We start from the raw sequence: 134256 nt of genomic DNA on the forward strand, positions 1-134256 counted from the left end.
CACTCCCTCTTTCTCTCATATTAATTCTGCTGTGATTTTCTTTTAGTTGTCAGCACCTATTGCTACAACTTTTGGAATCATCAAGCGGATGATTATAGAATGGTGTTGGAGTAGACCACCTCCTGGTTGGAGCAGAAGAGCCCCCCTTGGTAAAAGTGGAAGCTGTGAGCAGCTCCTCGTTCCCTTCCTGGCTTTCACATTAACATCATAGTCTCTGTGTTCCTCTACGGACACCTCACTTGGGGTAGTGGAGACAGGCCACCTTGGGGAAGCAGAAGGGATTATTACACCTATCTAAGTAAATCAGGGCAAAAGTCTGGCAGAGCCCTGCAGATGAGAAGCAGGGGTGGGGGAAGAGGTGGTCTTCATGGATGCCCTGAGACCCACCCTCACACTCTTCAACACCCTGGACATGTGAGACCAAGATGGGCCCTGTGCCTGGGGGGTCAGCCTTCTCCAGAGGTAACCCCAGGCAGAGGGTGGGCTTCCCCCTGCTCCCATGGCAGCCCCACCACACTTGGCTGAGAAGAAATCTGTAGTGCAGGTGTTAGGTAGTAGTGAGCAATGAGCAGGAATGCATGGCTAGGTCACAGGTGTTCTTGGAATTACTTTAGTGTCTTCTTTAAACCACTTGCAAAATGGAAAAGAAAGCAAAGGGCGGCAGTTAATTTGTAGAAAATAAACCAAAGCAAAGGAACCAATGGAAAGCACATCAAAAGATAAGGATTAATGGGTTTATCTCTTGACAGGGTCCACTGAGGTTGATGTGAAGCTAGGAATTACAGCTGTAAGTGTCTCCATCTGTCTGGGAAGGAAGATTCCTCTAGTAGTGCAGGTGCACTAAGGTAACTCCTGAGCAGCTGCTGACCCCAGTGCCCACATTAACATGGGGTTGACTTGTAGCTGAAGTCCTGCTAAATAGGACGTCCACCGTGACGGTTCCAGAGAGAACCAACTAAGGTCAAAAACTCCACCTCCCGACGTGAAGGAGTTGAACACCTGATTGGCAAAGAGTACAGAGGTGGTCCCCAGCTCTCCTGGTCAACATCAAACAGTAATAAACTGGGGACAGCGTCGTCTCCTTTGCTGTTCTCTGCTCAGAGACGAGTCTCGCTTTGCTTTTACTTTGCTTTCATCTCCCTTTCTCTTTACTATCACTTATAATATTAAAGTTCTCTTGCTTGGCTTTTGGTGTCTGGCTTTAAATTTTCTTTCATCGGAACACAGGAACAAAGGTTTGGAGTTTCACCTCCCTCCCTGACACAGGGATGTCTGCAGGGTGGGAGCAGGACCCACCCTGTTGAGTGCTTCCTGCCATAGCCCAGGTCCTGGTCCTGGGCCGAGCCACTGCAGCCCTTCCTTCCCTGGGACACAGGCCTCCTGGGACTCAAGTCAGGGCTGGGCAAGGGCAGCCCAATGCAAGAGAAGGAAAATCTCCTGGTCAGTGTGAGGCCAGTGACGTTCAGAACCAAGTGGGGCAGCCACAGGATCCGGGCAAGGTGCAAGGCAGATTCAGGGCAGGAAGGAAGAGGAGCAGGGGCCCTGTGAGCCAGGGCCTGTCCAGCGCAGAGCTCACAGCCCATGAAGCTGGCCTTGTTCCTGGAACCAAAAAGGGCAGATCCCCTTCAGGGTGGCGAGTTGAAGGGGCTCAACACTGAAGTAATCTCACCTCCGATCAAAGTTCATCAACAAAGGGACATGAAGGGAAGGAAGTGGGGATGAGAATAGGAAAGACGGTGGAATAAATCAGACATAACTCTCCTATGTTCATATATGAATATACGATCAGTGTAACTCCACGTCATGTATAACCACAGGACAGGATCCTCACTAGAACAAGTTCTACTCCGCCTGGCAAAATACACTCTCCTGTCGTGTCTACTTAAAAATAATAACAACAAAAAATTTCAGCAGCAAAACTATAAAGGATGTTTGCAGGGCAATGGGGGGAGTTTGACTATCAGTCTGAGATTATAATAAATAATTTCATTGAATCAATGTGGAATTTGTTGGATGTGGCAGGGATGCATTTTGCCTGCTGTTGAGGAGATCCTGCTGGAGTAGGTCACGGTGGGTGTCTGCCACTAACTCTAATGGGTCAGCAGAGAAAGCAGCAAATTGGCACAGTTGCTGGCCACTGTGGAATCTTATGGGCAGATTCTCTTACTTTTCATTCAACTGTTCTCAATTTCTCAGACCAAAGTTTTGGGCCACACGTGGTGGCACACACCTACAATCCTAGCAGCTCAGGAGAGGCTGAGGCAGGAGGATCTCAAGTTCAAAGCCAGCCTCAGCAATTTAGCAAGGCCCTAAGCAACTTAGTGAGACCTTGTCTCAAAGGAAGAACAGAAAGGGCTGGGATGTGGCTCAGCACCCTGGGTTCACCCCTGGTACCAACAGGCAAACAGATACAAATGGGGGAACTACTTGCCAACTTGAGCTTTCTAAAGAAAGCACTGGGAAATGGCCACCAAACCAGGTAGTGGGGGACCTGAGGGGTTTCCCTGGACCCTGGAGTGAAAGGATGGAGACAGAATGGTGAGAGAAAACTGGAGCTGGACAGGTGACCTCATCTCCAGGTCCATGGACACCCAAGGGGGACACAAACAAAACAAGGTAGATTTGGAGCCAGAGATGGGGGCGGGGGAGTTTCCTAAAGGAAAAGCACTGAGTTTAACTCAAACACAAAAAGGACTGAGGCGCACACAGTGGGGGTTTGGATTCCTCTCCCAGTGTCAAGGGTGGGGTGGGAGCTCCTCCAGGTATGGCACCATTTTACCTTTTTCACTGCTGGGACTGAAAGATCTGACCAGAACAATGTAGAGAAGGAAAGTTTAATTGAAGGCTCAGTTTCAGGGGTGTTAGTCCATAGAAGGCCAGCTCCATTGCTCAGGGCTCAGGGCTCAGCAGGGCATCATGGTGGGAGAGGATGGCAGAGGGAAGCTCACATGGTGATCAGGAGGCAGAGAGACCACTGGCCAGATACCCCCAAGCCACGCCTCAGGCCCACCTCCTCCGGCCACGCCCACCTCCTCCGGCCACGCCCACCACTTCGGCTGTCACTCAGTTAATTCCATCAGGGGATTCGTCACTGGCTGGTTACGGTTCTCACGACCCAGACATTTCACCTCTGAACCTTCTTGCACTGTCTCACACGTGAGCTTTGGGGGGACCCCCACACCCAAACCATAACAGAGACGCAGAGAGCAGGCTGGGCTCCACCTCTTCCTCTGTGAGACCAAAGGAAATGAAGGAAATGAGGGAGGGAGGGAGGGAGGGATGCGCTATTTTTCTGGATAAATTGTTACTTACATGTGAATACAAAATAAAAAAGTCTTAAACAGCCCCAGTGAACACTCCCGCAAATTAATCAGAAAAGGAGCCTCCTTCCCTCCCTCCCGTTCTCACACTGCTCAGGATCCTACCCCGTCCTCCGCCCTCAGGGTCCCCCATCCCAGTAAACCAGCTGTTGCCAGGAGGGACAGCGAGGACAGTGCTGTCCTCTCCACCGCCAGCCAGGCCGGCTCACTCGATGTTTCACAGCATTTCAAAGGCCCCATGGCCAGAACGAAGCCTGTATGTCTCCCACTCCCTGTTCTCTGTCCCCTCTGCAGCCAGCGCTGACCCTGTGCAGATGCCTGACCACAACGCCCGCCACTCACCCTTCTCCACTGCCCACAGTGCTCCAGCCACACGCTCTGGAACCTCCTGGGGCCCCATCACCACACATTAGGCCCCATGCCACTGGAATACATCCCCTTGCACCAGACCCTGGGTGATCAGGCCCCTGCCTTCTTCAAGGGCCTCTCGTCTCTCCCAGGTAACTTCATCCTACCACCAGCCACCTGCTCTGTCCCTCAGACCAGCCATTCCTGAGATTCTCGCAGCTCCAGCTCAGCCCCAGGGCTTTGCAATCCATTGTAACAAAGGACCTGCCTCTGACTTCTAGAACACCTCCAGATGGAGTGATCTTATTCCATGACACCCAGGGCACCCCTTCATCAGAGCCCCAACAGACAGCGCTGGGTTCCACGTCTATTTCTGTCCCGTGAGCTAGAAAATGACTTAAGGACAAAGCCTCCCCGTGCTGTGAGTCCTGGTCCCTGACACGGTGCCTGGCCCTCCAGAGGTTCCCGTCACCAAGCACCTCACCATGGCCTTCCACATGCTGCTCCCAAAGTTGTGACCTCGGCTTCTAGTGCCTGGAGTCCTCAATGGAGACCACACTTAGGGAAACAGGTGTTAGCACAAACCCCGGTCCTTTCTGAGTTTCGGGAGCCCTCTGCCCTGTGTCCTGAAGGACAAGAGGGGTGCACAGACCACCTCCCACTCTGCGGAATGAAACAATCGTATACTGAGTTTCCAGTTTTCCTAGGGACCCCAATCAGATCCACCCAGGCAAGCACTGACACAGAAGCCAAGGCAGCAAGAAGGGACAGGAGGTCTGTCTTTGGGGACAACAGCAGACACTTCCTTACCAAGGTCAAGGGACAGTGTGGTTTGGAGCATTTCCTCCGGCTTCTTGGCCCTGGGCCCTGTTTGTGAACTACCTCAAGTTCCTTAATACACAAACCCTTCTCTTTCTGGTTCAGTCTGAGGCAGCTGCATTACCTGCATTTGAGGTCTTGACTGATGAGGCAGATACACAGTTGTCCCTCCTCGGGGACTTCGAGGCCTACATGCCTTATAGAAACGGCATAGAATTTGCATATAACTTATACATCTGCCTGCACACTTTAAATCTCTAGATTACTGATAACACCTACTTCAACATAAATACTACATTAAAATCATTGTTACACTGAATTGTTTAGGGAATAACACGAATAAAATCTGAATGTGTTCAGTACAAACTTTGTAAAATATTTTCTACCCATGATTGATGTGGAGCCTGAGGGTACAAAGGTCTGATTATTCGTTGGAAGCCAATTTCTTTGAAAAGATGAGTTACAGACTTGGTCAAGACCTCAGTTAAGACTGAAGTGTTACCATGAGGGGAAAATGCAGGTTTCACATTGACCTCAAAAAGTGTCTGAACACAATCGAAGGAGGAGGCCAGGATGCACGTGGCCATGGTAATGTAAGTGCTGGCTTCTTGAGATGACAGTGAACAGGCCTGAGGACCTGTACCAACCCACACTTTCAGGGCCATCTCGCTAATTCAGCCTCACCTTGGTATGCTAATAGTCTAACAGCCCTCAGAAAGCAATTCCTGGTGTTCCTTTAAATCTGTAGGTAAAGTGCAAGGTTTAGCTGCCACTAAAACATGGTGGAGTCTCTTCCTGTCTCTTCCTCTAGTGGGTTCACAGCACCAGCCATGACTTCTCGGGGAGCTGACGGGCTGTGACGTTCTGGGTGAGGGGGCGGGGAGATTGGGTCTCTGGTGCAACTGCATATCCAAAGGAGCCGGCTACATCGGGAACTGGCCTGCCCCACGCTGCATTCCCCAGGAGTGGGTCACCTCCTCATGGTCCCCAACGCACAGAGAGGAGGGGCCCGCACACCCGTCAGCCCCCTCCTTGCACCTGTGAGCACAGATCGGTTTGCATCCTTCCGACACGAAGGCCACGCTGCCAGAGCAGAGCCCCAGGAGGAAGGCCAGGCCAGCTCTTACCTGCCTGCGCAGCTGTGATTAGGGCCGTGTTCCCCTCGTTGTCCTGCCAGTTGACGTCAACGTGGGGGCACTCGGCTAAGGCCACCACAGTGTCCACAAAGCCATGGTAGCAGGCGACAATAAGGCCGGTCTAGAAACGAAGAGGGGAAGCGGGTCAGAGGGGCAAAGCCTCAGCGTCCTCAACCCACCACTGACCTCCAGGCGCTGGGTAAGTGCAACAAGGACCCCCAGTCCCCAGCTCTCAGTGACACTGTGGAGCAAATCACCTGCTGGTTCATGCTCAAGGTCTTCTGATCAGATGGGAGGGAGGCATGGCGTGTGGAGAGATCAGGGAAGACTCGGCTCCACCTCAGGCCTCGGAGACGGGTAAGCGCTCGGGTGATTTAGACTGTAATACGGGGCAGGTAGGATGTGAGGACAGGGCAGGATGTGGGGCAGGGAGACTGGGGAGAAGGGGCTGTTGGACCCAGGACATGAAGGAGCCGAGGGAATGAGCCTGGGGGACGAAGAGGGGAAACAGCCCCAGAGAGGAAACACAGAGCATCCTCAGGACCGCGACTTCCCTGGGAGGAGTCCACAGCCAGCAGGATGGAGCAGGGTGCCGGGGGAGGAGCCCCTCAGAGCCGAGGGGAGTGGGCTGTCCACTCTGCTTCAGGTCTGGCTGCGGGGCCAGAAGCAGGCTCCAGGAGACCAGGAAGGTGGCAGTGGCCATCACCCAGCAGAGGGGCAGAGGAGAGAGACGTTTGGATTCCAGACACCTTGTGAAGTTTTTCTGTTAGAGTGAACATGGTTTGTGAAAGGAAGAGAAGAGCCCACGAGGACCCCAAAGTTCAGGTAAGCAACTGGGCAGATGCAGCTGCCATCAAATGAGATGGAGCAGGTGCTGGGAAAGATGGCCTCGTTGACAGCCAGGAGGAGACCTGGGGAGAGGTGGACACTGTGCGGCTCTGGAGAAGAGGTCCAAACAGGATAGAGAAGCAAGCTGAAAGTTGATTCTGGAGAGCTGGTAACTAAATATCTGCCAAACCATTAGGCATATTAAATATTAATATCTGAGACCATCAACAGAGTCATGGCCGACGTGCACACCATCAGCAACTTTATGGTAGAGGTGGCCTGATTTTCCCAGTGTCCTCTGTTCCTAGAAGGGTGATAGCATTTGAGCTCCTCTAGGACCTCTGCTGAACAGGTGGACAGCAAGGTCCACCCCAACAGCCTGAGACCACTGGTCTCCAGAAAGACAAGGAAACATAACCCCACAGCAGGTTGGTGAGTGAGGAGGAGAGCAGACGACAGGCTGCCATCGGGCATGGGTGATGGGACAGTGGACGACAGGCCCATCATCGTGCATGGGGACAGCAGATGACAGGCCTGCCATCGTGCATGGGTGAGGGGAGAGTGTATGTCAAGTTCACCATTGTGCACGGGTGAGGGGACAGTATATTACAGGCCCACCATTGTGCATGGGGACAGCAGACGACAGGCCCGCCATCATGCACTGGTGAGGGGACAGTGTATGACAGGCCTGCCATCATGCATGGGTGAGGGGACAGCGGACAACACGCCCACCGTCACGCACTGGTGAGGGGATAGCGTATGACAGGTCCGCCATTGTGCACGTCTCCAGCAGCAACAGCAATGAGACCACCGGGAAGCCCCCGCCGGCTGCCAGGCACAGCATCCCACCTGCACGTCTTACACAGCGACCGTGAGAAGAGACCTGTCACCTGGTTCACAGGATGGCCTCTACAGCCTGCAGCCACTGAACTTGCCTGGGTCCCTTGGCGAGGGACACAGGAAGCCAGAATGCAAAGCTGAGTCTTGGTCCCCGCATCCCTGCACTCACTGGTGTCCACGGACCAGGACGGACAGGAAGCAGCAGGTCGTGGAGGTGGAGACAAATCCATCCATGTGGCAGGTCCCTGGCTCACTGTCTCCAGTGCCCACTGGGCCCTAAGCCACAGCCCTCTCTGTGGGGTCCACAGACCCCTTATGAGGTGAGACAAAGCAACTCCACCATAAAACAGTCGGGGCCAAGGGCCTGCAGCCAGCCTTGCCCATCAGCCAAAATAAACACCAAGCCACCAAGTCCTCCCTGAGGCTCCCCAGAAAGGCTTTTCTATGGAATGAACTGTGACCCTGCAGATTGAGATGGTAAAGTCCTGACCCCCGTGCCCATGAGCGTGAACTTATCTGGAGACAGGGTCACTGTAGATGGGAGCAGTTAAGACAAGACCACACCTCAGTAGAGTAGACCCCAATCCAATGTGACTACAGTCCTACAGGAGAGGGGGGAGACACAGGGAGAAGCCATGTGACCACATGGCCATGTGACCACATGGCAGAGACTGCAGAGGACACTGAGGGCTGGCAGAGGCAGGACGAACTCTCCTCTGCAGGCCTCAGTGAAGATGGCCTCCCATGACCCCTGGGCTTCAGACTTCCCATCTCCAGACGACGGGACAAGAAAGTTCTGCTGTTTGGAGCTAGGTTTCTCGGCCCTAAGAACTCAGCCCACTTTTACCAACCTTGATCCCCTGTGCACAGTGACCATCTCTCCTCTAAACTGGCTAGTGTCACTTTTCATTACAGGACAAATCTCAAAAGTGCCACAGTGTGTGTGTGTGTGGGGGGGCGTGTTTGTGGCCTCCAACATTCATCCTGTCCTCTGGTTAACATGGCGCAATTGTTCTTTGGGAAATGAGTCACTCTGAGTCAGCCCCACAGTTTCCATGGGAGTGAGCCTTCCCCCTTCCAGGGATCCCAGCTGTCACCTCTCCATCCCTGAGCACAGAGACTGGGTTGGAGAGGCATGTCACCTAACAGGGCCAATGATACAGGGGTTGAGCAAGAGCTATGGGGAGAGCTTCTGTAGCTCTGGCTGGAGGAGGGGGCAAGAGGGTGCAGGGCTCTGGCAGCCACTGTGTTCTGCTGCTGCCCAGGAGAAGGTGGTGAAGCCAGAGGGCAAGGCTCCAGTCAAGGAAGGCAGAGTGGAAAGACAGAGAACCCGGTCCTGCAGCCCCGGTAAGGGCAGCTGGATCAAGCCTCACCTGACATGGTGGTTCTAGACTTTCCAATTATGTGGGGTGATAACACTTTGCACCCTTCTTTTTGTTGTTCTTTTTTTTTTTAAGAGAGAGAGAGAGAGAAGAAAAGATGATAAGTTAATATGAATTGGGTTTTGTGCGGTTGCCATGGAAAGATTCCCAATTCATGAATGCACTTGCCTTATCAGCAGCATATCATCAAAACTGCCCGTGAATGTGAGTCACACTGAAGTCTGTGCTGGCACTAGCAGATTTTTCCCCCTGTGACTCCCAGAGAAAGGGCTCTTCCCCCCTGGAACTCTGTGACGTTCCCTGTGGGGTCGGAGGAATTTCAGAAGCAGGGTTTACTCTATCAGTCCATCAAGTCAGTGGTAGGAGGAAGGGTGGGGACCCTGTGCCGTCCTTTGAAACTGCAGAGTCTAAATACCCAGGCCTGACATCCCCAGCACACACACATCCACTCTCACACACACGCACGTCCCCCACACACGTGAGGAAAACGTATTCAGGAATGACCAAAGGACAAGAAACACAAGGCCAAAGGAGGCAGCCATTGGTCGCAGAGGGCACTGCCTGTTGGAATCCCTACCCACAACGTGGTGATATTTGGAGGTAGAGTCTCCAGGTTATGAGGTCATGAGGGTGGAACCTCATGAAAGGCACCTTGAAGATCTCTGTAGCCCCTTCTGCCACCATGTGGGGACACAGAGAGAAGGTGGCCGTCTTCAACAGAAACCAACCCTGCTGTCACCTGATCTGGAACTTCCAGCCTCCAGAACTGTGAGAATGAGGTTCCTGTGATTCACAAGCCTCGCAGTCTACCGTGTTTGTTATAGCAGCCAGAGCTACCTGAGACACCTTACAGCAGGCTAAGACTCGGGTCCACCTCCTCAGACATGCAGATGCAGTGAGACGATAAAATCCAACCCAGAGCTAATACTCAAGCCACGGCCAGCACTTCCAGTACCTGCCACTGCTTTGGGACATCAAGGTCAAGTTCAGAGCAACCCCACAGTGGACCAGTGCTACTACCACCAGATTCTTAATAAAAACACCATTTTTCACGGACCCCCCCCCCGCCTGATATCTCAATAAGCCTCCCAGCTGCCCTCCCAAGAGGACAGTAGATCATGGATGTTGTTTTAAGTTCTAGAGGACACCAATGATAGGTTTCAACATCGACATCCTCACAACATCCTCAACTCAATGAAAGCCGTTCAATAGAGCATTCTCTAGCAGATGCACTCTTTGGAGTGATCCATTCATAGCGTGAAAAGCTTTTCAATAGTTTGATTTTAAAGAGAAAAGAACATGGAGTGAGCGGCCGATCCACTAACAAGCTCCTGGAACTTGCAGTTTCTCTGCTAACCGGGGCTCACGCTGCCGACTCCTCTCTGCAGTGGGTCTGTCCTGAGGGCTTCTGTTACACAATGGGAGGGACACCTGGGACTCCAGCCGGCACCCTAGACCTCACTCGGAGCTTCTCTGGATGGTAGGACTTCTCCACTATGCCACAACTTCCTGACATTAATAAGACAGACTGGACACGACGTGACATCTTCCTTTCCATGATTCCAAAAGCAGCCCTTTGTGTCATTTATTGCAGGAAATTCCAGAATCGCAGAGACCACACCTGTCCACATGCCCGCACATGCACATGGAAACAGGACCCTCGGCAGCATATTTCAGGCAGGGATTTCTCAGCAGTTTTCGTCTCACAGCAACAAAAGCACCGGTGTCAAATTATCTAGTAGACACACGGCACTGCACTCCACCAGGGCTGGGATCACAGTGACAACAGGTCCCCTCTCTGGGCGCCTAGTTGCCAATTTCTCATTTTTCTGTCCTAGGAGTGAGTGAACCCTGCCAGGGATCCCCTAGAGCTAAGGGGTCCTGCACAGCGCTCCTCGCCTTGCCGGGAGAGCTCCTCAGGGCAGAGCTCAGGAGTGAAGGGAACAGACCCCCGGCCAGCTGTCAGCACACACCACAGACCCACCTCAGAAGGCCAACGGCAGGTGCCCCGCCACCCCACAGACCTATGAAGGACCAGGAGTAAGGACTCGGGGGCAGGAAGCTTCCATCGGGGGTAGAGGGTGCTCTCCAGGCTCCTGCCCAGGGTCACCTGCACCTCCACACCCCTCCTGCCTCCTCAGGAAAGACTGCCCCAAACACACCACAGGCCTCTACTGATAACAGCCTGGACGCCAGTGACATCCCTGGTCAGAAATGACCATGACCTGAAAAAAGAGGGGTCTCAACTTGTGCGTGTGCCAGGTCCAGGCAGGAAGAAGGGAGGACACGACACCAGGGATCTGTTCACGGCCTCTACAGCAATAGCAATGAAGGGGTGACGGCAGACTCCGCGGGTCAGAACACTCAGAGCCACACACACACACACGCCCCACCAAGACAGCACAGGGAGGGAGGGTGGTGTGGGGCCAGCTGGGCCACGCGACCCTGGTGCTGGATTGACATTCCTCTAGATGTTTCTGTGAAGGTAGGTTTTTAGATAAAACTTAAAACAGTCGGCTTTGAGCTGAGTATGGTGGTACATGCTTGTAATGCTAGGGACTTGGGAGGCGAAAGCAGGAGGATCGCAAGTTCCAGGCCAGTTTCGGCATCTTAGCAAGACCCTGTCTCAAAATAAAAAGGGTTGGGGGATATAGCTCAGTGGTAGAGCTCCCCTGAGTTCAATCCTAAGTACGAAAAAAAAAACAAAAGAAACAGTAGACTTTGAGTAAAACAGACCATCATAGTGTGGTGAGCCTCATCTGATAAGTTGAAGGCCTTAAGAGAAAAGATGATGCCCCCCCACATACACTGGGCAGTAAGAGGGTGACCAGTATCTGCCTTCAGTTCAGACTGCCACTCCTCCCGAGCCTCCACCCCCACAGTCCTATCAGCCAACAAGTCCTTACAACAATTCTCACCACATATATAAACACACACACACACACACACCGTACTCTGGAGACCTCCCACTAACGCAGGGCAGGAAGGAACACTAAAGAACTACCGTCACTCCTACCTGCTGTTTCCGCACAGTTTGAATTCTTTAAAATAAAGCAGAACCGTGAAGAACTTACATCACTTTAATCAACCATGAAAAAGAGGCAAGACAGCGTCTAGGCCAACGGCGTTCTCTCAGCAAACAAACCTCTGAACAACAGAAAAGGAACTGCCTGTGAAGGGAGGGGGTCGTACCCAAGCAGCCCTGGACACCCCAAAGCCACGTGGGTCATCTGGGATGATGCAGAAAGAGGGCCCTGACCAACTGGGCCCTGGATCTGGGACTCCCCATATTCAGTACCATCAGCCAAACAAACCTATGTTGTCTATAAACTACCTAGTCTGCAGTATTTTGTTATAGCAGCACAAAACAGACTAAGACAATTAGGAAGGTTCACTTTAAACAATCAGTTATTCTTTCTGCCAGGAGGAAAGAGCAGGTTGTCAAAACACCAGACCATCAAGGCCAGCCTCAGCAACTTACGAGATCCTACCTCAAAATAAAAACTAAAAAGGGCCTGAGGATGTGGCTCAGTGATTAAGCGCCCCTGCCTGGGCTCAATCCCTGGTACCAAAAAAAAAAAAAAAAAAAACCACACCAGACCCCAAGTCACGAGGGGATGCCCTAAGACCAGACGCTTGAGCTGCCAGGAGCAGACATGGGCTGAGCGCTAAGTGCCTGGAGAGGGAGAAAGGGCCCTGCTGCCGAAAATCGTCGACTCAGTGGTTTAACTATGAATAAGATGAGCTCATTTCTCCAGAAATGTTGCCAGCTCATGGCCCAGTGTGTCTCACTGTCCCAACACCCCTTAGTTAGCATTCCTTAAAAATGCCCTGACAGCCAGGCACAGGAGCACACCTATAATCCCAGCGACTCAGGAGGCTGAGGCAGGAGAATCACAATTTTGAGGCCAGCCTAGGCAACTTAGCAAGACTGTCTCAGAATGAAAAATTAAAAGGGCTGGGAATGTAGCTCAGGGGTGGAGCCCCCTGGGCTCGATCCCCCTGTGCCCCCAAATGCCCCTAGCAGGGTTCTCTTCCACTTGTCCTACACACTAGTACAGAGAGGGGACACACTAGTACAGAGGAGAGGGGACACACTAGTACAGAGAGGGGACACTCTTGACCTGGGTGAGCAATGGCCCACGAAGGAGATGATGAAAAGAGACAAAAAAAATTTTAAAAACAAAAGCCCAAGGACACTTCAGTTGTGCTGATCACCGGAGCTGTTCCCACGGTACCTAGGTTTTCGGGCCACATGGAAGAACTCCACTTCCCAACCTTTTGTGAGATTCTGACTTGACTCAGACTTGCTTTGGGTAATGAAATGTCAGCCAAATGGCACGTGTTGCTTCCACTGCAAGAGGGCGTACGGTCTGCCACGTTCCCTGCTTTCTGCCTGAACCATCCAGATGCTGAGAAAGAGGGACGCTCAGCCTGGGCTCCATACAGGGAGGGAGGACAGGCCCCACACCCAAACCTGGGGTTGCCTGTCATCCCAGTGAACACAGCCTCTCCTGAGTGTGTGTGTGTGTGTGTGACAGTAGCGTGCGCCTACCACTGTGTCACATCAACAACTGTCTGCAATGCCACTGCCCCTCCACCCCGGGACTGTGCTTTATTTTATCTTTCTGTATTTGCTACTTGATCAGGAAGAAGATGCACTTACAGTTATGCACTGGTGAGGACAGGAGTTTGGACTTTTTGAGAAACAAAAATTTGACACCCATGTTATACCATACATTCTAAAGACAAGGTGAGCCCAGCCGCCGGGGATTTGCCATTCAGGGCGTACATTTAGAACCTGAGCTGGCTGAACCCAGTGTGGCCAGATGAGGTGCCATGGTTAAGTGTCCCCAGAGACACTTCTGGCTCCTTCCCTTCAAGCCTCTGCCTCGAGAGCCCTTCCTCTGCCCACTGCCTGCAAGGCCTAGTGGATCTCCACGCCTGACCCTCCTGCAGACCATCCATGTTCAAGCCCCTGAACATGCCAGTCTGCCAGGGACGCTGGGCCCGAGTGGGTCACAGTCCTACCTTTCTAGCTTGGTTTCCGGACATCTGCAAGATGTCGATAAGCATCTGCTGAATGAATGCTCAAGCCGCTGGGGTGCTCCAGGACCTCCTACCTCCTCGACGCTTGGCTCACTCTGAACCAAGGGCTGGCACCGGGTGAGGTGAGCTTCAGGTCTTTATCTTGCTTCTGCACTCAAGAAAGGAAGTGACTTGAGGAAACCGTAGGACAGACGGTTGCCTGTCAGTGTGGCAAGCACTGCTCTGGGCCCAGAGCTGAGGATGAGTAAGAGATCTGAGAGCAACAGGCAGACCTAAAGAACCCAAGGCGCTAAACACAGGAACTCCACCCTCAGGAATGCGCTGTGGGGACATCAGAAGTGTGTCAAGAGATCTGCAGAAAGATCTGTAACTGCCAAAGCCTGAAATACACAGAGATGGCTAGCTAGCCGGGCGCGATGGCACACGCCAATAATCCTAGCAGCTCCAGAGACTGAAGCAGGAGGGTTGCAAGTTCAAAGCCAGCCTCAGCAGGTTAGGGAAGCCCTAAGCGACTCAGAAAGACCCTGTCTCAAAATAAAATACCAAAAAGTGCTGGGGATGTGGGTCAGTGGTTAAGTGCCCCTGAGTTCAATCCCCAGAGAGAAATGGCTAGCTAACTAGGTACACGCATGGGACCCCATGTCACTGAGCTAGGGACCCCAGGTCACTGAGCTAGGAACGAAGCCACAATGCAGCTGCTGATTGGAAGGATGTTCCCATGACAGTATTAGATGAAAAAATAATAATAACCACAGTTCAGAACAGGGGTATGATACTACTCCTTCTTTCCTTTCCAACATGTGTGCGTGGCTCTGGCAAGACTGAAGTTCTTTTATTTTTCTGAAAGGAGAAAAAGGAAACCTAACTGGCCATTCTGTGAGAGACAAGCCTTGTAGGTTTTATAATCTGAATCCGTTTCAATGTCCTTTCAAGGTTCATGCTTTTTTAATTATCCAAATAAAGTCACACGACAGGAGTGCTCCCGATGATATTTATATTTTTATTGATGCTTTTCTGCCTCAAGTAAAAAGATGCCAAATAAATTGTTTTGAAGAAATAAATGAGGCAAACACTAATAAAAGGACAAATAAACGTGTAAAATACATCAGGAGAATTCTTTCCGAGTAAAATATATCAAGAGAATTCTTTCCAAGGGAGGGTTCAGTCTGTCGTCCTAGAAGTAGGATTTGATGAGTTCAGGTTGTCAGTAATTCAAAACAATTTCCCCTTTAGATTAAATTTTGCATAAAATGTGAATTTTACTATCTTTGCAAACCTCTTACTTGGAATTATGATTTCAGATTGTTGGTAATTTTAGCTGAGCTGTGGCTCGATGGCAGACACTTGCCTACCACACATCAAGCCCCAAGTTTAATTCCTAGCACTACAAAGATTAAAAACAAAATTTAAAAAGCTGCCTAAGTTTGTAAGTCACTTTATGAACCTAACTGCCTGCGAGTCCAGCGAGCGCGCACGCGCGCGCGCACACACACACACAATCTGCTCACGTCTCAGAGTCTCTTCTAATGTCCCAGTTTCCCAGGGGCAGGAATGGTTTCCACACAGTGCAGCAGGTGGGGACAGGAAGCCACATCTTTCACCAACGGGGAACCCAAAGGCAGTGACAGTCGAGGGCAATCCATGTTTTTCAGACCATTGACTCACTGAGTGACCTTGAAATCAGGCTTGGGATTTTTACCGTGGAGGCACACAGCTCAGTGCAGAACTACAAGGAAACAGAACTAGAGGAGCAACACCTGGGAGACCTCTTGGCCCTGCCAGGGGAGGAAACCACATCCATCTGGCACGAGCACACCTTTCTTCCTTATTCCTCCATGGGTCAGGATGACAAGGTATCTGGTTTTCCCTCTGCTCCCCCACAATCAACACGGGAGACCCCTGACCCCCAGCACGATCTGCAGCAGTGGTGAGCATGACTGGGTATCCTCTGAGCCAGTGCAGATGGCGTGAGATCCCACAGGCCGGGCCTCAGTCCCAGGACTCTCCCCCACTTCAGGTGCCAGTCACAAGCCCCAGGTGGTTTATAACATGCACTTCTGACCAGCCAGCTGTCAATCAGGGATCCCACTACCCTTCTTTGGGTTTAATCTGCTTGAGCAGCTCACAGGACTCAGGAAAACACATTCATTGGTTTATTATGAAGGACATTATGAAAGATACAATTGAAGAGATGCATAGGGCAAGGTGTGGGAGAAAGGACATGGGGCTTCCACGTCCTCTAGGGGTGCATCTGCCTCCAAGAACCCTACGTGTTCAGCTCCCTGCAAGAACCCTGTCCCTGTGTGTTTTTCCCTGAGACTAATGGCACAGGCGCCAGGCTAACAGGCTGGGTGGGGACACTCATTAGGGCCTGCCTACTCAGATTCTCCTTGGCCTCTCTCATAGCATTCCTTCCTTCAGGACGTTGGGTAGGGCTTCTCTGGAATGAAGAGAGTCTTAAAAGACAAGGTAGATCACAGAATTCTTTATGGCCAAGTAAAGGTGGGGGAAGATGAGTTTCTATGGCCCACCTTGGAAAGGGAGTTATAAGTCAGGAATCATGTTTGAAAACCAAAAGACATACGTCATTGCAGTTCCACACTAATATAATAATACTTCTAATATTCACAGTGACAGACGGGGCAGCCGGCTCCAAGAGGGCCCAGTGATCTTTGCCTCCTGGTCTCACACTCTTGGTAGTCACCTCCGGTGCTGAATCAGGATGGCCTTGTGTAGCCCACAGAATATGATGGAAGTAATGATAGGCACCCCTAAAGCCAGGCCTTCATCAGTCTGTGGCTTTGACCTTGGTCTCTTGGATTACAGGCTCTGGTGGAAGCCAGCCATCATGCCCTGTGGATGCTCAAGCAGACCCGTGGAGAGATTCTCCAAGGAGAGGAACTCAGGCCGCCAGCCACCAACTCATCAGCCGTGGAGTGAGGCGCTTTAGAAGGGGACCCCATAGCCTCAGCCAGGCCTTCAGAAAATCATAGTTTCAGACAACCATCTCCTTATTCTCTCCATCGGAACCACCCAGGCTTCTCCCAAGTTCCTGAGCCACAGACGGTGAGAGAAAATAAACCAAGTGTTCATTTAAGTCATTATGTTTGGGGACAATATAATACAGCAACAATGTAATAAACATCACAAGTACATAGGACAGACTATTGACAAGATCCATTCCCAATCTTCTACATCCTGGACACACTAACAGACAAGTTTAGGTCTTTATTGGGAATGGATCTCTGCTTGGGGTTGAATACGTTTATATGGAAATATAATTAAACAAAATGTACTAGTATTTTATTAACCATAATCTACTAGATGTATGCTAGGTTCAGTAGAATTTGCCACAAAGCTAAGAAAATTTCCCCTCTGGGCTTTAGCCAGGATTCACTAGATTCTTAGAAGGCATAGGACAATGTCATTTTTTCAAAAAAAAAAATGTCCTTTCCTTTTGAAATTAGTGGAAATGGGGGTTAAGAAAATTTCCTATGGTATATAATCTCCTGTTATCAAGTATTACTAAAAGTGAGGAGTATGCCAGGTGTGGTGGCACGCACCTGTGATCCCAGCGGCTCGGGAGGCTGAGGCCAGAGAATCACGAGTTCAAAAACCAGCCTCAGCAAAAGTGAGGCTCTAAGCAACTCAGTGAGATCCTGTCTCTAGACAAAATATAAAATCAGGTTGGGGATTTAGTCGAGTGCCCCTGAGTTCATTCCCCAGTACCCCCTCACCAAAAATAATTAATTAAAAATGAAAACTGTAAAGAAGTTTAATCATGAGGACAGTATGAAATAGTAATATAAAGTGAAAACTGTTATAAACAATTCTGTAAAACTATCCATTAACACACATAAAAATATACCAGGAAATGCACCCAAATTTCAGTAGTGACGATTCTGAATGATGAGCTTATTAGTGACTTCTTTTTCTTTACGTTTTTCTCTAGTAAAAAGTCCCATTCTTTCCTACAATGAATAGTTGCTTCTATTTAATAATCAGAAAATGCAGAATTTTTATGAAAATACAAATCCTGACAAAGTTTCCCATCTCCAACTTGTTTAATTACAAAAGCGAGTTCATAGGTTGTAAGGAAACAGTGAAAGGAAGAAAGGCTGTTCCCATCAAAGAGCCCCTGGGGCGGAGCTGGGGCAGGCAGTGGCCCTGCCTGTGATCCCAGCTGCATGAGGCTGAGGCAGGAGGGTGGCGAGTTCAAGGCCAGCCTGGGCGACTCAGGGAGATCCTATCTCAAAGTAAAATAAAAAGGGCTGGGGGTGTAGCTCTGAGGTAGACCACTTGCCCAGCACATGCAAAGCCCAGGGGCCAACCCCCAGGGCCCCAAAAAAGAAAGAGTTGGGGGGGTCTGTATAAGTCTATAACCAGCAATCAATGAATAATGAATGGAACCTTTCTGGACCTAGAGTTTACCATCAATTTCATGAATTTCCTGTAAAATCACAACATAAAAGTACCCTCCCCCCAAAATCTAAATTGGCCACAAATGTTCAATTCAAAGAATTAAGCCTTCTCAGATGGTTGGAGCGTGTGCCAAGCAGCTCGCCCACCCCCCATGCACTGCAGGCACGCAGGTCTCAGTACGTTCTCCGTAACGATAAAGAAAGCCCAAATCCTTTCTTAAAGGCAATGTTTTCACAAGTATAAATTCCATGATGTACAAATGCTGGTCTGCCTCACATAGAGTGGACGAGAATGGACCACCCGGCCAGTCACCAACAACCACGTTGCTCTTTCCTGGTGGGTTTAGGTTCAGCCCCAGTCCCTCAAAGTGAGGCTCTGGGACCAGCAGCATCAGGGTCACAGGGAGCTCAGAGACAGGCAGGATCCCCGCCCCAGCCTAGGCCTCCTGAATCCTGGTCTTTTAACATGGCCTGGGAGCTGTAGGGCCTGCAGGGCAAGGTCCCAGGCTGGTGCTCTGGGGGGGCTCTCAGGTGGACGGTGACGTGCCAACGCGGCACCTGGGCACCAGGCACACACTTCTTGCTCACTTCCTCGGGGATGGCAGATACAGCTCAATGCACCTCATTAATTCTTAGCCTGACCGCTGCTTCTTTGGACAGGGAGAAGCGTCCACTTTCTGTCATGCCTGGGCTCTCTCATACACGATCCAAACAAATCCTCACCTAGTCCTGGCCTAGGTGCCTCGGGCCACGCCTCAAATGCCTCCTAGCTGGTCTTGCCGGCCACCTGGCCACCTCCAACTCTGAGGCTCCCTGCTTCCATGGGGACAAATGGCAGCCCCATGTCACAGGCTGGGGTGCAGTGGCCACAGGGAGAAGGTCAGGATGCAAGGTCCGGGGGCCTGTATTTTGTGTCATAGATTTAGGAATACACAGGTGTGGTCACACACACTTGGAAAGGGTGTGACGAAATAAACCACAGAAAGCATGCTCCCGGGGAGGAAGGCCAACAACCCATGGGCATCTGTCCCCACCCAACAAGCAGCGGTGTGGCCTGCTGGGGCCTGGCTGGGCTGGGAACATGAAGATGAATGCTGACAGGACAGGCCCCCAGGGATGCTGCCTGGGAGGGAGAGGAGGAAGTAAACAATGACGAGGCAGCGCTGGCCCAGGGAACTGAGGGACACAGACTAGGAAACTGGTCCAGGCAGGGGAGGAGTTGGCACGGACTCAGGCTGAGCCTCCTCAGCCAAGCCAAGAGTCGCCCTGTGGGACCAGGGAGGAGGGGCCTTGCACGTGCAGAGAAGGCCATAAAGAGCCAGAGTTTAGTGCATCCCAGGTCGGCGCGAGGCCAGAGGGCCAAGGGGCCGGAATGTGCTCAGAGCTGGAGGGGGAACATCACGGTGCTATCAGCGTGTGTCAGGACCAGAATCTTCCCTCTAGAAAGCTAGTTCTCAGTGGGAGGCAAGATGGGAGGAGAGAGCCTGGCCATTTTCCGCTATTGTCCAAATATTCTTTAAATACATGCCTCCCCTCGATTTTTATTTTTTAACTGAGTTGCTGACTCATTTGTGATTGAAGATGTATCAGAAACTGACATCTGTCAATCTGACTCAACTGTCAGAACGGACGTCCTGAGCTCAGGGCTGTTCTGCAGGTGTTCATTAGGATCATCTCACTTAACTTTTTAATGTGAAAAATGTAAATCACAACCTTTTCCAAATGCGAAGGTGCTGATATCATTAGTCATCAGGGAGATGCAAATTAAACCCATAATGAGATACCACCACACACCCACCAGAGTGGCTAAAATTAAAGACTGACAATACCAAATGCTGGCAAGAGTGTGGGACGTGTGTTCCCAGGGGGTGGGGGTGTAAAATGGAACAACCACACTGGAAAACTGACAGTTTCTATTAAAGTTCAGCACGTGCCTCGCTTGTGACCCAGCAGCTCCACTCAGAGAAGAGACTATCTCCACATAAAGACATGTACAAAAACGTTTAGGGCGGCTTTATTCAGAAAAGCCAAAAACAGCAAAAAACTCAAATATTCATCATCAAGAGACTGAATGAGTAAACTCGGCTGTACCCAAACTCAGGAAACTGCTCAGCAACAAAGACAAAGTCCTGGTTGATACACAAGAACACTGACACAGACCTCAAACACTACACTAACACAACAGCCAAACACACACACACACATGCTTGTTTTTTTAGTCATCTAATGAAATCCAAGAATAAGCAAGATTAATAATTAATACACAGTGATGGGAAGAGGGTGGGGATTCATGGAAAGTGGCTTAGAGAACTTCTGGGTGACAGAATCATCCTGTCTCAATTTGGGTGATATTTGCATGTGCATATATAAATTTGTCAAAGACATTAAGTTTTACTTTTAAGAAGTATGCATTTCCCAATATGCAAATATGTCAATAAAGTAATGATGGCATAAAAAGCAACACAGGCAAGGAGAAGACACAAGTGGCCAAAGGCACCTGAAAAGATGCTCGACAGCATTAGTCACCAGGGAAGTGCCAACCGAACCAAATGAGATGCCACTCACACTTCCTAAGACGGCTGTAACTTGACACAGAGACAAACCAACAAGTGCTGGCCAGGCTCTGGAGAAATCAGAACCTTTCTGCATTGCTGGTCATAATCTCAGATGTGCGGCCACTGTGGAAAAGATTGTTGTGGTCCTCAAACAGCTGGACATCAGAGTTACCATAGGATCCATCAATTCTACTCCTAGGTTAAAAGGAAGGTACAAACGGACATTTGTACACCCATGTTCCCAGCAGAATTGTTCACAACAGCTAAAACGTGAAGGCACCCAAGTGCCCGTCAATACATGAATGGATAAGCAAACTGGTGTATCCATATAACAGAATATCATCCAGTCTTAAAAAGGAATGAAATCTACACACGACATAAATAAAGCTTGAAAACATGTGAAGTGATATAAGCCAGACACAAAAGGACAAATACACAATTGTGTTTATGTGAAATAAGTTGAACAGGGAAGAACGTAGATTAGAGGTTACAGGAGCGGGAGGAAAAGTTATTGCTTAAGGGCTACAGGGTTCTGTTTAGGGTGATGGAAAAAAATTGAAAATAGTGGTGATATTGCACAACATTGCAAACAGAATCAATGCCAGTAAATAACACACTTACTATAATGATCGAAATGACCAATTTCATATTATCTATATTTTAGCGCAATTTTAAAAATTAAAAATGGAATATGCAAAAAAATACATTGAGTTGGAGACTTTAAGTGGGCAAACTGTATGCTATATAAATCATATCTCAATGAAGCTATTTAAAATGAGAAGTTTAAAGAAGCAACTCAGTGATACACACAAGATAGGTACATGTCAAACCCAGTGTGTCAAGGACAGAAGCCAGGCACCACAGCCTGTCACGTGCCAGTCCTCTGAAGTTCAACCCAGCTTCACTGCGTGAATGGCGGTTGGCTTTCATGGGTGCAGACTAACTAAAAGGAGCAGGAGGAAACTAACTGGGGACAACATGGCTTGTGTTTTAGGAGGGGGGACAACCACACAGGCACAAGTACAGCAATGTGCCACATAAAGACATTTCAGTCAGTGACACCCCAGGTACAACCGTGGTCCCGTAAGAACCCAATATATCACTTGGGAGGCTGAGGCCAGAGGATCACAGGTGCAGATCAGCCTGGACAACGCAGCTGATGGTAGAGCACCTGCTTCGCACGGCCAAGGCTCAGGGTTCAATCCTTGGTACGATGATTACACAAAGCTGGAAGACTCCTGTCACAACGACTTCAAGGCCATCATAAATTCATGTCTAGAGTGAGGCTGATGTAAATTGATTTACTGCACAAAGTCATACAAAGTGTAGCGCATACTGTCATGTGTAGTACATGACATTTGAGGACAATCAGTGACCATATTAAAGGATGATATATTTACTGTTTTCTGGAGTTCTTATCATTATTTCAGAGTGGACTCCTGCTTACGCTGTGCTAGCATCAGACTCGTGTCTCCAGTTTATTATTATTATTATTATTATTATTATTGTTATTATTATTATTATTATTATTATTATTTTGGCCATACCCATGATTGAACCAGAACAAGCACTCGACCATGAGCTACCTCCCCAGCCCTTTTTGTTTTACTTTGAGACAGAATCTGGCTAAGTTGCCAAGGCTGGCCTCAAACTCCCAATCCTCCGCCGGTCTCAGCCTCCGGAGGAGCTAGGATTATAAGTAAGCGCCCCTGCATAGGGCACTGTGTCGCTTGACAGTACAAGAGGCCACCCAGTGATGGGCCCGCACCATCTGGCTGGTGTCATCACACTGTGTGATGGATGTCCCCACAACAAAGTCACCTGACAACTCGTTTCTCCGAACACGTTCCTGTTGCTAAGCGATGCCTGGCCATATCTGTTGAAAACCACTGCTGGCCATTCAGAAGGTGTGCACGTCACCAGTATGAATTATACCTCCATCAAGTGCCAGGAACATAAAGCAGGGCTTGAAGGTGACGAGGCACTGCCAGCACTGGGACAGGTGGGGACAGAATTAGGAGGCCCACCAGGAGTCACCTGCATAAAATGACACAGTGAGTGAGGTGGCATCTCCCAGTGTCCCAGGACAGGCTCAGAAGTGACCCAGGCGGGGGATTATATGCCTGATGGGCGTGGGGAATGTAGGGGCTGGCTCCTGACCTGGGCCCCATGAAAAACAGAAAGAGCCAGAAAACCCAGGCCTCTGGGTAAATGTAGCAAGGTCCAGAAACTCAAAACTCATTTTTTAAAAATCCCACACGCATCTGAGATATATCCAACTTGCATTGGGAAGGTTCATATTAGAAAGAATAATTTCCAAGGGTGCTGGCACATAATTAAGTCATTTTGTTGTTTTGGTTTGATTTTTTTCTAGCCTAGAACAATCTGTTCCACTCATGCCAAGAACAATAGACTCCCCCGCTCCCCCAGGCACAGGCAAGACGGGATCTTCTCAGTTGGCTGATCCCCCATACAGGGCCTGTGGCAGGAGTCTCACCGGGTCCCACCAGCCACCAGACCCTGTACCTATGTCCAATGCCCAGCCACAGAGAACACACGGATCCACTTGGTGATGGTGAGGAGACTCCCCACAGCCCGTCCAGTCCCCTTCCCCGGCAAGCTCAGGCCCAGACGCCTCCCATCAGCAGATGCTCCAGGCCAGGCTGCTTAGCCCAGGAGCTCTGTGTAAGTGCAGGCAGACCTTCTGCGGGCCTGGAACCTCCATGCCATGCCCTCCCTCCCTGACGCAGCCTTACATCCAGAACAACTCCTTCACCGCCACCGCACAGCCCTTCCCATCCTCCACCACCAAGAAAACCCAGTTCTGCCCCTGGACCTTGCAGCCAGCCACCTCCCTGTCCCCACCCATCTGTGGTCAGGTCCTGCCTGTTCCACATCCTCCCTGTGGGTCCCTCAAGCCCAACCCCACCAGGCCCCCAGGCCCCTAGGCCCAGCAGCTTTGGGCTCCAGGCAACACACTGTCAGAGAACCCCTCTCCCGTTACCTCCTGTTCTCCCAGGAACCCTTCCTCCAGGTCCCTGTCTTACCCACCTCATGGGTGACACCTGAGTCCCCTCGAGACTTTAGTCTTAAGCCCCCAACCCTCTGTGGCCCTGAAGGTCTTCCGGATCATACGGGGATGAGCACAGCTGCACAGAGGAAGAGCAGGCAAGACGGACCATGGGAAGAACGTGTGTTCTAAGATCCCCATACGTCACAAGCCACCCCCTCCCACCTCTCCCTGACCAGGAAATGAGGAACAACACTGAACAGGGAATATGCCCACGACAAGGAAGAGAATGGCGGCCCCTGGTCAGCCAGAAGAAACGGGTGACCGTACCTCACGACCGCCACAGGTGGCCCCTCGACGTTTGGTCTTGCCAGCTTTGCTCACTACGGAGACATTGACTGGATCCGATTCTGACATCACCCCAGCACATGATATGACACCACAGTTAGGTCCAGAGACAGCCCAAACACCAGCCCGATGGACACAGCAGTCTTGTCGCAGAGAGGAGCTGTCCTCGGTGGGAGGAGGCAGGGGAGAGTGTGTGCACAGGCAGGGCCACCTGGAATAGGGTCCAGGGTCAGGGGTGTTGAGCTGTGAGCTGGGGTGGGGGAATCTCAAAGGGGGTTGAGGGGCTGGGGGTTGAATCAGGGTCAGGTCTGAGCCAGGTGCCTGGGGGGAGGGAGCAGGGATGGAATCAGGGGTCTGGAGGGGAGCAGGGTTGGGGGAGCTCAGCTAGAGCACAAGGTGAATGGGAGGCAGGGCCCAGGACGAGCCACGGTGAGCCGAGGTGAGCTACAGTTCACGGGAAGTTAAGGTCCTAAAATGCAACCAAACATTAGCAAGGCTTTAGCTTGTCCCCAGCAGGCCAGGGGCTTGTCTCTCCAGATGCTCCTCTGTTATCTTCTCCAGTGCTTTTCCAATGCAGCCCCATCTCTGTGGCCTGGCGTGCACACAATCCTGGCCAATGCACGGATTTATCTTCAGGAACACTGGTGTCCAGGCTGGGAAACCCACGCAGGAGGGCAGGTACTGGGTACCTGGGGTGAAAACACCAGATGCCACAAGCCAGGGCCCCCCAACTCTGGGGCAGGATGATGCTGAGGGTCCTTGCAAGGATAATGGCACCTGCTGGGCTGAGGGCCAGGAAGAGCTGCACCAGCTCTCTCTGGGAAACTGAGACGCAAAGAAGGTGGGAACCGGTTCTGGAGGAACAGCTGAGGGATGGTCAGTGACCCCTGAACATGCCTGCAGCAGAAAGGGGGCCCCCTCAGCGAAAGACACCATGAAACAGGACTGCAGCAAGTGTCCTCACTGGGCCCTGGGATTGCAACCCCCCACACACACCCAGGTGACTGATGGGTGCTAGGTGGTCCATCTGCATGGTTCTAGCTGGTCCTCTGGGGACCCAGGCAGATCAGAAGGCAGGGACTAGAGGAAGGGAAGCCATCCTGCTGGCCAGCTGCACTCCTCAACATTGGCCACAGCTTGTCCTTCCTGGCTCTGTTCCAGGCCAAATGCCACTCTCCTTGTCTCCTGGGACATGGGGGTCTTCTGGTCCTTGCAGTGACTCACCTCAAGCATAGGATGGCCCTCATGGCCTCCTGATGCCCTGCCCACACCTCTGCAAAGAGATCCTCACTAAAGTCCCCCGCACCTGCCCACCAGAGCAGACCACCTCTTCCCTGCTAGGAGCAGAGAGCTACAGGTCTCCCTCTCGCCATGCGGGCCCCCCGCTCCCCGGTGCTCTCAGTGCTCAGCTAAGGCTGGAGACCCCTACTGCTGAGGCACCTGTCCCACCTTTAGAGAGACAGGTGGGACCTTCAGAGAAGAAGCAAGAGGCCCTGTGCCATCTTCCATGCAAGATCCAGGCTGGTGGGAGGCCCTGGCCTCTTGTGGCCTGGTCTGGTTAGCAGGTCACTGCTAGCAGTGCTAGGGACAGGGCTGGCAGTGCTCTCCTCCTGACCCCAGACTGGAAACCTCAGCACAGCTGTCGACATAGGCATCTGTGCTGGCAAGTACAGGGCACTGCTGGGCTACAGCCCCATCCAGGGTCCCGTGTCATTCCCAAGAAAGTCCAAATGAGAACACAGCACAATGGACAGAGAGGTGAGCCCTTCATACAGCTCCACGTGTTCAACTTCCAATCAGTCTTTTCCCCCTCAGAAGCTGCTCTTCCTCCTTTTTTGATGTTCAATTTCCCTTTTTATTCATGAAGTGATGGAATGGTACTTGATCCCTATCAAGTACCATGGAGGGGCCAGTTACACGTGCCCCTCCGTCGTTCTGAACTCAGAAGCATGTCAGCTGATCCAATGCGGATCTAATGTCTTCAGTAGAAACACCAGCATCCCTTTGTTAGTTCAAGAGCTAACTATTTCAGCGTACCTGGCACCATGCTCGGAAAGGCCCTTTCAGGACCAACTCTGTTCCTGGCCTCGGTGGCATCCTGTCAGTGGCAGCTGCTTTGAGAGCAGGTATTCGCTTTGCACATGTGCAAAAATAAAATCTGACTGTGCTGTGCACTCAAGTATTCAAAGTACCTAGCAATTTGCTTAGTTTACACTCATCCAGTCACCAGGAACCTCCACTTTTACTGTGAGGGAAATCATGGCTGGCAAGGGATATGAATGGAACACACATTTGCAAATCAAGCCCAGTAACATACATGCTGTTCCTTCAAATGACTAAATGCAAACGCAAAAGAAACAAACCACCCAGCAACCAACATCGTCAAAGAGATCCCACGTCAGTGTCAGAGAGAAGCCAGAGTTCACCTGCTCACAGTTCTCTGAAACACGCTCCAAGCAGGGCCCATTGACTTCTGGCCCATGTCTCAACCCCCAGTTCCCAAACCCCTCCTCAAGAGAGCTGTACATTCATTAGAATCACTCCCTCCCAAGACGATGGCACCTTGGGACTCATTATGCCTATGTTACTGACAGTTGGCTGTCACAAGCCATTGCTGCCTCTGATTCACCCTGGCTTCAGCTCTATTATTTGAAGTTACACCTGCCCCTCCATCATTCTGAAATCAGAAGCATGTCAGCTGATCAAATGCTCCCAAGATCCGCCTGCAAATTTTCTAATACCTGAACCAATGTCCTAAGTGAAGTAAAGCCTATGCTGTATCCAAATTGCAAAAGTGGGGCTATGAAAGTCAGACCAATTCTGTTTTCTTTTCCTTAAAGAGGCACAATGAATTAACAGCTGCAGCTTTACCAAAAAAAAAAAAAAAAGAAAAGAAAAGAAAGAAAAAAGAAAAAAACACCAAGTAAAATGTATGCTATAGCAATTTAAAATGCGTTATTGCTCAGAAAAGGAGAGGCAATCCTAGACTGACTCACCAGCTGACTCTTCAACCAAGGATAGAGTCGTTTGTTTTTTGAACTTGAATGTTAATTTCAGCTTTATTCATAAAGGCCTCAAACTGGACACAACAAAATGTCCGTTAAAAGATGGATAGAGCCAGGTGCAGTAGTGAATGCCTGTAATCCCAGCAACTGGGGAGACTAAGGCAGGAGGATGGCAAGTTCAAGGTCAGCTTTTGCAACTTAGCTAGGCCCTTAGCAACTTGGTCAAAACAAAAAACAGAAAGGGCTGGGAATGCAGCTCAGTGGTAAAACCTGGGTTCAATCCCAGATCACCAGTAGCAAACCAACCAGCCAATAAATAAATAAATAAGTAAATAAACAGGGTGAGATATATCCACACAATGGGTTCTGTTAAGCAATAAAAAGCAATGAACCACCTGTTGAAATGACAGGGATGGGATTTCACAAGTATTGTGCTCAGTGAAGAAACCAGACTTGACGTACAACCTACCAAACAATTCCATTTACATAAAAAATAACAACAGAGAGCTCTAACCACATAAACAATCTGTAAGATCAACGTGTAACATCAAACTCTAAAACTGAGAAAATAAACACAATGACAAAGTTAAGGAAATGTTAAGATCGTCACTGGAAAAGGAGTAAAGACAAGGAGAGGTGGATGTGGAGAGGAGAAGGGGAACAGGTTGGGAATGTCCTTACCAGTCCAAAAATGCTGGCTACAATTGATGGAAAGGAGTTAAGGCTGAAATAAAATATATTATACAAGGATCTAGAACAAAGGCAGGCAAAATTATGGGTGGGTGTGTCTGACTGGATCCAGGGAAAAGTAAGGTAGTAGCAAAAAACTCCATCTGTCACAGCAAGGAACCCTAAGTATTGTCCTGAAGGGATAAACCAAGTCAGGTCACTACGAGCAGGCTGCATACCGGCAGGGAGGGACCACAGACAGGGAAAGGAGAAGTGGTCACAAGCAATGGCCCCAAGCAGCAGACAGGTGGGCGGAGGTCAGGGAGAGTAACGGCCGCTTTCACTCCCAGGCCCTGCGGATTCTCTGTTCTATCACATGCACGTACCATCTTAACAAAAATGAGGAAGAGAAAAAGTAGAATACTTAAAAGAATAAAAACACAAACACATGGGGGGAAAAACAGAGCAGGTGGTCCGGAATAAGACCCTTTCTTTAAAGGCACATATGTGTTCTAGGAATAATCAGGACAACAGATGAAGTATTTCACCAACATTGCTGGAAAAGTGAATGACTGAGCATGACACATACCATGAATCAAAATATAACACAAAAGGACTAAAATGTTAAAGGCAAAAATTAATGTTAGCATACATCGGTATCCTAAGGCATCTGCTGATCATGAGATGAGGAAGGATCTCAAAAGCATAAAAACAATTAATTAAATGACAATAAATACACAAATGTATTTAACTGCATAAAAACACAATATTCACTTATATCAAAAAATCATAAGCAGCTGGGTGCAGTGGCACATGCCTGTAATTCCAGCAATTTGGGAGGCTGAGGCAGGAAGATTCCAAGTTCAAAGCCAGCTTCAGCAACTTAGCAAGGCCCTAAGTAACTTTGCGAGACTTTGTTTCAAAATAAAAAATAAAAAGGGCTGCGGATATGGCTCGGTGGTTAAGCACCTCTGGGTTCAATCCCTGGTAGCAAAAAAAGAAAAAAAAAATCATGAGCAAAACCAGGCATAATAGGCACACCTGTAATCCCAGCTACTCGGGCAGCCAAGACAGGAGGACCCCAAGACTGAGGACACCCTGAAAAACTTAGCTAGACCCTGACCCAAAATAAAAAGTCAAAAAGGCTGGGACACTTGCTTAGCACATATGAGGTGCTTAGTTCAATCCCTAATACTGGAAAAAAAATCATAAGCCAAACTAAAAGGCAATCAAAAAACAGCAATCAAAATTAATGACATACACAAGTTTATTTAAATATCAACAAAAATATATTGAATATTAACATGAAAACACCAAGAATACAGTTTTTCAAATGAGTAAAGAACAGAAAACCCCAAATTAGCTAAGAGCTAATAAATATATGTGAACTATGTAGAACCTCACTAATAAGCAAAGTCATGTAAATTACACTATTAACAAGAAACCAGATACTAAACAGTAAGGATCATACTTCAGAACTTCACAGAAAACTGATCACTCAATCGACAGTACTGGACAAACACCCTGGCCATATGGGCAAGAGTGAGGCTGGATCTCCACCTCATCTCTTATGCCAAAATGAATCCTTGAATACACAACAACACTGGAAGAAAATGTAGATGACGACTTCTATAAACTTGGCTTAGAAAAAGCAACTGAAGCATGATAGCACAGCCAGAGACCACAAAGAAGAAGATAGATAAATCTGACTCTACAAAAATTCAAACCTTCTCAGGAAAACAGACCAGGGACTTTCTCTTTCAGCCATAAGATGCTAGCTTCAATCAGACCCTCTGCCACTGAGATCAAGTAACAGCACTGACTCCATTTGTTAAATATCCACTCAGAGGCATCGCATTTCCAACACAACCAGGTCTCACAGCCCCCTGCCCAGGAAGAAGGTCACAGCCTGAAGATGGGCTGCCATTCTGGTCACTATCCTCAGGTGGCATTTGTGAATTCACAGGGCTGTGAGGCTCAGAAACCACACAGAGAGCAGCAGGGAAGCATCAGAGCTCGGCTGAGCCTCCAGAGAGACAGTCTGAAGATCAAGGAGTTCACGGTTGCCCAGGATAACAGGCCTGGGAAGCACGCCATGATTCCATAGGAAATCCCTCCTTCAAGTCAGGCAAGCCACAAAGAGCAGCAACGTTGCAAAGACTCCGACCTAGTCCACAGTCACCTGCCTGGCTCTGTCTGCCAGAAGCAAACTAAAATCTCTCTGGAGGAAGACAACACCATCCAGAGTACTTCAATTTTTATGCACAATGTCTAGCACTCCAAAAAAATTACTGGACATATTGGGAGAAAAACAGCCAAAAGAAAACATCTCCAAGGACATCCATACACTGGAATTATCCAAGTTTGAAGTAAGTACCTAGCTAGGCACAGTGGCACATACCCATAATCCCAGTGACTCTGGAGAAGGCGGGAGGATCGCAAAATTGAGGCCAGCCTGGGCGACTTAGTGAGATCCTCTTTCAAAATAAATTAAAAGGGCTGGGGATGTAGCTCAGTGGCACAGCAACTTTGGATTCAAACCCCAGTATCACAAAAATAAATAAATAAATAAAATAACTACTTAATCTGTTTTTTAAAAAAGATGACAAATGAATTTTACCAGAAAACTAGAAGAATAAGCAGAGTAAAGATGAATCAAATAAAAAAATTACAAGTAAAATATATATAACAAATTAAGAATATAAGGGCTGGAGGTGTAGCTCAGTGGTGAACTGTTTGCCCAGTATGCTTAAGGTGCTGGACAATTCCCAGCACTAAGGGAAAAAAAAAGAATTTAAAAATCGGGGTGGGGGGTGCAGATAGGGAAAGGCTGATCACTGAGGATTAAGTTATAGTTGAACAAAAAGTTTTGGTGTGCTATTGTATAGCAGGGTGACTAAGGATAAAATAATACACTGTGTATTTCAAAAAGCAAAAAGAAAGGCTCCTATAAGTTTTCTTCATAAAGAAATGGTACAGCTGGACATGGCTGCATGCTGTAATCCCAGCTACATGGGAGGCAGAGGCAGGAGGATTCCAAGTTTGAGGCCAGCCTCAGAACTCAGCAAGACCCTGTCTTGATATTAAAAAAAAAAAAAAAAATACATAGGAGCTGTGTTGCAGTTCAAAGGTACAGCACCTCTGAGTTCCATTCCCAGTTCTAAAGAAGAAAGAGAAGGAGAAGAAGACAAGGAAAAAACCTGACATATTCTTGAGGCAGATATGCTTAAACTGACTTAAACATTGCACATGTACACATTTACTGAAGCGTTACATTGTACCCCATTAATATGTACAATCTTTATGTTCGTATGTAACAATTAAAAATAGATCCCAAAAGAATTTAAAAAGCAACAGCAGATTAAGCTAAAGAGCAAAGTAGAGAATAGAGAGAATAAAAAAGATAGAAAAAAGTGAGATATACATGGAACATGGTGGATGGAGTCTGAAATACATTAATCTGATGTCACAGAGCAATAAGACAAAGGGGTCAAATAATATGACAAGACAATAGCAGAGAATTGTCCAAAACTGACGAAGATATTAGGCCACAAATGCAAGAGATTCTACAAACCCCAAACAAGATATTTTTTTTAATCACAAACTAAAAAAAGAATGTGATACATATGATAGACAAAGAATTAACATCTTTAGCATATGTTTGAAAAAAATCCTTAGACCTCAAAAAGACAGACAAAAATATAATCCTTAGACCTCAAAAAGCAGGCAAAAGATATAAAGAAGTAATTCAAAAAGAGAAAAAGTATAAAATGCTGGAAATCAAATTCTATTGAACATGTTAAAACTCCAAAAATCAAAGACACACAGCTTAAGGTAAAGTATCATTTTGTGACCTTGAATGGAAAAAGATGAAAAGAAGCTGGAGTCACCAGTGTTGGCAAGCATATGGATATGACCCCGCTAGTGAGCTGTGCTGTGATCTGTCAGGTGAGGTCTCTAGGCTAGGTGTGATACAGGCAGGGAGGCACAGGGAGGCACGCCGAGACAGGAACAATGACAAGATGGAATTTATTACCCACCGAGTTCAAGAGGAGAGGGTAGCTCCCCTGACCAGGCCAGAGAGACTGGAGGAGTCTTCCAGAACAAGTGCAATCAAACATCAAGGGGCAGGAACCAGGGGCCAGAGCCAATACTGAGGTCAGGGCACTGCCTAGTGGTTTCCCCCTGACAGGACAGGAGTGGGTAACTTGAAGAGCACCTGAGGCCAAGCATGAACTCAGGGATGATATTACTGGGTTCCAGGCTTAAAGCAGAAGTAATGTTGCAAGCAGCTCAGGGCAAAGACTGCCTTGAAATATTTTGGTTAAGGGCAGAAGATGGATGCCACGACAGTATTGTCATGGCAATAATCAAGCCCCCTTTTCCTACAGGGCAATTTGTTCATATGCACTATGTTGGTCAGTATAGGCTTAGTAATGCAGCAATAACAAGCAATCCCCAAATCCCAAGGGCTTATGACCAATGTCTGATTCTTGTTCATACCACATGTCATGCAGGTCAGCTCTTTCCCCATTGCTTTCCCTTCCAGGACACAGGCTGTTGGAGGAGACGCTACCTGGAAGAGGGAAAGGAGGGCACAGCGGATCAAGTACTGGGTCTTCAAACATTTGCCCAAAAGCTATGCCACTTGCTTCTTGCTAAACTGGCCAAACCAAGTGCATGACCATGCATGGCATGATGGATAAAAGCGTAATCCTGCCTCAAGGGCAAGCAGATAATTTCAAAATACTGATCCAAACTCAAGCTCCAATAACTTCCCAAGAAAATAAATGGATTAGTGTGCAAGAATACATGTGAGTCACTGTTCTGTTCCTAAATCAGACACTAGGAATAACTGATGTCCACAGGAAGTCATGGATTAAATAAATTAAAATATCCAGAAAAAGAATGCATTGCACTATGCATTAGCTGACATAGAAAGATGCCCTCAATATGTGGCTATGAAAAAAAAGAAAATTACATGTATCATATTATATTAAATATCTCTAAAGTAATACCTAAAATACACAATTATGTCTAGATAATAAACTGGCAGTGACTCTTTTTCATCTTTGGTATTTTACCTTTCTATGTCATCTGAATATTTTACAATAAGCATACATGACTTTTAATGTTTCAAAGGCCAAAAGGCCATTTCAATACTTGTAATAATTAGTGTTCAGTATGATAAGAATATAGCAAAGTGAGCAATTTCACACCCCACTGGTGGAAAGGCAAATTGGTGTGGTCTTCCTAAAGAGCAACGTGGCTTTTTAAAGGCTCATACTGTGATACCAATTAATAGGCTTTCTAGGGAGTGATCTAAAAAGGAAGGCCCAAGAGCCAGCAGGGGTTGCACTAAGACATTCATGCATCAGAGCATGATCTACATAGCAAGAGGCTATAAACAACCAAAATGCCCCCAAATTAGCCAATAATCTACGATGTATGTAGAAAATGGAGTCCGAAATTCTTTTGCATTTCTAACATAGAAATGAGCTCAGAGTGTGGAAAGTGAAAACAAGGAGGATCTGATTGTATTTATGGATAACTTTACAGACTGATAGACCCTACACATTCCATAGCACAGGTCAGAAAAGAAGCCCAAATGTTAACTATCATTGTGTCCAAGCACTGGTCACCTAGGTCACTTATTTTTTATTTCTTCTTTGTTCAGTATTTCTCTTTTCCCCACTGAGTATTTCTATTAGAAGCAGAATACAATACCTAACAAACATTAGTATTTGATGTCAGAGATGCTCACAGTATGGGTTGAAACTCACAGGGAAAATGAGGCAGCTTCACTTAGGCCAGGGGATTAGAGCAGGTGCACACCTGTGATCCCAGCTACCTGGAAGGCTGAGGCTGAGGCAGGAAGATTCCAAGTTCAAGGCCAGTCTGGGTAATTCAACAAAACTCTGTCTCAAAATAGAATAATAAAGGGCTGGGGATGTAGCTCAGTGGTACAGCACTTGTCTAGCATGTGCAAGGTCCTGGGTTCAACCCTAGCACCACACATAGACACACACACACACACAGAGACACACACACAGCAGAAACATTCTCCTGCAGTGAAAGATTCACAGACCCCCAAATCCATTGCCCCTTGAAACACAGCAAGCAAAAGTTTCTCCCGGCTTCTTAGCCAAGTACATACCACTATTAAGTTAAAAGCCAGGAAACGTGATGTCCTGGTACATGTAAATGCACTGAAAAGGCCCCCATTTGCACTGCTGATAAGTTAAACTGCAGGAAACAAATGAGTAATGTCCCGGTACTTGTAAATGTGGTGCATGTAAATGTACTGGGAAAGGCCCACATTTGCACTGGAAAGATCTTTCCCCATTGAATCTGGCTCTTGACTACAGGAGACTGACAGCAATTTCCTAAATCATGCATTAAGATGCAGCACAGAAAAACTTGTTCAGCACTAAAAGACTGCAGACAAGGATTATTTATTGGTCTGAATGTTGTCTTAGAAACTACAGAAAGCTGAGGGAAGAAAGTCTCTCTCTCTCTCTCTCTCTCTCTCTCTCTCTCTCTCTCTCTCTCTCACACACACACACACACACACACACACACACACACACTCTCTTACAGGAACCTGACGCACACCATATTCCCACACTGCGTCAGATACAATGATTTCCAACTGGAATTGTGGCACCAAGACTTCCCTCCATCCTTCACATGGGGCTGAATTATTCCACACTGTCGCATAATGAGCAGAAACGACGGGGGACTCTCAAGACGCATGGACTGTACCACCGTCCACTGGAATCATCAGCACAGAAGTGGGCCAGGTGGAGGACTGATAAAAAGCATCTGTCTCGGGGGAGGACCCAGAGGTGGGGCCACACTGTGAGGCCACCCCTGTGACCACAGCTCTGCTTCAGGTGGGCCCCTCTCTTAACTCCACAGCCCGGGGTCCCTTCTTCCATGGAGGTGCCCAGCAAGCAGCAATCCCAACCTGAGCGCACCCCACAGCCAAGTGGGCCTCTGGGCAGCAGGCAGGGGGCTCACGAGGAAGTGCAGCACCCAGGAAGTGCTTTCCAGTTCTGGGTGCTTCCCTTCACTGGAGCAATGGCAGCCTCGTCCTCCACGCTCCCGTGGTCACACGCTGAAACCTGAGTCCAGTGGAAGTGGACGCTCCAGCTGGAAGTGGGCCTGAACAGCCACAGCTTAAGGTCTACAGTGAATCACTAGTCCCTCAGGTTTTCTCCTCCTACCAGCCTGCTCTGCCCCAGCCTCTCTGCCTCCTGGCTGTTCTAGAACATTCCAGGCTTCCCACCAGCTCCATCTGCCTGGAACATATTTGCCTAAACTTCCAAGCAACACAACTTTCTCTACCTTTGAGTCTTTACTCAAAGTTTCCTTCCTCAGCAAGGAAGGGAAATTTCAGTGTCGACCCGGGACTGCAAGAGCCGTCCATCCCCTGCCTGTCCATCCTTATCCTTCCTCCTGAGCACTTACCAGCCCTCCCTTGCTAAGGACTGCACATGTCTCAGTCATCTCACTGTCTCTTTCCCCAACAGCAAGTAAGCTCATCAGAGCAACAATCTCCCTCTTAGTTCAGGGTTCTACTCCTAGAACAGCACCTGGCACAGGTATAGACATTCAATAAATACTTGCTAAGTAAATGAACACATTAGACTCCAAAAAGGCAACCTAAGGCACAATCAAGCATATTTAAGGCAAACTGTATTATGTAACATTTCTTTTTTTTTTAAATTTTTTTTTAGTTGTTGATAGACCTTTATTTTATTCATTCATTTATATAAGGTGCTGAGAATCTAACCCAGTGCCTCATACATGTCAGGCAAGCATTCTACCACTGAGCCACAACCCCAGCCCTGCAGTATGTCTTTTTAAAGGGAGAAATGCAAGGCATAAATATTTGCTTCATTTGTTATTAGTTATTAAAAATCCCTTAAATGAAAAACTAATATTCAGTTTTCTTGGCTAAATACATATCATGCGATCTTGCTGAGCATGAGGGAGGTTGTCTCTGGCTCTTCATTAGCTTCGTTTTCAATTAAATTTTCACAGCACACATGGTGGTCACCTCCACTCACCCACGATGCCCCCCGTCGCAGGCACTGGATAAATGTAGAGGGACAATCAAGAAACTGGAGGAACTGGAGCTATGAGCAGTAGCTCATGCCTGTAATCTCAGCTACTCAAGAGGCTGAGGAAGAAGGATGGATCAAAAGCGCAAAGCCAGTCTGGGTAACTTAGCAAGACCCTGACTCAAATTAAAATTGAAAGGACTTGGGATGTAGCTCAGTTGGCACTTGCCTAGCATGAGTGAGGCCCTGGGTTCAATCCCCAGCACCACACACACAAAAAAATGTGTTAAAAAAACCAGCATAATTACAACATTATAAACATATAAGTGAATAAATAAATTAAAAGCAACTGATAGAGCTCTCGTGAGAAAGAAGCAGGAGAGGCACCAGGCACGCCAACTCTGTGGAACTTTCTATGACCTCACAACCCTCTCCAGGTTAAAAGGTGCCCAGGTTCACAACTCCAGCGGTCTCCTCCTCCCTAATCTGCAGTGATTTTCAACTTGGAGTAACTGTGTCCCCAGGGACAGTTTTGGTTGCACAGCTAGGGAGCATGTGGATACTGGCATTGAATGGACAGAGGTCAGGATGCTACTCAGCACCCTGCAATGCACAGGACAGTCCTTGGGACCCAAGGCGTCAGCAGTGCCAACACTGAGAAACTTTGTCCTGCTTAGAAGACAGAGGATATCCAACTTAACAGTGGCTTGACTTCCGATTCTGCGACCATGTGATGTGAAGGCAATACACATGCAGTAGAAACTAACTCTGAATTTTGAATTTGGATCTGTGCCCAGCCTAGCAACAAGTGGTGGGCCCCACCCTGTCTCTCAGGCTGGACAGAGGCGGTGGGCCTCCGTTCCCAAAAAGCCCATGGTCACAGGAGAAGCCTAATGTACGCAGGCTAGATGTATTTGGTGTGTTGTGGGAAGCCACCCATGAGCCCTGGAGACCTAGATTTCCCGTGAATATCAGGCCGCCCAAGCCATGAGGTCTCTGTCTTTGCTGTGCTAGTGAGATAGCTCTCATAGCTCTGGAGTTGGGTATAACCTGTTGGGAACTGGGCTGCCCTTCTCCTACCTTAGTTGGCAAAGAACATTCCATGGAAGACCTTTGATGTCCCCCCACATAAATAAAGCAAGCGCGGGCTCCATCTCTCTCTCTTTCTGGTATGGAAGCTCCATCCCTAAGATGGGAGAGCCTCCCTGCCTCCACTTTCCAAAATCACTTCCCGGGTACTGTGGTTTTTCTCCATTTTCTCTTTATTAGCTTTTATTCCGCAGCCAGCCCACTCCACCAAGAGAGACCCCAATTCCGTCGCCTGCGTGGGATGTGGGCGAGAGTGTGTTTTTAGTTGATGATATTTTCACCGTAGGATGAGTTTGCGGAGACATGACCCCAACACCAGTTGAGGAGCATCTGGCAACTTCAAAATCAAGGGTGTGTAACTGGCAGCAGGACACAGTACCCAAGTTCCATTCAGCAGCAGATACAAACCACCAACCATGAGCAACAAGTTCTGTGGAACTGACGAGGGCACAAGCTGAATGGGACCAGGGTTTTCCCTCACGCGGCTGACCTCACTTCAAGAGAAATCACTAATCCTACAGACAAAGCAGAAGGGCCTCACTGAGAGCAGTCAGCGAGAAGCCATGTGTTGACGGCACGGGAAATGCATGCAAAAGGGACCTCAGAGGGAAGGCATGTTCTGCATGGTTGGGAGCAGGTGGCCCAGCATATGACTGGGGGACAGCAGGCCACCCGTTTGTATGACACAGAGGGACGCATACAGAGCACGGTCTGGGGGGCCTTAAAGGAACAGTCTTGAAGACAATGCTTTAATAAGAGCTGCACGTGGGGATAAAACCAGGTGTGGGAACAGGACACACCAGACGATGGAGACTCAGGGAGAAGCGATATAAGTGAGACCCCCATGAAAAGTGAGAGACCATCTTGGTGGGGCAGGCAGGGCTTGGAAACAGCAGATGAGGAAGGGTGGGCAACCAGAAATGGGGGGGCAGCCAGGACCAACTGTGTAATTTGCACCCTGGCGCAAGATGAAAACGCAGGCCCTGGTTCCCAAGCATCAAGGTTCAGAACAGGGCCCTCATAATCATAGGCTACCGACTGCAAACCCCGGAAGCCGGCTCTGGAGGCAACAGCAGCAAGAAAGCAGGAGAGGCTCGAGGAAGGGAAGCCAGAGGAATCCTGCAGACCATCCAGGTGCCAGTGTGACTCTGGGGACCAAGGCCCAGGGCCAAGCTGGCATCAGCAGCACCAGACTGCCAGCAGAGGATATTGCTCAGGGAGGATCAGCAAGAGCTCTCCAGAGACAGGACCAATAGGAGACATGGACGGAAAGAGGTTTATTTTAAGAAATGGGCTCACATGACTGTGGGGGCTGCCTGCTCCCGGTGGTGGTCAGACCACTGTGCACGTGGCACTGGCTGCTCTTGCTCTCTCTCTCTCTCTCTCTCTCTCACACACACACACTCGCCTGGCTGAGAGGTGATAGAGTCCGAAACCCTGCCCCTGACACCTTCGTCCCAGGAGAGCGTCTCATTCCCCATTCTTGTGATAGTGCCCAAAACGCTGGGGGAGAGAGAAGAGGCAGCCCCGCCAAGGCCAGGAGAAGCTTCGGGGGTGGGTGGGAAGAAATCAGAATTCATGGGGGTGAAGGTGACAGCCAAGAGAGGGGCCTTTGTGACACCCACCCGCCAGGGAAGCCCTAAGTGCCCAAGGGCAGGCTCGCCCTGGCCCAGGCTGCAGGCAGATCAAGGGGACTGCACCACCACCCTCAGCCCTTGGCCTTGGCCTTGGCCAGCTGGGCACCTCAAGGGCCTGCCAGGCCCAACCCACTGGCAAGTGAGTTTGGGTTTTGTTTGGCTTTTCCTTAATGTCAGGAGAGACACAGCAGGTGGATAAGAGGAAAAGAAGGAAGCGGAGGAGGGCAGATGGACACGGCACAAGGAGGAACTGGAGGCAGGAGGATCACAAGGGCCAGGCTGACCTGGGGCACTTGGCAAGGCCCTGTCTCAAAACAAAATGATGTTCAAAAAGCCTGAGGCTGTAGCTCCGTGGTAGAGCCCTGGCTTGGCGTGGGTGAGGAAGATACTGAAAAACCGCCCTTCCTTACGCTGGCACCACAGAGTTAGAGCAGGGGACTCGCGGACACAGGTCACCCTTGGTGCGGTAGGCAGTTCCCGGGAGTCAGCTCTCACTGAGGGAAGGTTATTGAGAATGTCAAGGCGTGTTGACATTAAGTTACAAGGATCCAGTTCTTTCATAAGAATCCTTCTATAAATAATGTAAAAGTCCTTCTATAAATAATGTACATAATCTACAGAAAGTAGCTTAGTGGTTGCTTAGGGATGGGAGGGATTTAAGGTGAGGGCTAAAAGGGTCTGAGATTCTGGAGTGATGAAAAGCTGCTACAGTTGTCGGTGTCAGTGGCTGCCAATCATCTGTGGGTACACTGGAAACCACCGATTTTCATACCTTGAACCAGTGAACTGTATGGTATGTGAACTCAGTGCGACTGTATTCTTTTTTATTTTTAAAGATTTTTTTTTCCACTTTCTCTTGCAAATTACTTTGTGTGTGGGTACACGGGAGGGCCCTGAGAATAGAACCCCAAGCTGGTACATGCTAGGTAGGTGCTCTACCCCTGAGCCACATCCCTAGCTTTTATATAATTTTATTTTGAGACAGGGTCTTGCTAAGTTGATGAGGCTGGTCTCAAACATGTGGTGTTCCTGCCTGAGCCTCCCAAGTAGCTAGAATTACAGGTGCAACCTACCATGCTTGGCTTCAAATGATTTCTTTCTGTTTTGCATTTTGGGGGATTTTCTACTATAGAATTTTAATTAGCTTTCTTTTTATAGGTTTTTTTTTCTTAAGCATCCTCTAATTATTTAATTTGAACTGTTGAATTTTATTAATTTAAACACTCATGTTAAATAATCATAGGATACTAAAAGTCCACATTTTCAGAGCTGAAAAACATCTATATGTGAGTCTATTTGATTTTCTGGGTAGAGACCTTGGGATTCTGTAAGTATAAGTGACTTTCAAAGTCATGCATATGTAATTCTATTCAAATATTTTTGAAACTACATATTCCACTTGTTGGAAAGATATTCAAAACACAAAACTTTATTATTCCTTCAGCATTTGATATTGTGGTTTTTTTTAAATCCTTTTATTTGTTTTAATTAGTTAAACATGACAGTAGAATGCATTTATGCACTTTGATATACATAGATGGGATATATTCTTGTTTTTCTGAGTGTACATGTTGCAGAATCATATTGGTCACGCAGTCACATATACACATACAGTAATAATGTCTGTTTCATTCTACTATCTTTCCTATCTCCACATCCCCTACCCTACCCTACCATCACTTCCATCTACCTAATCTAAGGTAATGCTATTCTTCCCTAGTGCCCCAGCCTTTTTGTGAATTAGCATCCTCATATTAGAGAAAACATTCAGCCTTTGGTTTTATGAAATTGGCTTATTTTGCTTAGCATGATATTCTCCAACTCCAACCATTTTCTGGCAAATGCCATAATTTCACTCTTCTTTAAAGCTGAGTAATATTCCATTGGGTATATACACCACATTTTCTTTATCCATTCATCTGTTGAGGGACACCTAGGTTGGTTCCATAGTCTAGCTATTGTGAATTGAGCTGCTATGAACATTGATGAGGCTGCATCAATACAGTACGCTGATTTTAAGTCCTTTGGGTCAAATGGTGGTTCCATTCCCCGTTTTCTGAGGAATCTCCATACTGCTTTCCATAGTGGTTGCATCAATTTACAATCCCACCAGCAATGTATGCGTGTACATTTTTCACCACATCCTTGCCTACATTTATTGTTGCCTGTATTCTTGATGATTGCCATTTTGACAGGAGATGAAATATTAGAGTAGTTTTGATTTGCATTTCTCTAATTGCTAGAGATATTGAACACTTTTTTATAAATTTCTTGATCAATTGTATTTCTTCTTCTGTAAAGTGTCTGTTCAGTTCCTTAGCCCATTTATAGAATGGATTATTTGGCCTTTTTTGGTGTTAAGTTTTTTGAGTTCTTTATATATCCTAGAGAATAATGCTTTATCGGAGGTGCATGTGGTAAAGATTTTCTCCCAACCTGTAGGTTCTCTCCTCACGTTATTAATTGTTTCCTTTGCTGAGAAGAAGCTTTTTAATTTGAATCCATCCCATTTATTGATTCTTTTTTTTTTTTAATTTTTTATTGTTGGCTGTTCAAAACATTACATAGTTCTTGATATATCATATTTCACACTTTGATTCAAGTGGGTTATGAGCTCCCATTTTTACTCCATATACAGATTGCAGAATCACATCAGTTACACATCCATTGATTTACGTATTGCCATACTAGTGTCTGTTGTGTTCTGCTGCCTTTCCTATCCTCTACTATCCCCCCTCCCCTCCCCTCCCCTCCCCTCTTCTCTCTCTGCCCCCTCTACTGACATTCATTTGTCCCCCTTGTATTATTTTTCCCTTTCCCCTCACTTCCTCTTGTATGTACTTTTGTATAACTCTGAGGGTCTCCTTCCATTTCCATGCAATTTCCCTTCTCTCTCCCTTTCCCTCCCACCTCTCATCCCTGTTTGATGTTAATCTTCTTCTCATGCTCTTCGACCCTACTCTGTTCTTAGTTACTCTCCTTATATCAAAGAAGACATTTGGCATTTGTTTTTTAGGGATTGGCTAGCTTCACTTAGCATAATCTGCTCTAATGCCATCCATTTCCCTGCAAATTCTATGATTTTGTCATACTTTAATGCAGAGTAATACTCCATTGTGTATAAATGCCACATTTTTTTTATCCATTCGTCTATTGAAGGGCATCTAGGTTGGTTCCACAGTCTTGCTATTGTGAATTGTGCTGCTATGAACATCGATGTAGCAGTGTCCCTGTAGTATGCTCTTTTTAGGTCTTTAGGGAATAGACCGAGAAGGGGAATAGCTGGGTCAAATGGTGGTTCCATTCCCAGCTTTCCAAGAAATCTCCATACTGCTTTCCAAATTGGCTGCACCAATTTGCAGTCCCACCAGCAATGTACAAGTGTACCCTTTTCCCCACATCCTCGCCAGCACTTGTTGTTGTTTGACTTCATAATGGCTGCCAATCTTACTGGAGTGAGATGGTATCTTAGGGTGGTTTTGATTTGCATTTCTCTGACTGCTAGAGATGGTGAGCATTTTTTCATGTACTTGTTGATTGATTGTATGTCCTCCTCTGAGAAGTGTCTGTTCAGGTCCTTGGCCCATTTGTTGATTGGGTTGTTTGTTCTCTTATTGTCTAATTTTTTGAGTTCTTTGTATACTCTGGATATTAGGGCTCTATCTGAAGTGTGAGGAGCCCATTTATTGATTCTTAATTTTACTTCTTGCGCTTTAGGAGTCTTGTTGAGGAAGTCAGGTCCTAGGCCAACATGGTAAAGATTTGGGCCTAGTTTTTCTTCTATTAGCCACAGGGTCTCTGTTGTAGTGCCTAAGTCTTTGATTAACTTTGAGTTGATTTTTGTGCAGAGTGACAGATAGAGGTTTAATTTCACTTTGCTACATATGGATTTCCAGTTTTGCCAGCACCATTTGTTGAACAGGCTATCTTTCTCCAGTGAATGTTTTTGGCACCCTTGTCTAGTATGACATAACCGTATTTATGTGGGTTTGTCTCTATGTCCTCTACTCTGTACCTTGGTCTACAAGTCTATTTTGGTGCCATTATCATGCCATTTTTGTTACTATAGCTCCGTAGCACATGGTTTAAGGTCTTGTATTGTGATGTCTATTCCTTTGCCAAAATGCCATTACTCAATAGTGACATTTTCTGTATTACTGATTTAAAAACCCACAGCCTTCATGTTACACTAGAACTCACACTCAGAATCAACCCCTTTGCAAGCAGAAATGTGGAACCCGCCCAACCCAAACAGAAGGATAATAAGAGTTTTTGATTATTTTTGAAAGTCTCCACTGAATTAAAATTAGGAAATGGAAAGTTCATGGCATCTTAAATATTTTGGGACCCAGTAAAATTGTCCACAGAGTCACTACAGTCACTGCTTCTAACAAAGAGGTAGGTCTCATGTTCTTTTAATCAACTCAATATACTTGTGCCTCATTACAAACAAACCCAAAGGATTTAGAATTGTTTATGTCCAAGAAAAGTTAAAAAGATAATTTCTATTAAAAAACAACTCACCAGAGCCTCCCTTGTGTGTTTTAACTAACTGAATTTTTCCGAGAAGTATGTTCACTCCACATCATTGGAGGTTGAACCTCTCAATCCATCCCTGTCTATGAGCCCTCCCTGATGAAGGATCTCCTGTCTCCCAAAGGCCCACCAAAAAGATATGTCCTGTGTCCCCAGGTTGGGTGACGGCTCTCCTATGATGAAGAGTCTGAGCTGAAGGACCCCTAGGGCCAATGCTTGCCTGCTGAAAGAGGGGCCTCAGGGTGCCTGGCCAGCCCACCCTTGAACATAGGACATACAGGTGAAGGGACATGCCTGAGGCTCCTTCCCCTGCTCCACTGTGCCCTCTGCACTCCAGGGGGACGGGGTCCCCAAGTGTCTGACACCCCCACCCCAATGATAATGGTCAGCAAGGAGATACAGCTCCTGTAATCTAAGGGCCCCTCAGTGCACCAAGGTCAGTTCAAGGTCTCAAGCAAGGTCAAGGTCAACTGAGCCTGCTCTGCTGTACCAGGAACTCATTTCCTAGAAATATGCCCGTGATCTCACATCAAAGGAAAAAACCTAACCCCAGCACCAGCAGAACTGACGGAGGAAAAATGTCACCACCACTATTTTTAGCAGATGACTATTGCCCCAGTTGTAAAGGACCGAAGCCAAAAGTCCAGAAGGAAACAACACAGACTGACCCTCCCAGCAGGGGAGGAACCCGGGGATCCTCCGCAGCTGCTCACTTGACAGTGCAACAGACAGAACCTGCCCTGCACGTCGGGGATGGGACGGCCTAAATCTAGGGCCCTTTGCTCTAATCCCGAACTCAGGAGAACATCAAAGACAGAGAAAAGCTGTGGCCATTGCTGGCACAATCCCTTGCAGAAACGCCCTCCTTGCCCAGCTACCTGCGTCTGGAATCTGATGCTCCTCCAAGCCCAAATCTGCCTCAGTTCCATTTCTTGGGGCAGCACCTCGTTCTCTATCCACCTGGAGCCAGAGGTGCCGCAAGGTGCACCCAGAGGAGCCCCAGACCCTTCTCTGCTTCCTCCTGATCTCCCCCACAGCTTTGTCACCCCCAGGCACCAGCTGCCACTTCTAATGGTTACAAGAGTCCTCATCGTGTGGACATGCCATTTTCTTTATTATTCATATTTAGTTAAACATTTACTTTGCTTCCACCTTTTTCCCTGGCTGAAAGGGAACCAGCAGTAATGGAAAACCATTTGAGACTAATTCACCTACAAAAACTAGAGCTCTGTTTATTGAGTGTCTAGCACAGAGCAGAAACTTTCTATTTAAGTTACTAATCTATTCTGCAAAGAACCTCAGGAAGATGTCATTACCTTCAGAAGTGTCTCCATTTCAGGTTAAAGGAAACTGGGATCAAAAGATCAGGGTTTTGTTTTTAATTAGGTGGTTAGATTAACCACCCTAATCAAGCCTTCATCTGTAACCACCAAACTCAACGCCCACTTATCCACTCCCAGGAAATGGCTAGAGTTCTTCTAACATGAAAACCCTCTTAAAATGCAGGTCTGGCTCAGTGGGCCAGGGGAGGGTTATGGGGAAAGCTCCTTTAGATGCCCACACTTTGGTTGGTCCCCTCACCACCCCTTTAGGAAGCAAAGGTTCCAACACCCAACGTCTCCAGTTGGTCCCCTCCCCCCCATTCACTAGGTCGGACCCTGCTTTCATTTCCAAAATTAGTAAGGTTTGGATAAAAGGAAATGCACACTTTCCTTCAACTCATCTAAAGAAGAGCAACTTTATTGCCTCTCGGGGCAATGTCCCTAGCCAGAGTCATGGGCTCCAATTCACTTACTGGGTAAATCATCAACTATGGAGCTGCTTGACAATAGTACAAAATAAATGGATGATTCACCAGAAATCGGCTTCTAGATATTGATCATAATCACTCTGAAACAACAAATTTTAGAAACAAACATTTTACAAGCACCCCTTATAATCACCAGACCGTGAAGCCAGCTTACTTGTATGTGAGCTACAAAACTCAAATTATCTTTTCATAAAAGGTAGCAGAAATCCCAAAGAACAGGGGAGAAGGTGATTAGAAGCCGTATTTGCTAGTCCAACTCCATGATTGCAGTCTTAGAACCTACCAAAGCTGCGGCACAGAAGAAATGGGGAGAGGAGAGGCTGTTGGAAATATGAAGGGCAGTTCTTAACCCTGACCCCAAGATTGCCTCGGGAAACTCGGAGTCGGGGCTGGGGAGATAGCTCAGCTGGTAGAGTGATTACCCCGCATGCACAAGGCCCTGAGTTCAATCCCCAGCACCACAAAAAAAAAAAAAAAAAGAGAGAGAGAGAGAGAGAAACTCAGGGTCTATCAAAGAAGAGCATCACTGAAACTGGAGGTGAAGGCAATGGCTTTGGGACCCAGGAGTCAAGGAGGCCCCTAGGATTGGCAGCATCTGTACCCAGAAGACAGAGCTGGGGGGTCTCAGCAATGAGGAGGTCTCTTCTTGGCATCCAGGTTCTTTTGAAGTTTTTGATCCCGGCAAGGTCCAACACGTGCAGTTTCAGTGACAGACCCTGTGTTTCAGGGCTAAAGTGGGATCACAGTTAACTGTCCTTCATATTTCCACCTCTCCCCATCTCCTCCAGGCAGCAGCTTGGGAGGCTCCACAACTGCATCTGTTCGAGGAAGTCATATGATCGGAATCGTGCGCCTTGTGATTTCTTGAGATCTTGTCACTCAGCATAATTCCCTGGTCTTCCTTTATTTTTCAAGCAACCTCGGGGACTGGGGATATAGCGTGTTGCCTAGCATGTACCAGGCCCTGGGTTTGACCCTCAGCGTGGCAAAATAGATGAACAAACTACATTTTCCTTTCCTTGCCTCAGAAGAATGACTACTATGAATTTACTTAACACCCTTGGCTGGCACCTCCTTGAGCACAGGTGACATGGTTGCTCCTGCCACCTCATCTGGCCTTCCCTCCATACACCTGTCTGCCCCTCTTGGGGCAGTGTCCCTAGCCAGAGTCATGGGCTCCAATTCTAAAGCCAGGTAAGCATCCCAGAAATTCTTAGAAGCCAGACAGAAATTCTCTGTCCCCACCAAAGGCCTACTTTTGATCTGAGCTTATGCAGATCTGACATAAATATGCCTTTGGAAGCATACATTTATTTCTCTGATACTTGGAAATTGCTTTCAAAATCCCACCACTCCAATCCAGTTTTGCCACTGAGCCACCTGTCACGTGGGAGTTCACTTCTACCTTAATTTCTGCACCTCTGGCTTTAGTAGAGAGAAGAAAAATGTTCTTCAGTTCGGGAACACGGCTTAAAACCACCTCTTACAAAACATTTTATGTACACACGTTATAAAGACATCAGGGATTCTTAAGGTCCTGCTTCATCTTAAAATCTGACCACCTAAGATCTACAAACAGGAGCCACTGTGGCCTCTCTCTCCAGGCAGAGTGAGGAAGGACATCCTGCTCTCCAGGCTACGCAGGTCTCTGCATCTCCCATCCAACCCACCTTGCCCTGGTGATCTCACAGGCACAGGAGCATGCAGACCCACCAGCTCTCCACCAGCTGTCTCAATGAATTACTGCCCAGCCCTCTTGAATGAAACACACTCTCTTTGTCCAATTTTACAACTGCTCTACATTCTTCTTTGAATTAAATGAAATTACATATTGGTTTACATATGGAATTGTTTTGACTTAGAGCAATTTTAGAATGCCCCATGGTTGTGATTTCTAGTTAATGGCTCCATAGGCTGGAAAGCCAGTCTCGAGAAACTTAAAAAGAAAAATTAGAGATATTACAAAGAAGTGGTATCACACAGACCGTGCTCCCTAAACTAGGTTAAAAGTTTTTTTCTTCTAAATAAAGATACATTTTTAAAAATTTAAGCACGAGGGCTGGGGATGTGGCTCAAGCGGTAGCGCGCTTGCCTGGCATGCGTGCGGCCCAGGTTCGATCCTCAGCACCACATACAAACAAAGATGTTGTGTCCGCCGAAAATTAAAAATAAATAAATATATTTAAAAAAAAAAAAAAAAAAAAAAAAATTTAAGCACGATTCTAAATTACTTAGGTTAAAAAGAAAAAGAAATCATAATGTAAATTAGAAGAGAACAGTACTAAAAATACCACATAGCAAAATTTATGGGGAAAAGTAAAAGTGATACTTGATGGAGAATCACCAGGATATAGTAAAAAGAAATAGTAGAAATTGGTGACAGAGTAAAGATTACAGATCCAGAGCAAAAGCTGATTATCAGAAAATAATAATGAAGTAGATTGTTTTCATAATATTTGTCATGAAAAAGAGAAACAGCACAAATTTTTAAATACAGGATCCAGGGTATCCCAGATACTTGGGAGGCTGAGGCAGGAGGATTGCAAGGACACTCCCAAGGTAGTAGCCTCAGCAATTTGGAAAGAACTTAAGCAACTTAGTAAGACTCCATCTCAAAATAAAATATAAAAGATCTGGGGATGCAGCTCAGTGTGAGAATACCCCTGAGTCTGATCCCCATTACTGAACCATTAAAAAAAAGGGGGGGGGGGGAGGGAACCAGTATATAATACAGTTATCACAAAGATTAAAAAAAACTCTACAGCTTTATAATGATAAACTTAGATGTAATGGGGCAGTTTCCTAGAAAATAAAAGTTCTCATAATAGACCAAGAAAGAAACATGAAATTTGAATAGTCCTAAGATCATTTAGGGGATTACAGACCTGGAGGTCTCATGGGGGCTTGAAGTTTATGACGGACATTAGTTAAATAAGATGTTCAAAACCACCCAACAGCCAGGTGCAGTGGCACACACCTGTAATCCCAGCAGCTTGGGAGGCTGAGGCAGGAGGATCATGAATTCAAAGCCAGCCTCAGCAATTTAATGAGGTACTAAGCAACTCAGTGAGACCCTGTCTCTAAATAAAATTTTAAAAAGGGCTGGGGATGCTGTGGCTCAGTGGTTTCAATCCCTGGTACCAAAAAACAAAACAGAGAAACCCCACACACACACCCATTGCCCCCTAGCAATCCCATTCTTGCATTCCTGCATACAGGTGAAGGTGGGAAGCTGAGGAACCCCAGGGAGAGGCCCTGAGGGGGTCAGAACCTTCACAAGCAGCGTCAAAGCTAGGTCTGGACCCAGCCGGGCCCGCTCCTCTCTCTCTACCCTGAGCCCCACTCTGCCAACTATGAAACAGAGGGTTATAACCATGCTGTAGTTTGGATCTCTAGTGGTGCCAAAGGTCCAGGTGTAAAGGCTCGATCCCAGCCCAGGACGCTCCCAAGGTAGTAGAGGCTTTTGCAGATGGAGCCCAGGAAGGAAGTCGGGTCACAGGGCAGGCCCCTGAATGGGACATTGGGACTGGCCCCAGCTGTCCCCCTCTCTTTACTTCCTGATGTGCCAGGAGGTGAGCAGTCCCCTTCCACCACGTGCTCCCACCGTGGTGTCCTGTGAACAGGCCCAAAGCAACCCGGTCGAGCGAGCACAGACAGAAACTGCTGCAATCATGAGCTAAAATGAACCTTTTCCCTTATCAAGTTGATCATCTCAGACATTTTGTCCAGAGATGAAGTTAACACAAGACTACAAAATCCCTTCCAGCTCTAATCTTGGGACAAAGGTCCTAAATTTCTGAAACAGACACACTCCTTGCCATTCAGTGTAACCTTTCCCCTCAAAATGGCAGTAGCCTTGAGGGGCTGATGCTGGGGATGCTGAATCTGCAACTCCTGGTGTTACTTCCACGACTGGAGTCCCTGGCTGACGTTTTTCACAGCAAACAGAAATTTTAAATAAACACTGAGGTTGAGTACATCACATCCTTTTCAAAGTTCGTACCTGGGAATCTCCTTGGATTTACCACCAGTTCACTCTAGTTCCAACCCTGCGCCATCACTAAGAGTTAGGCCTCTCCTTGGTGCATACATCAGCAGGGCCTGCAAGATGGAGTGGAGTTCTCATCCTCTTGAGCACTGTCAACGTGACGGAGTGATTCCACATCTAAGCTGGAGGCCTCCTGGAGCACAGAAGATACCATCGCCACAGTCGCATCCACTGAATGGCAGGGGCCTCAGGCCAGCAGGGACGCCAGCTCACCCCTCCCCTGGCAGCATTCCAGAGTCTACTGGGGTGCATGTCCAGCAGGCTCCTGGACAGCAGGTGGGACCATGGTGCTGCAGGGATGGTGGGTTTTGCACATAGACCACCTCGCTGGCTCAGTCACGGGAACACCTATGCCCCTCCAGGAACCCATCTCTTCGCCCTTAACCAAGACAACCCACCCACATCTCGGCCCCCAAGGGCGGACAAGCTGCGTGAGCCTCCCTCAGAAGCCACTGTGAGTTCACACCCCTCCTCGCCAAGAGCTCCAGCGATCACCCCCCATGCACGCGCGCACACACACACACACACACACACAAAACCAGCTCAAGAGCTAAGAACAAAGGCCACCAGCTCATGGAGATGCACCATGGGTGAGTGCCCAAGGTGTCCCTAGCCACCCCTCACCCTCACCTCTCTAGACTGGTTGTAAAAATGGCCCCAGGCCTCCTCCCTCTGTCTACCACATGCAGCTCCTCGCCTTGAGAGGAGGGGTCACACTCCTCCTGCTTAAATTTAGGTGTGACCTCCAGACTTGTGTCAGCAAATGTGACATTGAACCTGAGCCAAGCTGGAGCCTCCTGAGGTCCTGCTGACTTCTGGAACGCTGCCCCAGCCATGGAGAAACAGCAAGGGGTCGGCCTGCTGGGACCTGAGAGGCCACGTGGAGCAGAGATGAGTCACCCCAGCCGAGACCATCCTGGCCCTGCCATCTGCGGCTGACCACCAGCTGACTGCAGACTAATTAGAAATCCAGCCTGGATCAGCTGGGCTGCGCCACCTTGGCAAAATGGTCACTGTGGCACACCCCCGTGGGCTTTCATAGTTGTGTGTCCCTCAAAGGTCCACGTGTTAAAGTTTGGGTTCCCAGGGTGGTGCTATTAGGAGGTGGTGGAGACTTTAGGGGGTGCGGCCTGGCAGGAGGTCCTGAGGTCATCGAAGATGTTTCCTCCAAGGGATTCCAAGCCAGGTACAGTGGTGCACACCTGTAATCCCAACTACTCAGATGCAGAGACAGGAGGATAGCAAAGTTGAGGCCAGCCTGGGCAACACAATAAAATCCTGTTTTAAAATAAAATTTTAAAACAGGATTTGGGATGTAAAGTCAGTTTGCAAGGCCCCGGGTTCAATTCCCAGTGCTGGGGGAAAGAGGAGGACAGGTTGAAATTGCAAGCCCCTGGTCTCTTCCTCTTCTGTTTTGCTTCCTGCCTCAAGTGGTAAGCACTGTGCTCCACCAACGTGCTCCTGAATGTTGCACCTGGCACCCCCACCAGACGCAAATGGGTGAGGCCAATGCAATGGGTTTACCCAATTTTGGGCTGGAAGCTCCGAAACAGTGAGCCAAAATAAACTTCTTCTCCTTATGGTTAATTATCTCAGGTATTTCATTACAGTAACACCAGGCTGACTAACATATGCAGCACTACTGTGGCCACAGATAAATAGCACACCTGTATGAGAAGCACATGGGTCTCTCCACTGCTGCTGGACCTGGAGCAGCCCACCATGGTCAGTAAGGAGGAAGTGATGGACATCTGTTAACCGCCTGTCACAGGCCCAAGTCTTCCCAGGCCACCGAAATTGACTCACATCTGTTCCAGTCCCTGGGGCTGTGAGTCTAGAATTCTACTCCCATCTCCCTTGTCACCGGCTTTTCTACACCCCAAAATTTGAGGATGCAACTACTACAACAGGGACATATGTTCCCAAACAGCAAACAAGACTCTTTTGGTGCCCGCTGGACCCCAGTACGCGTGGAGAGACATGAGGCCTGTCCACTTTCTATAGTAACCAGCAAGAATGGGAGTAATCACCCTGTTTCCACGCTCATGCAGGCTGTGAGTGCCAGGCCTGGTGAGGGCAGAGGGCTGCCCATGGGCTGCAATAATGTAAGCCTCGTCTTAGGGCAGGTGATTCCACAGTTTATACATCTGTTTGGAGCACTCGAACAATGAATGACAGCAAGACAAATTTCTCAAGTATATTTCAAGATAAAATCTGATCACAGCTATGAATCTGCAGAACTCGAATGGAAGCCCCTGAGGAAAGGAGACGCCCATCCTGGGTGTCTGGCTTTGCTCTGCTAATAGAACCCAAGGGACTGAGGGCCTGTCATTTAAACCTGCAGGCCCAGAACGCCACCCAGAGAGCAGTGGCGTGTTTTAAAGTCAGCATGATTGGGCCTAATTTGGTTCAGGAGCTGTCTGCCGTGCAAAGTGTCCTTCTGTGACAATTAAAACAGCACAAACACCTCCTTCATTTTCATTGCCACCTAAGGGGCCACCACGGCTGTAGAAGAGACTCTCGAGCGGTAATACAAGGAGGACAAGAATTAAGAAAAAGAATTATGGCCACGTCCACTGTCCCCACATCAGAGGCAACACGGTGATCCTAAGCCCTGAAGACGGCGGGAGCCGCACTGCATGCTGTCAGCGGATCACCTGACACACATCCACTTGTTGCATATTAAATCACACAATCCTTTTAGAGCAATTAATATTTTAGAAGGAAAACAGTGTGCTGAGCCACATCCCGTATTCTACTCGTCTCAGGAGGCAGGAAAGAACACGTTTTCTTAAACAAAAACATCTGATCCTCGGTCACCCGAGCCTAATGGAATGCCTGTTGGCACAGGCAGAACACCACTCAACACACCAGCCAAGTGGAGAACCCTTTAGAAACCCCCCAAGCACCCCCGGGGAAGCTGGCTCTTTGGAGCTATTCCTCTGCCATTAATGCAGTTACCCCTCTACTCACCAAGCTGTTGGGGCCACTACTCCTGATGAACTTGTAGACCAGGCCACAGCGAAGTTTCTCCCTCAGGGCCTTTGCACTGGCACTTCCATCAACTCAAGGCTCTTTTTCAGAGACCTTCTCTGTCCTTTGCTCCAGTGTCACCTGCTCTCTCAACTCACCATCCTATCCTGAGTCTCAGCCCTCACTGTCTGTACCTGGACTGCCTGTAACTAGCTCCTGGGCCTTGTTGGCTTAGGTGGGGGAAAACAGAAAAGGACTCCCAAAGATGGAACTCTTAAAACGGAAACCTGCAGGCCCTAAGAGGCAAGCCATGTGACACCACAGCCCCACGTTGGGCCACTGACATTCTGAAACCAGTTTGTTTCCCAATTCCCTGTTTTTTCTTCTTATTTCCAGGGCTGGAGATTGAACCCAGGGCCTTGTACAAGCCGGGGAAGAACTCTACCACGGAGCTCCGTCTCTAAGTCGCCAGGACTGGCCTTGAACTTGGGATCCCCCAGGTCCCTGGGATTATAGGCCTGCACGACCACGCCCCACTCAACCTGCTCAGGAGAGGCTCTCTGGCCTTGCTTTCCACATCCCCTCCTCTCACACCACACCAGGACCAAACCACGCTGCAGCTGCCACCACCCCCTCAGCTCCACCTGCCCGACTAGAATGTCCTCCGTCCCCTTGTCCATGCCCTCTTCAGCTCTCACCGGGCCTTCAGGACTGTCCTCACCCTGCATGTCTCTGGAGGCCCTTCTCATACCCAGCCTCTACGGGGAAGCTCTGGCTCCCTCTCAAGTTCCTCTCTCACTAATGGGCCAAGATGCTCAAATGCAGGGGCTGCTGGATTCACCCGAGCCTCCTGAAGTACCCCCCGCACCCACTCAGTCTCAGTAAACACTTCTGCCGTGGCTCTGCCCGTCTTCCATGGGTCTGGGCACTGGACTTTGCCACACTGGATCCTTTCAGCAGCTTCTCGGGGAGACAGAGGCTGTGTAACCAACAGCATCATGAAGCGAATGTGGAGAAGGGAAGCCCCTGCCTTCTCCCCTGAACAGCACAGCACAGGGCCCTGCTCCTTCTGATGGGAGATTAAAGAGCCCAGGGCCCTCACGGTTGGGTCCCCGTCATTATCTGATGGGGTACAGAGGAGACTCAAAACAAAGAAACAAGCGTCATGAGTTTCCACCTTCACAGTCCAGAGAAAAGAAAAGCAGAGAAATCTTTCACCCGGCAAAACACAAAGCCAAGCTGGAAGGTGAGCAAAGGTGGGGGGGGGGGAGGGGAGTGAGAAACGGGACAAGCCCCTAAACGGCCTCAGAGCTCCATGAGCAAGATGAGGTCTTGTGCTTTCAACCCAGGAGGCACTGGCCGACGGTAACCTATTTACAGGGGAAGAAACTGAGGCAGAGATGCCGGGAGGCTGGAGCCCCCCCCCCCGCCCCTACGCTCCCTGAGACAGGGGCTTTCAAAGGGGTCCCAGGACCCTCTGTCTAGCCTAAGCCCCCTAGGACCCGTTTACATTCTTGTCACTTTTCTCAGCTGTTTTCAAACTTCCTTATGTTTTTTTTTCCACTAAAGGAGACCTAGTAAAGCTGAGCCCTGTGGCAGCTAAGAGCGGAGGCTGAGCCCAGTTGGGACCACAGAGAGGGGACCTCCCCTACCTGTGACCTTCCTGAGGTTCCTTTAAAGCTGGCCATGGCACTGGCTTCAGGGAGGAGAGATGAGCATCTGGGCGTGGGAACTCCCACCAGGTGAAACTGAAAGTAGAGCCAGCTGCCACCTGAGCCCCCGGGAGGGACTCACAGCTACCTGGGGCAGAAGGGGGAGGCTGCAGCATCCCCCTCCAGTGCCAAACAGTGACGCGACTACAGGCCACTGGGGTGGTGCTGGCCTTGGGAACCCACCTTGGGTCCCCTCCTTAGTTCTCCCTGCCTGACAACTGTGGTGTCAAATCAGCACAAACAAAAGTGACACTCGCTGCTTCCCATGTTTGTAAAGCCCACCCAGACCACAAAGGGGCCAACCACCTTGCACCCTGTGCCCCAACATAGGCCAAAGAAACAGGGTCACCTGGGTCCCAAAAATCAAATCGCATGTTTTCCGTCAGCTGCAGGCTCCCAGAGGCACCTGCACCCCTGCTTTGCTAGTCTGGGGATACGAAAATCAGGTGAGAACACACTGCTATTTGTCCACCCAGCAGAGGTTAATGGGGACATGACCAGCATGGTCACCCTGCAGTTTCTCTGTGGAAGTGCTGGGTGGCTTCTGTTCCACAGCCAGTCCTTCTCCTGTCCTCTCAAGCCAACTTTTTTCTAAACATTTGTAGATTTCAACACCTTGGCATAATTAACGGGTACTCAGTGCCTCCTTCCCTCCAACCCCACCTGCCCGATCCAGGTGTGTGTGGCTGCTCCCCTAGGGCCCTGCCTAGCCGGAAGTGGGGGCTGCTGGGCCTTGGCTCCTGGCGGTGACCAGGACAGATCATGCCGGCTGGTGGCTGCGCGGGCCACCAGGAACAGCGGTAGGAAAGAATAGTATGTCTGTGTAAAGAAAGGAACTGTCGCTTCCAAATCCTGGTGGCCCCGGGAGGAACGGACCTGAGAACAGCGTTTGGGGGCAAGACCAGAGAGAGGGCAGAGAGGGCAAACCGGGCGCTGGTCAGGAAGGGTTGTCCCCTGCAGGCGAGGGCTCACGATCGCCTACCAGGTTCCCGAGGAAAGGTAGCGATCAGATGGGGAAAAGGCTGAAGAGGCCCCACAAGAGTCAACTCAAGATTCCAGCGCCGGCCTCCAGGGCCAATTCAGGGAGCACGGGGCGGTGTCGGGCGGTGTCACCCCTAGGAAGCGGGGTGTCAGCGTCTCCCGTCGCGCGGCACTTTGGGCAGAGCGAACCCGCCCAGCACCAGCCGCGAGCGCGGACAGAGAGCAAAAGGCGCTGTGGCCGGGGTAACCGCGGGGCCGGCCTGGGCCCGGACCTGGGGAGTGCCGGGGCGAAAGAGGGTACTGAGCGAAGAGAGCACAGCCCTGCGGGGACGCCCGCTTACCCGGCCGTTGCGGTCGGTCTCCTGCACCTCCTCGACGCGCGGGCCCCGCCGCACCAGCGCCTGCAGCAGCCCCACGTCGTTGGCGCAGGCGGCGCGCAGGAAGGTGGCCGCCTCCGGGAAGTCTTCCGAGACGCTGTCCGAGCTCACCTCGCTGCACTCGTCCTCGCCTTCAGGAGGGTAGAAGGAATCGTCCGAAGCGATGCTGCGGGTGTCGGCCAGACTCGAGAAGTCCTCGTATTCCTCGTAGTCCGCTGGGTCGTCCCCGGTCTCCGCGCCCCGGGGTGCGGTCGGCGGCTGCGGGGACAAGCAGCGCGCCCCGCCGCCCTCCGGCCCGGGCCCGGCCAGCAGCACCATGCTGGCGGCCGGGGCGCGGGCCGGGGGTCCCCGCGCGGGCCGGAAAACGCGGACGCGGGACGCGTACCGAGGTCACCGTTCCTCGCCCCGTGCGTCCCCAGAAAAGCAGTGGCCCGCGCGCTCCAGCCCGGCGGAAACAAGCGCCAGGCGGCTGCGCTCAGGAGAAGCCACTGGAGACTGGAGAAAAGCCCCTGGGGGTGGGAGGAGCCGCGGGGGCTTTCCGAGCGCGGCGCGGGCGGCTGCGGGCGGGGTAGAGGCTCCGCGGCGCGGGCGGGGCGCGTCCCTGGCGAGAGTTCAGAGCGAACCCGGGCCTCGCCGGACCGCGGGGACCGTAACCCAGCGGCTTTGCCCGGAGACGAGAAAGGCTCGCGCGGGAGAATCAGAAGCAGTAACTACAGCAAGCGTCTGGGGCGACGAGCGGCCCCGCCCCTCCCTCTACCGGCCCCCGGGGGACAGGGGCGGAGGTGGGGTCAGGGGACGCTGAGGGCCGAGCCCGCTTCCAACTTGGAAAACCACCAGCCCCTGGGACTCGCCCCCGCCCAGGGCTCCAGGCCCCGGGGCCGGAGTGGGGGCATTTTTCTCTCCCCCCTGCCCAAGCTCAGAGTCCGTTTCGTCACCTTCGGGGAGCCCAGACTCCGGGACCAACTCTGCCCGGGCCGTGGCCGCTTAAGGCCGGGGAATCCCCGGACGCACCGCTCGCGGAGTTCGGGTGCACGAGCGAAAGAAGCCGTTCCCTGAGGTCCCGGGCCGGTGGGGAGAACGGTGCCCAGCCGGTGCTGCCCCTCTGAACCGTGGGCGAGCCTCAACCCGGAGGGATGGAGGGCTTGGCAGAGACCGCAAGTCGCGCAGAACCGGGGCCAGCCACGGCTTGCCGATGGGTCGGAAAAGAGCAATCCTGGGGAGTAGGGAGGCGTTAGGAACTTGGGGGGAGCATCTAGGTGGAAAGGATCTGCAACCGAACCGAGCCATGAGGGACCCCACCCTCCCCGCCTCTGGGCAATGTCACGTGGTGGGTGGGATCTACAGAGTCGTGGCCGATCGACCCTGGAAACCAGTGACGGGGCCCTAAAGAACTGAGAGAAGGGCCGCAGGCCAGGGCGGTCGACCAGGGGTCCAGACCTTACCCCCCCAGGCCGAGCCTGACCTCTCAGTGTCTGGGTGCGGGTTGAGGAGGAAGAGCATGGGAGGTTTGCCAGAGAGCCCCTCGCTTTGGTGAGGTAGATGCGTCGTGACTCGTCTCCTAGTGGAAGAGTCGGTGCGTGTAGGCGCCTGGTGAGGACCTCCCGAGCCCCGGGTCATGGCCCTGTCTGACAAGCAGTGCCGTGGGTCACGGGACCGACCCGGAGACCACATCTCTACTCCGCCCACCCACCTCCTTTCCTTCCTTCTTTTGCGCCTATCTTCGTGGGCCCACCAGGTGCCAACTCGTGGGAGACCTTCGTCCAAAGAGGAACGACACTGTGCGGATGCAACCACCGGAGACGAGGCGTGGGGACCCCAGGCGCAGCAGGGCAAGCCGAGGGGCACCGGTGGGCAACTTGGTCCAAAATCCCCGGTTAGCGGTATGGGCCCCAGAGAGACTCTGAAGCCCTTGAACCCCTACTGCCACACTGCGCTGGGCCCAACACACTGTTGTGGTCACCCAGTGTCTTCCAGAGTCGCCAGATGAACAGGAATGACCTCTGCCCCAGAACCTGGCCGGGAAGGGTGGTGGGACCCAAGCAGCGATTTCTGGTGAAGACGAGTCCGCGCCTGAATGCACCCGGAGTTGGCAGAGAACCTGGCCTCGCCGGCTTCGCTCTGAACTCGGGGATTTCTTTCTGAAGCCAAGAACACCCCAGATAATGGTTTACTTTTTACCTTTTTCTGTAACTAGCTACAGATGCATAAATTCCCACTGGGAATTTCCCCTTTCAAGGTCGACAGTTCTTGTGTTAGCCTTTCCAAACGCCTGTTAAAAGCAGTCAGGGGACTTACAAATTGGACTGCCCCCTCCCGCCTGGGAGGTCAGGTTTGGTTAAAATAAGAACGCTGAAGGACAGGGCGCCCTGCCCGCATATACTTTTGGGGCGCTCTAAAGCAAGTTGGTCCTTATCACCCATGCCACTAAGCAAGGGAATTAAGGCTGTCTTCAGTGTTTACCACTTCCTTCTTTCCTTTCTTAGAAATATGAGTCCAAATAATACTGGAATGGTTTTCACTTAAAGATAAACAAGAGCAGGGGGTAGGTGTGCAGCTCAGGGGTAAAGCGCTTACCTAGCCTGCCAGGGCTCTAGATTCTGTCCCAGCACTACAGAAGGGTAAAAGGGAAAGATTAACAAGTCCCCGGCAAAGAACTAGCCCAGATGGGTCCCCACCCTCACCCCATCTTTTAAAAATAAACTCCACAAAGACAAAATATTCTCAACCTTTCTGGAAGACAGCTGAAAAACAGGTATTTTTGTAAAGCCAACATGTATATACTATGTGTACAAAACCTACATAGGAAGAGAAAATAGCTTAGAACTTCCAACTCAGGCTAACTTTGCAATCCATAACATTTCAAGGAATTGTGTTAAATTCTCCCAGATTGTTTTAACTTATGATTTTCAAAGATATACATTACACAATTCCTTCAGATGAATAATTTCTTTGGGGCCATTAAAAAAAAATCAGCACTAGTTTGGTTACCTTTCTGTGTCAGGTCTTTTAAAATTGCAAGCAGTGTACATCTTTTTAAAGATGAAAACAGAAGGTACCTATAGTGCCGTCCCCACCTTGTTTGGAAGATGGATGTAAACCCAAGCGCCCCACGTTCATAAAATTAACAGTCACACCACCTCGAGGGACGGGATGGAAGTTTGAATGACAATGGATTTAAGCCTTTGCACCTTTTGGAATTGAGCACACTGTGTTAAATTTCATTATTATTAAAAAGAAAGCATCCCTTCGCCTGATGGTACAAGTTGCTCTGCGGGAGCTGCTTCTCCAAATTTGTTGGCTTATTCACCAGGAGAAGCAGCCCACATGAAATGAATGAGAAATGCTTTTTATTTTGTGGTAGGGAAGGCTGCTTTGCTTGGGGTAAAGAGCACACTGTGGTATCAGACAAAGGAGCTTCTGATTATGGCTACACCAGCTATAAGCTGCAGTGATAGCTCCAATTCTGAAAGTGTTAACTTTGGGTATTCATTATTTGTTTCACCAATCTCCTAGTCCCCCACGCCCTGGTACTGGGGATTGAATCTAGGAAAGCTCTGCTACTGAGCTGTATCCTTAGCCCTCTATTTTTTATCTTAAAGTCAGGCTGGCCTCCAACTTGCCATCCTCCTGCCCCCAGCCTCCTGAGTCTCTGGTGTCCCACCACACCAGGCCAACCTCTTACTCTTGATGTTTAGGGTATTTCTAGCATTTTCTCTGATGTACACAAAGGCACCTTTTCCCAGGTGTTTCCTTGGAAGAACGACCCACCTTGAGTGGCTTGAGTTTCTTGAACTATAATATTTTGTTCATTGCTGTTATTCAAATATATGTTTCTAGAATATCAAGAAGAAACTTAAGATATACATGAAAATTCTCCTCAGGGAAAGAGACTGGAGCATGGTACCTTGGTCTTAGACAGGAAGATTTCAATGCAAGCATTGGACTTGTCTCATACTGTTCTAGAATGATATAACCAAATTCCAGTGGAGATTCTTGCTTAGAGGGGATCCTGTCCGTGAATTTAAAGCAGATCTCTTGAGATATCTACATCTCACACATTCCTTTGCTGCTGTTGTTGATTGAGCTTTCCAAGAGTTGGTTTCCATGCTAGCAACTAAAAAAGCAAGTGAAGTGGAAAAAAAAAAAATTTCTAAAAACAAGTCAAATGGGACAAAAATATTAAATGTTGGAAAAACTTATTGTGCTGCCTTTTAAAAGGTGGTGGTTCATAGCCAAAATATAGAGAGATCTATAGAAAGTAAAGAAGAAAAACACACAGCATATGCATCCATTCTGTTAGCTCCTGCGGTCTCCCGATGGCCAAAGAAACAAAGCTCATCAAAATGAGAAAGGCCTCCCTGCTGCCTTTGGGGCTGAGGAACCTGCCAGGGAAACCCGGGCAGCTTTCTTCCAAGAGTGGACAGAGGTAGTCTAAGCTCAAAGAAAGGAAAAGGATTTAGGCCTTGGAGTTGGGCTTCGGAGAAAAAAAGAAAAAAGAACAGGAACTCGAGGCAGACTTGGCCTGGGCAGTGATGCTGGGACCTGGCTCCAGGGGCTGACACTTCATTTTCCTGAACCCACCTTCCTCTCGGAATCTCAAAGGCTGGAGCCTTTGAGGTTCTCAACAGGTTCCTCCCGCTCTGCCACTGCCTCCAGAGAAGCCCTAGTTAATGAGGGACAGGACGTCTCTTACTCTTTTTTCAAAAGCAATTCAAGTAAAACCAAAATGATTTGTTTTAGAATTTTTGCAAATTTCCCTGAGTTGTCCGCACTAAGAGGAAGTAACCTTGAATGTCTCAAGTCAACCTGAGAATGGCCAGACCAGATACCACTGAGATCCGCTGGGAATACAAAGAAAGCTCCCTCTGTGAACGTCTGGATCTCCTGCTGAAGAGATCGTTGCTGTTTGACCCTTAGATCCCTTCTAGTAGAATCAGATTCCCATAGCCGTGAAGGAACCTCATTTCCTTTGAGGGAAGTATTCTGCCTGTGTGAGCAAATATTGGAAGACGTAAATGCCTGTGACACTTAACTGCCGATTCTGCAGTCTTCTCCGACTGGAATTAACAATAGTGGGCGTGACAGGAAAGCTCCTTTTACTCTCAGGACAAAAGACTTGGGTCCTCCTTTGAATCAAGGTTGATGGAATTTAAAGACCACTCCTGGGAGGCTTATATGAAGTGACAACCTCTCTAGTTCCTCTCCCAAGAACAGGAAAAACTCCACCCTTCTCCCAATCACTGGCCCTGATAACAGTGCTCATTATTCTGTTTTCCAATACATTTTTGTAAAACTGTCATCTCCCTTTGTAACCTGAGAGTCAGCAGTGACAAGGTCTTATTCATTTCTTTAACCCCCAGCCTCTAAGAGGGTGCCTCACCACCTTGGTTGATGCTCAACAGATCCCTTTGGACAAAAGGGCAGGTAATTCCTCAGGACCTGTGACCCCCCACACCCCCCAGGTTCCTGTCTCAGGTCTTTCTGCAGGTGTACAAGAGCAAGCACAGAGCAGCTGATCAAGAACCTGACCTTTCTTCAGCCATTCACACATCACACTGGATCTTCAGGGACTTTGTAAAAACCCCCCTCTAGGTTGGAAGACGCTGGCCCTGGGCGGCACCCAGATCCGAGACCAGTTTCTGACTGGGAGTTTTCCCTACGAAGCCAGACTTGGATCTCGCTGTGTGTGACCACCATTCTCAGACTGCTGGGGATTCAAAACAAGGAAACTTGGGGGATCAGCACACGCTGGTGCTGCCAGCCCTTCAAAAGCCACCTTCTGAACCAGTAGGGGTGTGGCACTGTGCCGTGCTCTGCACAGGGACCTAGTCATGCTTCACTCCAGCTCTCCAAGTGGCCACCCTGTCACTCTCCCCAGCTGAGTGAAAGTTCAGTAATCAAAGCAGAGACTAAAGCAGAATCTTAGAGTTATCGTTTCTGTTGCGGAAAGCTCCATCCTTATCCCTGATGCCAATCCAATACTAAGGACGCCATCTTAAGAAAAGGGGAAAAAAAGCTTATTGCTTTGCTAGCAAAAGAGAAACCCAGGGGAGTCCTGTTAGAGGCTGTGATTCTGTCCGCCAGAAGGAACTGGGGGGGTTTTATGGAGGTGATTCAAGGCTACATTCCCATGTTCTCCATTGGAGGTGTGATTCACTTGTTAATTTGGGAGATCTTTGGGTGCCATCCCCAAAGTCTAGATTGCTTCATTCCTGTGGTGGCTGTGTACTCCAGGACAGATAACTCTGCCTGGGATGGGGAAGAAAGGTGATTCTATTCCCCTGAGATTAGGGAGCAGGAGAGATTACAGAGGATCAAGGGGAGAGGAAGAGAAAGAAACATGCCCTTTTAAAAATAAGTTGCAGTGGCCAAGCAGCGAGGGCTAGATTCAAGGCATAAAGCGGACCAGTGCTACAATTGTAAACCCTACCGTTTAGCTTACACTTGTCACTGGTCTTATTCAGATTAAATGTACCCTTAGGGACAAGACATAAGGCAGGGGAGATTTGGCTGAACAAGCAATGCATGCTGGGAGAATTGCAGTCTGTACCCCTGATCTGTCACTTCCCAGTCTTCTAAATTAATTTCAGATCTAGAATGAAATAAAAATTTGAAGTTTTTCTGCTGTATTCTTTTGCTAGGATTGCCTTTAAAAGGTGCCACATAGTAAGGTGGCTCAAACGACAGAAATTCATTGTGTCGACAGTTCTTTGAGACTCCAAAGCTCAATCTCAGGGTGTCCCCAGAATTTGTTCCTTCCCAGGACTTCAAAGGCAAGTCTGCCCCATGTCTTGGCCTCTGGTGGCTCTCTGTCCATCTCTGATGCCCCTGGGCTTTGTGGCACTGTCACCCCATCTCTGTCTCATCTTCTCCTGGCCTCTCCACATGTGCGTCTGAGTCCCTGTCTGGCTTCTTAAAGAGAACACCCGTGGTATTGAGCTAGGACCTGCCCTAACACCTGTCTAGCTAAGTGCATCTGAAAGGACCCTATTTCCAAATAAATTTACTTTCTGACATGTCCAAGTTTGGACCCTAGTGTGAATTTGGGAAGGGATACAATTCTACCCACAACATCTGCCCTTTAAGTGCTTCCATTCCCCTGGAAGAAACATATAATAAAAAAAGATCCAAACATAGTATGTTAAATAGTGTTATGTGCCAAGGGGAAGACGCAGCAGGGAAAGAAAAGAGGGGTCACATTTTAGATGAGAGAAGATCAGAGATGGTCCCGCTGAGAAAGTGGATTTTGAATCAAGACCTGAAGGAAGTGGGGAGCAGGCCTGCTAGCTGCGGGGTTCCGTCCTCCCTGCGGTCCTGTTGTGACAAGGGTGCACTTTATGCCTTGAATGTAGCCCTCGATGCTTGGCCACTGAAACTTATTTTTAAAAGGGCATGTTTCTTTCTCCTCCTCTGCCCTTGATCCTCTGTAATCTCTCCCCCTCCCTAATCTCAGGGGAATAGGATCACCTTTCTTCCCCATCCCAGGCAGAGTTACCCGTCCTGGAGTACACAGCCACCTCAGGAATGAGGTCATCCAGACTTGGAGATGGCACCAGATCTCAGAAATGACTGTCTCCCCAATTAACCAGTGAATTCCAACTCCGACAGAGAACACGAGGAAGGTAGCCTTTGAATCACCTCTTTAAAAAACCCGGTTCCCCCTGATGGACAGAATCACAGCCTCTGGGACAGGACTCCCTGTGTCCCTCCTTTGCTAGCAAAACAATAAAACTTCCTTTCCCTGTTTCTCAAAACCATACCCTTGTTATTGGATTGGCCTTGGGGACAAGGATGCAGCATTCGGTAACACGGTCTTCCTGTCCACGCCCTGGAGGGGATGTGTCCCAGAGTCCCTCTCTTACAGGCTTCTTTCTCCCTGCCCAACCCTGACTCCAGCAGCCTTCTGGATGCCCTCTTCCAGGTCCCAAAGCAGGATTCTCAAATCTGCCCCACTTCCTTCCTGCCCAACGCTCCCCTAAAGGCCTCACCTCCTGCTCTGCAGAGAAGGGAGGGAGCAGTCACCTGTGTGACCACCTGGAGTCCCCTCTGGTCTGCAGCTTCTCTGAACTTTGTCCCTTCTCAGCCTCCAAACCCTAAGCCCTCAGGACTGGGAATAGCCCCACAGCCCCGTCCTCCAGGCTCTCCAGCACTCAGACCTCCACCTCCCTCGGCCCCACCCCTCCTTTACAGCCAACCTGCTGCAGACATCTTCCCAAGTCGCACTTTCCACTTTCATCTACTCATTTAAAACTCTTGACTAGCTGGCTGGTGGCGCACACTTGTAATCCCAGGGGCTCAGGAGGATGAGGCAGGAGGACTGCAGGTTCAGAGCTGTCTCAGAAATATATATATATATATATATATATATATATATATATATATATATAAAGGGCTGGGGGATACGGTTCAGAGGTTAACTGGCCCTTGGGTTCAATCTCCAATACTAAAATAAATAAAAATAACACACACACACACACTCACACACGTGTGTATGTATTTGAAAACTGGAGGTCTTCCGTGCTTCTCGGGGAACCTGCCCACGCTGTGACCTATAAAGCAAGCAGGCAATGCCTTCCCTTCCCTTCTGCTCCTGTGGCTCTTTGGATCCCTGTCCTGCTGTTTGCCCTGGGACTTCTCTTCTGTTACAGCTGTGGGTATTTCCAGTCCTGGGCCACAGGTGACACTGACATGGCCCATTCCTGCCTAAACAGTGAGGGGACACAGCCTCAGCCACCGGGATTCATGCCAGTGGCCCATCCTGGGGGCACCCAGCTCAGCAGGGCGGGCTGGGAAGTAGGAATGCACATATCTCATGCTCCCCAGGTCCTGGGGCCACAGGAAGGGGAGTGGCACTCACACAGGACTGCAGAGGGGCATGGCTAGGAGGGTGAGCTGGACGTGAATCTTCCGGAGCTGAGTGGTCCCTGTTGTGTCCTAAAGCAGCATGTGGCTCTGAGGGCCCCAGGAAGCATTTCTGGAGAAAATGAAGGGATGGCTGAGCCCCCACCCAGCCTCCTAGAGCAGCTGCCCTCCTCCCTGACCCGGAAGGGATCAGAGCAGCTGCTGGAGGTACTAGGCCAGAGTGCGACCCTGAGAGGGGACTGAGGTTGGCCCTCAGCTGCTACTTTTCTTCAGCACCTTTTCTGCACTTGAGTGTGACTGCTTCTGGGTTGTGGCTGGGAGGATGTAGCTCTCTTGAGCAATTCACCAGAACATTCTGGTATTTTATTTTTAGGACCAGAAAGATCCCAGTGCCTGGTGACACACATGCCCGGATTCTATTCTTCCCTCTCCTAATCTGGAGTTACTCAGTCAACGGGCTCATGAGCACAGCAGATGCACCCTCCACTTCTCCACATGCACGTTTTGTCACAGATTTCCTCACGGCGCCTCACCCGGTGACTCACGCTCACATTCCCTGTGACAGCCGCTGGCTCCCAGGGACCCCCGCAGCCTGCATGGACGCCTCAGGGGTGCCTAGAGACCTGTCAGACCTCTTCCCCTTCCTCCCCTGCCTGGTATTTATTAATTCAGTGTTGATCTGCCATTTGTGTATTTATTCTAGACACCCACACCAGGCATTGGCGGGGATGGAAAGGGACCCAGCACGGTCCTGCTTCCAATTACTCGGGATGGCAAGATCCTGTGCATGCGCCCTGCTCACAAGATGTGCAGCTAGTGTCGGGAGAGCTGCCAGCCGCCGGGGCTTGGCATCACTTAAATCGGAAGGGCAGAAAGATGTTACCAAAGAGTTGAGATGTTACTGAGAAGAAGAGGACCTCAATAAAGTTCTCAGATCATCGAGTGGAGCAGAAAGGGCTTAAGTGTTGAGGGAGCAAGCCAGCTCCCGGTCCTCACCACCCAGAGGCAGGGCAAGGCCAACGCTGACTCATGCTGGTCAGTGGGATTTGTTGGCCAAGAACTCGAAGAAACACCCAAGTCTCTCCTTCCACTCCTCTCAGATGTCACTGAAGCCTAACAACACCCCAGGGCGCTGGGGCCAGGGTGCAGGAGAGGACACCTGTGGCATTACTGCTGATGGTGTCACACAGGGCCCGTCCCCTGTGTCCCACAGACTCTTCTTCTCTCAGAAGAGCTTTAATGCCAAACTGGCAGGAAGATGCCACACACCCACCCCTCCGAGGGCAGAGTATCACATTCCGTTTTGACCTAATGCAATAACCATATTATTGTGTCATATCACATGGTCCCTAACTGCTCACCATCTCAATCTTCTCCACTCTCTGAGTCCCAAAATCTTGGGCTCAATCTGCTCTTCCCCAGATTTTTTAAAAAATATTTATTTTTTAGTTTTAGGTGGACACAACATCTTTCTTTTATTTTTATGTGGCGTTGAGGATCAAACCCAGTGCCTCGCGCATGCCAGGCGGGCACGATGCCACTTGAGCCACATCCCCAGTCCTCTTCCCCAGATTTTTATCAGAAAAAAAAATGGTGCTACTTCTTACATCCATCTTTGGCTCCCATAATCTGCCCTTCGAGGAAGATTTCTGAACTATGCTGATCTGTTTCCTAAAACTTCTTCCCTCAACCCTAACCGTGTCTCAAGCTGACCTAACTTTATTTCCCCTAGCCAGCACCCAGGGACTCCTGCGTTGGGTGTCCTGCCAACGCCCCGACCTACCTCCCATCGGCCTTTCCTTCACGCAGCCCTTTTGCCTGCTCTTCTTCCTGGGCCTTCCCACCTACCAGGTCTTCCCCAGTCCTGCCCGCTCCTCCCACACAATGCAGCAGGACACTGTCATCCTGCAGAGCGTCCATCTCCCAGAGACCTGCCGTCACTCTCTCCAGCAGAAAACCTGACTATGTACAATATGAAATCACACGTGTCCCTCACCCAACATAAGCTCTCTCTCTCTCTCTCTCTCTCTCTCTCTCTCTCTCTCTCTCTCTCTCTCTCTCCCTCCCTCCCTCCCTCCAACAAATCACCACTGTCCCTCTGTAGGGACTCCTGGTATCACATGCTCGCCATTCATTCACCTCGTGGCCTTCGGTGAATGTCTGCCACTCAGCAGTAGCAGGCGCTAAGGCAGAAGTGCTGATGTCAGAGACTCTCAGCCTTGAGAGGGGGAGTCTGCAGGCCCAGGGTTTTCCTGTGAATGTGGAAAAAACGGCCTTTACTCTATTCCAGCCACAGGCGCCCTGGGGCACAGACTCTTCCACCCTCCTCTCTCCAGAGTCCCTGTGGATCTGCACCACAGGGACCTCCCAGGTCCTGCAATCTCCAACTCCTTTACCTCCCAGTTCACACCTTCTTTCTGTCTTTTCTTCTCCTGCCTCAGGTTAATTCTTCCAGGTCTTACATAAAGTCCTCTTGCTGACTCCTCTCCTTGCCCGGCTCTTGACTCCCCCCTTCCTGCAACAGGCTTGCCCCTCCTCTGGGGAAATGCTGTCCACCCCGCCCCCCCTGCAGACCCAAGGCCCAGGCGGTTAAGTACCACCCAGCAAAACAACCTGGGCCAGTTAAACAAGGATGCACCGAGAGAGGGTGTGGCCTGCACGAGGGAGGCTCTCTGGGCCCTTGGCAGCCCTGCCCTCTCCCTGCCCCGCCCCCTTCACTCCTGCGCTCACAGGCTCTCTCCTCTCTGCGCGCCCCGTGCTCCCGGCAATCTCACCTCCAGCAGGAGTCCCAGACTCCGGGCTCCAGAGCCCAGCTTTAAGAGCACAGCAGGTGGCACCCTCAGTAGTGTCACCTGGAGTGGAGGTTCCTGGGTGTCCTGAGACTCCCACTCAGCCAGACCAAACTGGTTCCTCCTTCCACCTTCCACATCACACACGGTGACATCACATCTGCCAGGAGCCCCAGACAGAGACAGCCAGCTTGCTGTTTCTCCTCAGTCACCCTCAGACGGCCTTCGCTCCTGCTTCTCACCCCCCACTGCCCCATCAGGTGTCCCCCACTACCATCTGGCCTCCGCGCCCCAGCTCTAGGACCCCTCAGGGCACATGGTGGAATCTGGCACCGCTCTTGGGTGGAGCCTGATCTCACCTAGGTTCATACCCCACGTGGCACCAACCCAGGGTTTCAGTCCTTCGCTGCTGTGTACACCCAGCGGCAATAAGCATGTGTGTTCCACAAGACAGGAACTGGAATAGCAAAGTAGTCACAGGAGCTCCACTCATCACAGTGGAGCACAAGTATCTTCTAACAACAGCAGACTGGATAAGACAGTCACAGTCTATTTATACAGCAGAGTAGTATACAGCAAGAAAATGGAAGGACTATGCCACACACCACAGCAATGGAAAGGTCACTCACAGAAGGCTGATTCAAAGGAGCCTAACACACAAGAGCACACACTATATACAATGCCATTCATAGAAGTTTACAAATCAGGCACAACTAATCTCAGTGTTGGAAATCAGACAGTGTCGACCTTTGGGAAGGGGGGGGGCAGTGAGCAGGAGGGGACAGGGAGGTTTGGGGAGCACTGAGAATATCCCATGTGCTATTCTGAAAGACAGGTACACAGATGGGCTCACTCAGAGGTAACTAACTTACACCTTCGTGATTTTTCTGAGGGTTTGTGACATTCAGTATATTTTTCAAAAACTCCATCCTTTTTAGCCTGAGTTATTTTCCCTCTCCAGGGACTGTGACACCACTTCCTACGGTTGTAATAGAAGATGAGAAAGGTAACACGCAGAAAAAAGGGTGAAGTGAAATCTGTAACGGAGACAGCCTGGGTTAGTATTAGCTGCTATTATTAACCCGCAGCCCTTGGGGAGGGAAGGGCCACCCAGCTCCTCCCCTGTCTTCACCCAGTAGCTGGAGGCCCTGCCCCAGGGCATCTCGGGAACCCTGCAGTGCTAGAGCCCAGTCCCCGAGCCTTCAGCCTCAGCTGATAAAGGGCTCCCTCCCTCCACCCCCACCTCAGCACAGGAAGCCCCTGGTTCTAGGTGCCAGTGCCACTAGCTCCTCCTCCTGTGGCAGCTGGTGGCTTAACCATCATCCAGATCAGAGTTTACCCCAGACTCCCCAAGGCTCGGGAGGCCCACCCTGCCCGATCCCCAGAGGCTGCTGCACGTTATCCCACAGAAAGACCCGGATGATGAAGACTGTGCCTGGCAGCTCCCCACCCACAGGAGCCCTCAGAAATAAACCCCATTCTTCAGGTCCTCCTTTTTATTTTATTTTAGATTTATTTGGTTTTGATGCTAGGGATTGAACCCAGGGCCTTGCACATGGGGAGAATGTTCTACCACTGAACTACATCCACAGTCCATTTTATTTTTTGAGACAGGTTCTTGCTGATGTACTCAAGGCCTTGCTAAACTATTGAGGTTGGCCTCCAGCTTGCAATCCTCCCGCCTCAGCCTCCAGAGTCATCCCTCTTAACAAGTAGAACAGTCTTTCTGCTGTTGTCGAGACAGGAATAAGAATACTGGCTTCCTCGTAGTTCTCTGGTGAGGATTGAGTGAGCTGATTTATGTCAAATGCTTAAACAGTGCCTGGCACACGGCGGCATTGCCTAAGTGCCAGAATGGGCCTGGCTCTATTCTGCAGAACACCAGCCCTTGTCTCTCCAGTAGGTCCTGGGGGACGGCTGCTGTCCTCCTGTGCTCAGCATAGCCTCCAGGGACACTGCAGGCCAGAAGGAAATGGGAGAAACAGAGCTCAGCCACTTGACTTGGGTCCAAGGCTGGAAGATGGAAAATCCAAGCAGAGAGGTGGTAAAGGAGCTGAGGATCCCAGGCTCGAGACCAGCCAGAGCAACTCAGCAAGACCCCGTCTCAAAACAAAAAATAAAAAGGGCGGGGGCTGTGGCTCAGTGGTTAGGCCTGTATGGGGGTTGGGGAAGGAAAGCTGGCGATGGATGAGGCGCAATGCCATCATCAGTGGTCCATGCCACAAGCCCAGGTGCCACAAGCCAAGGCACTGGTGGGTCCACCCTGGGGCCCTCAGGGAGTCCAGCCCACTCTCCATCCTTCTGCCATGCAAGAGCTTCCTGCTCCTTCCGGGTCCTCTTTACCACAGCCACAGCTGGGGCCCGTCCCAGCTCTGCAGCAGAACACAGGGGCCTCCAACCTGCCTGACTTCTTTCCCTGTGGCCCAGGGCAGCCCCACAGGAATAACAAACACAGAGAAGTTTCCAGAACCTTACAGACTTCTACAAGCCCGGCCTGATCTGGATTAGCCCACTCCCTCCCACCCCGACACCTGGGAGATCACTGAATTCCTACACCCCTGGAGACCTTCCTCCGCCCGCCAATCTGTCCCTGGGCAAGCCTAAGCCGCCTAAAATTTATTTTTCCTTTTTTACATGTTTGCTTATTTCTTGTGCATTTTGGCTGCCCAACCCAGCCGCCCAGGACGCAGGTCAGTTCCCTGGCTTGGCTGTCACACAACATGGGTGTTCTCTGGTCTCAAGGGAGCAGTCACACCTTTGAAATCTTCCAGACTCAAAATCTGTTCCCCTGAATCTGACCCTTTGGAGGGCCACAAAGCATGGACAATCTGACTTTCAAAGGCTCACAAGTTCCTCCTCAGTCAGAACCAGGCCTCAAGGAGACAGTGTGGCTTGTGCTCACCCTTGAAAGATGATCCACAGTTCCTGCCAACCTGTGGGATTCCACCAGACCTCCCCCCATGAATGAACAAGATGGTGTCTTCTGCCAGGCCAGGTGGCAGCACAATCCTGTAACCCCAGGACTCAGGAGGGTAAGGCAGGAGGATGGCAAGTTCAAGGCCAGCCTCAGTAAGACCCTGTCTCAAAATATAAAAATTTAAAAAGGGCTGGAGATGTGGCTCAGTGGTTAAGCACCCTTGGAATCAATCCCTGTTACAAGGTTTAAAAAAAGAAGAAGGAGGAGGAAGAGGAGGAGGAGGAGGAGGAAAAGGAGGAGGAGGAGGAAGAGGAGGAGGAGGAGGAAGGGGAGGAGGAGGAGGAGGAAGAGGAGGAGGAGGAGGAAGAGGAGGAGGAGGAGGAAGGGGAGGAGGAGGAGGAAGGGGAGGAGGAGGAGGAAGAGGAGGAGGAGGAAGGGGAGGAGGAGGAAGAAGAGGAGGAGGTATCTTCTCAAACAACAACAAAAATAATTTCTGGTGGGATCTGGGATTAAACCCAGGGCTATGAGCATGCCAGGTGAGCACTCTACCACTGAACTACTCCCCAGCCCACGATAGTGTCTTCTAACTAGTTCTTTCTGCTCAAGAATATGTTGCAGCTCTCTTTTTTTACTGGTGGGGGGAGTAGTTGGGTAGAACCAAGGATCTCATGCATGCTAAGTAAATGCTTTTCCACTGGGGTATGTCCCCAGCGTTTTATTTTATTTTATTATTTTATCTTAAGACAGAGTCTTGCTAAATTGCTGAGGCTGGCCTCTAACTTGTCCTCCTCCTACCTCAGCCTCTGGAATAGCAGGGGTTGCAGGGTGTGTTACCGTGCCTGGCTGTTGTAGGTCTCTTGCCATGCTCTCGTGTGTTGAATTGTGTTCCCCCAAAAGATAACCCTGAAGTCCTAAGCCCCAGTACCTAAGCAGGGGAACCTATTTGAAGATAAGGTCATTGTGGATGTGATTAGTTAAGATGAAGTTGTAGTGGGCTGGGCTGGGCCCTTAATCCAGTACGACTGGTTTCCTTTTAAGAGGAGAAGAGAGACATGAGGCAGAGACCTTCGTGCCATGTGAAGACGGTGGTGGGGTGACACAGTGACAAGCCAAGGAACACCCAGGATTGCTGGGGACCACCTGGAGCTGGAACAGGTCTCAAAGAGAGCGTGTCCTGCGTGACTTCAGACATCAGGGATGACAGGTTTCTGTTCTTTTAGCTCCCTGGTTGATGGCACCTCATTATGGCGGCCCTAGCAAACTAACGTACGAATTAAAATCCACAACCTTCTTGATGTGCGCATGGCAATGAGTTGTGTATAGTGACGTCCTCACGTGCTCACACAGTCCACTTCTGATGAGACCTTACTTTATTTCCTGTGGTTTTAAACAAAGGCACAATGCACATTTTTATGTATATCTTAGCCCACTATTGCTTTGTGTCTTTCTGGTGATTATTGCAAATGGAATTTCTATATTATTTCCCAGCTTTATTGGACATCAAAATACTGCACCTACCAGGCCTGGTGGTGCATGCCTATAGTCCTAGCAGCTTGGGAGGCTGAGGGAGGAGGATCACAAGTTCAAAGCCAGCCTCAGCAACTTAGTGAGGACCTAAGCAACTTGGCAAGAGTTTGTCTCAAAATAAAATATATATATTAAAAATGGCTGGGGATGTGGCTCGGTGGTTAAATACCCCTGGGTTCGATCCCTGGTACCAAAACCAAACAAAAAAACCTGCACTTAATAAGCATGTGAAATTTGGCAGGTTTGGACATACATATACACTCCTCTTGCAATCACCATATCCAGGTAATAAACATATCCATCACCCCCAAGAGTTTCCTTGAGTCCTTCTGTTGTTCGAATATTATTCAAAGGCTTTGAAAATTTAGGCCAAGTCACCTACCAAAGAGGCCACTGACAAAAATTTACAAATAAGAAATATTTTAAACAAATAAATTGTCCTTTTCCAAAAAGAAAAACAATCGATTTAAACAGTAATTGATCTGAAAACTTTCCCAATTTGTAACAGCTGACTTCCTACCTATCAGTTGTGCCAGAGGAAGCGAGTGTTAAGACAGGGAGTAGATGTCATGCTACCCTGAGTTCAGGGAGAACCAGGGAGAAACGGGAAAGCAGAGCAGTCCCCTGACATGGCTAGAAGTCACACTCAGTGGTGATGAAGCTGGGCCAGCAGCAGCAGCAGCTTCTCAAAAGGCAGGAGATGGTGGGGCTGTCGGGTGGGTCCCTCATCTCCCATGGCTGTTCCCCTGAGCCTGGTGGCCTTGCGGCAGGAAGGCATTTGGCTCAGGTGCTCAGCCACCAGGGGAGGGCCCCAGCCACCCAAGAGAATGTCTCCTGGAGGTTGAGAAGGCAGCCATGGCCCAGCACGGTCTTGGCCTGCTTCTGCGGTTCGCTCAGGGCTGGCCAGGGCCGGGGAGGAGAGGGGGAGTCCTGGACTTTTCTTCATCCTTCCCCTTTCACTGTTAGAAGATAATATTAATAATAAAAAGTAAAATCACCGCTCCCATACAGATAAAAATTTTAAAGATTTCATTTAGTGAATGAAGAAACTAGGTAGCTGTTCCAACCAGTTTAAAGAGAAGGCTAAGAGCAGATGTGTTTATAGATCAGGAATATTGAAATGAACATGCAAATGAAGGCAGCTAGCTGGTTTTCCAAGGCGGCTGGGCAAGAAGTCAGCTGAACCTCTCCTGAACCGGGTGGAATTTGCATATCTATAAACAAGCCTTGTTGGGCAGCGCTATCAGGGACTGAACTGGGTTGAACAGTGTCCACCAAAACTTCTACCCCTAACCTGAGCACTTGACCTTATTTGAAATCAGGTCTTTGCAGATGTAATCAAGTTGAGATTAACTCATAGTGGATTAGCGTAAGCCCTAAGTCTAATAGGACTGGTATCTTCATAAGAAGGAAATTTGGATACAGTGACACAGGCACAGTGCCAAAGCGATGTAAACAGAGAGGCAGGGGTCAGAGGGTGTATCCAATCCATTCTGAGACACCCAGAGCACTGTCTCAGCCACCAGGAGCTGGGAAAATGTGGGAGAGAGCTCCCCCTGATCTCAGACCTGTAGCCTCTGGAGCCCCAGAAAGAAATGTCTGCTGTTCTCAGTCCCCTGGTCTCTGAGACTGCCTCATGGTGGCCCTCAGAAACTAACAGTGACCTACAACTTGCTGAGGCACAAAGTAGCTCAAAGACAATGAAAGGCTGTAATCAGACAACCTGGAAGTCTGCACATTGTAAAGTCAAAAATCAAGTTGAACTGTTGTTAAGTTGGGTTCATCCGTACTTGGAAAATTACAAATTTACATTTATTTTATGACACAAACCACGGAGAATAAATATTAACAAGTTTCTGGAATGGAGAGGCTAGGAAGAAAAAAAAAAGCAAGAAAACATCGAGAGGAAATTGGTGTGCTAATGCAATGTACAATATTTACCTGCCTATAAAACCCAGTTTGTTCTGCTGCTTCTTACTACAGAGTATATGTGCTTTCTGTCTAAATATAAATATGAATATATCTTTAAAATAACACTGGAGTTCATATACTCTGTAACAAAGAATAAAAATAGGTGCGGAGACTCTCCTCTGTCGGAAAAGATTAGTGTTTGTCCTGACCTAACATAAGGACAGCATCCAACGATTGTCAAGAAAAATTATTAAGCCTTGACTTGGTGTCACTAAATGGGGTAGGCCAAGGACAAGCTTCCTGGATGCTAAAGTACTCCAGCATTCCACCTGCAGACATGATGGCAGGCCTGGACCAGCCACCCACCTCTTCATCACTCCACAGGCGTGGAACCCGGCGCGGCTGACCAAACTTTCATGGTCACATCCTTGGTCACATCTCCTGCCTCAACCTCTGGAGCAGATGGGATGACAGATCTGCACCACCATTCCCAACAACCTCTTTTCTCTATAACATGGCTATTCTGTAATAACATAGTGGAAACAAATATATAGAAGGAGACTATTTAAGATGGCATCAAAATGTTTGACAGTGTTAATTGTCAGATATATGCAGATTTGTGTCAAAGGATGGGCTTTTTTTTTTTAGTATATGTTGTATAACTGCTAGAAATTCTTTGATTTAAATCATTCTTAAGTCAAAATATTTTTAAAAGAATTTTTGTATGCTTACACATTTGTTTTTCCCACAGAGGCTCATTTCCTGTGACACAGAAGATTGGGCTGAACTAGATTATAATATCAGAAATCTACAAAGTGCTAAAGGTTTGTTTTGTATGATTCAGCTTTTTCCATCACCAAGATTAAAACAATAACAACAACAAAGGCCAACCTTTCGTGGCAGAGAATCACATGTGAAAATCTGCATTCTGACAGCTGCCCAAGTTTTCAGATTGTTGTTTAAGCCAGTCCAAGTTTTTAATCAGACGATGATTAGCTGAATTCGCTTGAGACATGAAACTTCAAGTTTTGCAGAAGATCAGTAGAACTCCCCTCTTGATTCTATTATAAAAACCCATAAAGGAGGTGGAGTGTGGTAATTTATTCAAGATTCTGCTGGAAGACACATGGTTCTCTGGAGCCTTGGAGAGATCACAAAAACTGTGATATTTTCAAAGTGGTGGGAAAATTCTTCAAAGTGGGGCAAATAGTATTTAAAAAAATTATTGGGGTTTTGCCCTGATAGTGCTTCAGAAAGGCTGGCTACCCATTCCTGGCGCCTGCTGTGTCATGTATCATCGGGAGACCCTTCAAAACTCTGCCCAGGAACAGATGAGAAGACTTCAGTGAAGCCGAGCATGGTACAGCGCTCTAGTCCCAGCTATCAGGAGGCTGAAGCAGGAGGATCTCCAGTTCCAGGGCAGCCTGTAGCTCAGTGGCAGAGGGCTACCACTGCAAAAAAAAAAAAAAAGAGAGAGAGAGAGAGAGAGAAAAAAAACCCTCGACAAAGGAGATGGTTCTGTGAAAGCTTGTGCAACAACCCCCAGGTGGTTCATTCTGCTCTGCGTGAAGATTTGAATGTCAATCAGAAAAAGCCACTCCACAGAGGCTTGTTGGTTGTGGAAGGAAAAACACACACTTTTACCTGCTGGATGAGGAGTTGTCCTATTTTGGGAACACTAGAGGACAGGCATAGAGCTTGAATTCCCTTCAAATGGTATTTTACAGCAAAGTTCTTCATATGAAACTGCTGCCTTTGAAAGGCTCAACATAAACTTCCCCTTGTTGTAACATTCAGGGCCAAATTAAGCTGGGACTGACTATTGGGAATCATTGCTAAAAATGGTGTTTTTATGTGTATTTTTCAACTTAAAAAATTTGAAGACAATGTTCTTAAAATAAATTTCATCAAAAAAATGAACTTATTTAGTGCAGAGTTCCTACATGCCCTTTGTCATTTAGGCCAATTTAAGTTGAGTTCCTAATTACTTACCATTTTTTAAAAAAGAAAAATTCGGGCTGAGGATGTGGCTCAAGCGGTAGCGTGCTCGCCCGGCATGTGCTGGGCACTGGGTTCAATCCTCAACACCACATAAAAACAAAATAAAGATATTGTGTCCACTAAAAAAAACTAAAATAAATATTTTTAAAAAATCTTTGCTAAGTGCTGAAGGTGTGGTTCAGTAGAGCCCTTGCCTAGCATGTACAAGGTCCTGGGTTCAATTCCCAGCAGCACCCCCCTCCTCCCCCCAAAAAAACCCCACATATCTACTTTTACCAAATCTGAATTTGGTGCTAGGAGGTAGATGTCAAAAATCCTAAATCATGAAAAGCTAAGCTATCTGATTAACAGTGAGGACACCTCTAACCCAATTTTGAAACTGGCAATTCTTATTTTCAAATGGTTCAATAAGTCATCTTTAACTATGTCTTGGGAAATAGGTCTTATATTTATCAACTAGAGTTTTGGGGAATTGGTTGGGAATTTTCTAGAATTTTTATTGGCTAATTCTTGGAATCTTTTGTAAGGTTTTAAAAGAAAAAAAAAAAAGCCTAGTTTGGGTTGAAGGTGACCAAACTGGAGTCAGAGAGCCAATAATTGCTGATGTTCATGATGGACTCGTAACTGATACGACCACTTTGGAGAATTGCTGGGTAAAATATCTATCCTTAAAAGGAGGAAGAAAACGTTCTTGTCATTATTCCACTTTAATCCACACATAACCTCTGGTTCTGCATTCAAGGATTTGACCAGCTGTAGATAAAAAGATTCAAAGCAAAATGACATCTCTACTGGACAGGTATACTTTTTTTTTTTGGTTGTTCTTTGAACGCAATAATGTAGCAACTGTTTACATAGCTCTCACATATTATGCATTATAAGTAATCTGAGTGATTTAAATATACAAGTGATGTGCATAGGTTATATGCAAATACTGTACTGTTTTATGTAAGGATCTTGAACATTCATGGATTTTGACAGCTGGAACCAATATCCTGTGGATACTGAGGAATGATTTTATTTGATTTTTTTTCTTTCCTATGAACTTTGAAAACAAAATAACATACAAGTCTGGATGTTACAAGGGTCATGAAGAGCCCCCTCAGGGCGAATGCAAGACCCCAAGCTCACTCAGTATTTACATAAGCTGATACATTTTTTAAAGGTGACTTTAAAGATAAAAATATTTGCTGGGCTTGGTGATGCTTGCCTGTAGTCCTAGCTACTTAGAGGCTGAAATGCGAGAATGTCTGGCTAGCAGGAGCAAGATAGATCCCATTTAAAAAATATATTTTCCTCTATAATTACCATTGTATTGATTTATTTATGGCCACAATGATATTTGTTTTGAAATTTCAAATACCATTCAAAGAAAGCACATGATCTGTGCTAGTTCTCAAAATGGAGATAGATTTTGAAGGTCGAAACTATTCCACTCGATAATCTGGAAGCAGAGAAACTAAAGCTGCCTGACTATATAGTCAAAGGGAGCCCAACCAAAAATAACTGAAATATCATCAGACAGTAATGTTTGACGGAGGAACTAAAGAGGAATTTTATTTGTGGGGAAAAAATCACTTTAACTTTTATAGAACTCGTCTATTTTGAAAAGCACCAGTAATTGAACTGATTTCCACATATATCCACCTTCCTGCCGACGTTGTGAAGCATGTTTTTTCTAATGATGATGATACATGTGCCTCATCTTCCAGCAGCTCCAGGGAGCTCAACACATTTTGCAGATATTATCTCATTAGTCCTGATTCTGTCCCCAGGTATTTCTCAGACATTATCCTGCGTTTTAAAAAGATGACAACTTAAAATGGAAAAGACACCAAATCTCCTGCAGTTCTTTCTTTTTTAAACGCTGTAGGTAAATAAGCATGGGCATGTGTTAGTCTAGCTTCTTGGTTGCGGACAACAGAACTCCCATGGTAGCTGGGTTAAGCAAAAAAGGATTTTATTAAAAAGATACTGAATAGCTCAAAAAAATTCCTGGAGAGGCAGTTTTTCTGGCTTATAGGTTGACCATCCCAAAGCTCACGGTTGCAGGTTTTTGTTTCTTTAATAGATGCTATTTTTTTATAAGAATAGAATTAAACTTACAGATACATGGAACAGATGATTTAGAGTTTCTACATACCCTGTGCCCAATTTCTCCCATTATTAATTTTTAACAATAGTGCATTCTGTTTTCATTAACGAATCGATATTGATACTATTATATTTTAACCAGTCCACTTTTCATTACTATAATGAAATACCTGAGGCAGTATACTTATGAAGAAAAGAGATTTATTTAGCTCAGTTTCAACCCTTGAAAGTTCAAGATTGGCAGCCCTTTGGTTCAGCCTCTGGTGAGGGCCTATTGGCCATGACAGAAACGTGGGGGAGCGAGAGATCTTATGGCAAAACAAAGAACCCGAGCTTGGAGGGTTAGGCTCACTGTTCTTACAACAACCTTCTCAAGAGAATTAACTCAGGAGTCCCTCATGAACCACCTTAATTCTTTCCAAGGATAAAGCCTCCCACTAGTCTCTACCTCCTAAAGGACCCGCCACTGCCATCACCAAGCTGGAGACCAAGCCTCTAGGACATGACCCCCTGGGGGACAAACTACATTCAAGCTATAGTGATTATTATTATTAACTGCCACCATAGATCATTAAACTGTCCTTTGTTTTCACCCAATACCTCTCTTTTCTTCCACAATTCCACCTTGCATTTAGTTGTCTGTCTCCTTGGGGGTCTTCTAGATTTGAGCTTCTCAGACTTTCCTTGGGTTTGATGACCTTGACAGCTTAAAAGGTGGGGCCTTTAAGAGGAGGAGCTTAGTGGGAGGTCCTTTGGTCTTTGGGGTCTTTACTCTTGGAGGGAATTAAGGGAGGCACAGAGGAGGATCCTCCTCTATCACAATTTTCTGAAGTTTTCCTGGTAGTGAGATGTGCATGGTGGGTTTTGACCACAGAGGCGACATCCCTGGTTCATCACATCAAAGCAAGGGTTCACGCCAGCTGGACATCACGTCAGTGCTGACCCCAGTCCTTCCACGAGTTAGTGTTGTTAGGTCTTTCTGAAGAGTAATGTTATTCTTCTGCCCTCCCCTTTCCATACTGTCCTCTCTGTAGAAAAAGAAGAGTTGCTCTCGCTGTGGGGGGTTGTTTCCGCTGTTTCCTGAGGATTGTGGAAGGCAATTGCTGGAATCACCAACACAGCCTCTGGGAACCTGCAGCCAGCTCCCCTGGCCTCTCGGCTGATTCCTGCTGTGCTTCTCCTGATCCAAGGTTGGATTCCTATCTTCTTTATCCGGGTGACGTCCAGGAGACCCCAGTGGTGCTCTGCAGGTGGTAGACCTGGAGAAACCTTTGACGACTTTGAACCCCTGTGGGCTGCTGGTGGGCTGGCGAGGGCTTTGATCTAGTCACCACCAGGCCCTAGGACCAGAGCTTGACCCTCTTCCCTTCTGCATTTAAAAACCTTCCTGGAAGAAGATCTAGTGGAGTAGGGCTTTTCTTTTCCCCCAAAGAAGCAGAGACTCCCAGAACCCTCAAGTCAGGGGTGGAGTTATTGTCACTGGGTAAGAAAGATGACAGGTCCCCTTGAAGCCCAGGTTCCTGACATGGGGTGGGAGTGGGCCTCGGCAACACTGGGACGGAGTGCCACAGAAGCCGGTTAGAGGGGGTGTCTGCTGTGGGACCAGCATCGCTGTCTGGTGTTATGGACTGAGTGTTTATGTCCCCCCAAGTTCATAGGCTGAAGCCCCCACCCCTGGTGTGATGGTACTAGGAGGTGGGGACTTCAGGGGGTGTGCAGTTTTGACAAGGTCGTGAGGGTAGGGCCCCCAGGACAGCATTAGTACCCTCATAAGAGGAGACCCCGGAGCTCCTGTCTGTGTCAGGACACAGCGAGGGGCAGCCATGTGCAAGGCAGAAGAGGACCTCACCAGGACTCATCAGCCAGAGCCCTGATCTTGGACTCCCAGACTCCAGAACCACAGGAGCATAGTTTCTGTCACCTAAGTCCCCCCAGCTGTGGTGTTTGGTGAGAGCAGCCCAGACTGACGGAGACTGCAGGTCCCCCCGGGCATCCACCCACTGGCTCCTTCACCCGCTCCTCCGCATCCCTTCTCTAACTCTCTGAGTCCCCTGCTCAGAATCCAGATGAGCCTGGAATCCCTCACCACCCTCTCCACCTGCTGAAGGTGTTTCAGCTCTGATTTTCGTTTAATTTTGTTTTACCTGGTGAATCCTCAAAACCAGGAAGCCGAGGCCTGGCCCTTTCCTTGTGGGTCAGGACTCTCCCTGGTGGTGTGCTTCTTTTGGCTTGGGAGCCCACCCACCTCTGCCGGCTGAGCGGAGCAGCAGGCTTGGCGGGGTCCAACGCCCTCAGATGGGGCTGTGCAGCAGGGCTGGGTGGGGGAAGGTCCCCGTGTTAACCCGAGGACACAAGAACTGGTTTGGGGAATTTCACCTGAAACACAGCCAGGAAGTTTCCAGAATCACCTGGGGAATGTGGGAATGGTGGACTCCAGCCAGCAAGTGGAACCTGATGAGGTCCTTCCTGAAAACACCTCGACTCCAGCCACATCCCCACTAGGTCTTCCCTGTGGAAAAGATGCGGTTGACCTGTTTCAATAGAACATGCTTCTATAAACTGGCCTGGGCTACTCATCAAATGTGCCTGCTTGGATTCTATCAGGCTGTTTTTAAATGCATTGCTTTACATTTGAGTGTTGGGGTGAGGGCACAGAGGACTCTCACCTCACTTGTTTGTGGCAACTCCTTGTTAGTAGCATAACACAACAGTAAAGAGGAAGAGCATTAATTAGGCCTCCATGCAGTGGAGCCCTTGGCTGGGCGGCCCCACATCTGTGCCTCTGCCTCAGCAATCAGTCATCTCCTGCCTGCCAGAGCCCTGCGCGGGTGGGAGGCGTGGGCAGCGTCTGTCTGTTCCTTTCCACCTTGCACAGCATGTTCCTCCAGCAAGGAGCTTATTCTATCTCAGAACCAGCATCCTCGCATCCTCGCGATGTGCTGTGGAGTCAGCCGCCCACCACCCACGCCTGCTCAGGGCTGCTCGCCCTGAGGGTCCCTGTAGAAGGGACGCCTCGCCCAAGTTCAGAGGCCCAGGAATGTCAGCAAGGAGCTGGGAGCTCCTGACCCTCACAGAGGCTCCCAGTCCACCCAGAAGTGGGGTGTGCTGGCTACATACACACTCACCTGCACACACACATACACACACACTTGCACACGCCCACACTCCCACACTCACAGCCCACTCAAACCTCAGAAACTCACGTGCATAATCTGCACAACCCTCCCTTCAAGGCACCAAGACAGTCCCCGAGGGCCTCCCTCTAGGGGTGTCTCATGCAGGACCACGGGCGGCCACCAGGTCTCCTCAGGGCTTCTTCTTCTTCCCGTCCATTATCATGGCCACCCCTGGTCCCCATGCATCTGCCCAGGACTGCTGGGGTCCGGGCTCCTCCCCTGCAGCCCCTCCAGCTGCTGAAATCATCTCAGTTCATTAGACAGTGAGGAAGGAAAGGCAGGAGGGGGAGGGAGGGAGCCCTGCATCTCCAGTGCCCCGTCAGCATGTCCCCGCCCTCCCTGAACTGCTGCTCCAGCAAGCCTCTGGGCACATGCCCCTGTCTGTGCTCATGGAGTCCTTCTCCTCTCCCTCTGCCTCCACCATCCTCTCCACTGGGCTTCCACATTCCAGGCTCGCCTCTCGAAATCCCACCCTCCTCTCAGCCCGATTTCCCGACCCACATCCAGCAGGCAGGGAGAGACCGAGCTCAGGTTTGCATGTGTCTTATTCTAAATGCATCAGGACACTTAGGGACGTTGGAAAGAAAAAGAGGTCTCCAGAATGGGGCTGTCCTGACCATGAGGACAGGAGTGACTCCTTCCCAGGACCCCCGCTGCCCTCTCTGTGCCTGGCTTGAAGCCCGGGGCTGCCCAGTCTTTCCTGGGGTGGACACCTCCCCAATGTGCACACTTGGTCTCCTGTAAAGTGGCTCCTCCCTGCAGAACCCATGGGGCAGCAGGAGTGGGGTTCTGGGCTCACGGAGCCCCCCAGGGGACCTGTGCTAACCTGCGGCAACAGCCGTCCAACTCAGTGGCTAGTGAGGGTCCTGGGTCCTTCCACTGACCTGACTTCACTCCATCACTGGGTCTTCGAACCCCTGAGGGATGTGTTCCCCGCGTGGGTTTTACCGCAGGGCCTGCCTCATAGGTGTGAATGATGTGGGGAAAGCTGAGCCATGGCTGTGCACAGGTCACATACACATCCAAAACAAAAAAGGAAGGAAACTCAGGCAGAACCAGCTGCACCCACATGTTGGTTGCAGTTTGGGGAAATGGGAATGGGAATACTGTATGGTACAATTTATACCAGTGGCATCTGATGCGTGGCCGAGGGGCTTCTCCCAGGTAATGGGTCTGTCAGGCCAGGAGGAAGACAGGGAGGACCAAGTTTTGCCGTGGGCAGCCCTACCTGAACTTGGAAGTGGCCCCCCATGGGCTTTGTCTCTGCAGTGCCAGAACCAGGCGGCCTCAGCCTCTGCAGGAGCTGATCTGAATGGAGGTGAAGCTCCTCAACTGCTCCTGGCAAGTCCTCAAGGTTGGCGGCCCTCCCTGCCGAGGACGAGATAGCTAGGAGATCTATTTTCAAATGTTATGGCTGGGTCTGCTTCCGTTAAAGCCTAGAAAGTTAACTATAATCAGTCAGGCTTGGGTCCAATAGTATATTTAGACCTAAAAACATGAAGGGAGACAAGGTTCCAAGGAAGTCACCCTCTAGATCAGGGACAGAGTGCCTGGGACAACACGGGTGAAGGCACGTACCACAGCTTCCTGCCTGCACAGGATCCAGGCCTGAGCTCAAGAATGAGCACATCCCATAAATGGGACCTTTATCACCAAGATTGCTAGGAACCAGGACCCTCCCGAGGGCACAATTAGGAAGGGGTTTCTGAAGCTGTCAGTCTGTTCTATGCCCTCGTTATAACAGAGTCTGCATGACTGTACAGGAGTCAAAAATCAGAAACTGGTGTAGCAGATAAATCATATAATGCTATAAATTATACCATACGTATCATTCCTATATACTACTGTATATAATGTATAAGTTATACCTTATAATTATCATTCCATATTGTATGATAATATTATAATTATATTATACCAGAAATTATGCTTTAATCAATTGAATTTTTTTAAAACAAGTTGTTAGGAGGGTACTTTGTGGCAGGGTGATGCCTTTTCAGAGAGCCCTGCCCTGGCCCCGCCCCCTTCCGCCCACCCACAGGCTGGGTGAGGTCTGGATTCCCCGCTAGACAGCCCGGTGCTCCCTGTGCTCCCCAAAATGAGACGTCAGAACACAGGGATGCCCTGAAAGTATCTTCCTGTGCCGTGCCTGGCCTGGGGCAGCCGAGATTCTGTTGCTACCTGTGAGAGGGAGACCCCAGTCTCTTCCCCTGAGAATACAGGAGCAGCCTTGAGACTCTGGAGGGCCAAGCACAGAGCAGTTCTAGGCTGCTGCTTCCGCCACCCCAGGGTCCCTGGTTATGACAGTGAGAGGATCCTCCTGCTCTGCGGGCTTTTTATAAATACTCTCAAAAGCTAAGCAGATGTTATATCCACAAACAAAAGTCCTAGAACTTATCACCAAGGACCTGGAAGCCTCTTCCCTGCAAGCGAGTTTTCCAGGGAGAAATGTTGGGGCTGTGCACCAAGTGGCTTATCCCAGCAGAAAAGAACAGCTTGGGGGGATCTCACAAACACAAAACCAAACCACTTTGTGTATTTTCTGCAGAGGACCCTGGATACACTCAGAGCTACTGAATCTGATGCAACTTTTTCACCATGGAGCTGAGACCACCAGAAGCCTCCCCATGGTGCACTCAGGGTGCACCCCGGCCTGTGTGTCCACACAGCTTGCCCACTTGCTTTCTGAAGGATGAAGACGAGAAGCTGGGTGCAGTTCAGCACCTTGTTGTTTTAGCATCATTGTTTTTTGAACACTGAGCTGCCTCCTCTGGAGCTTCCAGATGCACATGACATAGGGAAGGCGGTGACGTCCCCCGGGCCTTGCTGACCCTGCTTTGAGAAAGGCGCAGAACGGTGTGAACACCCTAGCGAGTACAGGGTGGTTTCCACGGAGCCCCCCGAAGGCCTCCCTGACCAGCAATGTTTTCCTCCAAGGACTTAGGACTCCCACGTGAGCTCCCCATTCACTTGGGCCCCTGCCCCGTTTTTCTGAAATGCAGACATTCCTGGCAGGACACTGCACAGGGGCCCACCACGTCCCTGACACTCCCTCTGTGTCTTTGGGTCGTCCAGCCCTCCTCCCACTTGCTCTGGGTGGCTGGACTCCCAGGAGGACAACATACACCTGGTTAATGGTGCTGACCCCAGCTGGAGGGGGGTCGTGGCTGTCCCCTCTTCTCCCAGAGCTCCACCAGGGGCATGGGTAGGCAGAGTGTGAAGAGTTAGGGGAGGGAGCTGGAAGAGAACGTTTAAAGGAGGAAGAGGGTGAGGAGACAGCCGAATCCCACTGACTCCATCTCCCCTGTGTGGGGGACGAGGTTCTGAAATGGCTTACTTTAGAAAGCCAACCAGATCCCAAAGCCTGCCTGCTTTTTATAGCACATCAGCCCCTGGTTCCAAATTAGCAGCTTAATCTCCCGCCACCGCTCTGTTCCCAGGGGAGGACTAAGCCGCTGGGGAGGCCCCTCCTGCACTCCCATCATGACAGCTGTGGAGAGGAAGGGCTGAGGACTGAGAGGCCAAGGCCGGGCCAGAGAGCTAGGGAGGACCCCAACCCAGCTCCAGAACCACAGTGGCCCTGCGTGGCCCTCTGCCCCAGGAAGGTCTCGGCTCCAGGTTCTGCTGTGTCTGGCTTTGTGCAGTGAGTGGGCGATCACGCTCCTGGTCCCTAGCCGGTGCCTTGGGGGTCAGGAGGGACTCACTGTCCAAGGATCCTGAAGAAACAGAGCGGAGTGCCCTCTGAACACCTCAGCTTTGTCCCTGCCCCACAGCAGCCAGGCCTTTGCTCCTTTCAGGTGCAGCCCAGCTAGGGCCCTGCTCCCCAGGGCTGCCCTTGGAGGTTGGGCAGGGACTGGCCCCGGGGTTGAGTCCTGGCCTTTGGTTCAGTGTGTTCACTTCTCAGGGCGCCATAATAAAGCAGCACAAACCAGCGGCTTAGACACAGTGGAAATGTATCATCTCATAGTTCTGGAGGCCAGAAACCCAGACCAAGGCATCGCAACGTTGGATCCTTCCAGAAGGCCTAGGAGAGTCCCCCCGCCCCCAGGCTCCTCCTCGCTGCTGGCACCTGCTGGCAATCCTCCGTGGCTCTTGGCTTTCAGACACGTTGCTCCTCTCCCTGTGCCCACCCCCCAGCAGGCCCTCCCCTCTGTGGCTGTGACTCAGGCAGCCATGTAAGGCTGAGTCTCAAGGACACAAGTCATGTTGGGTTAGGGGCTACCCTGCTTCAGGACATTCTCATTTTAGCTAACTGCATCTGCAAAGACCTGACATGGGTTGGATATGGGGTGTCCCCGCAAAGCTCCTGGGTTTCTGCAGGAATCGGCAGAGGTGAAGTGATTGGTCTATGGGAGCTGAAACCTGATGAGTTCTAGTTTGAAGGACTGACTGGGTGGTCATGCAGGCAGGTGGGGCGTGGCTGGGTCACGGGTGTGCTCTGGAAGGCTCCTGGTCCCTGTGACCTCTTCCCTCACCCCTCCTCCTCCTCCTCCTTCTCTCTCTGCCCCTGACCCCACCATGAGCTGCTTCCCTCCACCGGCCCTTCCCACCCTCCATGTGAGCCTTATCTTGGGCCCAGAGCAATGGAGCCATCGATCTTCTTGCTCATTGTACAAAACTTGGAAACATTCTCATACTTTTGTATAAATGACCCCTCATCCTCCACTGTCAGGATGAGAGCTTTCTTTTAATGAATTTATTTTGAGCCTTAAACCTATAAAACCAGACTAACCCCTTCCTCGGTCACACATCATTGCTCTTTTTATTTATTTTATTTTTAACTTTTTTTGTTTTTAGTACAGAGATGGAACACAGGAACACTCAACCACCAAGCCACACCCCCAGCACCCTGTATTTTCTATTTTGAGACGGGGCTTCACTAAGTTGCTGAGGCTGACCTCAAACCTGTGATCCTCCTGCCTCAGCCTCATGAGTCATTGGGATTACAAGCGAGTGCAACCATACTGGCCACTCTTTTTATTGCACTTATGTATCTATGACGATGTGTTAAAATACAATAGTAATGACAGCTCCCATTTGTCTCTCGGGCTAGGTGTTGCTCAGTGTTCGGTATGTACAGTCCTTTAATCTCCTGAGTAACCCTCTGGAGGTGAGCTGGGTCAGCTCCCCTGGCTTGTGTGGGTGTCAAATTTTCAGAAATTTTGTGAATAAGTCATTAAACCATCAGTAGCTTGATATTGGTCATCCTGGGAATGGTGGTCATGACAGTCAGCAAATGCCACAGGTCAGGGCTTCTGGTGCTGGGAACCCCTCAGTGTCACCCACTGCCTCTGGGACTTGTAGGCTTGTGGCACCCGTCTTACAGAACCCGAGGCAGGGAGGGGCGGTGGTGCCCGAGGATGTACCGCCAGCAACGCGCGTGAGCCCAGATGTGGACGAGTGAGTCTGCAGGACTCCTGAGTTGAAGGTCGCTCTACTTTCCACCCACAAGCAGCTTCCCCGGGGATTAAAAATTCCTCGAAGTGGACCTTCAATGGCTGCATAACTCTCCCATCTGCGGCCTCACCACTCCTGGTGAACTCCCCAGGGGTGAAAACAGGGAGGCTGTTGGAAAAGCTTTAATGCTCTTTCCTTTCTCTCATGCGGGTCCCAGCTGTGAGTCCAGTCCAGTCCTAGCCCGACCCCCGCAGGACCCCACTGGAAAACTCTGGGCCCTCCAGAGGGTGGAGCTGCCCCCTCGCAGGCCCCTGTGCTGGAACTTTGGGCAGGTTTCCTTCTCTCCAGTGACACACTCAGCCTCCACCTCCAGAACAACAAGGGGCCGAGCCTCTGAGACCTCACTCCGGCTCACACACGCTCACACCCAGGAACAGTCACACTGTTGTGCACACCTGCAGGTACACACGGTGACGTGTTCACTCTCATGCACTCACACACATATACTGCACACACTCTCACATGCACACTCACTGCATGCACACAATGCTCCTACATCACCTAACTCAGCACGTGACAGCCTTAAGGTCACACCAAGGTACGGGGCACATTCTCTCCCAGGAACAAGACTCTTGGGGTCAAGGAAGGGCTCAGCAGGGTGGTCAACATGCGGCCCAATAACTATTCTACAAAGGAAAGAAAAACGCATGAAGAAATCAGCAGACGTGTGGGAAACTTCCTAGTCATCAAGGTCAGTGTCCTTGAAGGGCATATTCATTGGTCAGGGCTGTTCTAACAAAGTGCCACCAACTGGGAGACTTAGCAGCAATTTGTCATCTCCCAGCTCTGCAGGCAGGAAAGTGGATACCAAGGTGTCCGCAGGCTGCCAGGAAGAGTGGGCAGCCTTTCCCTGGCCTCTGGGTGTGCTGGCACCTGGGCACTACGGCACTCCATGGCTTATGGAGACCACCCAAATCTCTGCCTCCACCTATACCTGGCATCACCTCGGGCTTGGTCTGTCCACTTGTCCCCCAGTTTCAGTTTTTTTGTATGGACAACAGACATACTGCACTAGAGGTCCACGCTGTCCCAGGCTGACCTCATCTTAACTAGCTACATCTGCAAATAAGATCACATGTTGAGGTGCTGGGGCTGAGGACGTTAGCATACAAATTGGAGGCCACAACCCGAACTGAACTGGGACCATCTCGTCCTGGTCTCTCCAGCTGCTTCCTCTGGGCTGCCCCGTGGAACGGTGTCCTGACGGTGTCCATCTCTTCTCCAACCTTCCCACACACCTGCAGTCACTCCTTTGGCCACAGGACAGCATTCTGGAGGTTGAGGTAGATATGAATGTAATCAAGAAGTCTTCCAGGTATGGGGTATTTGTACACAATACCCGTAGCTCTGATGTTGAGCTATCTTTCCACACACTGGACATTAGAAAGGCCATTGTGAGTCTATCCTCAGGGTTACTTTGACATAGTTCTGTTATTTTCTCTCAAGAAGAGAAGAGAATTAAACAGATGGACCCCAGTCGGCTCCTTATGAACACAGCTTTGTTGCGTCCTGGTAAAGCGTTCACATCTATTACTGTCTTCTTTCACAGATCCCAACTCACATTCTCTCGAAATAGTCCAGAGGGCAATGTAGCAATTCCCCAAGTCAATACATCGAGGAGAAATTCGGGAGCTTCTAAACTCTGAAGTTTGATTTTCCCCCACCACCTACCAAAAAATAAAACATGAGAAAGGAAGAGAGGGAGAGATAAAGGAAGGAAGGAAAGAGAGGTGGGCAAGGAAGAAAACCTATGCTTCTAAGGTTGCAGCCAAGCGGGCTCTTCCCTGACAGTGTCCATCAGGATTCAAGACTCAGGCCAGTCAGGCACTGGGCACAGAGCTGGTGCTAACCGAGAGAAATGTTGGGGAGTCTGATTGGCACTACCAGTCGTAGCTTTGGGCAAAATCGCTCAACCTCCGAGACTCTGCTGGGAGCCATTACCCAAGTAGGTATGACAATTTCCTTGCCAGCGTACCCCATGTTGCAGTGACATTGAATGTACGTGACCTTGCTCAAGGACCAAGGCAGATTAGGGTGTTCCCGGTTTAGGTTCCAGGTTTAAGGTTTAAGATTATTCCTGCTGGGAATAGGGCGTATCCTGCTGCCTGAGTTCCCCTTGAGTTCTCACGGGATTCAGACAGTATATTTTGGAGATAGAAGCCCAGTGGAGGGGGATTTGGGCAGAGAACGTGGATTTGGGAAGAGAACGTGGATTTCCCCAGAACGTGATTGTAGACGGCTGGTGAGAGTTCGGGAATAAAGAGTTGCTGTTTGAATCTACAAGCTGTGTGGTGGCTCGTGATTGTGTGCCCAGCCAGACCGTGGCAAGACTCAGGTTCAAAATGTATAAAAGAGAGGTAATAAGATCTCACCGTGGAGGTGGGTGTGGGGTTAAAGGAAGCGCTGGAGGTGGGGTCTCCTGCACACAGCAGGATCCTGTGATGCACAGATTCCTTTCACCCTCAGCTGAGCAGGGATCTTAGCAGGCATCCAGGCCCCTCTCCTGCCCACGAGAAGATTATGGGCTGCTGAGTACATGAGTCATTTGCAAATTCAAAATATTCACATACAGTTGCTTTACTGCATTTTAAGTCAGAAACTAAAAATCATGTTGGAGGTATGGATTTCAGAATTTGTTCAAGAGAAGCACAGCAGCCTTGAAGTGCTGGGGTTCTTCCCACCTTTTCCCTAAATGAACAGATTCGTCTGAGGCTTGGGATTGCTGGTGGTGACATGCCCACTTGCCCCCCCCCCCACTCACCATATGCTCCTTGAATGAAGGTGTGGCCTGAGTGTTGGGCTGTTCTGTGTGTGCTGCTGGGAGCAGAGAGACTGGAGTCCCTGGCAAGAGCCCTTGTGGGTCCTGCATGCTGAGGACCCGGGGGTAGCTGGCCTTGCTTCTGTTGCTGGACCGGGCCATCCTGGCTCCTGTTTGTCCTCATCTTGTCAGGTTGACTCTCTCCTCTGGCTCGTTTCCTTTGGTTCCATAAGGGCTGCTGCAGTTCCAGACATCCGGTCTACTTTCCAGACAGCAAGAAGTGACGAAAGAGGAGGCTGCGGTCATATCTGTGCCTTTTATAAGGAAAGTCAAAGATTCTTCAGAAACCCTTGGACTTCTGCTCTAGTGTGCCTCCAACTGCAAGGAGAATGGATTCTACTGTAACAAGTGGAGGGTCTCCCAGCAAGGCAGAGGGGAGGAGTGGGTGTTGGTGGACCACTAATGAGTCTGCCTCGGGAACTCAGAATCACCTGAGCACTCAGGAGAGAGGCTAGTAAATGAACCCTCACGTAATTCTAACAAATAATTTATTCCAGTAATTAAGTTCAGCCTTTGTTCCTTCCGGGAACTAGGGCTAATCCTGTACCAGCAGGTTAGTGTTTACGTTGGGGAAGGCGGAGAGGGAAGTGGGGCCTGGCAGGCACTCAGCGAATCAGTTATTCCTGAAGTCCAGGGTGTGGTCTGCTGTCTTTCAGGGTGCGTGGTCATTCGGCCTATCTGTTTGTCAGCCGTGCTCGTGACCATAATGAATACCACTGGCCTTAGAAAGAGAGCACACCTGGCCGCCCCTGAGGATGAGTGCCACCCTGGGTGTTCTTCCAGCAGCCCCCTCCTTTGCCCCCGAGTCCGTGTAGTACAAGATTCAGGTGAGGAGTCACGTGTGAAAATCCGTTTGATTGCTTTAAAGCCATTTGTCATTTTACACCTAAAAATGTGTTATCCAAGCTTGATCATCCACCTCATTCCCTAGATTCAGCCCTGAGTGACTCAGCTCTTTCTAGAACTCAAATCAATCCTCACAGAATAGAATGATTGTTAATTTAATGGGGATATGTGCAGAAAGACTTGCCACCAGGTTGGAAGGCAGTTCTCGTGTTAGGGACACTGGATCTTGAGCCTGAAGGGTGGCTCCATTCTGTGACCCATGCATTCCGCAGACTGTGAAGAGAGGGCTGCCTGACGTGTCCTCCCAGGTTCCTCGTGCGGGGGACTCGCTTAGCTGTATTCCACAGTCGTATTCTAAGACCTTCCAAGGCCCTGGCCCAGGTGTGGGGGTCCGAGGCTCTGGCAATAAAGTAGCAGAGGGCATTGTGGTGCGAGGTCCTGGGCAGAGGCTGATCCCCCAGGCAGGGAATGCTGCTCTGCCCCTGGCCCTATTCTTGCATCTGCCCTGCGTGGGTGGGGCTTGGAATCACAGCTGCTTCAGACCAGGAGATTTGAATCAGGAAGGTTTTAATGAGGTCCTCATATCTGCCAGTGCCTATTATCCAGTTATTCATTCCCTCCTTACATGAGCATCTATTAAGTGCCCACTATGTGCCAACCACAGGCACAAGGAGGCATAACCGTCTGGGGACCCAGAGTGATGGCAACGCGCTAGTCTGCGCTGTGTCTGAGAGCAGTGGCAGTGGCCAGGATCCTTTATGGACAAACCATGGAATCACAGTCGCTAGAGCCGGCAGATGGCCCACGCAGATTTGCTTCGCAACAGGAGTTTATCATAAGTAGCATTTTCATCAAAGTAATTTCAAGGTCTTTAAAACGGCTAACAGCCTCCCCGGGGACGGCTGTTCACATGTCTGAGTGACGGTTGTGTGGTGTCTAATGCAGTTAGCGATGGGCAGAGGCAGAAGGGAGCCTGGCGACAGAGGCTTGTTGCTATTGGTAACCAGGACAGGTGAAGCTGGAGGCTAGGGGTCAGCTCCCTTGCCTGGGAAGAGAGAGGCTGCAGGAAAGCCAGCGGCCAGCACAGAGACGCCGTCCACACGGAGTGGGGCTTGGCTCCTCTCATCACCAGCCCCAGCCCTGCAGGTGACGGGAGAGGGTCCTCCTGGCCTGGGAACCAGGTTGTCCTGATGCTTCTCTGCCCCTCCCATGTGCCCCTCCCTGCTGTCTAGGATGGGCCTTGGATCAAAGCCTCCCTTAAAGCCCCTGTCCCTGGACATTAGGGTGTAATCTTGATATCCCACCAGGCCCCTCAGGGTCCCTAGAGGCATCTCCCACCTTGACCTGGGGCCACGCCACTGTCTTTCTGCCCAAAACACAGCACAAGTGCACACACACACACCACACACATGCACCCGTGTGCATCCACGTGCACACACTAATACCACAGGCGCCCCCTCTGCCATTGCTCCAACTCTGCCAGCAGGCTCCTAACAGGGACCTTCAACTCCTTCCTGCCTGAATAAGGCATTTTTCTTTATGCTTCAACTGCCCAACACACAGACAACGAGTGACAGACAGACAGCCTTCCTCCCCCCTCAGCCTCTGGGATAAAGAAGTGCAAGTGCTTCCTTAGATAAGTTCCCACTGGCCCAGGGCTAACGCCTCCTGCCATCACGTCCGGGCCCAGGCCCACGCCCGTTGACGATGGTGAAGATATCAACGGTGCTCCCAGGGGACCAGGAGCTGCTCCTGCATTCCCACCTGAGCCTCATGGCAGCCTTCCCAGGGGTGGACTGTCACTCTCCACAGGTGAAGACACGCAAGACACAGAGAGGGAAAGTGACTTTCCTGAGGTCACAGAGCTGGTAAGAGACTGGATTTGAGCCCAGAAAGCTGGGCTCTAGCTGCTTTTGCAACCCAAATCTGAAGGGTCCCCATTCCCAGAGCTGTCATTCAGTGAACCCCGATGCTGCTGGACGTGCCCATGGCTATCTGTGCTGTGTAACAACCACCCCAGATATAACAGCGGAAGACAAGAATGACTTCATCTTGCTCTGGGATTCTGAGGGTCAGGAACTTGGACAGGGTGGGTGGGGAGGCCTAGCCTCAGCTGGCCAGGTGTGTGTGGAGGGCTGTGGCTGGTCATCAGCAGCATATCTTCCTGAGCATCTGGGCTGGGTGGCTGCATGGCAGGGGTCTGCCCCCTGTATGTCTGCCTCCTGTGACATGGGGGTGGGCTCCAGGCCATGACATCCGGAGGGGAAGCTTCCGAGAGAACCGGACAGAAGCCTCAGATCTGTTCTGACCTTCACATCATGCAACAGCACCTCTGTCCCAGCCTAACACTCCCACACAAGCGAGAGCCCAGGTCCAGGGGACGGGAAACCAACAGACTCCACTTTCTCTTGCTTTTTGTTTTCTTTTATTTATTTGTTTGTTTGTTTGTTTTGGTACTGGGGATTGAACCAGGGGCAATTTACCACTCAGCTACATCCCTAGTCCTTTTCATTTTGAGACAGGTTCTCTGTAATTTGCCTAGGGTGACTTCAAACTTGCCATCCTCCTGCCTCAACCTCCCAAGTGGCTGGGATTTCAGGTATGTACACTGTGCCCAGCCACAGAACAACCTTTCTGAAGAATCTGGGCTTCTGGTGGTTACTTGCCCTCAGATCAAAGGCAAGTAGCTATCTGTGCTGTAAAAAACAGTACCATTTATTTACGTACTGCACGCCTTTGGGGTGACCAGCAGATGAGGAGCCAAGATGCAGGTTGCTGTGTGGCTACAACTGTGTATAATAACTTGAGAAGAGGGGTCCAGAATCAAGAGCTAACCAGGCCCAGTGGTGCACACCTGTAAGCCCAGTGGCTGGGAGGCTGAGGCAGGAGGATCACAGTTCAAAGCCAGCCTCAGCAAATTAGCAAGGCCCTGAGCAACTCTGCGAGACCCTGTCTCTATATAAAATATAAAAAAGGGTTGGGGATGTGGCTCAGTGGTTAAGGGGGACAGAAGGAGGCTCTCTCCTCCAACTCTCCTTGTCCTGGCCCTTGGGCAGTGTGGGAAGGACAATATGTCCTTCCAAATGGTACTCGAAATATGTTTGGCAGCAGCTTTTCCATGGGAATGCACAAAAGCTTCAGCTAGCACATTTAAATATTAAATACATTTAAATATTTTAGATCCTTAAGAAATGCCAACTGGCTGAACCAACCTTTTTTTCCAATTTGGTGTAAAACTCACAAATACCAAGTTTAAACAATTTATTCATAACTGAGCAATGGAACCATGAGAAGAGACTCCCACCAGAGGGGAGAGGGGCCTTCTGTGTCGGAGCCCAGCCATGGCCCTGTGTCTCAGAGCCTGCTCCCTGCAGCTAGCCTGGCTTACATCCCAGGAGCCTGGGATCCAAAAGTAGGAGAGGTGCGTTCGAGGGCTAGGCATGCTGTCTTGTTTTGACAGGAGTTTCGGATCTGTCCCTGGCTGTGTGACGCTGGGCCAGTTACTCACCTACCTTCTGCACAGTAGCGGACGGTAGTGATGCACACATTCACACGTTGCTGGGAGAACTGACGAAAGATGAGTGAAATATTTCAAATGCTCCTTGGCACAAAAAGCTTGTAAAGGGTCACCCGTTCCCCCTGTGGTGACACTCGTGTGTGGCTAGCAATGGCACCTCTACAAGGCCATTGCTATTGCTTGGGATGGTGGCCTCTTCTCCTATGTAGATGGAGGAGCTCAATCTGTGCTTTGGTTACCTGGTGCTGGCTAGATTGCAGACTGGAAGGGTCACAGCTGGCCTCTAACAGTGAGGATGTGTAGAGCCTCTGGGCTCTTGGATCCTTCTGGAAGCTTACCTTGTCTCAGACTTGATTTTCTCATCCTCGACCTTTCCAGCAGCGACATCTCCCAGGCAGCTCCAGGCCTCTGGGATGCTCAGCTGGTATCTTTGCCAACCAGGCTTTGCACCTCTCGCAGCCCGCCTGGCAGGAGGATTCGGGGGTGGTGGTGTGTATCCGCAGAGGAAATTTGTCTATAAAGTTGTGTTTTGTTTTTTTGTTTTTTTGGTACCAGAGATTGAACTACCAGTCCTTTTTGTTGACAGGATCTCACAAAATTGCCCAGGCTGGGCTTGAACTTGCAATCCCCTTACCTTAGACTGGCTGGAAATACAGGCATGTGCCACCATACCCGGTGACTAAAGTTTTTATGCAGAGGTTCTTTGTTTTTCTAACTTTTTATCATAAATATTTTATTTTTCATCACAAAATCTACTTGCTCTTATTATAAAATATTCTTTTTAAAATTTTAAAAGTTTTCAAATTTCTATTTTTGAATAATGGCAAATTTGAAGAGTTGCAAGAATAGCATAAAAAACAAATTCCAGCTCAGTAGTAGAGGGTCTGCTTAGCATGTGCAAGGCCCAGCATCATAACAAATATCTCCATACTCCCATCACTCAGATACACCAAGTGTTAGCGTTCTGACATATAGGGCCACCCCATCCCCCCACCCTGCCTCTCTACCTCTCTTTCTAAACCAAATATATATACATACATACATATATATATATATATATATATATATATATATATATATATATATAACTCTTTTCTCCTAGACTGGTTGTTTTCAGTGAGAATGGCATTCAGAAACCCTGAAGCACGTACTAAGTGTGCTCATTCTTGCGAAGATCCTCGCCTGGGAATCCACAGATGACCTGTGGAGATCCACAAACACACCAAGATTACAGAACAACCTTTGTGTGTTCATATTCTTGCAAGCTAGGAGGACCACTACTTTGACAAATTCACAAGAGATCTGGGATGGGAATCTAAGGAGCTTTGCTTTATTGAACCAGGTTTCCTTTTGTTCTAAAGCCCCTTTGTGCTTTTTCTACCTGACAAACGTTGGGGGTGGGGTGGGGTGGGGACAGAGAAAGCAGGTGGACGCATCCAGCTGGCCCAAGGAAGATGACTGTTCTCTTTTTTTAAAACGACTTTATTGAGACGTAATGCAATACCATAGAACCTCACCACATAACTGTACACTTCAGTGGTGTCTAGAATATCTACAGATTGGAGCACGTCACCTCGGCCAACTGTGGAACATTTCCATGGCCTCGTAAGATGAAACGCCACACCCCAGCTCTCACCCCCAGCTTCCACCCCAGCCCTAAGCAGCAGCTAATCTTCCGATTTGCTTATTCTAGATGATTCACAAAAATGGAACCGTGCGGTTTGTGCTTTTTTTGTGCTTTTTTTCTCCTTTCCAGGAGCATGATATTTTAAGGTTGGCCCATCCTGCAGCATCCGCCAGCACTCATCCTCATCACGAACCTTCCACTGTGTGGCTGGGTACCACGCTTAGCCCATCCATTCCGCCATCCACGGATATTTGGGTTATTTATACCTTTTGGCTTTTGTGAATAATGCTGCTATGAGCATTTGTGTATAACTTTTTGCTTAAACACCTGTTTTCAACTTGAGGAGTGCTTACCTGGGAGCAGAATCTCTGGGCCTCTCAGCTTCCCTTTCTGAGGAACCACCAGGCTGATTCCACCGTGGAAGCCCACCGCATTGGGGGCTTCAGCGGCTCACCTCTGCCCCCTCTTGTTGTTTCTGTTTGGTTTGTTCTTTGTTAGTTTTTATCAGAGCCACCGTGGGGGGTGTGCAGAGGTTTGTTGTGGTTTTGATTTGCATTTCCTTAATGGCTGATAATGCTGAGCGTCTTTTCGTGTGCTTATTGACCATTTGCATATTATCACTGGACAAAATGCCGATCCAAGTCTTTCGCCCATTTTTTAGTTGGATTGTTGGTCTTACTGTTGAATTCTCTATATTATGAATATTAGACTCTTCTCAGATATATGTCTTACAAATACCTTCTCCCATTCCATGGGTTGCCTCCTCCACCTCTCCCCTCCCTACTGCCCCCCCCCTTTTCTTTTCTCTCTCTCTTTCTTTCTTAGTACTGGGGATTAAACCCAGAAGTTCATGCATGCTAAGCAGGCCCTCTACCACTGAGCTACACCCCAGCCCTTTTTATTTTATTTTGAAGCAGGCTCTTGCTAAAATGCCTAGATTGGCCTTTCTCCTGGGATTCTCCTGACCCAGCCTCCTGGGTCAGTGGGGTGGCAGGTGCGTGAAACTGCACTCATTTCTTTTCACTTCTTTGATGGCAATAAGTTTTAATTGTGATAAAATCCAATTAAAATTATCTATCTTTCTTATTTTGTTGTTTGTGCTTTAGGAGTTTTATCTTGGATGTCATTGAAAGTCTGACATCATGAAGTTATACATTTTGATCTTTGATCGATTTTAACTTAAATTCCATTGTCCTAGATGTGAGACACCTAAAATATTTAACTTGAGCAAAAAAAACATACCATTTATGGAAACTCTTGAAATAAATACTGTGTATTTAGAATTCCCTCCTTCTGAGAAAAACAATAGTGAATGATTAAGAGATTTTGAAAAAATATGTAATTTCATGAAAAATATATAAAAGATATATAAGCTCTAGGTTATAATTTCCAGCCTATTTCAATGCACCTGTGTCAATTTCACTGAAATAGTCGCAGAATTAAAAACTCAAAAACTTAATGGGCTAAGTTAATTTCTGCGGCTGGGTACAGTGGTGCATGCCTGTAACTCCTTTGGCTCTGGAGGCTGAGACAGGAGAATCAGAAGTTCAAGGCCAGCCCCAGCAACTGAGAGACACCCTGTCTCAAAATAAAAAATAAAAAAGGGCTGGGAATGTGACTCAGCGATTAAGCAACCTTGGGGGTCTCTCCTAGTACCCCCCCAAAAAAAATTCTTTTCTTTTTTTTTTTTTCCCAGCTATACAACTATTCCAGTACCACTAAGCCATATTCCCAGTACTTTTTATTTTATTTTATTATTATTTTTTTTTTTATGTTGCTTAGGGTCTCACTAATTTGTGCAGGCTGGCCTTGAACTTGAGATCCTTAGGCCTCAGCCTCTCAAATTTCTGGGATTACAGGAGTCACTGCACTTGGCCCAACACAAATGGTTAAAAATAAAGCATTCTCCCCATTTCATGGTCTTGACATTCTTGTTGAAATTCAGTTGGCCACAGACACGTAGGTTTGTTTCTGAATTCTCAGTCCTGCCCCACTAGTCTGTGTGTGATGCCTGCCCCACGCTGCCCTCATTACCTCCGATGTAGTATGTTTCCAAATCAGAAAGGTGACTCCTTCTCCCCTGTTCTTCTTTTTCAAGATTGTTTTGGCTATTCTGGAAAACTATTCTTTTTTTTGTTTTGTTTTTTGTTTTTTTTGCTAATAGGGATTGGACCCAGAGGGGCTTTATCACTGAGCCACGTCTCCCACCCTTTTTATACTTCTTCTTTTTTAAAATTTTTAAAAAATTTTTTTAGTTGTAGATGGACACAATACCTTTATTTTATTTTTGTGTGGTGCTGAGGATTGAACCTAGTGCCTTCCATATTCGAGGCGAGCGCTCTGCCCCTGAGCCACAGCCCCAGGCCTTAGGTTTCATTTTAAGACAGGGTCTCACTAAGCTGCTTCGGGGCCTCACTAAATTGCTGGGACTACTCTTGAACTTGTGATCCTCCTGTCTCAGCCTCCAAGTCACTGGGATTAGGGGCATGAGCCACCACACCTGGCAGCCATTCACTTTCACATACAATAAATCCTGGGGCTTTATCTTAGTAGCAAGTGTGTGTGTGTGTGATTGTCAGTTAGCTCTCTTTTTAATTTGTTTTATTGGTATTTGTTCAATTATCCTACTTTTTAAATCACTTTATCGACACTTCCGTCATGCTTGTGCTCTTCAACTTAAAGACATAAAAGTATTTAAAGATAGGTGATAGATAAAAAGAGAAAGAGAAAAGGGCAGAAACGCAGGCCGGGTTTGGGGCTGGAGGACGCCGTGGCCCAAAGTGCTTGCTTGGCTGAGCCAGTAACCACAGCAGGGCTCCGCAGAAGCACTTGAGGCCTTGACTTCAGTACTGAATCAATCGGAGTCTGCATATCCCAGAACCCTGATGTGCTGCCCAGGGACCTTTGCCTCCCCACCTGGACATCGTGCTTTCTGCAGATGCCGGGGCCTCCGTCTGAAGAGGGAGCCACCTCCAAGGCGGTCATAACTTGAGCTCCTGGTTGATCTGTGACATCCCTAGCCCTTGCTTCTCTCAACACTCACCCAAACCTGGAAGTGGTCACCTGGGCGAGATCGGGGACAGACCTGGTTCTCAGGGTTGGGTGATGTCCAGCAGGATAAAAAGGAGCTGGGCTTCTCTTTTCTTTTACGTGTCAGAGGTGATTCGCTGGAAGGACTGACCAGACTCAGTAAGCTAACGTTTGTTGCGTGGAAGATACAGGCAAATAGCAGCAGGAAGAGATGCGCATCGCAGGATCCCGAGTCACCTGGCCCAGCCTCCTCCTGCCTCCTCATTTCAGACACGGGGTGCTCTACCTGGCAGAGAACTCCAGGGCATGTGAACTTTGCCCAAGAAAACACAGGCAAAGGCTTTGGCGGGGGATGAATCACAAGGACACATCCTGCTTAGCCATCAGCCACAGAACTGAACCTCAGGACTCCAGCATTGGGACCAGGCACACATCAGTCCTGACGTTTGTACAAACCATCCCGGCAAGGAAGCAGGGCACGGTCCACTGCTCTGGATGCACACAAAGCAGTCATCAATCACAGATGTGACAGGCTCCCGAGGGCCACATTCCCAAAGGTTGGCAAAGGCTGGATATTGTCCAGGTTTCCCGGGAGCCCAGGCAGGATCAGGCCACCGACCTACTGAGCTGGCCCTTCACTCACATGCTGACATTATCTACATGGTCAGGGTCCAGGGACCAACGCATCTGGATAAAGACTGGACGGTCTCAGGAATCTCACGGCCACTGGGTATCATTGCAGTGCAGTGAGATGGGAGAACATTGCAATAAAGTACCCACAAAGGTCTCTACTTTGTTCTTAAAAAAAATCATGTCACCCATCCAAGTCTACTAGCTCATGTGCCCGAGGCAAGTGTATGTTTGTGAAATAGCTATGTTGGAGACATGTCACATAATTTCTTTCTCTTCCTGTCATATTTGTCCAATATTTGTCCTTCTTGCTCTGGCCCCTCATGACCAAGTGGATCTGGACAGTCATAATCTCCACCAATTATGATCCAGGAATCAGACCAAACCATTCTGGCCACTGGTCATCTCTTTCCGAGGATTTAGCTCTGCAAAACTTACCCTACTTGGCATTTTCTACTTGCACAAAAATCTCCATTAGTTCTTAGGCAAATCTGTAAATTCAATTTGTTTCATTTATTGGCCAAACATTAGAATATTGAAAACAATTCTGCCTTCACTGGCAAGGGCCTGTTCACTCAGCAAATAATTACTGAGCACTTCCAATAACAATAATTATTGTTGTCATCAAATGTTTATTAGAGGCACAGAGAGGGAGGAGGAGGCAGAGTGGATTAAGCAGACACAGCCATGGAGACTCCCATCTGTCCGAGGAGGGCGGCCACCTGTCCTTTCTGCTTGGGCCTGAAGGGATTTCTGGGTGTAGCACCTGCTGCACTGAGACTAACCCTGGACAAACTGGACAAGTTGGTGGCCCTACTCAGCAGACCACTGGTCATCTGATCACCAAGACAGTAAAAAAACACCCCTCTCGTGGTAACTTATTTGTTTGCATTGTTATCAGTGTGTAAAGGGGAAGTTCCGGGTGCCATGGGGGCTCTTAACAGATTAGGAACATGGCTTCACCAAAGCCACTGCCTCTGGAAATCCCACAGAACCACCGACCCACGCTGTCTTGTAGGGCCACTAGACCCTGGAACCACGGGGCCTATTGATGCTGGAGCTGAGGCTAGAGCCTCATCGTGTCAAAGTGGGGTGATAATTACAGCCATTGGGGACACTATCCAGACTCCTGAGAGCCAGATGAGTTCCCACCAAATCTCTCTCCGCACCCCAGAAGTGGAGACTCCTCCCTCTTACTACTCTGGTCCAGTCTCAGGAGGGGTTTTGTGGGAGGGAGGGTCACAGTGCACCGAAACAGTGTCTCCAAGAATGAATGTCTTTCCCAGAACCTCAGAACATGAACTTCTTTGGAAATACGGTCATGTGAGGTGTAGTTGGTTAAACCAGGTTAAAGTTATACTGGAGTTGAATGGACCTTGATCCCTCACGACCAGTGTCCTCCTTAGACCCACCGAGGGGAGCGCCCAGGAAGCCAGAAGCAGGGAACAACAATGCAACAGCCCACCAAGGAGCTAATGATGGTCTGCAACCACTGAAGCCGGGGAGAAGCTGGGGGAACCTTCTAGAGGCTTCAGAGAGCACGGCCCTGCCAACATCTTGGTTTTGAACTTCTGGCTTCCAGAGTGTGAAGGAACACATTTCTGTCATTTTAAGCCGCCTGTTGATGGCACTTTGTTATGACAGCTCCAGGAATCTCATTTAGCTCTAGGAAGCTGACACTGTTGCTCCAATGACTGGCAGGTTATTGGGGACCCAGCTGTCTTGCCTGGGTGTAAAGAGCCCCAGGAGCCCCCTCAGTGGGCTCTGCAAATCCCCATAGCCCTCGAAGGGGCAGATGTGGGCAGAGCTCGACCTTACCCCTGCCTGCAGACCCATCTCACCTCTCCACATCTCCTGCCCTGTGCACTTCATGGTTTTAAAATGTTTCCATAAAAGGATTTGCAGGTTTTAAAATGAGAAGGAAAAAGTTTAAATGAGCATACAGATTCTCTTTTGGCAAAATATACACTCGCTTCCTATTTCTGCTCTTAGTGTAGCTACAACCATAGAATGCACATAACGATACTGTTGTCCAACCAATTCATTCTGTCTTGAATTATTTCTCTCCTTATATTGAGCTGTTTGGGCTGGGCACAGTGGCACATGCCTGAAACCCCAGAGGCTGAGGTTTGCAAATTTGAGGCTGGCCTGGGCAACTTAAGCAAGACCCTTTCTCAAAATTAAAATAACAACAACAAAAACAAATTAAAGGACCTGGCTATGTAGCCCAGTGTTAGCACATCCCTGGGTGCAATCCCCAGTAGCACAGAGGGGAAAAAATGAACTGTTTGGAAAATAAAGTCTAGGTCTGCCCCGCTCCTCCTCTGCCCCCCGCCCTCCCTTTTTTTCCTTCCTTCCAATATCTGGGATTGTGTCCGCCTAGATTTCCCAGACTCAGGCTGGACTGAGCCGCGCAATCTGCTCCTGCAGCCTCACAGCTGAGCTAACCCCGGCCCTGCTTATGGGCTTTCCTGTCTAATCCCCGAGTTTGGGGTGGACACACTGGCTGTTCCGATTTCATTAGGCCGGCAGATGGTTTCTGCTAATCACACAGGCAGTCTCTTGAAGATGTGGGTTAAAATGAATGTCATTCGACATGTTGGAGGTGACCAGCGAGGGTTTACCAAGGACGTGTGTGGAAACACAAAGGCTGGCACCCTGTGAAAACTGTGGTATTGGTGAAGTGCCCCTGGGCACTCGACAACCACAGGCGCTGTGGGGATGCCAATCGTGGGGATGCACAGAGGATGAAATGGGGCCTTTGAACTAGCGACGGTTTTTGGCTTAAAGTAAAAGAAACCTCAGGGAGGGCTGCAGAAAATCCCACGGGCCTTATGCAGAAAAGGGTCTTTATCACCCCCACACTCACCCCAAACCTATCAGCCAGAGGCCCTCGCTTGCGCCCCCTCCACCATCACTACTCAGGTTGACCAGCAAGCCCTGGGTGAAAGCCGGGTGGTAAAGAGAAGCCCTGGGCCCTCCCCAGCCCCTGCTCCTGTGGCCCTCACAGCAGTCCTCAGGGGATCCCCGAACCTTGTCCCCAGCAAGGCTGGAGATGGCAGGTGCAGGGGTCAATATTCAACCTTGCTGGGAAATGCTGCTTCTTCCCACCATAACCACCGTGGTGCCCCAGTGGGAGCCACTATGACCTTATAGATGCCATCCACACGGCCACCACTGATTGGTCAGAACTGGACACACCTGACCCCAGCTGGACCAATCAGAGCCCTTCCCTGGGCTGTCTGGGGTTGGCAGGGAGCTGCAGATGCCGCTGCCCTGTGGAGCTTGTGGAACAGCCCGGCCTGGAGTGAGAGAGACAGAGGCTACCATAAGCACTGGAGCCTTGGCCCTGACCCAAGTGCCCCAGAGGCCAGAGGCCCGGCTGTCCCTGTGTACTTCCTGAGCAGTGTGAGACCTCAGCAGAAATCCACCAACACATTATTGGATAAGAGTAAAAAGCCTTGAATTAAACCCGGGGATAAAAAGTAGATGGTTCCATAAGTGGCAGGAGGATAATTAAGTAACCATTTGGGAAGAGAAATGAAATTATGTTATATCATATGCTATGGATTGCTTGTGTCCCTCCCCAAATATTTTAAAGTTCTAATCTCTGGTACCTGGGAATATGACCTTATTTGAAACAGGGTCCTTGTAGAAGAGACCAAGTTGAGATCGTTAGGGTGTCACTGATCCAATGCGACTGATGTTCTTAAGAGACAGACGGACAGACAGGAAGCAATCAAGTCAAGACTGAGTCAGATTAAAGATATATATCTTCAGGCCAAGGAATGCCAAAGGCTGCTGGCACCATCAGGAGCTATGGAAAGGCCTGGAGCAGATACTCCTCGAGAGCCTTGGAGAAAGCACAGCGCAGCTGACACCCTGATTTTAAACGGGTTGCTACTAAAACTATGGAAAATAAATATCTGCTGTTTTAAGCCAGTTTATGGTAATTTATTACAGCAGCCCAGGAAATTAATATAGTACACAATAATATATCCCAGACGGCGAAATACTTAACTGTTTAAAGATAAAGCATGAAAAGAAATAATGGAAAAATCTCTCTTATCCTAACACTAAGGTCTGAAATGATGAAAGAAAAGATTAACCATCTATGTAAAATATATATATTTCTGTATCGTGCACAAAAAGAATAAAGGTAAAAGAAAGAGTAGAAATGTGTTTGCAACATGTGACAAAAAGCTCATGTGCCGCATTCATAAGCAGCCACACAAATGATAAAAATATAAATAAGCCGACACACAGAGGAACACATACTGGCCAAAGTGCAGAAGGAATTCATACGGCACTGGAACACGTGGAGAATTGTTCTGCATGAACTACAGAATCTCTCTGAAACCGTACTAACAAAGATGTCTGGGGTTGGGGCTGTAGCCCAGGGTCGGAGTGCTTGCCCAGCAGGCGTGAGGCACTGGATTTGATCCACAGCACCATGTAAAAATAAAAAATAAAAGAAAAGAAAGGTATTGTATCCATTTACAACTAAAAATATAAACTTAAATTTTAAAAAGATCCGATTGACAACATCCAGCGCTGAGTGTGGCTGCTCTGGAATGTCCTGACCAGAGGGATGTGGGGATACTGGCTGGGCACTAACAGGGAACTGCAGGTCTGGGTTGACCAAACACTGCACGTGGCCTTGGTGGCTTGGGAGACCAGCTCTGAGCCTGTAGCGCAGCCTTTGCAATCACAGTGCCTCTGTGAGCCTGAGACCTCAGACCACACCCAGCTTCATGCTAACAGAGCCATTTATGAAGAGGACCCTGGGCCATGCTGGATCAGCGGGATCTCCTGGCTAATGCCTGTCAATCATCAGGGTCTTCTAACCAATCCTGGATTTCAACCAGTTCCCCCGACCAACTCCAGTGGGACAAGGGACTCTAAAAATGCCTTTTCCTGTCCCAAGCCCTTCCCTTCCTGCTGTAAGCCCCATAAAAGTCCAGTCCGGTCAAGCTCCCACTTGGTTTCTCCTCGACCCTTCTCCTGTCCGCTCTGTCGGTCGATCAAGTTCCTCCCGGGAGTGATATCTCAAATAAACGCTCGTTCAGTGGCCTTTTTAAATCTGCCTCCTTTGGTCCTGCCCGCCTCGCCTGACCTCTCACTGGGAGGGCCAAGTGCTGTCTACAGTCTGCAGAGAAAGGACTCTGGGAGCTTGCGCTGGCTTCTCCTGGCTTCAGCTCTAGGGGCCCCTTTCCTTCCCTGATTGTTACCGGCCTTTTCTCTCTGATAAATTCTAAGCATAAGAATAATAGCTTTTCTCTGTTTTGGAAGTCTTTCTAGAAAATCCCCAAACCCAAGGACACTCTTGGGGCTCCTACACACTGTCTCTCTGGAAGAGTTTGGAAACTGAGTTTGCACATCATTTTATGTAGCACCAGGAGAACTGGAATTACCCCTGAGAAAGAACAAGGGGACGGGCTTAGAGGGGTGTCACTGGGGTCCTGGGGTCCTGGGGTCCCGGGCTTGCATCCTCCGGTGTGTACGTCTAGTCTCCAGCTGGGTGGAAGACAGGTGTGGGCCACGCCTGAGCATGACGGGGTGTGGCCCCGGCCACCAGACCAGCAGCTCCAGCCCCAGCTGCAAGGCAGAGGCAGCGCCAGGAGGAAAGTGTCCTTGGTCTCTGTCGGCTTGAACTGGTGAAAGGTGTCTGCTCCCACGTGTTCTCATTTAAACAGCTAAGACTTCAGACAGTACATGGCAAAGTTTGGGCACCTCACCTAAGGCCATACCCATAGCCCCCGAGCCTTTGAAGACACTTGGAAGTGCTTTTCGTCCTACTATGGACTGGACTGTGCTCCTCCCCAGCTCAGGTGCTGAAACTCTGACCCCCCCCAACCCCAGTATGACCTTATTTGGAGACAGGGCCTGGGAGGAGGGGATGGAGATTAAATGAGGTGTAAAGGAGCCCCAGGTCAAGCAAGGACTGCCATCCTTGAGAAGAACCCCCAGGCTGCTGGTACATGGAGGAGAGGCCAGTTGAGGACTTAGTGGGAAAGTGGCCCTTGGCAAGTCCAGGAGAGGGCCTCAGGGGAAACCAGCATGTGGTACCTTGACCTTGGACTTCCCGTCTGCCCAACTTCGAGAGGATAAACACATGCATTTAAGCCACCCAGTCTGCAGTGCCTTGGCATAGCAGCCTGATCAGACTAGTGCAGCACGGACCCCTGCTTGGCCCATAGCCTTGAACTTTGCCCTGAGGAGCACTCTGCCTCCTGGGTACAGAGCTCTTGTCACCCAGAGCTCTTGTCACACAGCTGACTTCTGTTTCAGAGCCCCAGGAGCTCTGAACAGCTTGACTGGGCCCTTCCGACCCACCTGCCCACTACCTTGGGAGGCCAGCGTGTCCTGCCCTGGGCCCCACCCCTGCCAGCGCTGCAGTCTGCAGTCACACACCAGCTGGAGTCTGCCAGGGTATTTTGAAACACAGGTGCCGGGCAATGACTCTGCTCTAGGAGGGATGGGAAGGACGGAGCTCTGCCCAGCGCCTCTGGCCTCTCTGCCCAGCGCCTCTGTGCCTCTCTGCTTGGGCTCAGGGGCTCCCAGGCATCACCGCTGCTCCCTCCCTGACCCACATTCACCTCTGCCAGCCTTGACTTGCCCAGAGGGCGAGGACTGTTTCCCAGTTAACTAGGAAGGAGGACACTAAAGCCAGGCCCACCCACCCAGATGTTTTCCCAGGCCAGACAGGAGGCCAGGCCGGGGAGAGGGGCCCGATATTTAGCTTCTGTTACCACGACCATTATTATTATTATTTTATGTGGATTATTGCAGTCATCTCTCTGCTGCCAACACTCATTCCTGCCCAATATGGGACAGGCACAGTACAAGATAAATTAGTGAGTTTTGTTAATGAAGCCAAACCAAGTCATAGGTTCTATAAAAAGACAACTATATTAAAACATGGCATAAATTACATTATGTAATGAAGATGGTGCAGAAATGCGATCCAGAGCAAGCAGGGCACGGAGCAGCCTCTGCGAGGAGGCAGTCAGCCTTTCACTCAAGAGCTTGGAGCTCTCAGTAATTGTTGAAGAAACGTTTCCGCACCCGGCAGGGAACCGATTGGCCGCCTCACCCTGGTTCACAGAGACCAGCTTGAGTTTTCAGAGCAAATGTTCCTGTGCCCCTGGGAGTCTGTGATGCAACCCTCCCTCTGCCCTCTGTTTATCATTTCTGAGAAGCAAAGACGTAATTGCCACTTGCAGTTTGGCCTAATTACTTGTCTGGTGCTCCACTGCCCTCCAGGGAGAATCGACTCTCTTCTCCCCAGGCCTCCAGAGAAGGGACTGCAGTCTCCCCTGGAGCGGCCTTGAGTGGCCATTGTGGGCAGGGAACTGGAGACCCTCTGGAGCTGCATTCATATTGGGGTGTCTCCGGGCGTGGGAGAGGGCGGGAGGCTCCTGGCCTCGAGTCCTTAGCAATCTGCAACAAACTGCTTTCTTGACAGTCCTACCCCGCGTTGAGACAGGATAGAAGAAAAAGGAAGGGCAAGTTGGATATGAGAGGTGTGTGTAGTTCTCAGCCCTCCACTCCCAGCCGGGATTCCTCCCAGGCCTGGAGCTCCCAGATTTCCTACGAGTCTTCACTCACAATCTTAAAGGTACTGAAAGTTGGTTCCTGTATGAGAAGCACCCTGTGCACGGTGAAGTGGCCCCGTGGTGCCGGTGTGTGTTCGGGTAGGTCGAGCAGAGGGAGAAACGAAGCCCAGAACACAGGGGACCTTCAGTGTTGCCTGTTGATGTGACAGTGGAGGAGAGGTCAGGTCAACCTCAGGATCCTGGGAACGTCCAGACGTCATGAACCTCGTCATCGCCTGTCCACATCCCTCACATCCCTTCCCAGGCCCGCCCCTCACCAGGAACCCCAAAGGTGCCTCTCATCCCTCAGATGACTGCATTCTCCCTTGAACATGTACTTATTACTTTTGTAAAGAAATCTCTTTTCCATCATGTACACCAAGGCCCTTCTCCAAGGCCTCCTTGGACCCCCTGCCCACTGTGACACCATCTCCCTTTCCTTCCAGTCACCATTGCTGAGTCTTCCCAGTGGGCTGTGCTCTCCTCTCAACTCTCCTTTAGGTTCCCAGACAAGTAAGGCTCCCCCAAAGGGCAGCAGGGACCTGTCCACCTGCAGCCAGCAGCCAACGTCTCTGGTGGCCTCCCAGGAGGGGGCCTCATGCCCCACTCTGGCCAGTTAAAGCCACCTTCCGGCAGCTTGCAGCCAGCTTCTCCCCCTTTGTCCACCAGCTTGTCTGCTTGTCCATGTCGGAGGGTCCTTTACAGTGTCGGAAACAAAACCAGGTAAGACAAGGAAAACGTGCTCAGTACCTACTGCGCCAAACGCTGCACCATTTTTACATTCAGTGACTCATGTGGACGAGTTACTACGCCTCTCTGTGCCTTGGGTTACCTGTCCAGGTGAGCCTAGTGACCCGAGGACTAGATCCGAGATGCCCAGGACTGGCATAATAGACATGAAAGGCTCAGCTCAAATCCTGGCCCAGCGGACCTCAGTGGCTGTTCCACCCTCCTCCTCGAGGGGGCTGCTTAGTACACTTCGCAGACAAATAATAAACTGAGGTTCAGGGAAACAAAGTAGCCCTGGGGGTAATGTTGTGGCCCTGATTGGCCAGCCCAGGGGACTCCTGGACATCACGAGGACACACAAGGCCTTTCTGAAACCTGGGAAACAGCTGTTGCCTCCCTGTTTTCATCCTTCACTTGAAAATTCTCCCACACAGACCAGTGACTTTCCAGTGCCTTTGGTCGCAGCCCTCAGTGACAAGTGTGTCACACCACAACCCAGAACACGCACAGGAAAAAGTGAGATCAGAGTTTCATGAAACGATCCTCTTCCTGCGATCCATGTGTCCCCGGCTGGGGTCTGTGGAGAGCCCCCAGAAGGGAGAGGGGGCTCGACTCAGCTTGGCAGGTTTTTGACTTACGCCACAGAAAGGAATTGAGGATGCATCAGAAAGGCCAAGCAGAGATTCAGCAGAGATTCATCCAGGAAGGCAGGCAACAGAGCAGCCGAGGAGCTGTCCTAGGAGGAGCCTGTCCGGCCTCGATGTGGACCACCTGTGTCTGGTGGAGAGGGGAAGGGCATGCAGCTCCTGTGTGCCAGGCCGGGCTGCAATGCCTGCTGTGCCCACACACGCTCCGTGGGCAACAACGCAGTCACAGACCACGTTGACAGCAAAGGAAGCCAGAGAGTGCCGACCCTGGAAGCCCCAGGAAGGACCGAAGAGGATGGAAGATGGGTGCCCAGATCACTGCTCGGACAGACACTGCTCATTCATCAGGACGGTTGATTGGCAGTCACAGAGTGAAGAAAAAACTCACACCGTTGGCTCACTACAATACAGAAATTACCCCAACTAATATGCAAATGTTCTCCAAATCTTAAGACAATTGAGGGTCAAGAAAGTGGAGGAAGAGATCCACAAATTTTACAAAAAAAAAAAAAACAAACTTTGAAACAGGAAATGCTCTGCATACTGGGCAGAATAGCATCTCCCCACAATTCATGTGGACCCAGATCCTCAGAATGTGACTTTCCTTGTAGAGGGGGTCTTTGCAGATACAGCGAGGTAAAATGAGGGCATATTGCACTGGCTGGGCCCTGACCCGATGGCCCCCGCTGCACCAGCACAGGTAGAGGAGGAGAGACCTTCCCCAGAGCCTCAGAGAGACCACAGCCTGCCCACACCTCCATTTGAGATTTCTGGTCTCCAGAACTGGGAAAAACTAAATTCCTGTTGTTTCGAGCCACCCAGTTTGTGGGAGTTTGTTAGAGCAGCCCCAGGAAACCAATCCACTCTGTAATCAAAGCTCTGTGTAATTTTAAGAAATTGCACTATTTTTAGTTCTGAGCCATACGCTCCTAGGAGCTGTCATCCCGGGTCTGAGTTTCCAGCTGGAGGATGTGAGCCGAGCCCCCAGGGCGAGTCCTCTCCTCCTGTCAACTGGCCACAGAAATCCCTGGAGTCTGGTTGCCAAGGGACCCCTGGAGCCAGCAAGCTGTCTGCCCAGGAAAAATACAGATGGTTCAGCTGCCCTGCCAAGCCCTGCTGCCCCAAAGGCTGTCTTGGTCCACTCTCTGCAGTGGTCCCTGCTACAGCAGGAGGGGGAGACCCCAGCCTGGAAGATCAAGACCCTGAAAGGCCGGGAGCAGGTGTCTCCTATCCCCCATGAGGCTGCACCTAGACCCTCACCCAAGAGGCTGGACGGGCAGGTGACGTCCCACTGAGGCTTGCTAGCCAGAATCAACTAGCTTTTCATTATCCTCCAGTCATTTGTTTACCTTCCCTTCAAGCATTTGGGAATATGAGAAATTATGCACTAGATGGCTCTGGAATCAAATTTCAAAAGGCAAAACCGACTGAAAACGCAATAGCTAATCAAACTGGCTCGAGGAATCTATGATGAGTGTCCTGTACAAACAGACGCCCTATTAAACGTGGATAATCATGCCATGGGTTAGTGTGCCAGGGCTGTCCCAACAAAGGACCACAAACTGACCAACAGGAAGACAGCATCTCACAGCCCTGGAGGCTGGAAAGGAAGGTGTGGGCAGCGTGGGTTCCTTCTCAGGCCGCGACGAGGACTCTGCTGTGGCCTCTCCCCTGGCCTCTGGCGGCTGCTGGCATCTGTGGTGTTGGTTGCCCTAGAGGTTGGCCCAACCTCTGCCTCATCACCACCCAAGTCTCCACTTTTCAGAAGTCATGTTGGAGTAGGGCCACCTAGAATGGGGTAGGGCCTCCAGGAGACCCTCAGCCCAAATTGACTACCTCCATCTGCAGTGACCCTTCCAAACTAGGCCACATTCTGAGATTCTAGGGATGGGGACTCCAGCATAGGGGTTTGAAGAAGGACATAATTTGACCCACAAATTTCACAGAAATGATTTTGATGGAAAAGCTGCACTTTAATGTCTTTGGTTTGCTTTAAGTGGAATTAACATATATAACAGCTTGGTACAGCCACTTTGGAAAGCTAAAAATTTTCTCTCTAACTCTCTTTCATTGCTGGGAATCATATCCAGGACCTCACACATGCCAGGCAAGTGCTCTACCACTGCGCTACACCCCCAGTCCCAAACTGGAAGTTTTAAAAAAGCTAAATAGACTCACATTCCAGTGTGCCTCAAATCCACTCCAAGACGCACTGAAAGGAACATGCACCCCAAGAGACACTGCAAGCCTTAGAGAACAGCACTGTGGTATTTGCTAAAATCTGCCTACTACCCACCTGCAGGAGGCTGGGCAGTGGATTGTGGTGTGTTCAAACTGTGACTTCTACTTGGCAACTAAAGGGAGCATACTCCCGTGAAATTTTGCTGAGCTGAATTTATGAAATACATATAGTTTTATGTATATATTATGCTCAAAGACAGGTTTAGGACAACTGTCTCATCTCTACTAATTCCTAGTGCACTGATTTTGGGCCAGTTATATAACATTTCTAAGCTCAGATTTCTTTTCCCTTCCACAATAAATGAAAAGAGTTCAGTACTGTGTGGGTCAGTTTTCCATTGCTGTAACAACATACCTGAGGTAACAGACTTAGAAAGAGGAAAGGAGAAGGGCAAGGTGGCTCATGTCTATAATCCCAGAGGTTCGGGAGGCTAAGGAAGGAGGATCACAATTTCAAGGTCAGACTTAGTAACTTAATGCATTCCTATCTTAAAACAAAAAGGCTGGGGAGGGTGGTGACTGGGGTAAAGCTCAGTGGTAAAGCACCCCTGGCTTCAATCCTGGTTACCCTCCACCCCCCAGAAAGAGAGAGAGAGAGAAGCTCATGGTTTCGGTTGACCAATGTTCCTGGCCTGTGGCAAGGCAATAGTACATCATGGTTGGCGCACCGGGCAGAGAAAAAAAAAGAGAGAGAAGAAGGGACTAGGTTCCCAACAGTCCTTACAAGAATGCACTCCAGCCACCTAAATTCCCCCCCACCAGGCGCCACTTGTCAAAGGTTCCACCAAGTCCCTGTAGTACCGTGGACCTGGGACCAAGCACCAGCATGTGTGTCTTTGGGGAACTTATCAAAGTCGTAGCAAATACTCACCCTGAAAGAATCAAGCAAGAAATAGCGTAAGCTCCAGGCTCGTAGCTGCTCAATAAACAGCTGCTTTTTAAAAACACTAGGCCAGAGGAATGTGAGACACTGGAATAAGAACTTGGATGGTAATGGCAGGGGGAGCCTGCAGGGTTCTGGGATGTGGCTGGTATGGGGTCTGGCCTGGTCTCTTGGCAGTCATTCTCCAGCTGTAAGCCGGACACATCCTGGCCTGTGTGCGTGTCCTACTTCATCACACAGAACGTTCCCCAAAATGCACATCAAAGCATCTATTTCATGGATCATGAGGAATCACTAAAGATAAGAGATGTAAGGCTTGTAGCACAGCGTCCCCACAATTCAGGAGCTTGATAACCATGCTGGTAGAGTTGTATGGTCCCTTATGTAAAAACTTAGGATTCTTAGCACTAGAGTTTGGGGGTCCTTAAGTAGAGAACATGGGCACAACCTGAACATCACGCCTCGCAGCAGGGCCTGGGGGCAGTCCCTAGGGTCCTTGTATGTTATTCATGTCAGGGATAAAGAGAGTCTCTAATTAACCCTAAGTCCGCTCAGGTCAGTTTTGCATCCAAATAGATTTTATCTCCAAATTAACTGTCCCACCCCATTTTTTTCTGTCCCAGAGTGTATTGGGTTTTGGAATTATGGATAAGGGACTGGGCACTTTTGTTGTCATGACATGGATTATAAAATGTGTCTCTCTGCCACTGTGAAAGTGGACAAGCTGGTGCGCTCCAAGGACGTTCTTTCTGTATTATAGGACTTTTGCTCTCTACAGAGACTTGAAAGCTGTAAGGGAAACAGGAAGTACCTCCCAGGATGCACTAAAACAGATCCTGTGGTTTCAGCGGAACCACAGGCCACCCCCACCCTGGCAGCGTCTCTGCAGCTTCCAGGGGCAGGCATGACCTCACCATGACGCTGGGACCTTCAAGGATCTCCCATCCATCAGCTCCCTCCAGGTACCAGTTCTGCCCTCTGTCCACAGGTGTCCACACCAGCCCTGGACAGCTGAGTGAGGAGGTTCATGGTCATGGACTGTAGAGTAAGACACCAGCCCGGCAGAATGCAGAATGCCAATCAAATGTGAATTTCAGTTCAATAAGAAACCATTTTTTTGTGTAAGTATATTCCATGGAATATTTAAAATATACTAAAAAGTTGTTCATTATTTATCTAGAATTCAAATTTAACTTGACTAACTGCTTTTTAATTTTATTTTCAAATTTTATTTATTTATTTATTTATTTATTTAGCTAGAAGTCCTGAGGATTAAACCCAGGGGTGCTCTGTCACTGAGCTACGTCCCCAGCCCTTTCTATTCGTTATTTAGTTATTTATTTATTTCTATTTTCTATTCTATTTCAGGGTCTCACTAAGTTGCTGAGGCTGGCCTAGAATTTGCAATCCTCCTGAGTGTCTGGGATTAGAAATTCTCCCAGCCAGAATAATTGCTTTTTATCTGGCAAGGCTCCAGGGAGTACTACCACCCACAATTCCACCCTCACCCACCCACCACCCATTCATGTGTTGAAGCTCTGATCTCTGGAACCTCAGAATGTGACTTTACCTGAAGATAAGCTCTTTAGAGCAGTGATTAGGTCTAAATGAGGTATTTGGGGTGTGCCATAATCCAGGGCTGATGTCTCCGTAAGAAGAAGAAATACCAGAGGGAAGGCCACGTGGGGACACAGCAGGAGGGCGGCCATCTGCAAGCCCAGGACAGCAGCCTTGGGAGAAACCAGACCTGCTGACACCAACTCCCAGCTTCCAGAGCAGTGGAAAACCCCGTTTCTGTTGTTCAAAGTGTCTGTGGCACTTGGCTCCAACAGCCTGAGCAGACAGACGCACAGGCCAGCCTGCGTCTGTGCCGAAGGGAGGGACCTGTCCAGAGAAGGTGTGTAGTAGGTGTCTTGGGTCCCAGATGGGCTAGACCAGGAGGCAGGACACTCAGCAGGGGAGGTAGCATTCTCCCCCTGACCATCTCTGTCTGTCCCTGTGATACAGTCCTCTGCATAGACTCACCTCTACTTCCTGCCCACCCTGCACCCATGTCCAGGCCCTTCCTCAGTCAGCAATTCACTTAGATCCTCCCAAGCCAGGAAACTGGCCTTACTTATAAGAACACTGAGGTCCCCCAGGGGACACTGAGGCGCTCAGGGCCACACAACTCATGGAGAGCCAGCCATGGATCTATCCTGGTGGGATTCCAGGGTCCTCTTGCTTCCTACTCTGCCCACTGTAATTCTGCAATTAGTAGGCACCACAGAGGACAGCAACCTGCCGACTTGAGCTTTCCCTCTCTTGTAAATGATGGGTGGATTTCACGAGGCCAGACTAGAGCAGGGCCTGTTGGACCTGAGGTTTGAAGGAAACCTCAGAGGAAAGGGGAGAAAGGGGGTGTGTATTTCACAATACTGCCAGGGGCTGGACCATCCTGAGGGTGCTGGGACAGTCCAGAATCAGCAGCCTAGACACTCTTGCACTGCCTGTACCTTACCTGGTCTGGTGTGTCCAGCACAGCAGTCCTAATAAAATCAGTGGTGTCCCTGATTGGGACCTAAGAGCCTTCCAGTCCAGTATTTCTCAATCTTGCTGTCCTTTAAATCACCCGGGGACTGAAAAGTTCCTGATGTCAGGCCATCCCCACCCATTAAGAGGAGGTCTCCAGTGGTGGGCTGGATGCCAGCAGTCTGAGAACAGTCCACAGAGGATGTGACGTCACTGAGGCTCCTTCTGGATGACAGAGTTCTGGCACAGCTTGCCCACACCCCAACCCACACTGGAAGGGCCAGGGAGCTGGTAAAAATGTAAGTTTGGCTCAAGAGGCTGGAGTGGGCCTGGGGGGTCTGCACATCCCAACTCAGCAAAGTGGGATCCTTGGGTGCCCCCTGGGAGCTTGTGAGGTGTACAAAATCCCACACCCCATCCAGGACCTACAAATCAGAACCTGCCTTTTACTACGGTGGTGTAGGCAAAGTGAAAGTACATTCAAGCTTGAGGCACCTGACCCAGCCCATTTGTTTGGCTGGATTCCTCTTCATTTGTTGAAGTGGAAGCAAAGTCCAGAGAGGATGAGGCCGCCTGAGCCATGGGGCTGCTAAGGCAAGATGCTTATCTGACATTCAAGTGGCTCCTTTCCATGGCACTTGGTTTCCATGGCAATCATGGTTTCAAGCAATGTGTAAAATTCCCCCTCCAGTTGCATTTAATCGAGGAACAATAGGAAGTAAAGAGCAGAAATTGGGAATCGGAAATTATGAAAATAAAACAAAGTGCCCTTTTCATCCTCTCTTTGATTAAAATAAGATGGAGGGGCTGAGGATGTAGCTCAGTGGCAGCACCTTGCCTAGCATGTAGGAGTTCCTGGGCTGAATCCTCCACATTAAAAAACAAACAAACAAACAACAACAACAAACAAAAAACTGTTACCTAGAAGTCCTCAGGTATAGTGACTCAAGCAACACAGAGAGGGGGAAGCCCCTTGGGGAGTTTTGGATCATTTCTTTTAGAAGAATCATCAGGAATTTAACCCAGCCCAAGGGAAAAAATATGAGCTTCCTTTGGCTCTCTCAGGATGGGCTTGTTTTAGCATTGTAAGAAAATAAAATAAAAGAAGGGCGTTACGGAAAGGAAATGCTGTTTCCTCTATTCCTGAGACCACACAGAGCTGGAGTGATTGATTAGCCGGAGGGGAGTCACCGGAGGATTGAGACTTTTTAACATCCTCCTAAAGGAAGCTCTTCACAGACAGTCCCAATCTGGAGCTAGTTTTTAAAAAGGGTTGAAAGTTATTCAGAATCATGTCAGGTGATTCAGGTGGGTGATCAAACGCACTTCCATGTTAGAAGACACATCTGGAATGCAGCCATAACATGACATTTCTGGTTTCTCCTGTGGACTGTCAACTTGTCCTAAAAGCAGTTCCCTAGAAGAGTTCCTGTAACAGTGGTCCACTTAGTGTTTTGAATATAGTCCTTACTGCTCTGCCATTGAGACTTATTATTTTTTTAATATATATATATAGATAGATAGATAGATATAGATATAGATATATATATATATTTTTTTTTTTTTTTTGGTGTAGATGGACACAGCACAATGCCTTTATTTTTATGTGGTGCTGAGGATCGAACCCGGGTCCCGGCCGTGCTAAGCGAGCGCTCTAGGGCTGAGCCACAAGCCCAGCCCCAAGACTTATTATTTTTTTTTTAACAGACATGTTTCTTTCTCTTCCTCTCTCCTCCTCCCTAATCTCTCTCCCTCCTTAATTTCAGGGAAACAGGATCACCTTTCTTTCTTCCCCATCCTGGGCAGAGTTATCTGTCCCTGCATGCACATCCACCACAGGAACAAAGTAATTCAGACTTTGGGATGGCACCAGAATATCTCAGAAATGACTGTCTCCCAGATAAACAAGTGAATTACAACTCAGAGAACACCTGGAAGGTAGCCTTTGAGTCACCTCTTTAAGAGTCCCCTGTTCCTGCTGAAGGGCATAATTGCAGCCTCAGGGATAGGAGTCCCTTATATTTCTCATTTGCTAGCAAAGCAATAAATCTTCTTTTTCTTTTCTCCCAAACCATATCCTTATTATTGGATTGGCTTAGTGGACAATGACTGAGCTTTCAGTAACAAATGTGGTGACCCAGATGGGACCTGAGAGCAGCCCCTGTCCAGCTTCCATGGGTAGGTTTGGGTCTCCAAGAAACCCCACTTCCATGCTGAGGATGCAAGATTGCTGGCAGGAGAGTTAGGGGGTGAGTGAGTTGCCTCAGGTTGAACCAGAGGACCTGTTCCTGTGAGTAAAGGGAGGGACTGAAGGACCATCCTGCAGCTGCCAAAGCTCCCGACTTCTCTCCCTGAAAGGTACAGCTTGCTCCATCAAGTCCACTGTAAGAAAAAGGAAACTCAGCGAAATTGCAACACCTTTAGCTATCAGATAAGTCTCCTGCTGTGCATGCTGAGACCCTTGATTCTACACATCTGGATCCTTCAGGGGAACATCTGGTTCTTTCTGGGAACATCTGTGGCACCAATGGTATAGGAGTCACCAATGGTATAGGAGTCATGGTTAAGCTGGACTCGAAAATCTAGGGATATTTGCTCCCTAGGTCTAGGTTCTCATTACAGGAAAGCTTCCTGGGCTATAGAAAAATGGGCAAAAATAACCTGGCCTCCACCCTGCCTTCCAATCCCCTTTGCCCGTGGAGGTGGATCCTGCTGGCCTAACAACCTTGGCAGTAAGTTCTAGCACTGTTCGTTGATGACCCAGGAACAGGAATGGTCTCTTCTTTTAAGATCTGACAGGACACTCCATTTGGCCAAGAGATATTCAGAGCAATCCTTGCTATAACAAGCAAGGGGCAGAACAATCCTTGTTATTACAGTGTCCCATCAAACTAAATGCCCGGGGAGACTGACAGGATAAACAACTGCACCCTGAAAAGGAAAGGACAGAAACTAAGGCCCACCTGTGTTTTGTAGGCAACCTCTGCAAAGAGATCTCCAAGGAAGCTAAAGAAAAGGATGGAAAGTCTCCTCCATTGCATACCATATGCCTAGTGTAAGAAAAGTGCCCACAAGGAGACTTGGGGTACAACTGACTTGACGTTGGTGGCATTGTGATCATGACAAGAGATCAGGTCAGGCCCAAAAACATCCTGTGCTGCAACCTCTTGAGCACAACCTGGGAGGAAAAAAAATTAAGGCATAGATTTTGCATAGGCTGAATTGTCCAACCCTCTCCTGGGATGAAATTTGTTGTGTCAATTAAATGCACAGGTAACATTCATAAGGATTGTTTCAGAATATAAGTTTAAGAAAGGGTCTGAAACTAGAAAAGAGATTTAAGAAAGTTATATGTACGGAAATATATTTTGGTATGGAAAATTGGAAGGTAAAAGAAATGTTTCTGGGTGAGAAAGTATTTTGAATGGTAAAGTAATATTCTTATGCTAAAGTCCAAGATGAACGAGGACAAAACTAAGAATGTAAAAAAGGTCTAAGGTTTATAGAAGATAGACCTCAGAAAGTTTGTTTGCGATTGAATTTGCTGGAATTAACACAAAGTTATTCAAATTTTAACGTATTAATATGAAGCAAAGTCTGCATCATTGAACTGCTCTTATCTATCAAGATGATTTTCTTGTATCTGTTAGGTTTTATTACTTAGGGAAACTAGAAAATAATACATACTAGAAAATACAAAATCAGGGTTTGTATCTAATTTTAAAGTCTTAAATGATTGTTTCATAACTAGTTAAATAAACAACAGTTATTTTAGGTCACAACAATATAGTTGACACCCTAAATATACGTGACTAGATATATGTATACATCTAAAAACTACATCTGTCTGAGTCTTGTTTAAATTTATGTAAAAGTTTACAAAACAAAAGTTTATCTAGATTTATTGGCAAGGTAACAAATAAGTGTTCTCTTTTATACATTGTATCTGACATAGAAATGCCACCTGTCATATCTGTTTGCTTTGACTAAGTTTATTTCTGATCAATAACACTGTTTGCTAAATGTATAGGCTATCCTTTATTTTTGCTAGTTCTGCTAACCCATGCAGATCTGTGATTATTGTTACTGTGCACTATGGATTCTAAATTTTACTTTAAAAGTTACACTTAGTTAAATATAAAGCTTAGGACAACTCTTAACCAAATTGGATTCTCCAATCTAAAATTGTATGTCTCCTTCAGATTTATATAGAAATCCCAAATTTGGTTGGTATTTATTTATATCTTTTAATGTTTTATATCTGGATCAACGTAACTTGTTGTCAATAAGTTATATTTAAAATTTTGTGTTACTCTTTACACTGGGATGGGAATTTAAATGTATTTTGGACGGTCATAAGGAGATCCTGATTTGTTCAAAGGTTGACAGTGTGGACCAGGAAAACATTCTGCCACTTTTCCACAAGAGAGTAGTTAAGAGCTCTCTTAGCCCCTCTGATTAGTTTCGGGTGTAATGTTGCACAGTTAACTGATGTTCAGTTACACGCAGGAAACGATACATGAGGACTTTGTAGAACCGTGTTGTTTAAAAAGGGGAAAGATCCGATCCAGGACTAAAACATTTTTCAAGATTTGTCAAGAGGCCAGCCTCATTGAGTTAAGGCTCTGCCTCTCATCCTCCTCCATGTCAGGACGGCTCCACACCAGGCTAGAATTAAGCTTATTTAAAGTTGTGTTCAAAACATAGATTTTTGTTGTTGTTGTTGTAAAGATTTCTGTGATCTCAAAGTAAACAGGGGATATAGTAGAAAACTTAAGTAAAGTTTTAAGTAAATTATAAAAGAAATTTAGGTTTGTGGGGCTGGGGCTGTGACTCAGAGGTAAAGCACTCGCCTAGCATTTGTGAGGCACTGGGTTCGATCCTCAGCACCACATAAGGTAAAATAAAGACATTGTGTCCACTTATAACTAAAAAATAAATATTTAAAAAAAGAAATTTAGGTTTGTAAAGGAGTTTTAAATAAAATAAAACTTGTATGTAATTGAGTTGATAGATATATGGGTCTTTGAAGAGGCAAAATATATGTCAAAGTACATTAATGTTCATTTTGTGTTTTCCTTGTAAAACCTTCAACTGTTGCCTGTTAGAGTTTGGCAGAAACACTACGTCTCACAGAGCAAACTGAATTAATATGAGACCATAAGTCATCACCTCTAGGACAGACAGGATATAATGCTGACTTGCAGTATTAATAATGACTCCAATTAAAAGAAAAGGGTAACTGTAAAATTATAGATATTGAAGTCATGACCCATTATTCCCACGTTAAAACTGGTCTGCTGGATGTTTAAATCCAAAAACTTGGAGACCAAAGTCAAGGAGGTCAAAGGGTCAAAGAAAAACAGCCAACATTTTGGCCTTTGCCCTCTAAGATCAGCCAGGACCTGGAGAATAATGGGACCCCTCTCTGGGCCCTGATGAGTCACCCAATCTGCTGATGGGGCCGCGTGGGATTGAGAGGGCTCTAGAGATTCAGAAAGCCAACCAGTGCACATTCTGCAAAGAGGAGAGTCATTGGAGAGAGAAATGTCCCTGATGCTTCCAGGAGAAGCACTGTGTGGTCAGCAAGACCCTGACCCATCCTGGAAGATGGCACCATAGCTAGAGGAACGTGAAAGGAGCCCAGAAGCTTCACACATGTCCCCGAGAGTGCTCTCCGAGGCATCTCAGCTGACTCTTAAGAGTGGATAGGTATCAGGTCAGTTTTGACCAACTTGGTCCTAAACAAAACACCCAGCAGGAGAAGACAGCCTAAGCACAGTCCTACGTGGACATTTAAAAGGAAAAACAATGGTATACACTTGTGTCAGCCTTCCCAAGAGTAAGTAAAGTTGGAGACCTTAAAGGAAGTGTCCTTGTGTGGGAGTGTTTAATAACGATGACCACAAAGGACTCTAGAGTCACAAGATTGTCCTGAGTCTAATCTCATAGACCTACAAATCTCCCTAACCTCCTACACAGATAAACTTGCTTTGTTTTTCACTGGTATGATTATAAGTTACCATCTCCATGGTTTTCAGAGTCTGGCTGAAATACTAATTGCTTTTGTGCTAATTGCTTACAAAAAGTAATGCTTAGCTGTCTTGTTGATTGTTGTCTTAGCAGACCCCTGCCCTATGTATGCCTTGTCCTATCACCTGCCCTCTGCCACTGTGGACCCCTGGACAGCCCTGATGCTGAATACCCTTAACTTTCCATGCCCCACTTTCCCCAACACTGCCCCTTTTCAGCAGGAAGCAGCTTAGAGATGTCATCACCCAATTTTTCCACAGAAATGGAATGTAGAAGTTGACAGTGGGAAACGTAACAGTGGCCACTTTATGCTTTGAATATAGCCCTTACTGCTCTGCTACTGCAACTTATTTTTTAAATGGACATGTTTATTTCTCCTCCCCTCCCTAATCTCTCCCACTCTCTAATCCCAGGGGAAACAGGATCACCCTTTTCCCCTATTTTAGGCAGAGTTATCTGTCCTTGAGCACATACCCACCATAGGAATGGAGTAATCCAGATTTTGAGGATGTACCAGAGGATCTCAGAAATGACTGACTCCCTGATTAACAAGTGAAGTACAACTCCAACAGAGAACTAGTGGAATGGAGCCTTTGAATCACCTCTTTAAAAGTCCCCTATTCCCCCAGATGAGCAGATGTCTCCTATGCTTCTCCTTTGTTAGCAAAGCACTAGCCCTTTTTCCTTTGTCCCCAAACCATGTCCCTATTATTGGATTGGCATCAGGGACAAGGACCAAGCATTAGGTAACATCCCCAGTTCAGTCATTAGGAAAGGCTTGGGACTTCTCAGGTGCCTCCTTTGCAGGGCAGAAGTGGTTCTGATGCATTGTCAAAAGCATGTCCTTAATTGTCATGTTCTCTCTACCTGCTTCTCACCCCTCCTCATTTCTCTATTGGGGATCATCCACTCTCAGGCTCAGGTCAGGGGCTTATTGTGGGTATTGCAGGAGAAGAAATTCACCACCTGGGAAGGGTCAGGGTCTGGCCATGGCAGGGGCAGAAAGGCAGGTACCATGTGGGTCAGCATCCTGGGCTGCCTAACAAAGTGCCACAAACTAGATGGATTATGGTTTCACAGCTTTGGATGCTGAAGTCCAGGACCAAGGTATCAGAAGGGTGGCGTTCTGCCACCCACACGAGGGAGTCCCACCTTGCTTAGCCTAGCTCCTGGGGTCTGCTGGCAGTCTTTGGCACTCCTTGGCTCACTCCTGCACCACTCTGTCTTGGTCACGATGTGGCTTTCTCTGTGTGGCTCTCTCTCCACGTGGCTGTCTTCTGTCAAGGATGCCAATCATACTGGGTTATGGGGCTTGCCCTTCTCCAGTACGGGCTCACTTTGACTAATCACATTCACAGAGAACTTATTTCCAAATAAGATCACCTCATCATCAGAGATACTGGGGTTAGGACCCCAACATACCTTTGGTTGGTTGGTATTTTTTGTGGTTTTTTTTTGGGGGGGCACCATTCAACTGGTCACACCACCTTTGTCACGACTGTTTCTGGAATTGTATTAATTAGGTTCACCCAGACTGTGATTCTCTGGAACTACCCTTCATTCAAATCCAGTCTGCTGCATCCCTGGAAGACCTCGAAATATCATTTTTGTGGTTTTTTTTTCTTCCCATCATCCCTCTCAGGTGCCCACTGAGCAGGCTCCCCGCTTCATGACTGTGAAAAGTGACAGTTAACAGACAGGGTGTGTAGTCCACAGCTGGGCTCTCGCGAACCAGAAGGGAGGTGCCAGGACGAGAGAAGGCAGATGTTCTAAAAGACCCCTGGAGGGGAGGGAGCCTCATGGCACTGCTTGGGGCGTTGCCTGCTGGGACAGTGGGCTGGAGCCCCACCGTGGAGGAGGTTGGGCCAGTGGACGGGGCTGTTGGAGAGAGGCGTGAGTGTGGGCAGTCACTGGGGCCTGGCCAGAGGCAAAGTGGGAGCTATGGAGGCAGAGCCTCTGGGCACTGGCCTTCCCCACACAGACTGTCCTTGTCCTTTCAGAGTGGCTGATGTCAGCCTTTGCACATCATCTTCAGCTGCCCAGGCCATCCCTCAGGTTTTCCTGCCCTACAGGGATGCCTCCATTTCCACAGGTCAGGAAACCCCAAAAGCCCTTTCCCAGCAGCATGAAGGTGACCTAGGCTCTGAAGGAGAGGCAGAGGCGGGGTGGAGGTCTCCTCCGGCACCTGGCAGTTTGCATGTATTAGTTTCCTGTGGCTGCTGTAACAAATTGGGTGCCGCAAGACCACAGGCCTCACAGGTTCTCTCACAGTTCTGGAGGCCAGATGGCTGAAGTCCACGTGCTGGAGGCCCCTCCTTAGAGGCTCCCGACTGCAGCCTCAGGGCTGATGTCCTTCCTCTGCTCCTGGCAGCAGAGCCCCTGCCACGGCCTCTGCAGTGCCCTCACCTTCTGCTCTTCTGTGTCGGACTCTGCCTGCTTGCCTCCCTGCCAGGATAATCCCGGATAATCTCCCATGCTGAGAGCCTTCAACTAACCACATTTGCAGAGTCCTTGCCCTAAGTAACGATCACTGATTCCAGGAATTAAAAGCTGCTATTTCAGGGGAACATTATTCAGTCTAGGACAGAGAGGACAGGGATGGAGTGCATACTCATTGCCTGGTAGAACTGGCAGGGAGTGGCGGAGGCTGACCCTAGGGCCCAGGTGGAAGCCTGCCCTTCCCCGAACAGGAACCCCGAGTGGACCTCACTGAGGTCCTCAGGCTCTAATCCAAGCACCAAGTGAGAGCAGACCCACTGCCTCCCTCTCAGGCTCTGACACAGGTTCTCCATGTGTTCAGGTGGGTGTGAGGGGTTCAGAGAGCTCAGACAGGACAGGCTCATGAGGGTCCCGGCATCCGCCTGGCCCAGGCATCTGGCTCTGCTCGTCTGGCCTGGAACCCCCAGGGCTGGCCAGCTTGGGGCCCCGTATGGCCAGCTCCCAGCTCTTACCCCACCTCTCCTCCAGCACTGACGATCCCAGGTTCTAATCCTCACCACTACAAGCAAGTTCCAGGACCAGGGGCATCACCGTCTTGTGGGGCTTGTTGGAAGCAGATTCTCAGCCCACCCCGAACCTGCATGATCAGCCTGCATTTCTCCAAGATTCCCAGAGCCCTCGCAGGGAGAGAAGCGCGGCTGGAGCGGAACTACTCCAGGATCCCTTCTCACTCACCCAACTGCTCACTCGGCCAAGTTCTGGTCTTTTCACTCCCAGCAGCAGAGTGTGGGCTGCTGCCTCCCAAGGGAATGGGCGTGTGGTTTGGAAGCCAAGTGGTGCTCATTTGGTTTCTGTATCTTCCTGAGACTTCATCTATTTTGAATTTCAGATAACATTCTAAAAAGGCCTGGGCTGTTATTCCAACCCAGGGTGGGGAAAGTGCGCTGGTGTTTAACAAAGTTGAGAGACATTTCTGGGGCTGAATCTTGGCCTCTCTCGGCTTCAGACCCAGCCCCCCACCCCTCCCCCTGGCTGCCTGCCGGGTAATCTCTAAATCCCATCTGATTTGGACCCTCCCTGGGAGGAACATCTGCTGTTTGTCTGCCTAGACTCTCTTCCTTTCCTTCAGAGAGGTTCTCTTCCCCTGGGAGGGGGTTGCCTGGCACAGCCTACTTCTGCCACCTCCACCAGCCCATCACATGACCCCGGTCACATGGCAGCCACATGCCTTTGTCCTCCTTTGTGCCCTGGCCACAGTAATTGGTCCAGTTTGGCATGCAACTGAAACTAGCCCCTTAGGGTCCTTCCCTGGGGCGTTTCACATTGACACTGGGCAATAGTCTCTGCTCTCCAAAGATTTCTAAACTGCAGTGATGTCAATGGGTACGGCTGACCAGAGGTGCTCCCACCTGCACCCTGTGACACAGAGGCAGCTGCCCCATGGAGAATGCCTTCTGTGCAAGGAGGGGCATGTGCAGCACAGAGAAACCCAGGTCAAAGGCCCAGCAAGAGGACGTCCCAGCCCCATTCCAAAGCCTGTTCTAGTTCCTGAGTCCCTGGAGTCACATGCACCCTTGAAATCCTCAGGATCCTAATTCATTCCCTTTTCAGTCTAAACTAGTTTGAATTTGATTTCTGTCTTTTGCAACTGAAAAAGCTCTGATTAACACATTCTCTTCTTGGCAATCTTTCAATATCTGCCATCCTGGGGCATAGGATCACACACCTTTGCTGGCCTTGGAGACCCTCCCAATGTAACTCCTCATCCCTCGCTTCCTCCCATGGACGCTGAGCTCCTGCACTCCAGTCTTCACAGGTGCAGATGCCCGCTGGCTCCTGCCGGTGTCTGCTGGGCTCTTGCTGGTGCCTGGGGCCCCTCCCCCACTGGGCTCTTCGGGTCCCTGATCCCTCTCAAAACCTCAGTGTCCACACCTGGGCCACCGCATTACCGTTTCACTGTAATAAATTGCGTTTGGGTTGCTCTTTGCCAGGCTGTGAGCTTCCTGGAGGGACACTGGGCCTGTAGCCCTAGGGCCCGGCAGATTCTGGAATCACAACCTGACAGATATTTCAGGCAGAACATCCAAACTCACCACGTGGCCCTTGAACCCCAAGACCACAAACAGGTTGTGTCTCAGTGGATGTTTGTGAATATGAGCTTCAGGAGGGCCATGAACTGTGTCTGGGCCTCCCTCCACCTCTGGGAAATGGGGGGACTCAAGGTGTGTGCCTTGGGGGCTGGTCAGGAGTGCGCCCAGTGCCCAGGAGCATTTGGGACAGCGCCTGGCCCCTCACAGGAATCCAGAGTGTTGGCTTAGATCCTTCACGTTTCCTCCCCAACCTCCCCTGCCTCTCTCTCGCCTTTCCCTCTCTTATTCTCCTGCCATTTCCTCTCGCCCTGTCCCTGTCTGCCAGCAGAGTTACCCACCATCAGCCACCATGGCACACATGCCCACCACGGGGAGATGCCTGGGGCTGCTGTTGGTATCTGCTGAGATGCCCCAGAAACGGAAAACAGTGTCCGTCCATCATTCCACTGTGTTTGTTTGTCCAGCCCAACCCCCACCCCACCCACCACCCGGGACAGAGCCAATTTGATTCTCCAGACAGGATCTGGATCCTCTCCCCAGGAGCAGCAGGTCGGAGAGCCTCGCACCCCTGCCCACTGCGGGGTCAGCACAGCCCAGCCTGTGCTCTTGGCCCTGAGCACCGTCTTCCCTCCGGCCAGATCACCTGATAAAGCTCAGCATCTGAGTGGTCAGTGCTGACCCCCTAGATCCTCCCTGGGGGCCAGGTGAGGTCAGCAAGGTTTCTGACAATAAGTTTCCATCTGAGTGGACAGTCCTGGACCCCGAGTCAGGGGTGGGCAGGACGGGTCCTGGTGGTGGACCCCGAGATCAGCAGCAGACAGCACATCTGGAAGCTGCTTCTTCACATCTGGATCATTCTGCTGAGTCCTGCCATGCTGAGTACTCAAAACAATGCTCAGTGTTGTCACCGGTGGTGACAGCCACATGCAGAGACAGCAGGAGAGGTGTCCCTGGGTCACAGGCTTGTTCCTTTTGCCCATCCTCTCTCCCTGTGAAGCACCCGCCTTTCACTGAGGAGGCCCCTGTGCTCATATCAGCCCCAAGGTGTGAGTGGGGTCCAGGCCTGGCCCCTGGAGGAGCCAGCTGCCCACCTGCCATGATCACCCTGGATGAGCAAGTTCCCACAGCCAGGCCTAAGTCGGGCTCCTAGTTCCCGGAAGCCATCCTTGAACTGCGCATGAACCAAATCATCATGGCAGCCAGTGGGTAGGAGAGTCTGGTGTCTGGGAAGTCCCGGCGGCACTCCGCCTGTTTGGGACTGTCCAGTACACATGAGATCCTGCCTCGCTCGGCCAGGTTCCGCACTGCACTGGAGATGGGAGACCTGCTGCAGCCACATAGCCCACAGCCTCTCAGACACGGGTGTGGCTTGGCAGATGCCAATCAACCTGTCCACTGAAAGATATCATGAAGCAGCAAGACCCCACCTGTGAAACCTTGTCCCTGCCTTTGATGTACTCTCCCTTAAATGAAGGACCAGAGCCATTTTCTGGTTTGTTCAGTCCCAGCTCCTGTGTGGACTGGAGGACCTATCAGGAGCTCCACTTCCTTTAAACCTGGTTTCTGGTTCGGCCTCTTATTTCTTTACTATTTCAGACTTTAATTTTCTCAGGTGGCTCATCACCACCTAACAAACGAGGTGCTGGCAGCCCTGTGATGCCCAATTGCCCAAGCGCTCTCTCCATTCCAGAACCTTCCACACTCTGCCACACTGTGGAGCCTCCAAAGACCAAAGCCAGATTCTCAAGCCCAGCGCCACAGTTTAGATGTGGCTTGTCCCCCATCAAGTTTCAGCACTGGATGCTTTGTCCCCAGTATAAGGTATTGTGAGGTGGCAACTGGATTAGTGACCTCTAAAGCAGGTCTCCTCTCCTTGGTCTGTCTTGCCATGTGACCTCTTTGCATCCATCCAAGGTTCCTTCTGCTCCCCGCATCCCTTACCCTATCCCCAGCACTGGGAATTAAAACCAGGAGCACTCTACCACTGAGTCACATCCCCATCCTTTTTTATTTATTTTTTTTTTATTTTTTGAGACAGGATCTCCCTAAGTTGCTGAGGTTGGCCTCAAACTTGCAATCCTCCCACCTCAGTCTCTCAAGTCTCTGGGATTACAGACATGCAACACCATGCCCAGTTTTATTTTTAATTTTAGAACAGAGTCTCACTAATTTGTCCAGGCTGGCCTCGAACTTATGATCCTCCTGCCTCGACCTCCTTAATAGCTGAGATTCCAAACATGCACCACTGTGCCTGGCTTCCCTTCTGTTTTCACACCATGTATGCAGCAGGGCATGGCCCTCACCAGAAGCTGAGCAGATGTGAGCATCCCACTCTTGGACATCAGAACCAATGACGTCCAAAATAAACTTCTTTTTTTTCTTTATACATTATATAGCCTCAGATATTTTGTTGTAGCAATTGAAAACAGACTTAGACCCAGCCAGAGAAAGGAAGGTTTAGATGACTTTTCTGAACAAGTTCCAGGTGCATCTGAAGGTGGAACCTACAGAGAACAGACCATTTGGACATGCAGAAATGTGAGAGACATTCCTTCCAGGAAGAGGTCATGGGGCTCAAAGGTCATGTTGCCCAGTTAGGAACAGAAACAGGACTGACATGAAACCAGGAGGCCAGCACCAGAGAGGTGGACCTTCCGTTGGGTAGAGCATGGAGTGAGAAGAGAGCTACTATCAACTGGCCACTGCCCTGGGCAGGTCCTGCGAAACCCACATCACCTTGCCAGCCCTCAGAGCGTGTGGCTGGGTTTTGCTACTCTCCTGTTCTGTGGATGAAGGAATCAGCATTCAGAGGAGTAAACTGTGAATCTACACAAACAGCCCTCTAACTTTCTAAAGCCTTTTTTTTTTTTAAACTGGGTATTGAGCCCAGGGGCACTTAACCACTGAGCCACATCCCGGCTCTTTTTATATTTTATTTTGAGAGAGGGTCTCGTTCAGTTGCTCAGGGCCTTCCTTAGTTGCTGAGGCTGGCTTTGAACTTTTTATATTCCTCCTGCCTCAGCCTCTTGAGCTGCTGGGAGTTCAGGGGTGATCACCTGGCTCCCTTTCTCTCCACCACACACCAGGCTGAGCTCCTAGGACAGGGAGTTCTAGAACTTTCCTTGCCTTCAATCTTTGACTAACTCATAAAGGGAAGGGGAAGCACCACTTTCAAATTGTACAAAAGGAACAGAACTTCATGTTGCAATGTACAATTCCCAGAATTCTAACAAAAGTCACGGAGGAGACAAAGAAAACAGAAAACTTTGGCTGGTATCAAGCTGATCTGGAAACTGCTGGAGCAGCCACTGAGTCTTCTTTCGGTGCAGGAGAATCTGCACCTAATTCTAAGTCGGCACCATTTCCCTCCATGCTGTCAAGCAGTAAAGGGACAAGACATGGAAGCGAACCAAGCGTCCATCAGTGGATGAAGAAATAAACAAGATGTGATATATTGGGGCCATAGAGTAATACACAGCCTTGAAAAGGAAGGATATTCTGACCATGTCCCAGGCCTCGTGGTGGCTGGATGTCAGGCTGGACAGTCCAGTCAGTCATCCCTGCCTCCTTGAACCCGGTGAAACCCATATTTCTAGAAGGGTCTCCCCAATCCCCCAACCCCCAACAGCCCAGGAATCACTACATTATCAAAGAAAACATTTCTGGCAACCAAGCTGAGCAAAATCTCAGCTTAGTGTGGTTTACTGAAAGGAAAGATGGCTGGCCTGCTGCCACCAGCTGCCTTGCGCCTGGACTTCCAAGGACCTCGCCGATGCCCGAGCTGCTCTTGTCTCAGCTTCTTCATCTCTAAAGCTGGAGACAGCTGCCCTGCTCTGAGGCCCGAGACCCAGTGCTGAGAGTGGGGGGTCCTATTCCCAGGGCTCGGAACTGACGAGCTGTCCCCTTGGGCTCGGGAGGGGGCTCTGGAGGTGAGACAAGGAAGGGAACTGCAGGACTCTCTCTCCTGTCACTGTGCTGGCTTCTGAGACACTAATGTCCAGCCAGACTGGACATCTCCCTTACAGACAGGCGGGTCCAAACCACCTGTTCTTGCCGAAGGAATGTGAGCAGAGGTGAAGAGGGTCCTGTCCATGCCTAGGCAGAAAGAGGCGAGGGTCCCTCCTCCCCCTTCCTGCCTTCTTTTTTCCGTCAGGACTCTGGGGCCCTGGGACAGGAGCCCCAAACTTTCTATAAAGAGAGTAAATGCTTTTGGCTTCCCCTGCACAAAAGCATGATAGACCATCTGTGGACGAGTGGGCAACTGTGTGTCAATAAAACTTTATTTACTGGCTGGGGTTGTAGCACAGCAGTAGAGCTCTGGCCTTCCATGTGCGAGGGACTGGGTTTGATCCTCAGCACCACATACAAATAAATAAAATGGGGCTGGGGCTGGGGCTCAGTGGTAGAGCGCTTGCCTAGCACATGCAAGGCCCTGGGTTTGATCCTTAGCAACACATAAAAATAAATAAGTTGTATCCAACTACAACTAAAACATAAATATTAAAAAATTAAATAAATAAATAAAATGAAGGTCCATCAGCAACTAAAAAAAAAAATATTAAAAAATAAATAAAACCTTATTTACAAAAGCAGGCAGCAGGCCTCAGAGAGCAGGGTCAGCCCTCAGCCCTGACCCCACAAGCTTTCGAGCTGCTCATCTGGAGGTGAGAGGGCCTGAGTTTCTGGTGAAAAAGCAGCTGTGGGGGGGCTGGGGATGTAGCTCGGTTGGTGGAGAGCTGGCCTTGCACGGGCAGGGCCCTGGGTTCGATCCCCAGCACGAAAAAAAAAAGCAGCTGTGGGGTACTGTGGGAAGGAAAGAATCATCTTCATTTATTTGGCAGATATTTGACACCAACCTGGACCCAAGACTCCTCCAAGAACCAAGCTGATGGGCTGCTTTCATGGCGCATGCTGTGGGAGAGTTCCGACAAGGCAGCAAGCAAACAGCAAACGAGGTAGTGCAGGACAGGAACAGATGGTGACGGGGACAGCACCTGGGAGTCCTCGCTAGTCAGGGACCAGAAGGGCCTCGCTAGGGTACATCTGAGCTGAGGCCCACGGGTGCAAGTGGGGCTGGTGCAGAGAGCTTGGAGGAAGGAGCCTCCCAGGGATGTGGGGGGGGGCGGGGCACCACCGCAGGGGCCCTCCAGCAAGAAAGGGGACCAGGCATGGGAAGAGCCAGGCAGAGCCAGGCCGGGCCGTGTGCTTAATAAGGACTTTCATAACAAGAGCCCCACTAGGGCACTGCGTGGAGAAGGGATCACGCCAGGGTTCTCAGCCTGCAGTGCATCCGAACCGCCTGCTCGGCTTGGGGCCCAGATGGCATGTCCCAAGACCAGCAGAGTATCTGATTCCGTACCTGTAGGTCCATTCCTGCAGCTATAATAGAAAATAATAATGGAAATATATTTCACATAGTTCTGGAGGCCAGAAGTCCAAAATCGAGGCACTGGTGGATTCCGTGGCTGGTGAGGGCTGCTGTCTGGTTCATAGATGTCACCTGTTGCTTCACCCTCTGAATGGACAAACACAGTTGTTCACATGGCAGAATGGACCGAAGGGACAGATGGGCCAGGTGGCTCTCTGAAGCTTTGATATAAGGGCATGACATCCATTTAGAAGGGCAGAGCCCACCTCTTATTGGCATCACACGGGGGATTCAGTTTCACCATGAATTGTAGAGCGACACGGACGTTCAAGCCATAATAGCACGTCGGGGATAGGCCCAGGAATTTAAACGTTGAAGTGTCTCCCTGTTCCAGGGAACACACTTTGAGAGAACCGATATATTTCAGGAAAACTTGGACGGCGCCAGCAAAGACTCCCCAGCCACCCCGTCTGCGTGGCACCCTCCCCATGGCACAAAGCGCCGGTCCCTCCCAGCAACCAGCACTCTGAGATGCTCCGTTTCTGCTCACTTGTTTCCTTTTCTGTCTCCCTTTTCTGGGATGTAAACCCCGAGAGCAGACAGCCTGTCTGTCCTCCCCCCTCCGATGTTTCCAGCACTGAGAACAGCAGGTGCTCAGAGGGTGTTTCTTCCCAAGAAAGGAACCAGTGCGGGGTGAGAGTGTGGGGATGGGGGACAGCAGCAGTGAGGTGAACAGCGAGATGGCTGGGGACAATCCTCCCTGGGTGTCACGTTTCTGCACATTGATGAGCACAGGTACTAACTGCCCTTTGTTCCAGACGGCGTTCTCAGGTGTAGCAAGCGTCCTTGGAGGAGAGGCAGGTTCGGTTATTGTCTAATGTGATAAAGGTAATGTCTCCCTCTCAGGCAAAGGTTGGGTGCGTGGTTACTGCTCATTATAAAACATTCATGTTCCCTGAACTCAGGGGTCCCCCGCTAGGAAGCAAACCCACTGTAGCAATATCCACCGGAGCCCTCCATGGTCCCTTGTGGGACTTGGGGGATATTGAACATTCGCTTGTGCTCACACACGTCTTTTCTTTTCTGTGTTCTCATGCTTTGACATCTGGGTTCTTGCTGACCCCAGAGGACTTCCCCTCCCAGGGCTGACCAATCCCTAAAGAGAGTAAACAACTGTCATGGAAGTGAGTTTTTCCAATGCAATCTAACTGGTCCAGTGCCCACACCCAAATCCCTCCTTCATCAGACTCCCATAGGGGGTCACTCTCTAGGTCACTGACCATGTGGCCCAATTGCCCCAGGGCCATGTGCCAACTAGGGACAGCACTATCTCCGGAGCCCTCTGAAGTGGTGCACAGCAGCCGACCCGACTTTCCACTCCCTCCCATGGAAGCTGCAATGAAGGCTCTCGCCCACGCCCCCTGCCGCCTCGCCCTGGTTCTTCCTGCATGGCACCTGTGCCCCCCTCCTTAGGAACTACGAGTGACAAACTGCCCTGCAATGGCAATCCTCACTGATCTTCCAGCCTTGCCATACCTTACATCTTCTGTTAATACACTGGGTTTTAAAGCAACATGCTGCTTGCCCTGCCGGGAGTAATCAAGTCTCAGACCCAGGAGCCTCATGTCACTGGGCGGCACCCCTGAGGCAGTGGTACCTTTGGTACCTTCCAACCAGGAGGTAGGTTTAATCCAGCGCCTTCATGGTTCAGGACAAGCCCCAGGCCTGCTGCCGCCAGGAAGAAACAGACGATCTGAAAGCAGAGGCTGGCCAGCTCCTATGGGTCTGAGAGAAAGTGAATCCTCTTGAAGGAGCTGTGGCAGGGGACACTAGGTTCTCTGTCTTTTCCTAAAGTGGAGGGAAGTTTGAGGTCAGGGGGAAACTGCCATCTCCACCATGGATACCAGATCAGGTCCTCTCAGACCTCGGTGCACTTGAGTCCCCTGGACATCTTGTGGGGGTTCCTCCCACGTGAGCTCCCAGGAGACGCCAGGGCTGCTGTCCTCTGACCACCTTGAGAAGCCAGGCCTCCAGGATATACTCAGCACAAGGCTCACATTCCCTGGCCTGCCCGGAGGTGGAACGGGCAGACTTCCTCAGCCCCCGTCCTGGGCCACCCTGTCCCATGTGGAGGACCACTGCCCCACCCACCCCAGCACACCCCACCTCACTTCCTGCATTTGGATGGATTCAGCAAACAAAATAAGACCTAATGGCTGTGATTCCCAGGGGAGTGCAGGAATTTTCCATAACAGAAGGGTGTCCCTGGTCTGTATTCCCCTCCAACAACCTCGGGAGGATTTAACTCAAGATGCCTTCAACCTCCGGATCTGGCTACTGCACTGATTACCGTGTATGTAGAGGAAGACCTATAAGTGTTTTTGAAATTAATGAATAAAAATCTATCAATCAGCTCAGTTTGTGTATTTTGTAGCTTTTGATTTTGATTGAGGAGACAATCAAAAGAAAAAAAAAACTCCCAGTTGAAATAGCTTTAATTGTATTGGGCCAATTTGTTCATTTATTTGCTCTTCTGGAAGCTAAGAAGTTCCTATTTTTATCACCTCTCCTGCCTAGACATGAGCTCTTTTTCTTGAAGGTCTCTGAAGAAGCTGACACTTCCCAGCCTATTATGCAAAGGCTCAGCAGGAGGGGTCAGTGTGGACAGGACGGGAGAGGCCTTCTCTCCCACAGCCCAGGTAAACTTTGCAAGGCAGACACAAGTGGCCCTGGAGGGTCAGCAGAGCGTCCCCAGTGCCGTCTTCCAGCAAAAGCCCCAGCTCCCCACCTTGGTGGCCTCGCCTGCTCCCCGGGGGATTCCAGGGCAGAGAAGCGTGGGTGGGCGTCAACTCTGCAGTCTCCCCACAGCTCTGCCCAGCACTCTTGACCAAACAGCACTGTGTAAAACACTCGCTTGAAAACATAGAGCATCCCAACCAAGCATTAGCCCTCTGAAAAGGATGGTCCCCACAGCTGGGGCATGGGCTCAAGATATTTCTGTCGTTGACTCAAAGAACAGGGGCAAGTCTGGGTGGCTGTGTCTCTATGGACAAAGGGGAGGATAACTTACAGCATCCCCAGCCCACAGCTACTCCTGGGAACTAGAAAAGCCATTATACCCAAATCAAGGTGACTAGCTTATAGCTTAATCATTCATGAAATCTTTTATATAAATATATTCATGCATGGCACCATGACATTCCAGTCAACAGTCAACACATATATGGCAGTAGGCCCATAAGATTATGGTGGAGTTCATAAATTCTACTCACCTGGCTTTGTTTTTTTTTGAGGGTCTTTTTGTGGGGGAGTGGAGTGCTAGAGATTGAACCCATGGCCTTGCATTTGAAGCATTCTACCACTGAGTTGCATCCCCAATCCTTTATTACTTTTATTTTGAGACAAGATCGCTAAGTTGCTGAGACTGGCCTCTAACTTGAGATCCTCCTGCCACAGCCTCCCAAGAAACTGAGACTACAAGTATATGTCACCACTCCCAGCAGGAGTTAGGATTTTTAAAAGTCTGCAAAGCTCTTAACTTAACCCATGTTTATACTGAGTATTGTTCCAATCTGTCCACTCTTCATGTCAGTTGACCTTGCTGACCCAGCACGAGATGCTCAGTGTGGTTCCCATCCAGTGTCATTGGGCCTCCCCCCAGGCCTCTTTTGACTGATTGATTGATTGATTGATTGGCTTTTGCTGTGTTAGGATCAGATTCAGGGCCTCTGCACACTATGCAAGTGCTCTACCCTTTAACCCCCAGTGCCATGAATGGTCCACCCCCAAGCCAAGGAATGCACGGGTTGCCAGTGACACCAGAAACTGGAAGAGGCAGGAAGGACTCCTCCTTGGGGCCTTGGGAGGGGACAGGCCTTCCAGCCTCCGGAACTGTGCTGTTGCCAAGCTGTTTGTGGAACTGTGTTGTGGCAGTTCAGGATGCCAGTCCAGAGGGGGACTGGGAACCCGAGCACCCATGGCTCAGAAGGGAGCTCACGGAGGCTGCAAGAGCTCAGGGCTGCACCACAGGCATCTTGGGAAACCTGATCCATCCCAGGAAACCCACATCAGAGGCCCCAGTAGCACGTCATCCTGCAGCCAGCGTGACCCAGATCTGCCTGCCGCCCCTCCTGACCGACAGACAGCGCTCAGTCCCGGCCGGGCCGTGGAAGGACGAGCTGGTGGGAGCCCAGTGAGGAAGTGCGGAGTGCAGTCCTCAGCGCACACCTCTCAGCATGCTCACCTCCGGCCAGAGCATCTCCCCGGGGAATCTTGGGAGCGTTGGGCACAGGGACCTCTTCCTCCCATCCTTGTGTGGCAGTGGCCTCTCTGCCGGTCATGCCTAGAAGACTGACCAAGGGGACAGACCCCACGGTGATCCTCAGGTCCTCCCGGTGCCGCGATTGCCAACCCCCCAGCCCTCCCTCCTTCCTGTCCCTCAACAGCCTCAGCGCTGCTCCTGACGGGCTGTGTGGCCTTGTCCCCCCTTACGCTAGGGACACTTTGCTCTTCACCTAGTGCCAATGATGGGAACAGGACCTGCCTCCTAGAGGAAGATGGCAAGTCATGGAGGCCCAGCGCCTGGGACCACGATCCTCAGCAGGTGTTGATCAGTGTCTCTAAAGCATTAAAGCATGTCAAGGTCAATTGCATCGTCAGAGGTCAGCAAACAAGGGCCAGGAGCTGAGAATGGCTTTTACATTTTTAAACAGCTGAAAAACAAGAGAAGCATAATGTTTCATGACACATGAGATTCTATGAACTTCTAACTTCAGTGTTCATCAATAAAGTTTTATTGGAACACAGCTTCACTGTTTCTACATTGCCAATGGCTACTTTCCCCTACAGAGTTGTCACCACAGAGACCACCAGTGACCTGCAAAGCCCAAATATTTATTATCTGATGCTCTACAGAGAAAGGCTGCAGGTCCCTGACACAGATTCTGGAGTCAAATTATCTAACTTTGTTTTTTTTTTTTTTTTAAAGAGAGAGAGAGAGAGGATTTTAATACTTATTTTTTAGTTTTTGGCAGACACAACATCTTTGTTTGTATGTGGTGTTGAGGATCGAACCCGGGCCGCACGCATGCCAGGTGAGCGCGCTACCGCTTGAGCCACATCCCCAGCCCAAATTATCTAACTTTGAATCCTAGATCCATTACTTACTAGCTGTTCAACTTGAGGAAATAAATAACTTTATTTCCCCATTCTCTGCCTTCATTTCCACATCGCTAAAATGAACATGACAGATCTTAGTCAAGATATTTTTGTGAGGATTAGAAGAATTATCATTTCAAAACTCTTAGAACAGTGCCTAGCACATTTGAGTACTGAAGATGGTGTGTTAGCTTTTTATCACTCTAAGAAAATACCTGAGGTAATTAACTTATAAAGAGAAAAGTTTCATTTTGGCTGGTGGTTTAAGGAACACCAGTCCCTGATTGTGAAGATTGCTTTTAGGCCTTTGGTGGGAGAGGTTATAACACATTGTGGAGGGATCAAATGGCAAAGCAAAACTGCTCACTTCAAGGACAGGAAGCAATGGTAAACAAG

General features: G+C 49.3%; 1 protein-coding gene and 1 long non-coding RNA gene across 4 annotated transcripts; both read right to left on the minus strand.

Moving 5' to 3' along the window:
* Positions 1-2820: 2820 nt before the first annotated feature.
* Positions 2821-57104, minus strand: LOC124083626 (ankyrin repeat domain-containing protein 33B-like). Of its 3 annotated transcripts, XM_046430371.2 has the most exons (6): positions 56653-57104; positions 56425-56520; positions 54927-56175; positions 5615-5744; positions 4153-4331; positions 2821-3230 (listed from the first exon to the last, which is right to left on the minus strand). In XM_046430371.2, the coding sequence occupies exons 3-5, from the start codon at positions 55278-55280 to the stop codon at positions 4243-4245; spliced, it is 573 nt and encodes a 190-aa protein (XP_046286327.1). In that variant the 5' UTR covers positions 55281-56175; positions 56425-56520; positions 56653-57104; the 3' UTR covers positions 2821-3230; positions 4153-4242. The 3 variants fall into 3 exon arrangements, with proteins under 3 accessions (XP_046286327.1, XP_046286325.1, XP_058430487.1); XM_046430369.2 differs by lacking the exon at positions 56425-56520; XM_058574504.1 differs by having other exon boundaries at positions 56425-57104.
* A 27772-nt stretch (positions 57105-84876) lies between these two features.
* Positions 84877-89013, minus strand: LOC131423657 (uncharacterized). Its single transcript, XR_009225514.1, has 2 exons — positions 88458-89013; positions 84877-87363 (listed from the first exon to the last, which is right to left on the minus strand). It is a non-coding gene; the product is annotated as an uncharacterized LOC131423657 (long non-coding RNA).
* Between the last annotated feature and the right edge of the window lie 45243 nt (positions 89014-134256).

Source organism: Marmota monax, unplaced genomic scaffold, assembly GCF_021218885.2.
Source record: "Marmota monax isolate L192 unplaced genomic scaffold, Marmota_monax_Labrador192_F-V1.1 WCK01_AAM20220418_F8-fsc00082, whole genome shotgun sequence".
NCBI classification, from domain to species: domain Eukaryota; kingdom Metazoa; phylum Chordata; class Mammalia; order Rodentia; family Sciuridae; genus Marmota; species Marmota monax.

Bases quoted from the DNA above. Each gene is read 5' to 3' on its own strand.
- LOC124083626 (XM_046430369.2), bottom strand. From the start codon at position 55,280: ATGGTGCTGCTGGCCGGGCCCGGGCCGGAGGGCGGCGGGGCGCGCTGC. The intron at 5,745-54,926 runs GTAAGCGGGCGT...CTTCGTTTCTAG, and splicing joins AGACCGACCGCAACGGCCGG to ACCGGCCTTATTGTCGCCTG. The intron at 4,332-5,614 runs GTAAGAGCTGGC...TTCATTCCGCAG, and splicing joins AATCACAGCTGCGCAGGCAG to AGTGGGAGGTGGTCTGTGCA.